Consider the following 144,179-nt stretch of genomic DNA (forward strand, 5'->3'; position numbering starts at 1 on the left):
AAATGGATGAGAGCCACTGGATGAAAGTCACTAATACTAGACATCTGAGTCCTCTAGTAATGTATAAATATCCCAACTATTTTCTGTTGTCATCTGTTCTTTTCCTTCTTTTCTAACTGCAACCTCAATGCTGCAGTTTTGTTCTCTTGCTTGTTTCTATCACTTCTCAATAGCTCATCATCCTAACCATTTTCCATTATCTTTGCTTTATTTACTTCCACCTTCCCTACTTTTATTTATGGTTGTCACATACAGCATCTAATCAAGGTTTTTTTTGGGGGGGGGGAGGTTGTTGGTTTGTTTATTTCTTTTGTAATGAGCTTTGCATACCTGGTTGAGAGGCATATTTTCTATTGCATTTTTATCAAAACAAAGGATTGGAGCTAAATGTATATGAACTATTTTAAAACCATTCTTTTTACAGATATTTGTGAATGAACATTGCTAAGTATGGATTCAGGTGTTGGAAGTCTTGGATTGCACACAGCAGACTCTAGAATGGCCCATACCATGATTATGCAAGATTTTGGTAAAGCATTTTCTTTGTTGTATTTCTTTTTTTCAAAAAATAAAAGTAAAACCATACTAAAAATCAAAAATAAATTAAGGAAGGTAAATTGTAAGAAATACTACTTTTACTGTAAACATTTTTAGAGCTTACTTTATTCAAACAAATCTACATGCCAGTAGTCTTAAAATAATTCTTGCAATCTATGTGAAGGCTAAACTAAAGAAACCTAGAATACACAGGTAATATGTTTCAGGAAAATAAAAATTCAATTCATTTCTAAGTAAGTGCATATTTAGATCACACATTCTGATAGTGTATATCAGATCCCACATGTAGGAAATGTTAATTTTGCCTTCTAAAATACATTTTAAGTTGCTTTTATTAATAAACCTGAAAAAGGAAATGGTTTCATCAATTCAAAGAAGTAAGATGCTTATAAACTGATAGAGGCAAAATCATACATTTGGTAATTATAATTTGATCTTACCAGAAAATTGTCAATTACATACTTGTGTGTGTGTGTGTGTGTGTGTGTGTGTCCTAATACTGGGTCTTGAACTCAGGGACTTGCTGTTACTTTGGTTTATTGGCTCAAGGTGAGTGGTATACCACTTGAACCACGCTTCCACTTCTGGCAAAAAGCCACAAAAAAAGCTGGATCACTAGAGGTGAGTCTCATGGACTTTTCTGCCTGGCCTGCCTTTGAACTGCAATCCTCAAATCCCAGGTTTAATTAAATTTGTATTATATCTTAATATTTTATTTCCTTTTGGTTTGTATTGAAATGATACATATTTCATGAAGTGCAAGTGTCAAGTCTAAACTTGCCAAGGGGACTTTTGGAAATTTTGGTTCTGGTAACTTAGATTTCTTGTAAGGCAGTCTTTTGTGCTTAATTTACTATATATACATTTTTCTTTTGTGCTGGTCCTATGGCTTGACCTTAGGTCCCGAGTGCTGTCCTTGAGCTTCTTTTGCCCAATGCTAATAGTCTTCCACTTGAGCCACAGATTTTGTCATAGTTTGTTGGAGTCTCATGGATTTTCTTACCTGGGCTGGCTTAGAACCATGATCTTCAAATCTCGGCCTTCTGAGTAGCACCCAAACAATTTATCCAATTTTTAGAATTTCATTAGAAGATTGATGCATTCTTTTTGAGTTTCTGTTAGTCTGAAAACTTAGATATTGTAATTTCATAAATTATTTGTGAAATACAGACAAAGGTAGAGAATGGTATGGCTAAAACATTAATTTAGAATTTCTTAAATCAATTTATTTTGAGGATAATTGATATTAAATGCTTAAGTTGTGTTTTATATAACAATTTTGTTGGTATCTTAGTATAATAATTGGCCTTGGGGTTTGTGACAAGATTTTAATAGGTGTTTAAGAGTTTTATGTTGTGAAAGTCATGTTATTTTGGAACCTAAATAGCAATATAGCCCTATCGCGGACCAGGACAGACCACTGTTGAGAAAAACAAATGTTATGCTATCATTTTGGTGAGGTTCTACATACTGAAATGGGAAATACTTGTAATCAAGACTAATATTACCTGTTTTTTTCACTGATCTTATTTTTAAAATATTTCTTTCTTATTTATAATTCCCTAGATTAGTGAAACCAAATGATATTTTGGTGCTGTTAACTGACTAAAATATAAATGAGTTTCTAGGCCATAGACTTTTCCTGTGGTGCAGTCAGCTGAACCTTGTGCCTTGTGCATGGCAGTCTTGTTCCCTCAAGCTATTTTCTAGTAATGTCCCAGTTGGTTAATCTTATAAATCTCTATTAATCCAGCCTCCTCCTAGACAAGTGGAAAAAAGTCAGTCTAGAATCAAATAGTTTTTTAAATTCCCACTTTGAACCTTGGTCAAGTTTATTTAACCTCTAAACTATAGTTTCTCCTATTTAAAATGAGGATGATAACACTTAACCTATATAGTTGTATTGAAAATTAAATGTATATGTCTATATGTCTATATATATGTACACATTGGAAGACAGAATTTGAAATTCCTCATGAAGAAAGTCTAGCTCATATGGTATTTATAGGGCAGGTGTATTTAAATCCTGCTCAAGGAAAACATTAAAGATTTGTTTCTGTTGCAGTTTTCCTATTGTCAGACTAACTCTTAGTCTAAAATAAGTTGAAATATGGTTTGGGATATAGTTACTCTTTTTTTTGTCGGCCGTGGGGCTTGAATTCTGGGCCTGGGCCCTGTCCTTCAGCTCTTCAGCTCAAGGCTAGCACTCTACCACTCAAGCCACAGTGCCACTTCAGGTTTTTTCTGTTTATGTAGATATGTAGAGCTGAGGAATTGAACCCATGGCCTCATGCATGTGAGGCAAATGCTCTACCACTGAGCCACTTTCCCAGTAGTTTACTCTTATCACTTAAATAAGGTCAGGGACTTTCATGTTTATAATTTATTCTATAATATATATTTCATTAATTTGTTGATTTTTGTGTTCTTTTGAGTTTTTTTTTTTTGTAATTTGAAGTACTCATAGACTCTCAGAAAGTAGGAAAAGTAGCACATAGAGCACATACTTACTCATATTCCTTCAACGGTGGCATCGTATGTAACTAGCACAATATTTAAACCAGATAATTAACATTGGTACTGTTAAGTAAAACTACAGACACAGTTTTCACCAGTTTTGATATATGTTTATGCGTGTGTGTATGTGTGTGTATGTGTAATTGTAAGAGAGGTAGGGGAAGTGGGTGTGCACTCAAGAAAACACCACCACAATGAAGATAAAGAATTGTTGCATTGACACATTTATCCTATTGTTGAATACTCATACATACCTTCACCTGTGATAATAACTATTCTGTTCTTCATCTCTAGTTTTATCACCTTGAGAATGTTATATAAATGATTTCATTTATACATTAAACAGCATCACATTCATTGATGATTGACTCTGCACTCAGCATGATTTTATGATTCAATGAGATTGAATATATCAATACTTTGTTCTTTTATTGCTGAATATTATTCCATGTAAGGACATGCTACGGTTGGCTTACCCTTCCATTCATCTGTTGAGACATTTGTTTCCAGGTTTTCTATTATAAGTAAAAGCTACTATAAGATCTTAGAGATATTTGTGTATAGCTTTGTTTAAACACGTTTTTAAGTTTCCTGAGGAAAAGTACTGTGGATTGCAATGGATCAGTTTTGTATAGTAAGTGATTTTAAGTTTTGTAAGAAACTGACAAGCTGTTTTGCTGACTGGCTGTTGCCATTTTACATTACAATTGAGAACACAGAAGACATCATTCCAGGTTCTCTCCACATCCTCATCACCTTGATTTTTTAAAATTTTTGTTATTTCAATTGGAGTGTAGTGATGTCTTATTATGCCTTTTGTTTTACTTAACGTAAGACAAATTATTTTTAATGTCTTAATTTAGATTTTTCTTTTGCTCACTTCTACTCTACTTCCTAGTTAGTGATATATTTTTTATTTCAGCTAACTATTCAGCAGTGCTCTTAAAATTATATATTTGATATGGGCTAATTTATATTTAAGAAATATTTAAGAGCACTTGTCACATTAAAAGTAAAACTTTTAATTAATAAAATAACTTTACCTTTTTTTGGATAATTGTTTGTATTATAGTGGCTGGAATGGCTGGCACTGCACATATCGATGGAGACCATATTGTTGTGTCAGTTCCTGAAGCTGTATTAGTTTCTGATGTCGTCACAGATGATGGGATAACTCTTGACCATGGCCTTGCAGCTGAAGTTGTCCATGGGCCCGATATCATTACAGAGACCGATGTAGTAACTGAAGGTGTCATTGTTCCTGAAGCTGTGCTTGAAGCAGATGTTGCCATGGAAGAAGATTTAGAGGAAGATGATGGGGACCACATCTTGACTTCTGAATTAATTGCAGAAACTGTTAGGGTACCTGAGCAGGTTTTTGTGGCTGATCTTGTTACTGGTCCTGATGGACACCTGGAACATGTGGTTCAAGATTGTGTTTCAGGAGTTGACTCTCCCACAATGGTATCAGAGGAGGTTCTTGTCACCAATTCAGATACGGAAACTGTGATTCAGGCAGCTGGTGGTGTTCCTGGTTCTACAGTTACCATAAAAACCGAAGATGATGATGATGATGACAATGACATCGATGTTGATGTCAAGAGCACTTCTGAAGACTACTTAATGATATCTCGTAAGTGAAGTATAAAGTGCTTAATTACTTGGGATATTAATTTATCTAATATGGAAAGGTAATCTAAGATGGAGGATATAGTCAATAAAAACTATAGAGCTAGTCTTGAAAAAGAATTGTTTCAAAGATAATTTGTATTGAGATGCTTTTTTGAGTTTACTCATGTTAATTTTCCCAAAACAGCATAATAGGCAATTTATTAATCTCAGAATTGAAATAGATTTGGAAAGTTCAACATGAATATTAACTGCTGCAGCTTTTTAAATACACACACACACACACACACACACACACACACACACACACACACACACACACACACACACACACACACACACGCTCTTCTCTTAGCTTTTTCATTCAGAGCTGGGGCTCTACCACTTTGAGACACATCTCTAAACTTTTTGCTGGTTAATTGGAGATAGGAGTCTTAATAGTATTTTCTGCCTGGAGTGGTTTTGAACCATGTTCATCAGACCTCAGCCTCCTGAGTAGCTAGGATTACAGATGTGAGACACCAGCTCCTGGTTTCTGCTTTCTTTTCTTTTTTTTTTCCTTAGTTTTTCCTTCTTTTTTCTTTTTCCTTTTTTAACATGGCAAGCCCTGGAATAGTCACCTCACTTTGCATAAGGATTTAACCATAATGTGTTTTTTTTAAAAGTTAAAATGAATTTTTCCATACTTGAAACAAACAAAGTCAGTTCATGTTTTGCAGTTTCCTCAGGTTTATATTGTTTTACTGTGTGTGTGTGTGCATGTGTGTGTGAGTGTGTGTATGTGTGTGTATGTAGTATGTACAACTATTTAACAATTTATTTCAAACTGCTTTGTGAGTCTTTTAAAGCATTTTACCTAAAGGAAAGAAGACAAAAATATTTTGTTCTCATTTTAATTCATAGGTTTTTCAGAGTATCAATGATAATAAGTATCTCATGATATGTTATTGGTGAAACATTTTTAAAAAGCAAATCGACTCTTTGTATGAAGACGTGATTTTTTTTTCCAGGCAAAATTATTGTGCTTTTCCTTTTAAAATACAGAAATTATTGACTGGAAAGGGAATTGCCAAAAAAGATGTGTGTGTGTGTGTATACAAAGTTATTGTGTGCTGTATGTGTATGAGTGCATTTAAGTTAAAAAAAAGCTAGATTTATTTAACTTGCAAATATTATTATAAGATCTAGCATGTTAAATTTTCTTCCAGGGCTGGGAAGGTGGCTCAGTGGTAGAGCGCTTGCCTTGCAAGCCTGAGGCCCTGGGTTCGATTCCTTAGCACCACATAAGCAAAAACAGAAAAGCCGGAAGTGGCGGAGGTAGAGTACTAGCCTTGAGCTGAAGATCTGAGGGACAGCGCCCAGGCCTAGAGTTCAGGGCCCACGACCGGACCAAAAAAACAAAAACAAAAACAAAACATAAATTTTCTTCCATAAGCACATCTGAATGTGGATATTTTATATTGTTTTGAAGAGAATGAATTAAGTTACTAAAAGATTGTGTAAACATTATTACTGATTCTTGAGCATGTGCATTACTAAAGCAACTGCATATTTACATCTTGTTATTAAAAAGTTGTGGTTGTCATAAAATAATATGGCACAATTTGATGTTATTTCTGCATTAAAATACAGTTAATTCACCTTTAAACAGTATTCCTCAAACTAGCATGAAATATTTTAAGGTAGAGTGTTTATCTTTACTACATATGTTGAGTACACGTATTTGGAACCTTCTGTTCTAATAGAATTTGACCATTAAAGAGAACATTTTTTTGTTTGAATACCATTGGAGCAGTAGTAGGAGTAATTTGAAGGGGAATTTAGAGCTGGGGAAAAGTTAATCTCCTAAATCATGAATAAGAAAAAACAGTAACATTAAAAAATATTTAAAACTCAATTACTTTGTGTTAAATGATGCTCACAAATATACAAATTATATATTTTCTTTTTTTTTTTTTTTTTTTTGTCGGTCGTGGGGCTTGAACTCTGGGCCTGGGCGCTGTCCCTCAGCTCTTCAGCTCAAGGCGAGCGCTCTACCACTTGAGCTACAGCGCCACTTCTGGCTTTCTGGTGGTTTATTGGAGATAAGAGTCTCACGGTCTCTCCTGCCCGGGCTGGCTTTGAACCGCGATCCTCAGATCTCAGCCTCCTGAGTAGCTAGGATTACAGGCGTGAGCCACCAGCGCCCGGCTCAAATTATATATTTTCTTATATACTCATTATTCAAATATTCATATCCTTGACTATTTTTGAAATTGTACTCATTGCAACCATTTACTCTTACCATTTCCATTTTCTTTTATTGTAATTTCCCTTCATCTCTTCCTTAATCTTCACTTCTTCATTTTTATACTTCCTAATTTCTGTTGTCTCTTGAATTTGAAGATTACAGTGTCTTTAAAGACCCCAGTGTTAAGCTTAGAGGTCCTTTTCTCTGTTTTATTCCCAAAAATAGAGATTTTCAAAATAATTAAGAGTTAAAGTTAAGGAAGTAAGACAGACCCTTATCTTATTCTGGAATTTAAAGAATTAAAACAAACCCTTGTCTTATTCTGGAATTCCAAAACATTATAGAGGTAAGCTTTAGAGTCAGAGCATTTGTCTTCTGTCAGTGTGAGGTACATCTGAATTGCAATCCATGCTTAGTGCAAACCTCACAAACGCTTTATCTTAGCACAGTTAGGTTCTCCCACTTGTGCTAAGTATCGTCTAATTTATATAGTATAAACATATCTGCTTAATGTTGTCTCAGATGCACTTTTTCTTTAAAAATGCCTAACATTCTTCAAATATTTATTGGAATGGGAAAATGCCTTTATAATGAGCCACTCCAATGTTTTAAAATGAATTTAGAAAAATGAATTCATAAAAAATTTATATTTCCTTTAGGAATTTATTTGTCCCTGTACTGGGGTCTGAATTTAGGGCCTCATGCTCTTACTTGACTTTTTTTTATTTGTTTGTGGCTAGCGCTCTACCACTGTGGTACTGAATACTGCATAACTTACAATAATAGGTTAATCTTGAATTGTAGGTATGTTAAGCATTATCTAACTTGGAAGTGTTTGAAAGCCAGGCTTGGTGGCACATTGCTGTGATCCCATGATAGGGGAAGCTGAGTTTAGGAGGATCACAGGCTAGGCTACACAGAGAATGAGTCTCAAAGGTGGGGCAGAGGGAATGAGAATGAAATGTGGGGTTTTTTTTCCCTGAAAACTTCATCTGCCTCTTTTAAGTTTTTAAAGAATCTCATTTTTTTAATTCGGTGTACTTTTTAAGAGAAACCATTAAACCAATGATATTACATATTTAATCCTCTTTTTTCTTTTGCTTTAATTTGTTCCATTATTTCCCCCAAATTACAAAATATACAATAACATAATTAGAGGACTAACTTGGAATAAAAATATTTAGTCTCTGGGTGCCAGTGGCTCACGCCTGTAATCCTAGGTACTCAGGAGGCTGAGATCTGAGGATCACATTTCAAAGCCAGCCTGGGCAGGAAAGTCTGTGAGACTCTTTCCAGTTAACCACCAGAAAACTGGAAGTGGCTGTGGCTTAAGTGGTAGAGCTCAGGGACCACACCCAGGCCCAGAGTTCAAGCCCCAGGACCAACAAAAAAAAGAGACAATTTTATTACCTGAGTGTTCTCTTTCACACAGAGTAAATTATTCAACCTCTTGTAAATAGATTGGAACTTAAGAGTACCAGTTTATGGCATTTTAATGCATTTTAATCTGCCTTTCATAGTTCTAGGATTGTTAGATATTCTTAGGAGTTTCAGAATTTTATGATTTATACATGTTCCAATGTGATATATACAATAGGGAAGAGTAGACTTCTAATTTTGATTATATTTAGTTTTGTATGAACAAAATTGAAATTAGGAATGGTAGGCATATAATATTTAGAGTAAATACATTGCTTGGATATGACCATGGTAATATAATTATTCATTGCATAGATTATATAAGTTATGTCTGTAAGATATCTGCTATTTTCAAAGACTGTAAGAGGAAAAGACAAAAGTTTGTATTTCTACTTAAAATATAAGTAGTTGTCTCATTCTCAAAAATGGTTACTTTACTTTTCTTTGTAATCCTAATATATACTGAGTCCACACGGTTGTATATAAGGACTAAAAGTGCCCATTTAGGTATTTTCTATTATACATGAATGTGAAATACAGCCTACATTGCTAAATATAGACTTATACAGATGTTGTGATTTAGATTGTATTCCACTGACTTAACAAAAATTATAGTACTAAAATTTTATTAATTTATTTTTGTTTTGGTAGTACTGGGGTTTTGTACTCAGGTTCTTGTGCTTACTAAATTGAGGTGACACCACTGAGCCTAGCCCCAACCCTATTTTTTTCACTAATCATTTTTGTGGTAGGGTCTAGCTTCCCACCTAGGCACACACCTAAGCTGCAATCTGCATACTTTCAGATTTCTCCTGTTACAGGGAACACAGATATGTGCCATTATACCCCTCTTCCCTTCCATGGAGACTGAGTCTCAGATTTTCCTGTCCTAGCTGGCCTGACATCATGATCCTCCAGATCTCAGCATCCCATATAGCTTAGGATGATAAGAACATGCTGCTATGCCCAGCTATGAGTTGAGAAAGGGGTCTCTGGAACTTTCCTGCCCAAAGTAGCCTCAAACTATACTACTATTCTCAGCTTCGCAAGTAGCTTGGATTATACTACAGAGGCCTGGCTCTTAAGATTTTATTTTTATAGTGATTTGTGAAAAAACCTTTTTCATAAAATCGTTTAGATGTTCTCTGTATTTCCGTATTTTAAAACCTAAATCTCTCATGTTAGTTTTAGAAGCAGCTGCTATTTAATTTGGGAGGTATGTGACTGCATTTTATGAGTAATATGTTTTTATGGTTCTAATTTTTCTGCTTATTGATTTTGGTGCAACACATGCTTTCTTTCGGAATTACATGTGAAAGTAATGTTTAAATGGATATTTCTACTTCTTTTTCTTATTCAAAACCTCACTGTCCTGGTGCCACCTGTTGCAAATGTAGTGTGAAAGTATCTGAGACTATTAATTACATTTGAAATATACTTAGCAATTTTATTTTCTGTGCTTCAAGCTTTATAATTATAATCTCACATGAATATTGTACATGACCTAAGCAGTGAATAAACGATATTAAATTTTGCTATGACCATAGTCATGTTCAAGCAGTGTCTTCCCTCTATGTATTCCATGCCCTACCACTTTAAAAAAAAGCAATGGTGTTTCTATAAAATCATGATTTGAGTGATATGCTTAAACTTAAAACTTTTCTGTGTGATTTGACCATGCTGTATATCTATCTTTTGTACTATTTTACCATGCCAAGCAGTATTTTTAATATGGTGGGCAGAAGATGAACACATCCTTTCATTTGGCAGCTATAATTTGTGTTCACTAAACATCAGTGGTCTTTTTGACTGCAATGGTTTCTCCCTTGTATTTTGCAGTGGATGATGTTGGAGAGAAATTAGAGCACATGGGAAACACACCATTAAAAATTGGCAGTGATGGTTCACAGGAAGATGTTAAAGAAGATGGCTTTGGTTCTGAAGTGATCAAAGTGTATATATTCAAAGCGGAGGCTGAAGATGATGTTGAAATAGGTATAGAGACTTTTTGTAACTTCTTGCTGTAATTTAAATGAAAATTCTTCTTTTCTTGGCACTCTTCTACAATTGACCTTAAAGCACAAATTTTGAGGTTCTTTGGATGGCATATTTAAAAATTATATATGAATATTTAAATGAAAATCAAGAAAGTGGAATATGTCATTCTTAGTTTTTTTTTAGACATGAGTAAAATACTATAGCTGAAAATATCAAAATAAATTAATGAAGAAGATTTGGTTAAGAAAAAGAAATTCTAATGAATGTTGAAGAGCATGGATTCTAATAGCATGGATTCTTTTCCCCTTGGTATTCAGCCTTTCTCCAAGACTACTTTTGTTTCTTTGCCATACTGAGAAAGCACAATGTTGAAGAACATAGATTCTAGTAGCTCTCAATTAGCTTTTTCCACTTGTGGCTGTAACTCTACTACATGAAAATGCACCTTCATTTCTGGCTCTTTTGCTGGTTAATTAGAGATGAAAAGTCAGGTCTCAGCCTCCTGAGGTGCTAGGATTACAGAAGTGAGCCACTGACACCCAGCTTCTCATTTGCATTTTAATCATAGTTGTGCCACTTAATCTGAGTGACCTTCAGGGATGTACATAATCTCTAACTGCCTCTGTTTCCTCATAAATAAATGACCATAATGTCAAGATCTATGCAATAGGACTTTTGTGAGATATAAATGGATAAGTATACGTAAAATTCTTCTATGATGCTTGGAATATAAGCATTATGTGTTAGCATTTTTTTTTCTGCTGTGAACTGAAGATTTAAAGTGTATATAGGAACATTTTATTGGCACTTTGTATTTCTGAATTTAAAAAACAATTTCTAAGGGAAAATATTTCTTACATATCTTTATAAATATGGGAAGATATCCCATGGTGCTTCTTTGATACCTGTCTTAATTTTTTTTAAGGTGGTACAGAAATTGTCACAGAAAGTGAGTATACCAGTGGACATTCTGTAGCTGGAGTTCTTGACCAGAGCCGAATGCAGCGAGAGAAGATGGTTTACATGGCAGTTAAAGATTCTTCTCAAGAAGAGGATGAAATCAGTAAGGAGAAAGGGGCCCTCTATTGACTTAGAAGTATCAATTGTACAGTTTTAAGAATCAAGCAATCTCAAGATAGATGCTCGATATAAGAACAATATTCAAGAAACCAAGCTAGCCTGATACTTTGCTACAAATATATAAAAGGAAGGGTCCTATTGACCATCCTTTTATACATGTTCAGATCAGCAAACATGAATTCTATATCTTGGATAATGTGTTAGCAGTACAGAGAGGAGCAGAATATAGTTCCTGCTTAATGAAGCTCACAGATATAAAGGAATTTAGTATTGGCATGTATATTACTAGATTTGTTGTATATATTATCTCATTTAATTCCAGTACTTCATCTCTGAAATAGATAGTATTATGCCTGTTTTTTGGAAGAAAGAAAAGCTCAAGGAAAATAATTTACTGAAGATTATTCTAGTATTAAATGGGGAAACCAGAATTTGAACTCATATCTAACTGCTGCCAGCATTTTTTTCCATGTGGCAGTGAGGACTGTTCTTTGTCACTGAGAGGTTAGGTACGTAAGTATTCATCAGAGCCTATTTCCCAGGATCTTGATTTATTATGCTTTTGATATTCCCCAAGTAGTTCTGAAGGATTATCTCAAGAGTTGAGGCTCATAAGGTAAAATAAAATGTTAAGTTTGCTCTCCTGCCATGCTTCCTGTTTTTTTATGAAGACATTTTGCTCTTTGCCCACTTACTTTTCCCCTCAGTATTCAGCCTTTCTCCAAGGCTATTTTTGTTTCTTTGCCATACTGAGAAAGCACAATTTTGCTTGGCCCTTGAAGGGCAAGAGCTTCATTTCACGTACTACCTTAACAATGTTGTGCTTAACCTTATGCTGCATTTGTTAGCTCTCCTTCATATCTCCTTCCCTAGATGCCATGGGGAAACAGATTCTACTCCCAAACAATATCAGTCAATACATAGTGAAAATATCAAAATAAATGACTACAGTTTAAGAGGAAGAGTTTAATGAAATAATTTTGATTTAGTCCCTAAATTCTTTAATTATTATTATGCACTGGTCAGGAAAGGAACAAAATAGGAGTCAGAAGACTGAGGCTTAGATTGGCTGATGGCCAGAATTTTGTGTGCTGAAAACTTAGACCTGTGTCTCTTTCTGGTTAGAGAGAAGAGAGACCTTGGAGAAGAGGGATATTTTCTCCCACATTTATTTTCATATCTCTTCTGAGAAAATAAGAAGATTCCAATATTTGAACCAAAGAAAATATGTAAATTAAAGCCATCTTTTTACCAGGTTAAATGCAAACATATTTTTCAAGTAAAGTTATTCTTAGGTTTAAGTACTTTTGCCTGAATGTATTTTTTTTTAATGTGCCCCACTAAATTTTTGTTTTCTCCTTAATTAATAGTCTTAATTTCCAGGTTCTCAAAGCGTAGCCAAATATTCTTGGGCACCAGCATTTTGTATTTACATATGTTTATCTGTATGTGTATTTATTTACACATACATAATTAATTTTAATTGTTTTTAACTTTAGTCAACTAGTATTTAGATTTTTTTCATTACATGTATAGTACTACAAATAGTATATAGGATAGCATAAAATTTTTCTAGCATTGTTTTTATGGGAAAAGTTTGCTGAGTTCCTAAGAACTGTCAGGCAAATTAATGTAACCATTTTTATAAACATGTAACACTTTATGGGCTGTAAAATCAGCCAATATATTTCAAGCACATACGTTTTATATAATTTAAAAGCCATTTTTAGAACTGGGCATAATGACATACTACTGTAATCCCAGCACTTGATTGAGAGAGGTGGATCACAAATTTGAGGCCAGTCTGAGCTACACAGATACTATCTCAGAAGCAAAAAGCTGTTTTTGTAAGATGTGGTTCTAAGAGGAGCATAAGAATTTGAGGAAATGATTGCATCCCAGTAGCATTAGCTTCTGAAAGTACTTAGAATAAATTTAAATTAAATTTATAATTTTTCATTTATATGTATATATATTTACTAGTTTCAGGGTTTGAACTTAGGGCTTTATGCTTGCTCTGCTTGCTTGCTCAGCTGACACTCTACTACTTGAACCATGCCTCCAGCCCAAATTTATAAATCTTTAGATGAGCCAAACTGGAATCCTGAAAGTGAAAAGATTTAAAGTGTTTGGAAATTTTACCCATTAATTACGTATTTGGGGTTTTAAACAAGCAATTATTTCTAAAATTTAGGTTGCGCTGAAATAGCAGATGAAGTGTACATGGATGTCACTGTAGGGGCAGAGGAAGGAACTTCTCTCCCTGAAACTCAGCTTGAGGACTCTGATGTTAATAAAACAGTTGTCCCGGTTGTCTGGGCTGCATCATATGGTAGGACACTGGCATTTTTTTCACCTGATCAGTACATAACAAATGTATTTACTTGGCCTTTAGGCCATTAAATATACTGTGCTAATGCCGCCATTCTAATAAAATCAAAGCTTTGGCTGTAGACTGATTCGTCTCTAGTTACTTTACATGATTTTTTTATTTCATATCTTGTGCTATTTAAGTTGAACCATGCTTAATGCATTTTTCATTAGGATCTATTTTAAATCCTACCTATATAAATGAATGCCATAAAACATTTTCTTTTTCTTAAATAGGAGTAGCCCTTGAAAAATCAATCTCTTTTTAGAAAACACTTAATAAAAAATTTAAAACCCCAGATAATAAATGTGGGGGTTCTGAAAAGAAACAAATTCATATATTATCTTTGAGAACGTATGTAATGGAAGGTTAATTTATCAGGCTATTTTTGTCTCATTTTGTCTGTTTTATCTCATTTTATGTCTGTACAAAATGGTCTTTGAAAGCTTTTGTTGTTGAAATGCATCAGTTTATGTAACCTTGGTTTTCCTAAAGGCTTATTCACTCAAGAGACATGTATTGAACATCTTCAGTACTTGTGGTACTCTGCACAAATAGCCACTCAGTTTTCAAAGTAAAACTGCCCTAGATTTTAACAAGTCCAAAGATTCTGATAGTAACCCTTATTTTTAGTCTGTATTATTATGTGGGAATAGAAAAGCACAACAAAAATTTTCCTTAGTCCAACAAATGGTGGGAAAATAAGATTTGATGAATTAAAATGTGATCTGCTAGTAGTCAATGTCAGCATGTCAGTTTTTAATCAGTCTTTTTTTTAGGAGATGAAAGAAGAGTTTCCCGAAGGTATGAAGATTGTCAAGCATCAGGTAAGAGAGCATTATACATAAGATATTAGTTAAATATCTGGTTTCATGTACCACTTTGTAAGTAAAGAGTAATTTGTGACTGTAGACACATTTGTTGCAATATTTGTCTGAGCATAAGAGTTACATAGGAGTTTGTTTCTAAACAATTAATGTATATATGGACATCATATCTATATCTATAAATTTGTGAATATAATTCACTTTAAAATCCCTGAACATAGAAGTTCAGGCAGTTTACCACATGAGCCGTAAAATACTATTATAGAAAAAAATATATAAAATAAAAATTTCTTGGACAGAAAAGTAAAAATTGCTGATGATTGTCAACATCTGTCTTGGGGTTGAGTTATTTTCTTAGTTAAGATGGCAATAAGCTGAGATAATATCTGTTATATGAAAGCAATATCACAACTGAATGTTTAAAAACGCTATATAAAGTCTATGTGTCCACTTGAATTTTTTGTTAAGCATACTCTGTATAGCATTATTCCATGATTGATATTTTTCTCTTAATCAAATGGATGTTTTTTCATGAGAAAAAAATGTGACCTATTTCTACTTTTGGGAGGATTTGACTACAGTTAAATGTGGATTTCACAAAAATGGATGAAAATCACAGCATGTATGAAAAACTGACTTTTCGTTTTTTGCCAGTCCTGGGCCTTGAACTCAGGGCCTTGAAACTGCCCATGAGCTTTTTTTGCTCAAAGCTAGTGCTCTACCACTTGAGCCACAGCTCCACTTCTGGCTTTTTGGTGTTTAGTTGGAGATAAGAATCTCATGGAGTTTCCTGCTAGGGCTTGGCTTCAAACTATGATCCTCAGATCTCAGTCTCTAGAGTGGCTAGGATTGCAGGTGTGAGCCACCAACACCCATCAAGATGTTATTTTTTATGCACTGATCCCAGTGAAATTACAGTAAAATGTTTGCCCACATCTATTTTAACCCCTAAAATCAATGTAATACTTAATACTTTTCACATCATATGTGTTATTCCAAAGCATATGTGTGTATGATATTTTTCTTTTTATGCTTTACACATATTAAGCATGAGTGTTGGCTCACTGTCTGTGATACAAGGTATGTTTCTTGCTAGATCCCTTTCATTTCATCAGCTTCACTTCTAGAAAAATTAGTCTAGTGCCAAGATTTTTAAATACAGCCCTAAATTTTTCATATTATAAATTTATCTTATGAGTTTATTCCTTTAGTATGATCAGACAGAATTTTTGTCAGTACTGGGATTTGAAATTAGGTTTTATAGTTCCTAGGCAGACACTTAACTGATTGAGCCATACCAATCAGCCCAGAAGTTTCACTCTTTTTCTCTTTTTTTCGGTGCTGGGAATTGATGTCAAGGTTTCTTATATGCCAGGCAAATGCTATTCCATTGAGCTATGCACACAGACCCTCAAACTTCAATATTTGAAGTTAATTTTATAATTTTCCTATTCAAAGTATTTGCATGTAACTTTAGATGGAGAGAGAGAGAGAGAGAGAGAGCGTACACACACGCTAGAGACAGAGAAGATGACCATAACGTAACTTGGTATCATATCATTTACAGTAATGCACCTAACAAAAATAAAAAAGACAAAATATGTGTAGTGTAACAGTGTACCAATTTTTTCAGCAAATGCTTTGGACTCAGCATTAGAAAACAGAAACAGTACAACAGCACAGTACCTTCAAATTTGTGACAGCATTAATACCAATAAAGTACTTAAGCAAAAAGTCAAGAAGAGGAGAAGAGGAGAAACAAGGCAGTGGCAAACAGGTAAAATATTCTTTACAACTCATGACATACTCTTATTTTTATAACCAAAGGAAAAAAAATCAGTTGATCATGCCTGTAATCCTAGCTACTCACGAGGCTAAGGTCTGAGGATTTCAGTTCAAAGCCAGCCCAGGCAGGAAAGTCTGTGAGACTCTTATCTCCAATTAACCACCAGAAAACTGGAAGTGGTGCTGTGGCTCAAGTGGTAGAGTGCTTGCCTTGAGCTGAAGAGTGCAGGGACAGTGCCCAAGCCCAAATTTCAAGGCCCACGACCAAAAAAAAAAAAAAAAATCAGTTGTTTACAAGGTAATTTTACTTCCCTTGGAGATCTTTGTGTATTATATAGATAACTATTTTCTTACAGTTGGGAAGTTTTGACTATCTACACTTAAATGTATACACTAGCAACTAATAAAACAACTATATTTGCCCCTCATTCAAAAGATACTTTAAAAAGTAATTCCCTAATTGGTTTAACAATAAAAGTTTTCTGAATCTGGCTTTCAAAGTATAATTGATGGTAATGTTTTGGCAGATTAGTAGCCTATAGTTGAGCGCTGAGCTAGGCACTTGGTGGCTGACACCTGTAATACTAGCTACTCAAGAGGATGAGATCTGGGGATTGAGGTTCAAAGCCAGTTCAAATAGGAAAGTTCATGAGACATTTATCTCCAATTTACTGCCAAAAAAACTGTAAGTGGAGTTGTAGCTCAAGTGGTAAATTGCTACAAGAGCAAAAAGCTCAGGAATATTGCCCAGGCCCTGAGTTCAAACCCCAGGACTGGCACAAACAAATAAAAAAGTACCATGAATTAACCTAAATTATTTTTTGTTATTATGTAGGTACTGGGTCTTGAGTTCAGGGCTTGGGCTCTGTCCTTTAGCTTTTCGCTCAGGGTTGGTGGAGCCCACAGCTCCCCTTCTGGCTTTTTGCTGTTTAATTGGAGATAAGAATCTCACAGATTTTTCCTGCCCTGGCTGGTTGTGAACCATGTTCCTCAGAACTCAGTCTCCTAACTAGTAGAATTACAAGTGTGAGCCACTGGCAACCAGCACATAAATTATTTCTAATTTTCAGTTTTATCTGATAAGAATTCATTCAATTAGTATTTTCCCAAGGTAAGTAGTCATTTAGTTTGGGTACCATTGTTTTAAAATCCTTTAGAAAGTTCTGACCAGATATCACAATATTCTCTTTTTTTATCTAGCTGTTATAATAGGTCCTGATGGACAGCCCCTGACAGTATACCCTTGTCATATTTGCACAAAAAAGTTTAAATCCAGAGGATTCTTAAAAAGACACATGAAAAATCATCCTGATCATTTGATGAGAAAAAAATACCAGTGTACTGACTGTGACTTTACAACTAACAAGAAAGTGAGTTTCCATAACCACTTAGAAAGCCATAAGCTTATAAACAAAGTTGACAAAACCCATGAATTTACAGAGTATACACGAAGATACAGAGAGGCTAGTCCACTGAGCTCAAACAAACTTATCTTAAGAGACAAGGAGCCGAAGATGCATAAGTGCAAATACTGTGACTATGAAACTGCCGAACAAGGACTGCTGAACAGACATTTGCTGGCTGTTCACAGCAAGAATTTTCCTCATGTTTGTGTTGAGTGTGGAAAAGGTTTTCGCCATCCTTCTGAACTCAAGAAACATATGAGAACCCATACTGGTGAGAAGCCATATCAGTGTCAGTATTGTGTCTTCAGATGTGCAGACCAATCAAATCTGAAAACTCACATTAAGTCTAAGCATGGTAACAATTTACCATATAAATGTGAGCACTGTCCCCAAGCCTTTGGTGAAGAGAGGGAGCTTCAACGCCATCTGGATTTGTTTCAAGGACATAAAACACATCAGTGTCCTCACTGTGAACATAAGAGCACCAACTCAAGTGACCTTAAGCGGCACATCATATCTGTCCATACCAAGGACTTTCCTCACAAATGTGATGTCTGTGATAAAGGTTTCCACCGTCCTTCAGAGCTTAAAAAACACAGTGATATTCACAAGGGGAGGAAGATACATCAATGTAGGCACTGTGACTTTAAAACATCAGATCCATTTATTCTTAGTGGTCATATCCTTTCAGTTCATACCAAGGATCAGTCATTGAAGTGTAAAAGATGTAAGAGAGGGTTCAGACAGCAGAATGAACTCAAAAAGCATATGAAGACCCATACAGGAAGAAAGATTTACCAATGTGAGTATTGTGAGTACAGCACTACAGATGCATCTGGCTTTAAAAGGCATGTGATATCAATCCATACAAAAGACTATCCACATAGGTGTGAATTCTGCAAGAAAGGATTCCGAAGACCATCAGAAAAAAATCAGCATATTATGAGACACCACAAGGAGGCTCTTATGTAATAAGATCAACATAAAGAAGCTATTTAGAAAATGAGATATACTACTTGGGAGGAAAGTATCATTTTTTCATCTGGTTTGTAACCTTGATATCAAACCATAACTTTACATTCTTTGTATTAAAGATCTTAAAATATTTGGATTAACAGGGGAATCTCATAGCCCTTTGGAAGTTACTTAATGATTTTCAGAAGCACCATAGAAAGGTTGCAGAAAGACTTAAGTGTCTACTTACTAGTATTATATGCATAACTAAACTGCAGAGGGGAAATGTAAAGACCAAGTACCTTATTTGGTTGATCTCATTAGAGACAAATGTTTCTGAAAAGAGAGTACAAGATTGAGGGATTTAAAATTGCAGTGCTTTGCTCTAGCCAGCAAGCCTCACTTTTATGCAATTTTAGAAATAGGTTGGGGAAAGACAATGCAGTCATCCATCGGTCACTTAGTCATTGAGCCTTTTTATTGTACCTAGACATTGAATTCCAGAATTGTGAAAGCTTTGTGTATTCATTAAAAGAAATCTCACTGGAAAAAGTTAGGTGAATCCAGTGCTATTAAATAAAAACATAATCTCAGTGCTGCTAATATTTTATCATGGGATAGGATGTTTAGCATTCTGTACTGAAAACTGAGGTGAAATCTAAGGACTGAAGTTCCCTTTTTCACATGTTCAAGTAGTGTTCAGTATGTCATATATAACAAAAGTATATTTGAGTCTTGAGTCAAATGCGGCTTTCTAAAATGGATGCAACTGTGGTGTTGCAACAAAGATCAGTACTATATTTCTTAATGATCTAAAAGTTAAGTTGAAAGAACACAGAGGTTTCTTAAATATTATATAGTTTTTTTAGGACAGTCTTAGCAAGTATGGTTGTTCTAGTCTTACTTGCTCTAATGTTTAAAGGTGCAATTTTATGCCATTATTGAAATTTTTGATTTTTAACATCAGTATACCATATTATTAACATAAATCTTCAATATGAGGCAGTATTTACACAGTATTTAACAGAACATGCTGCCAATAGAGTTTGGAGGTGGATATTCAGTTTACAGTGTATAAACTTAAAATATGCATCCCTTTAACAACGCTTTGTGTTAGCATGCTGCAAATCAAAATGACACTTAATATTAAATGCTGGTTTAAGGAAATTTAATGAAAATCCTGTTCATAAATGTAATGCATATGGTGTGTGCTTTTAAGTTTTAGTTGCTTTCATTTACATTCAGCTGTTCAACATAATTAAAATGTACTTTTAGTTCATGTTATATTGTGAATTTGTGTTTTAAATGATACTCACTTTTCTGTTTTTGCACCAGATAAGAATCAGTAACGAAATTTTTTTTAATCTTTCTTAACTTCAGAATATTAAATTGGAAAAAATCTACCAAAATGTGTGTTATGTGGCTGTAAATGATGTACACGCTGTAAAATAAGAACGTCACTGTTATGTGGAATTATTATTTCTAAATGTTACTCAGTGAAATGAGCATACAATAAAAAAGCATTTATTGCACTTGGGTTTTACGAGTTTCTTTAAAGTGTTGAAAATTTTATTCCTTATTAAAAGGCTTTTCTCTTAAATTTACTGTTGGGTAGTTTGGTCCCTTTTAACATCTAAGAGTTTGAGAAGTGATGACATATTTATTCTTCAAGAATGTACATTATTTGCTAGCTTATACACATTTATTCCTCAAAAATGTGCATTATTTACTAAAAGTATGAAATGTTATAAATGAAGATGCTCATCCTAAGACCTGAAATTTACTATTATGAAGAAATCAAAAGATTTTTAACCTGGTTGACATGACAAACAAGAGAAATGAATATATGTAGTTATATTCCCAACCTCTAGTCGAGTGAGAGTTGATTCAAATATTCTAGAGTTCTAAAATTAGTCTCACTATTTTCCAACTAGTCAGCATTAGTAGAATGTATATACTTAGATGTATAGCACAATTAGTGAAAACTGTGTCAACTGATTTATATTTTTGTACCAGTCCCAGGGTTTGAACTCAGAGCCTGGTGGCTGTCATTGAAATTTTTGCATCTAGCTTTTTGGTAGTTTAATTGGAGATAAGAGTCTCAAACTTTCCTGCCCAGGCTGGCTTTGAACTTCAGTCCTCAGACTTCAGCCTCCTAAGTAGCTAGGATTACCTGCTGAATTACTAGTCATTAATGAACAACAGAAAACAAAATCTATTAGCATTGTATTAAATCAGTGGTCCTCAAATGTTTATAGAGGGTTAGGTAGCTTGTTAAAATACACATTCTGGCTAGGCATTAGTGGCTCATGCCTGTAATCCTAGCTACTTGGGAGGCTGAGATCTGAGGATTGCGGTTCAAAGCCAGCCCATGCAGGAAAGTCCATGAGACTCATCTCCAGTTAACCACAAGAAAACCAGAAGTGGTGCTTTGGCTCAAGTTGTAGAGCACTCAACTTGAACTGAAGAGCTAAGGAACAGCGCCCAGGCTCAGAGTTCAAGCCCCACAACCGACAAAAGAAATGCACATTGTGATTAAATTGTGGCACCTAGCACTCTGCATTTCTAGCAAGATGTTACCACCATGTGAATAAAAATGATTTAGAAAAAAACATTCCCTGTAATTCTGGTACATTTTTCTATCTCTGAAGAATTAAGTGAATAGAGGGAATCCTTGGGGCCATGCTGTAGTCACATAAGATATTGGGAGAAAGTAAAACACAGAAACCTGCTTTTGCTAGACAATTTTAGGTGAGGAAGATAAAAACTGATTAGAGATGACCTGAGTAGTTCGAAGTGGGGAGTCTTGATGTTTTAAAGAAGAGTATGTTATGCTGTACATTTTGAAGATCATTCTTGAAGCTGTGTGAGGACTGAAGAGTTGCTTAAGGAAGCAATGCTTCATAGTATGGTAAGAGATTATTCTGACAATTCATGGTCACAGTACAACTGGAGAAAAATGGATGGGTTTCTTTTTACTTGCAAATTGGTTAGAGGAAACTTCAGGTAGAATAGATGTGAATTGGCCCATGTTTGTGTGTGTGTGTGTGTGTGTGTGTGTGTGTGTGTGTGTGTGTGTATTTGCAGAGAAATGAATGGGCTTGGGAAAAATGTTAAGTGAAGTCAATCAGAGACAAAAGATGTATGTTCTCTCCCATATGTTTAAGTTAGATATAAATTATAAATATATATAAATATGTAAATATACAAGGTCATATGCATATATAAACAAATATATCAACTAAATCTGGTGTATATGAGAATACTCCAATGATGTAATGCCTATGAACAACTATTTTGCAGTTTAACAAAATACCAGGAAGCTGGCAGGGGGTAAGGTCAAGGGGAAGGAAGGTGGTGCTAAGCTAGAGAGGAAGTGTAGGCAAATGCAGTCATAATATTTAATGAACATGTGAAAATGGAACCAGGTAAATTGAGGGACTAGGTGGGGTTGGAAGAGATGGAGGAGAAAGATCAGAGAGGTTAGACATGAAGATTCAGTGTGTGCAAACTAACATATTGAATTGAAACCTGCTTAAGGATAATAATAATAATAATAGTATTTTACTACCCAAAGTTTTCCTGTATAGCAAAATAGATTCCATCCAAAACTGTAGATCTTTAGGTTCACAAGAAAGGAAAAAAAATGGGAATTAATGAAAAATCTGTTTTCTGAACTGGTTCAGGGCAATTATGTACAGGTAAATTTGTCCAATTGTCATAAATAACCTTTTGTAGATCAAAGTAGTTATTACTAGCCAAGGGGATGTAAAAATACAGAAAATACCACATTTTTATTAGACCAAAAGTACCATGGAAATTAAATTTAGTAATAACATGTGTTGGAGAAGATACAATATTTAAGAAATCTTTCCAAAACATATCATTTACTATTAAAAGATTTTTACTGTCAAAAGAAATATGTCATCTCTGTAACTTGCAATAATGGGAAAGATGTGTGAAGATGGCTTTTTGTTAAGGTGATCCAAATTGGGTACTGAACATTTAAAAGATTTTTGTGTTACTGCCCGTGTAAAGAAAAAGTAATACAGTTGAAGAACCATAAAATAGATGGGAAGAATATTTGAAACAAGTAAAGTATAGAGCTTAGGAAACTAGGTTTGTAGACAATTCTTTTTTTTTTTTTTTTTTGTCAGTAGTGGGGCTTGAATTCTGGGCTTGGGCACTGTCCCTGCGCTCTTCAGCTCAAGGCGAGCACTCTACCGCGTGAGCCACAGCGCCACTTCCGGTTTTCTATTGGTTTATTGGAGATAAGAGTTTCACAGACTTTCCTGCCGTGGCTGGCTTTGAACCATGATCCTCAGATCTCAGCCTCCTGAGTAGCTAGGATTACAGGCGTGAGCCACCAGCGCCCGGCTTGTAGACAAATTCTTATATGAAGTAGAGACCTGGATCAACTGGGGTCATTTAAAGTGACATCTTTGTAGTCTACATCAGGACAGGTTTTAAGGTTTTGTTAATGTGTTTTCATTAGAGGGGCAAATTAGTTTCAACATAAACATTCACATAACTTCCTGACATATATGAGCCAAAGAGGAAAATCCATCCTCTATGTTCCTGTTTGAACTTCCAGAAAGACCATACAGTTAACATATTTTATTAGACACATAAACAAACGACTTTGTATATCACTGTAGTTTCCATTTTATTTGACAGACCTAAAGTGTAAAGCGTAAGGAAATAGAAATTAGATGAGCAAGCATTCCTCCCCTGACATCTGCAGTTTTCATAAATACTTTATGAAATTGGTGAGAAGATATAATTCCTATTTCGATTCATCTTCCAAATTAGAAGCAAAGTATACTTGAATATATATTTTTATCTATCTATCTATCTATCTATCTATCTATCTATCTATCAGTTCTCTATACCATTCAATTTTGTATTAGTGTTTTTATTAAATTGTATTTTATTATCTTTACTTGTACATAGGAGTTACCATTCAACAAATCAGTTTGTGGATACAGTGTATCTTAATCAATGTCACACTTTCATTATTCTTTCCCATCCTTCCCAACCCCTCCTCTCAATTTTCGTAATTTCATAGGATATGCAATTAATATTATGACTGCTTTTTTCTCCCCACCTTTCTCTGTATTAGAATTTTAAAAGCTATTAAATCTAATAAGGACTTTTCATGACCTCATTATTCATGGATCAAGTGGAGCAAGGAAGTACTGGCTGACATCTTAACAGCTCCCCAACTTTGGATTATTTTGGGAAAAAAACACCCATTTTCAAGTTCAAACAATAATAATGGTAATTTTTCAAAGAAGATAATAACTGGTACTGGGGCTTGAACTTAGGGCTTGGTGCTATTGCTTAGTTTCTTTCTCAAGGCCAGCACTATACCATTTTACCCATAGCTCCACTTTGGGCTTTTTGCTGGCTAATTATGGACTTTCCTGCTTGGGCTCGCTTGGAACAATGATCTTCAAATCTCAGCCTCCTGAATAGCTAGGATTATAGGGATGAACTACAAGCATTTGGCTGGCATATAATTTGTAATAAGTGAATAAAATACACTTCTGTTATAGTTACATAGATGAGTAGTTAGCAGAGGAAGAACTACTCAATTATTCCAACACCAAATGAAAAACCAAAATTATGAAGTGTTATTAATATTTTATACCATAAAATACTGTTAAAATAGGAATTTTAGAAATTCCTATTTTCTACCAACATTTCAACCAAAGTACTAGGGTAATATAAATGTCTTTTAGCTTCATAGCAAGACCTATTTGAATGTTTCTATAAATGTATATTCAAAGAATTTACCCTTATTTGTAGCTTCAGTTGGCATGTCTGACCTTTGCTAAACAATTTTTAGTATACTGAATAATTATTAAACTATATTTATAAACCATGAGAATTTTAGATAGATATTTGTAGATATTATACTGCCAAACTTTGTTAACATGAAACCCAAATATATTTGACACCTTCATCTAAACTTTAATGAATGCAACAGTATTTGTTCAGTCTTAGGAAAAAGTTGAAGAAATTCAGCTCCTATCTTGTAATATATTTAACAGTTCTGTTTACTTTGTAAGGTTATTAGAACCCAACTAGCCAGAGAAATTCTAAGTACATTAAATACTATGTAATATTTCCCCCAAGTAGGATTCAACTATCAAGTATTTGATGCTTCTACTTTTATTCTTTAGGCCTTTATATAATAATTCAATGCTATGTTTGCCCCTCACTATGAAAATGTTTGCCTTCTTTTGGCCCTACCACCACAATATAGAGTTCAGTTTTTAAGAAAGTGAATGAGTCATCTGGAGAGGCTATTCTTTGGAAGAATAGATTTGTGGAACTATGGACATGTGCTTACACCCAAGTAACTTAATATACCATTTAATGGATGTATTAATATAGGAAGGTATTGCCCACATCTTTGCTAAATGAAATTAACTATCACCTTTGATTTAGTTGTGTCCAACAAGTGCTATTAACACATAATAAAGTATCTCCTACACTCACAGGATTAATATTAGAGAAGAAAATTTAGGCTGGATATATCACCTACTAGTTATTTCTTAAATTTGTCTTTTCCTCTTTAAAAGAACAGCATTGAATTGTATAGCTGAAATGCTCATCTAATATCAGAGAAAATATTTCTAATAGAATAACTTATAAACTCTCTACAAACTAGCTCAAATCTAGGAAAAACACCATTTGAAAATCAGCGAGTTATTTCTAACAGCATCTTCAATATAAGTTTAAACAAGATTTCTTCAGTCTGAAAATTGTCATACTAAATGAATAAATGTTATAGAATGGATTCACATCTCCTAAACATTTGGAAAACCCATCTGCAGAATTAAGTCATTTCACTAGAATCCTTGGGTAGCAAGTAACATGGGTCAAATTTTTGGATGATCATCAATGATAGAAAACTAACAAATAGTGATGCAGACACTAAATCTCCATTGAGTTGTAATGCTGTCACATGGATTCATTCATGGCTAGAAAAAGAAAAACAAGAAAAAATTACAATTGGCTCATACTTTAAGATATTATTGTATGCACATAGTTCTGGAAAATTAAATTGTTAGGAGTAAGGACATAAGAGATTCATAACATTCTTGGTCTTCTTTTACATGATATTCTATGAAACAATGATCTATTTCCATGAGTTTAGTCAGTTATTATATATGTTTCAAATAATTATAAGCAGAAATGAGACAGGATTAAGTAGATTTTCTCTTATTTAATTTACTATGAGTCTCTCTAGCCCTTTCAAATTTCAAGTTTATTTTGTATTGTTATATATTTCAATAGAGAAAGATTTCTAGTCTCTTAATTTGGTGGTTTGTCATACTGTGGTCAGCAGCAGCAATTGTTTCTCCGTCTTCACTTTCAGCACCATATTACCCTTCAGTGCAAAGTTTTAAATTTTGTGTTGAACTTCTTTTGCTACTCATCTGGTTCTTAAATAATTAAGTACTCTTTAACAGTTGATAATTAGTAATTGGTTATCTCAGCTAATTAACAGCATAAGGAAAATGGCATGTTTTCAAGATTCAAAATAAGTTCCAGAGCTAGAAACTTACTAACATTTTTGTATATTTGAATATTAGAGCCTTTTGACCAAATAGTAATTTTAAAAGTGGATTATTTAATAGAGAATTAATTTTAATAACACATCTTAAGTGTAATTTTTAAGATTTCTTCAAAGGCTCTCCAAAATACTCAACTGGCTTTTGTGTATTTATCTATTGCTTTTCATAGTCTACTTAAGGCAGTATAATACACATGTAAAATAAGTACATATTTCACAAGTACTCACTAAAATGAAATTTCCCAAATGAAAGACACATGTGCAATCATCACCCAAATCAAGAAGTAGAACATTGTTAGAAATCCAAATGCCCATCTTACCCAACCTTGCGATCAGTGACCTATTCCAAGCATAGATAGGTTTTCCTTGTCTTTCATACCTACCCAGTCTGACAGGTGGGCAATTTTACCAAAAAAAGCAAAGATAATTTCCAGAATGTTGTATGTCAGATTATACATGATTTGAAAGCTGAGACTGCCAAACTCTTTTCTGTCTGCTACATATGAGAAATGTCACACACTCTTCTACTCCCTCTCAGTGGATTACTATTAAAATTACTTACAAGATTGGAGGAATAGATGTTTCTCAACTTCACCAATACTAGCATCTTAGGAATCATTTTTGCATAATACTTTTCTGTGAAGGATTGTCCTGTACAATGCAAAATGTTTACCAGCATGCTTGACCTCTGTCCAACAGATACCAATATATTCATCCACTAGTTGTCAAAAAGAAAAGCCTCTAAACATTACTAAAAGTACCCAATGGGGCTGTTGAAGAGAACTTTGCTCTGTGTGTGTGTGTGTGTGTGTGTATGTGTGTGTGTGTGTGTGTGTGTGTGTGTGTTCTGATGAAAATTATTTTCACACTTCAAAAGTCAAGCTTAGACTCTGGGCCTAGGTGCTGTCTGTGATCTTTTTTGCTCAAGGCTAGTGCTCTACCATTTAAATCACAGCTTCATTTCCAGCTTTTTGGTGTGTCATTAGATATGCGTCTCATGGGTTTTCCTGCTTGGATTGGCTTTAAACTTCAATCCTCAGATCACAGCTTCCAGAGTAGTTAAGATTACAGGTGAAAACCAATGAACTCTAAGTTATAAGGTTTTTAATAATGGATCAAACAACTTAGACTCATGTTGTGGTCTGTGTTGTTCAAGTCACATTGCTGTAGATATTAGATCAAATGACATTTAAAACAATGTTAAGCCTCATTGTAAACTATAGGGTTTAAAACTGGAGATCTTATAATCTAGTGAGAAAATAGACATCCTTCTTCTCTTCTTTCAAAATTCTAAAGAAATTACAATCTACATTGATAGCCTCCATATTTAAATTGCAAGAAAAAAATCAATTTAAGCGTGTCTCTTCCACATTAGCGGTCTCTTTCATAATTGTCTATTGTAGTTTACCCACAATGTTCAAAGGTTAAGATACAGTCAAAATAGGGATAGAAATGTCCAAGTCAACTTACAGAAGTCCATTTGTCTTCTGTTTTCTCAATCACAATAGTCTGTGTGTCACTGCCTGGCGGTATGTATTCATAATCATCATACAGGAGGCCTAGGATTGGATACTGTGTCCTGTACCTATATATACACACACACATACACACAAAAGTCAATAGGCATTAGGAAAATATAACCTTCATTTTTAGTCACTCCTAGATTTTCACATACAGAAGACTAAGATTGAGTTTACCTAGTCTGAAGTACAAAAGGAAAAACAACTGAATAAAAGTAAAGGTTCAAATAACTGTGATACCATAAGCACAGAATACTTATGTTTTGAGAATGCCATAAGGAGAAGAAGGGAGAATGGCAGAGAATACATATGCCACCGGCCAAACCATGTTCATTGCAGCATTATTTACTATAACCAAGGTATGGATTCAGCCTAGACAACTGGCATGAGACACTAGCACCTGGTTCTAACAACTCCAGATATTGTCTCAAATTCATATGGAGGAATAAAATCACCAAGACATGATTATATATCAGTGAGTATACAGATAAGTATATAAAATTAAATGTAAAGATTATCACACATATATTTCTATCTATAACTCTTTTTTCATATTTTTTGAGATTAAGTGATCCCATAAACTTCACAGTATTGTGGAATAGTAATACTTAAAGTCACAAACACATTTTAACCTTCACAAAGCAAATTGTCATTACCATGGTCTAAAAAGTTTGTGAATTCTGTAAGTTTTGCTAATACAACTATTTCTTCCACATGTGGTGATATGTATATTTCTTTCCTTTTGCTTAGTGTAAACTATCCCTTCTTTCCTTCTCATTCCCTCCCTCCCATCACTGCCCTTGAATTGCTTAGTTCATTTTCATCAATGGCCTATAACTCTTTATCATCTCTTCCATCTAAAAAAATCCACAATGCAATAATTGTAAATCTGTGTTAATGGTCAAAATGTATGTAGATATTATTTGTATAACAATAAGATAAATAGAACAAAAAGAATGGGTTCATTTAGAGTAAAGGTTCTGTAGTCTGGAGGTATTGTTCAAGTGTTAGAGCACCAAGTAAGCAAAGCTAAGTAAATGCAAGGCTCTGAGTTCAGATCCTGGTACTGCCACCCCCAAAGAAGTAAAGTTGGTTTTTTGGGGGGATGGGAGTTCGATCATGGGCCTTGGTGATATCCCTGAGCTTATTCACTCTACAACTTTGAGCCACAGAATCACTTCTGGTATTCTGGTGGTTAATTGGTGATAAGAGTTTTCACAGACTTTCCTGCCTGGACTCGCTTTGAACCTTGATCATGAGATCTCAGCCTCTTGAGTAGCTAGGATTATAGGCATGAGCTACCGGCACGTGGCTGAAGTCAAGTTTTTGTATATTATTAAATTAGTACTCAATAATTTAGTCTGAACTACATGGTTACAGGATGCTAATTAAATTTCTAAGGCAAACAATGTGAAATATTAAAATGTAAATAAAACTAATAGTCTAGTTAAACATTACATTGGAATATATTTAACTCAAAAAAGCCAATTGTGGATAATTATAGCAATAAAAATATACAAGATAATGTAGAAAACAAATAGAAATATGGTGAGTGTAAATCATAGCTTATAAAGTATATTAAATGTAAGCAGATTAAACAAAAGAAGAGAATGACAAAATAAATAAAAACTATAATCCTATGCTGTCTACAGGAATCATACTTTAGATTTAATGACAGAAATTGTTAGAAAATGAAGTAACAGAAAAAATTATTCCATACAAATGTCCAAGAGCATATGTGGCTATATAATAATTAGACAAAATAGATGTTTAACAAAACTATAGGGAAAAAAGATATTTTATAATAATTAAGTCACTGATTCACAAGAAAATCATAATATGGACTATAACAATAATAAATGTATGTAAATCTAGTAACAGAACCCCCAAATTCATGAAACAAAAACTGATGGAATTTGAGGAAGGAATAGTATTTGGAGATTTCAATACTCAGTTTTCTTATTTAATAGACAATATACTATACTAACAAGGAAAGAGAAGATGAACTAAAGTATCTAGACCTAAAAGTTATGTATAGAATTGTAAACATATCAAGACCCGAGCACGTAATTTTTTCTTAGATATGCATGAAATATTCTCTAGGATCGAAAAAAAAAAAAAACAGCAACTTGAAAAAGATTGAAAAACCATACCAAGTATATTCTCTGCCTACAATGAAATGGAATGAGAAATAAATAACAATAGGGGATTTTGGTGACAAATGTATGTAAACAATGTAACATTTATAACCAACAAATAGGTCAAAGAAGAAATAACAAGAGGACTCATAAATGGTTTACAGGGCTGAGAGTGAGTATAGGTCAGTGATAGAGTGCTTGCTTAGCACACACAAACTCCTTGACTGGATCCTCAGTAGGTTGTATCTCCAACAGTTCCAAAAAATAGTAAGAAAAGAAAATCCATTGAGACAACTACAAAGGAAAACACAACATACTGAAATGTATGAAATACAGTGAAAACAGAGATCAAAGGGAAATGAACAGTTATAAAAACTTTATTTATTAGGGAAAAAAATCCAAATTGAATAGCCTAGCCTTCTATCTTAGCAACTGGAACAAACATGAACTAAATCCAAATAGAAAGCAGAATAGAAAATTACCTTGCTCATGTTAACTTGTAACCCCTCTGTACAGTATTTTCACAATACAAAATTATTTTAAAAAAGAAAATTAGAAGTATCAGACAGAATAGAAATAGAATAACAAGCAGAAAGGAAAATTAGAAAAACTAGACAGAAAATAAATTAATAGAAAACAGTAGAGAAAATTATTGAAGCCAAAATTACTTCCACTTCTGCCTTTTTGCTGTTTAACTAGAGATAAGAGTATCATGGACTTATCTGCCTGAGGTGGCTTTGAACCACAGTACTCAATTCTCAGCCTCCTGGGTTGCTAGAATTACCAGAGTAAGCAACTGGCACCAGGCTAAAGATAAAATGAGTATTTTTGTGTGTGTGAAAATACCATACAGAGGGGTTACAATTACATGAGCAAGGTAATGAGTACATTTCTTATCACGCATTGTTGCCTCCTCCTTTGTTTCCCCTTCCCATCCCTTTCCATCTCCCCGCCCTACCCCTGCCCCCCCCCACCAAAGATGTAAAGTTTGTTTTTCAACATAACATTTGTACATCTCATTGTTGCAATGGGTCCACCTGTATCCCTATTTAAACAATTTGTTTCTTCCCTGCTCCTCCACAAATTATACCAACATCAAATACAGTGAAAACAGAGGTTATACCGTGGGAGAGGGACATACAAAGCAACAAAGGAATATCTTATAAATATGTTAGAAACAATAGCAAGAAAGAAAAAAAGCATTTGAGTCCTTATCTTGGGGTTCATTTCACCTAACCTCAAATTATCTGACCATTTCTGCTTGTCTCAGACATATACTAGTTATTGCAAATAAGGGAAACCATGGGACCTATGTTTCTTTGGACCTGGCTTACTTCACTTAATATAATTTTTTCCAAGTCTTTCCATTTCCTAACAAATGGGGCAATGTCATTCTTTCTGATGGAGGCGTAGAATTCCATTGTGTATATATATCACATTTTCTTGATCCACTCATCTACTGAGGGACATCTGGGTTGTTCCATATCTTAACTATGGTAAATAATGCTGCAATAAACATAGTTGTGTTAGTAGCTTTAGTATGGTCTTCTTTGTGATCATTTGGGTAAATGCCCAAAAGTGGGATTGCTGGGTCATAGGGGAGCTCTATTTAAGGAACTCTTTTAAGGAACCTCCATACTATTTTCCAAAGTGGTTGAACAAGTTTACACTCCCACCAACAATACAGTAGGGTTCCCTTTTGGCCACATCCCCTCCAGCATCTACTGATTTCTTGATTCTAGCCATTCAAACTGGGGTGAGATGGTATCTTAGTGTTGTTTTGATTTGCATTTCTTTTATGGCTAGGGAGGTTGAGCATTTCTTCATGTGTCTATTGGCCATCTTTTCCTCTTCAGAGAAGTTTCTCTGCAAGTACTTTAGCCCACTTATTTATTGTGTAGTTGTTTCTATGAGGATTTGTTGTTGGGGGATTAAATTTTTTGAGTTCCAGGTATATTTTAGATATGAGACGCTTGTCTGTTGTATGGCTAGTGAAGATCTTCTCCCAATCTGTGGGCTTTCTATTGATCTTGCTAGCTATGTCCTTTGCCATGCAGAAGCTCTGCAATTTCATGGAATCCCATTTGTCCAACCTTTCTTTGATTTGCTGTGTTTCTGGGTCTCTATTAAGAAAATTTCAGGGCTGGGAAGGTGGCTCAGTGGTAGAGAGCTTGCCTTGCATGCCTGAGGCCCTGGGTTCGATTCCTCAGCACCACATAAGAAAAAAGAAAAAAGCCGGAAGTGGTACTGTAACTCAAGTGGTAGAACGCTAGCCTTGAGCTGAAGAGTGAGGGACAGGCCCAGAGTTCAGGCCCCACGACTGGACCCCCCCACCAAAAAAAAGAAAGAAAATTTCAGCTACAAAACCATAGTAATCAAAACAGCTTAGTACTGGCACAAGAACAGACCTCAAGACCAATAGAATACAATTGAAAACCCAGAAATGAACCTGCAGACCTACAGCCATCTAATCTTCAAAAAGGCAGCTAAAAAAATACCAATGGAATACAATTGAAAACCCAGAAATGAACCCGCAGACCTATAGCCATCTAATCTTCAATAAGGGAGTTAAAAAAATAGAGTGGAAGAAAGACAGCCTCTTCAGTAAATGGTGCTGGCAAAACTGGTTAACCACTCGTAGAAAACTAAAGCTAGGTCCTTATATATCACCCTGCACCAGAATCAACTCCAAATGGATCAAAGACCTCGGAGTCAAAGCAGACACTCTGAAAACATTAAGAAACCCTAGGTCTTCTTGGCACAAGCAGAAATTTTCTTAAAATGAATATTTTTAACTGAGACTATAACTAACAGTGATTGTACAGAAATAAAATTAGTATGTAAAAGTAGTGTGGAAATCTATACAAACAGATTAGATAATTAGAGAAAGTGGACAAGAACTTAAGACGTTCAAAGTACCAAACCACATCAAGAACAAGTAGAAAAACATGAAAACAAAAATAACAAAATTTCCACCTCCCACTAGTATTACCAAAAATGTAAAGAATTAATGCTAATCATTAGGAAGACTTAAGAACAATAGAAAAGTAAGGAATATCTCCCATTTCATTCCATGAAATTCCTTTTACTCTGATACCAGAACCAGATAAAAAAGTACTTCACAAGATAAGACAACTCAAGATCAATATCAAATGTGAATAGAGAAGAAAATAATTTCAACAAAATGCTAGAAAATAAAATATAGTAATATATAAAAATCATTATATAGCATGAATGAGTAGGCTTAATTCAAAGGATGCAAGATTGCATAACATCTGAAAATCATTTAATATAATACACTGTATTTACAGAATAAAGGACAAAAATCTTTTTAATCATCTAAATAGGTACAGAAAAATGCTTAAAAATTTCCAATACACATTCACAATTTCTAAAAAGCAACTCCATAAACTCTGAATGGAAGGGAACATCTTCAACTTGATAAGAGGCCCATAGCTAATATGCTTCCTCCTAAGAACAGGAATAAAAGAACCTACTCTTGACACTTTGACATTTTGTGGAAGATTATATGGACAGTAGTCAACAAAAGGAAACAAAATATGCCTGGTGCAGATGGCTCAGGACTATTATCCTAGGTATTCAGGAAACTGAGATCTGAGAATCAAGGTTCAAAGTTAGACAAGATAGAGAAGTCTGTGTCACCCATACCTAATTAAACACCAAAAAGCTGGAAGTAGAGCTATGGCTCAAGGTTTAGACTGCTAGCCTTGAGCACAAAGAATAGTACTACTAAGGACATCACCTAGACTCAGAGTTCAAGCCCTAGGATGAAAGAAGGAAAGAAGGAAAGAAAAGAAAAAAGAAAGGAAAAGAAAGAAAGAAAGAAAGAGAAAGGAAGGAAGGAGGAAGGAAGGAAGGAAGAGAGGGAGGGGGAGGGAAGGAAAGAAGGAAGAAAAAGAGAAGGAAGGAAGAAAGAAAGAAAAAGAAAGGAATGAGGAAAGAAAGAAAGAAGGGAGGAAGGGAGGGAGGAAGTAAGGAAAGGAAAAGGAAAGAAAGAAAAAAGAGAAAGAAAGAAAGAGAGAGGGAGGAAGGGAGAAAGAAAAAGAAATGAAGCAGGGAGAAAGAAAGAAATGAAGGAAGCAGGGAGGGAAGGAGGGTGGGAAGATGGAAGGAAGGAAGGAAGAAGGGAGAGAGGGAGGAAGTGAAGGAAGGAAGAAGAAATGGAAGGAATGAAAGGAGTGGTGGAAAGGATGGAAAGAATGGAAGGGAAAAGAAGGAAGGAAAATGTATACAGAATAAAAATGAAGAAGTCAAGCATTCTACTAACAAATAACATTATCTTGTCATAGAAATTTCAAGATTTTCAATAAAAAACATGAAAACTAACAAATGAGTTCAACACTGTTAAACATTTCAAAATGAATATAAAAATCAATTGCAATACTATGCACTTGCAATGAAAAATCTGAAATGAAAATAGAAAAACAATTTCACTTGCAATGACATCAAAGACACAATACTTAAGCGGGCTGGGAAGGTGGCTCAGTGGTAGAGTGCTTGCCTTCCATGCATGAGGCCCTGGGTTCGATTCCTCAGCATCACATAAGCAGAAAAAGCCGGAAGTGGTGCAGTTGCTCAAGTGGTAGAGCATTAGCCTTGAGCTGAAGAGATGAGGGACAGCGCCCAGGCCCAGAGTTCAGGCCCCATAACTGACCCCCAATATATATATACATATATATATATATATATGTATATAAAGTATGTATACATATGTATATATGTATGTATATAAAGTACTTAGGAATAAATTTAGCAAAAAACCTGTAAGACTTGTACAATGAAAAGAACAAACGTCATATGGATTTAAAGAGACTCTAGGGCTGCCTAATGATGTAGCATGTAATACTCTTGTCCAGCTCGGTATGTATAAGGCTCTAAGTTGCATCTCCAGTACAACAAAAAGGAAATATAATAAAAGAAATCAAAGAGGATCTAAATGGAAAGGAGTCCACATTCATAGATCAGAAAATTTAATGTCATAAAGCTAATATGACCCAATGAGTTTCTATATTCAGTGAAATTCCCATAAAAACACCAGCTGGTATAAACTGAGAAACTTATTGTAAGATTCATATGAAAAGAATGAGACTAATAATAGGCAAACTAATCTAAGAAAGAAAACCAATTTAAAGACTCACAATCTTGATTACAAAACTTACTAAAAGCTTACAATAATAAAGGCAGTGTGGCACTGGCAAAAATATAGACAAATAGATCAAAGGAATAAAATTGAGACTCTTACAAATTCAGCCTTATATTTTCGCTTATTTGATTCAAGGCAATGATGCCAAGTAAATTCAGTGGGGAAAATAATGTGCTCTACAGATGTTGCTGAGACAATTGAATATCTCACGAATAAGAATGAACTTGGGCACCTGCTTCACATCATTATGAAAATAATTCTAAATGGATTACAGATCAAAACTTAATAGATAAAATGATTTTTAAAAACTCTTAAAAGTAAGCATAGATACAAATCTTTGTAATATTGGACTAGGTAGTGGTTTCTTATATGTATACCAAAAGCATAAGTAAGGAAAGACAAACTATAATAAATTAACTTCTTTATAATTAAAATATCTTGCCAAAAGTGCACAAATAATGAGAAAATAACTCATGATGTAGGATAAATATTTGCAAATTGTATCTCTGACAAAGAAATTGTATCCAGAATATAGAACGATTTTTTTCATCCAACAATTAAAAGGCAACTAAATAAAAATTGGAGAATTTGAATTGTCGTTTCTCTGAAGAAGCTATATAAATGGAAAATGAGCACATTAAAAATGCTAAAAATATTACTTTTGGGGAACTACAAATCAAAGGGACACTGGGATACTATTTCTCACCACCTAGGATGGTTACAATCAAAGGGACAATTGGAAAAAAATGGACTGACACTCATCTACTGCTGTTGGAATCTTACAATGCATTTGGAAGTAGTAGGGGAATTCCTCACAAAACCCTTAAACACAGAGTCAAATGTACCTGGAGACACCACTTTAGAAATATACAATACTTGATGAGAAATGTACTCGTTATCTTGCCCATGTAATTGTAACTCTTCTGTACGGTATTTTCACAATAAATTTTTTTAAAAAGAAATATAATTAATAGAAATGAATACATAGTCCATAAATCTTGTTCATGGATGTTCAAAGAAACATTACTCAGTCAAAAATTGAAAAACAGCCCAAGTACCTATCACGTTGTAAATAACTACATAAATAAATGTAGATGGGTATTATGGGATATTATTTAGAAAAAGAAAAAGAAAAGCAGCACTGATAAAGCCGGAATGTGGCAGCATCTTGAAAAGAGGCAAAATGGAAGAAACCAACTGCAATTATTCCCCTGATGTGGAACTATTTATAGTTATTTTGTTTGGTTTTGCTCAGTTGCTGGAAAGTAAGCTGTCATCAGTACAACAAGGGAAGACTGTCTGAGTATGATGTCCACGTGAGCAAAATGCAGGTGCAAAATATTGAAAAAGACATTTCAATTTCATTTAATAATACATTACTTTTTAGTGGTAATGGTAGTCCTTCCATTGCTGGAGAGTTGGTTATGAGATGAATATATTTCTTGTCTCAACTTTGAGAGTTCCTTAGAAATAAAAAAGCAAGAATCATTCTAAGAGAAGTACAAACATGAAGGGAGTAAATACATTTGATCATTTAACAAAGTAAGACTGTCACCCCTCACGTTTGTTTTAATGTAAAACTGTTCATTCCACTTGCTGACTATCACATAATATTGCGTCACAGTATCCAGTAGATTGTCTTTTCATTAATTCATATCTGAGATAGGTATCTCTATTTGGCAGACAACTTGATACTGAACAGACATTGGTCTCAGGATGAGAATGTAAATTTTTTGTCATAAAAAGCTTAAAAAGTACACTCAGAGCATAAAAATATTGAAATTTCCATCTAGAAGCAGATGCAGGCCCTTAAAAGAAAATTAATCAGTCAGTATTACAAGTACTATTTTTTCAATAAGAGTATTATGATATTAGCCACCATTCTTGGTAGATTTTTTTTTTGTTTTAGTACTAATTATATGCCAACTCCTTGGCCACATACTGGAGATATGAGAGGAATAAAACATAGCTCATGATTTGTAATAAAGTGCTTCTTAGAGATACAGCCCATTCTAAACTTACAGGACTGAGCTGTATTCCCTTCTTTCTTTACCTCTGACTGGCGCTTTATAAGGGAATCCTTCTCTTCCAGCAAGCTTGTTAGTTCATGAAGCTTGAATTGAAAGTCACTGCAACTTCCTTCTCTCCTTGAAACATCTTTTTGGTACTGGTTTAGCTGGGACTAAGAATTTATAAAGAAATAAGTATTACTCTCATGTTCATTGACATCATATACAACTGAGTACCAGTTACTTATGAAATACAAAATAAGTACCGACAGTTACACATTTAAATATAATTTAATCAATGTAAAATAGAAATGGAATTGCCAGTTAGGAATTTATAATTTTTAAAGGTGTCTTTGCTATTTAAGATTAAGTATTGTCAAAATAACACACTTGGGCCACAAAAACGGAAATACTGCTAAGAAAACAGTCACTTCAGAAAATGTCAAATACTAATTTAGGATTAGTGATACTAATTATTGTGACCTGCAGCTCACAAAATATTTATCATGTCTTATCGCTATCTTCACAGAATACCTGGGGGATAAGTGTTACTATAAGTCTTCTTTACAAAAGAGGTAAATAAATTCCGGAAGATAAATAATATGGAATTACATAGTAATAGCAGTAACTCCAGGACAAATCTCGTGACTACAAATCTTGTCCATTTTCCTCTTTGTACATGTTTAGGTTAAAGTGACATTAGTAAAACTGAGATGGAAAAGAGGAAAGCAATGGAGAAAATCTTATAGAAAACTTAGTAGGCTTTTAAAAAGGTTATGCTTTAGGCTGGGTACGTTGGCTTAGTGGTAGAGTGCTTGCCTAGCATACATGAACCCCTGGGTTTGATTCCTGAGTACCACAAAAACAGAAAAAGCCGGAAGTGGCGCTGTGGCTCTAGTGCTAGCCTTGAGCAAAAGGAGCTCAGGGATAGTGCCCAGGAAGGACTGGCACACACACACACACACACACACACACACACACACACACACATGCTTTAGCCAGAGCAGGTCTCTCATACCTATAGTCATAGCTACTCAAGAGGATGAGACCTGAGCATTGTAGCTACAAGTCAGCCCTGGCAGGAAAGTTTGTGAGACTTGTATCTCCAAGTAACAACCAAAAAGAAAGAAGCCATAAGTGGTTCAAGTGGTAGAATACTAGCCTTGAGCAAAAAAGCTTAGGGAACAAAATTAAGAAAAGTGAGGGAAGGGGTAGGTTAGGAAGAGTGGGTAAGAATGGTAAAAGGGATAACATTGATCAAGACACATTGTATCCATATATTGCTATATGAAATTGCAACTCCTTTATACAACTACTTAAAGAAAATAAAAATATTTTTAAAAGATGAAATTAAAAAAACAAGCTCAGGGACAGAGCACAGGCCCTGAGTTCAATCACCAGGACCTGCTCTGCACACACACACACACACACACACACACACACACACACACACACACACACACACACACACACACACCACTTGATTCATTGTAGTTTTTGGTAAAACCACTGATTTTTTTATATTTCATACACTGATATTTGGTAAGAAAAACATTTTAGTATTTTTCTGCAGGAATATTTAAGTATATTTGACTGCATTTAGGAATCAGTAAGATTAGACTAAATCAATCCAAACTAGAATTATAAGGTAAATCACTTATTCTTACAAATACACTGATTTTGATGCCAATTAAAGAAACATGAAATTCAGCACTGTTCTTATCCTTCCCCTTAACAACTTCCTTGATATTTATCATCCCGTAAAGTTCAGTGAGAAAAAACTTCAATGAATTCAATGATGCCTTTGCTTGATAATCTTGACTACTGCTCTTGCCTGAATAAACATTCTTTAAGCAATAGCATAAAAACTCCTTCACTTATCCTCAAAATGAAATGAATAAAAACAAAACTAATAACATTAAGATTGGTTTTTTTTTTTTTTGGTTGGTCGTGGGGGCTTGAACTCTGGGCTTGGGCGCTGTCTCCAGGCTAGCGCTCTAATGCTTGAGCCACAGCGCCACTTCCCATTAAGATTGTTTTTACTATAATAGAGGAGAAACTATGTTACACTAGAGAACAACTTACCAATTTTGACACAGTGTTACACATTTAAAACAAAAGGTTCTATGGCATCATTCTAAAACTTGACCTTCAGTAGATTTTTCCTTGTAGCTTTAAGCTTGAAACTATCATTGTTGGGTTAGAAAAACTGTGCTGCTTTGTGTATTTATGAAATATAGGATCAACATACCCTCAGCTTGCTGATCTCATGATCTTTCTCGAGTCTCAAGTTTTTTACCATTTCCATGTAGTGGTTGCCAATCTCATCCATTTTAGCCTGCAGCACAGGGCTGCTACAAGTCTCAGAAACCTATACACACAAAAATAATGTTCCATAATTAGATTGCTATCTGCATGTTAGGTTAGGTTACAAGGCTTATTAATATATGATTGTCATGTAAGTAAAGAAGATACTGAAATAATGAGAGGATTCGGGAGGAACTGTTATAAAACTTCAAATGTCAGTTTGATAAGATATGTGGGTGTGTATTTGCTATTACTAATGCTAGCATTACAATTATGGACAATATTATAGACTTAAAAGTGTAATACCTGCATTCTAAGGTTTTTATTCTCTTGCTCTAAATTATGTTTACAAAATTCCAGTTCTTTTAGTCTGTATTCCATATCTGATACTGTATGTCGAAGAGAAAGATTATTTTCCTCCAGTGCTTGGCATTTTGAGTTTGAGTCTTGAAGTCCTTCCTGTAAAGAAGACAAATACAGTTACTTTTTGATATGGGAGTATTGTTTAAAATCAGACAAACCAGGCAACTACTTTTCAAATCCAACATTCTCATATTCAGCTATGGAGTTAAACATTTTTCCTTTGATCTTACCTAGTTCAAATGAGAAGGAATTAAGATTTGATAAATTTTCACAGTCCCAATTTTGTTTTCATATTCGTACTGCTCTGATAATATTGTGTCTTGCCTCATATTCATTATCAGAATGATCATGTGCCTGCTTTTGGAATTAGTGACATAGTAAGAATTTGGGATAATCATGAGAGTTGTTGATTAAGAATTAACAACCCTGACATGTACATTATAATTCCCGAGGAATCATCTCTGCTCAGATGTCTGTAGATCTCTAGTGTGCATTCATTTATTATTCACTGACTAAGCACAAGTTACGATCTACAAAAGATTTTGTTCATGAACACATTTGTAGATTAAATGAATGAGGGAACCTACATTTTCAGAATTTATACTATCCTTGTCATCCAATAGTACAGATAATTGCATACCACATATATTTTGTATGTATAACATATAAGTTTGTCTGTTTTTCTGAGAGGGCTTTCAGTCATTGGAAACATCCAAAGCTATTCCATTCTTACATGAACAAATTGTTCTGTCATATTTTAATTCTGTCAAGATTATATCTCATAACTCTACTGTCAGTTATTGTGCATATGAAAAGAGATCAATCTAGTTTGTCACCAACAAAAGCATCAACTTACTTGCTGCTGGCGATTATTTGCTCTCACTGATGCCAAGAGCTCTTCATATTCTTTTATTTGAGTTTCTTTGAATGCCAAATCCTTCTCAAGTCTTATCTTGTCATTTTCCAGTGACTAGAAACATCAATTATTTATTATAACTCAGACTTGCAGAAATGTGTCAACAGCCACATATTACAAAGACTTGTTTACACTGGAAGATTTATATAAACACTTGCTTCATTTGTAGTTGGTTAATAAAATAGAATTCTTAAAAGTTAAGTAAACTATGAAATGGAAAAGGAATTAAACCTTTTAAAACTATATTAGAAAGGATGGTTTGGTGGATTAACTAACTCTAAGGGCAATGAAACAGAATCTTCTGAATTGTTTTAATGTGTTTTTTCCCCCAAACCTTCAAAGGCTCTTTGTTAATCCCAGGAAGTGGTGAAATTCCAAATTAGAGTCAAACTGCATTCATCAGAAGGCAGAAACAAACATACAAACAAAAACAGTCCAAAATCCTCCAGGAGTAATTCATTGTATGAAAAGCATTCTGAATATATCTAGCTGATGGCACCAAGAAAGCCAATTAAAATAGAAAATAGAAAGTTGCATTCTTAGAGAAAGAAAATTTCAAGTTGTTACAGTTGAAGAGAAACTCAAAGTATGCTTTATTAGTACAGAAAGAAAGAAAATTCCTATTCAGTGAGTCTGATTGTTCTAATTTTACAGGCTGCTCCCTGACTTTAACCATTATATTACCATCTGGTAAACTAAACAATAAACTCACATTGGACAGTTCTTTTCTCTTCTTTTGTCTGTTCCAAGAAAATAATTTAGCTATGTTCAGATAAGTAAAATATTTTTGTATTAAGTTTTCTGTTTTTAAGGTTCTGGGTTTTAAACTCAGGGCTTAGCATGTGCAAGGCAAGAGCTCTGTCACTTGAGTCACACCCCCAATTCAGTATTATTAAGTTTTTAAAAAAGTATATTGAATATCTTCATTTCGGGATTAGGAAGATGGAAATTAGAGAAGCTTTGGAAAGAAAAATCAAAATATGTCTTACTGTCAAGTCATTCTGAAGATGTCCAAGCTCCTCTCGTATATTGCTGAATGTAGACAACACTAGCCGGAGTGACTTATCAGACATTCCTCTCATCTAATAGCAAAAACAAATGTTTTTTTTTAACATTTCAAAAAAAGGGTAAAATTCATGAAAGTAATCTTATTTTTCTGTTTCTACTAGCACCTTATTTGCAATTTGATTTTTGATGTGACAATATTAGACTCATGACATAAGGTATTTTTGTCTGTAATATGCTTGCAATCCAAACAATATTCCTGAAGAGATCACAGCTGTGTATTGAAACAAAAGTTTACAGGGTTTTATATAGCAAAAGATTATCTTTCTCATAAACAGAATTCTATCAGATAATTCTCAATTTTACTTGAACATTTCATTTAAAAGATTAAATAGAAGAAGAAATGAGACATTCAACCTTCAAGTAATAAAATGCATTTCCCTTAGTGTGCTGCCAAATACATGGATTTTGCCTGAGGTGAGAGGAATATAATATTAAGTAAGTTTAGTTTTGAAGTATGAACCATCTCAAGTTTTGAAGAAGAGGGAGGGAGGAAACAATTATTGCTACTAGATTATTTTCATATGTTTGAAGAAAATAAGCTTTTTTGTTGTTTTTTTGTCAGTTGCGGGGCTTGAACTCAAGGACTGGGCTCTATCTCTAAGCTCTCTTTGTGCTCAAAACCAGTGCTCTAACAATTAAACCACAGCTCCACTTCTGTTATAAGAGTCTCAGGGGGACTTTTCTCCTGTGGTTGGCTTCAGACCATAATCCTTAGATCTCAGCCTCCTGAGTAGCTAGGATTACAGGCATGAGCCACCAGCACCAGGCTTGAAGAAAAATAGTTTTTAAATGGCAGTAATGCCTACTGGAAGAATGGAAAAAAACTACTTTTCCCTACTTTTTGTTGCCATGTGCAAATAAAACTCTTGAGTATTAGATATAAATATTTTAAAGTTCTGAATGGTAAAAGAAAGATTAGTTAGGAATAAGGAATATTGAGAAAGAAGAATGATATAAGACTTGGTTCCTGGTTTGTCTTTTTGTACTGTATATCACAGACTGCTGCTGTTGGGGAGGCAGGTACCCAAACATGCCAATAAATACAGACAACAAATTCCCAAGGAAAGTCTTATCTAGTGAAAGTTTCATGAAAGGGGCAGCTTAGCAAGGCAGAAAAAACTTTTAGGCAATAACGACTATATACTAGTCAAACACCACAGGAAACAAAATGCAATTCTAATCATGCCAGGCAATCAAAGAAGCCTAGACTTTTGGCCATCATCTAGTTTTAAGGAGACACCAACACTATTCACCAGGTTTGTGTCAGGAAAAGAAGAAGGAAGAAATGAGGCTTCCATCCTAGCTAGGCAAAAATGAAATTCCATGCACTGAAGTATGGACTTTCATCTTATCATATCAATATTGGGATGACCAAAAAAGGACTGAGACCAAATATCAAAACTAGTTGGCTTCACCAGAAAAAAAAATTGGATCATCCTCAGATTCTTTCCTTGAAGATATATTAATTACTTGTTAGTTATATATTTGTTATATATATTACCTATTTATTATTATATGTTAGTCATATTTCTTTCATATCTGTTTGCTAGTCTCCACTCAGTACAAGCAAGGCAGTGGTTTTCCATCTCTCACTACCAGTGGATACAGTGGTTGGAGATAGGGGAGGTGATGGAATGGATAGAATGGAGAAAAGACAGGCAGAGCTTGAATCAGGCTATGCTAAAGCAATGAGGAGTAAATAAGAATATTCCAAAGATGAGAATAACATTTCTAAAATGATTTCTTGAATGTTTATCACTCAGCAGTAGTTTTGGATGGTTTCATTAAAATATAATGCAACCTTTGCCTAATTCAAGTATAATCAACGCTTGTGAAACAAAATTTTTGTCATTCTCTGTTCTTAAGAGAAGCATTCTAGGCAATGGTTTGTTAATGTTAATCTCAGACATCCACCACTGACCATCCCATCTCACCTGCAAAATATAGCGAATTTGCTGCTTTGTAAATTCTGACAATCCTGCAGGAATTAATGATTCAATGTCTTCTGACTGCAACAAAAGTGAAATTTATCCATTGAGCACATTAGTATTTTCATACTGCAGCTTTTGTAATAAGATACATTATTTTAGAGATGTTAAAATATTAATTTGCTTCTAAAAGAAAACTTTCTACACACTTTGGATTATCACTTCTGATTTTTTTTTAAAAAAATCATTTGCATTTCCAGGCATTGGTGGCTCACACCTGTAAACCCAGCTACCCAGGAGGTTGAATTCTGAGGATCCTGATTTAAAGCCAGCCTAGACAAGAAAGTCCGTGGGACTACGATCTCTAATAAACTACCAAAAAGCCAAAAGTTGAGGTGTGGCTCAATTGATACAGTGGTAGCCTTGAGCAAAAACTCAGGGACAGCACCCCAGACCCTGAGATCAAGGCCCCAGAACAGACACCAAAAAAAAATTATTTGTGTCACACAGACATGGTAAAGAATTCTTAAGCATTTTTAGGGAAAGATTTGGTGGACCAATCTAACCTTCTATTTCTACATTTAAAAAATACTTTAGAGGGTTGTGAATGTGGCTTAGTGGTAGAATGCTTGCCTTGCATTCATGAAGCCCTGGGTTCAATTCCTCAGTATCTATAAGCAAAAAAGCCAGAAGTGGTGCTGTGGCTCAAATGCTAGCTTTGAACACAAGAAGCTCAGAGTCAGTGCCCAGGCCCTGACTTCAAGCAAAAAGACTGACAAAAAAAGTAATTTAGATCTGTGTCTGATAAAGCATGCCAGTGAGCCCAGCACTTCATGGGCTAAGGCCATAGGACTGTGAATTTGAGGCCAGCTTTAACAACAAAATGCAATTTAAGGCTAGGTATGTAGCACAGTGATATGTTGCCTAGTGTGTGCAAGGCCCTGGGTTAGGTCATCAGGACTGAGAAAAAAATAAGGCAATTTTAGAACAAAATGGTCATTAACCAAGTGCCTGCAATCCCAGTATTTGGTGCTGTGGCAAAAAGCTAATTGCAGGGGGCAAGGGTTGGTACTGAGGCGTGAATTCAAGCCTTCAACCTCTTGCTCACAGCTGTACTCTACCATCTGAGTAATGTCCCTAGCCTGGCTTTCACTAATAAATTAGAAATTAAATCTCTCAGATTTTTCTACTCTAGCTGTCTTCAAACATATTCACTGATCTTAACCTCCCATAATCGAGATTACAGATGTGAGCTGCAGATGTCAATCTTAAATTTTTTTAAATGGTCCCTGTTTTATTGAACCAGGAAGAGAGAAAAGTATACATGGAGAAAGCAATATGACCAAGATAAACTCATGTTTGTATACAGAAGCAGATTGGCCAAGAAAATGGTTAGAATCAGGTACAGTGGGCCCTACAGAAACTGATACCTGAATTTCCAGAAATATACAGATAAGTATAGATCAGGGTAAAATAAGAAAATAATGAAAGTTGGGAAAATAAAAGTGTTTTGGTAATATTAAAGTTTATGATATCACAACAACATTAAGCTCAACTAATTTTAAGTTAAATCGAAGCAAGTGTTTTATGACAGTATTTAAGACTTATTGTTTTTTTTGTAATGAATGAATGCAGTATACCTATACATTGGGAATAAAGATAAAAAAGAATACAAAAGAAATGATTGTACTTCTTATTCATTGAAATCAGTCCTTTTTGTACTCAATTACTTATTCTTTTAAACTAAATTATTAACAAAAATGCATATGTGATAGAATTAATACTTGATAAAAATTTACTTTAAATATTGGCATATATCAGACTGAAAACTATTAGAAATAAAGTTGCTACTTATTTAATTATGCATAATTCATTTTTCTAAAGCAGAGTGTATGTGGTCAATTAAATCCTAACTGTGCTGAGAACAAAGACAATTTAATCCTAAAGTGACAGCTGATAAAACATTTTGTAGTTATTATTTTTATAACCATTACAAAGTTGTACATGGTTGTATCTAAAGTAAAATGACAATTGTTTTTCACTGACCTTTTTTCTTCCAGTATAATAAAGAGGCTAAATTAAAAGAATATTATTAAAGTGTGTGTCTACTCTGTGATCCACTATATGTGGCTTTTAACTGTATTTGCACTTACTTTATCTGTAGACTCAAAGTCCTGTTTGCTGAAGGAACAACAAAAACAAAACATAGACAATTTTAGCAAAAGGTATTCACTTGCTCTATATAAATGCTACTTTTCTATTTTTGTCTATTTTGTTAGATCATAAAAGTGCTGGTCCAATTCACAATTACAAATGAAAACTGTAAACTCTCTCAAATGGTACTTTTAGTTAGTTGGACTAAAATAATTTTCCTGGAATTAGCTGATCTACGAAAACTGAGCCACATCTGAATGACAAAACAATGAACTTTGTACAACTGGCTAGTACAACTTTAATTAATGACAGTCCTGTTTGAGTCTAGATATAGAAGCCCTTGGCGCTTAGAGATAATTGCTACCTGGAAGAATAAAATAACTTTAACAGTTTTTCTCTGCCTCTTTTTCTCCTCACATTACTCCCTTTCAATGTTGATTCTAGGTTATTTCTACAATCTTTTCAGGTTCTTCATAACTTCTTTACCAATATAAAAATTGTACAATGAAATCAACTCATTTAATCTATACTATGTCTACCAATGATAAGGCTTCAGGAAGGGTATTTGAATCTTTACAAAGCTTTAAACCAAAGAACCAAAATTCTACTGGGATCATAGAATCTTCCATCAACAAAACTTTTAACCACACATGTTGAAAGGTTCTTTGTGGAGCCCTGCTAGGCAAGCAAGTGCTGTAAAATTGTGAGTTGTTGGACCAGATTGGTACTTGCTCCTCTGGAGAGGGTAACAACTGGAAAAGAATACATTTCTGTTGTTGTCAGGGGCAACAGACAGCCTTTTCTTTTTGTCTACTTGCTGTCTGTACTTGGTGAAACAATTGGGCTTAAAACATATGGTGAACATACCTCTCAAACAAACAAAACCAGTTACACATGTTCCAACAACAAGATAGAATATACTAATTAAAACAATTTCAGTGCATTAGCACCTAGCTTTACCTTTGAAGTAGTTACTTAGGAGTAATCTGTGCTTCCAGAGAGAACTGGGTCACTCATTGTGCAAAACCACTTTACACTTATCTATAAAAATATACAAGCTCGTGTGGAGAGAGAGAATTGAAGTTGCCATTTCTCAAAGCATGACTAATATATGTGCAATTGTCTGCATGTATGTTATGTGGTATTTCCTGTGCAGCTCAAAATAGAAATGTAAGGAGGCCCTTGACAAAATGAAATATCTTCTTGTTTTTAAGAGCTTTATTAAAGTAAATGCATGCAGATTTGTGAACCTGAAGCAAGTTGAAAACATGAATCACAACAGTTTCAGTAGCCATGCATTCATGTTAACTAGAATTATGATACTATACTTACATAATTTTGTGTTTTAAAAAACACTAATTCTTCTCTCAATCTCAATGGCAATTTAGTTCACATGCTCCTACTTACTTCCTTTTTTATATATAAGAAAATGAAACCAATAAACACAGAGCAATAAATAATGTAAAATGTTGGAATTACAAAACATAATCAGAATGATTCCGTGAGAAAACGTTAATTCTGACCATGCAGTTCACTCATTGCTAAACTGTGTTTTGGAAAGAGAAGACAAATGGAAACCAAAGGATGGGCGACAGGGAGGAAGTGGACAGGAAAGGAGCATATGAGAAGGATGGAGCAATCAATGTTGTTTATTCCTCCATTTAGCACTGGGGGATGACAGCAGATGTCTTAGGCAAAGAAAGAAACTGTGATATGACAGGACCATCACAGCTCCAGGAAAGGAATGAATACAGTAAAGAAGAAATGAAGAGACAGACACATTGAGTGGAGGGATGAGGAATAAGAAGAAACTGCTAACCTCCTGGCCAAAGGAACTCCTAACTACCACATTTTTATGAGACCTCATTTCTCTTGGAGTATTTATTTATTTATTTATTCATTCATTTATTTGTTAGTTGGTTGGTTGTGGGGCTTGAACTCAGGGCCTGGGTGCTGTCCCTGAGTTCTTTGGCTCAAGGATAGTGCTCTACCACTTTGAGCCACAGCTTCACTTCCAGTTTTCTGGTGGTTAATTGGAGATAAGAGTCTTACAGGGACTTTCCTGCCTGGGCTGGCTTGGAACCATGATCCTCAGATCTCAGCTTCCTGAGTAGCTAGGCTTACAGATGTGAGCCACCAGCACCTATCTACTAATCTAAAATAATTCCACAATGTAAATAATTTCATCATATGAATGGACAAATGATTCCCCCAAGAATTTTGGATATGTTTAACTGGCATTCTCTCAATTTTATAGAATAGCTACTTCACAAAGCTCATATGCTCTGAAATGTTGAGTGGTGCAGAACAGAATGCTATCCTGGTCCTACACTTTATATAAATGGTAAGTGCTTAAAAGCCCATTTTAAGCAATTAAAAATCTCTACAAATCCTACGTTCATTACAAATGTAATGATTCAAATAGTAGAAAATTCCTTCAGTTTGCCTTTAGTATTTTAAACAATCCACTCAACATTATACATATATTATTGAAAAGTAAAGTGATTTGCCGAATTAAAGAAATGAATGCAGTGTGGGTTCTAGTCCCAGGTTTTGTATTTTTGCTAACTTAGCCTAGTGATTCTCAAACTTGACCATGAATAAGAAATTTCAAGAGGTCTTGTTGTTCAGAACAACGCATGATTTTCTTATGTCTGTTTGAGTGTGGAAGCATGTGTGTGTATAGGTGGTACTAGGGCTTGAACTCAGGACCCTGGGCTCTCAGTTTGCTTACTTGCTCATGGATGGTTCTCTACTACTTGTAGTTATGCTTCCAGTCCAGCTTTTTTTTCTGATAATTAGAGATAAAGTCATACAGACTTCTGTGCTGGCTTTGGTTATATATCAAGTAGTGGGATTGATGGGCCATGTTATTTCTAGACTTCGTTTTTTGAAGAGCCTCCATACTGTTTCCCATAAGGACTATACCAACTAATATCAGCATAGTGTGCAAAAGTTCTCTTTCCTCAAGTTCTCATTAGCTTTCTGACATGCCATGCACTTCTTTTCTTATTTATTTGTCCAAAAGTTTGCTTTTGCACATAGAATGCTTTGTTGATCCTTACAGGATTATTTTGGTCTTTGATAAAGTACATAAATTACTATTAACTCTTTTATTAGGTAATATTCGATGCCTTTATTTAAAAAATAAAATATGAATGGAAGTGACATGCTACTTCTGAGGAAAAATTGTTTTAATTACAAGTATAATAAACCATATTTTAGAAACCCATGTTGAAAAAAATATTCCAACACCCCGGTTCTTAATATAACTTCCTGATTCACTTTATAAGTGCAAGATAAGAAAGAAATAGAAAAGATAGCAATGAAAAAGAATGTGTGATAGGTAGGCCTTTGGTACTATTAACTCTTAAAATGAGATATTTGTTCAGTTTTCGTCATACGGTTGCCCCATTATTCTCTAATAGAACTCACTAATAGTTCTGCTGTGAATATAAAACTTCTGTTTTTAAAAAGTCAATTTTTAAAAGTATAAGAATATAGTGAAATATTGGGTATCTATTGCATAAAGATAGAAATTTTTACAGTACCTTCCTCCAATTCTCTGCAAATGCTCTAGTAAGCAGTGATATAGATCTGTATTCTTACGGCTTAGATCAGCAAGCAATTCTCCAAAATATTTGGGGTCCAGTTTTTCAGGGCCATCATCCTGAATTATCACCTAAAGCAAACAACAAACAATTATTTAACCATGCTTTGTTTTCTAAGTTCACAGATATAGTGATACGAAATGAAAAGATAAAGCAGCCTGCACACCATCACATGAATAAAGTCATTAATTTTTTTTTGCATCTAAGGTATACATTTTCCATATAGGAAGAATTTAAAGGAAAATCAATATTGTACTGGTGTTTTCTACTTCATTTCACTTGATTCTAAGTGATGTTGTGAATATAACGCTTTACTAACATAAAATATTCGAATACGAGTGCTTTAATAAAACATTAAATAAAAATCTCTGAATTTTCCATTATCACCACATGGGTTTCCCCTCTACCTCCTGTGGGAAATAAACCATATATTATTTGAAATATACTGACTATAGGAGAATTACTTTTATTGGATTTTTATATTCTCAGTGAAAGCTAAGTTGATTTATTAGTGTATCTTAAAGTTAGACTATGTAAATCTCTTTAATACTATGTGTTTTATATATTTCTTGCTGGAAATCCTACATGTATTATTTGAACCAAAGATTTTTGGAATATGACATGGAAAAGATGAACTTGGGGCCAAATGCAGAAAATTCATAGATCTAAGATGAACTTGAAATCCTAGACAGAAATTATTATGAATAGTGTCCTAAATATGACATATGTTATTGGTATCACATCCTTTGATAGCAGTGTTTGTAACAATGTTGGTCACTTTGCCTCCCATCTCAAGGCATAGTGTTCAGACAATAATAACTGAGGTAATATTACACATCATCTTAGATATTGCATGTACAAACGAATTCTAAGAATGCAGATAATAGTTCATACTTAACCACTGATACTTCCTTTTAAATCTATCCTCTGAAGGCAGACCCTAAAAATTCATGCATTCTGAGGCAAAATGAAGAATTACAAAGTAAAGCTGAACTCTCATAATTACATCTATGGTATGAGAATCATTCAGTGAAAATATAGGATACAAGTATAGTATCATGTTTTGATTAAGATATACACATGCACATACTTAAAAACTTAGATGAATATTCCACAATGTTAATTATCTTGTTCATATGTTCTTTGGAGTTGTTTTTCTGGGGAATTAACAATTCTCTTCTAGACAGTGTCCTGAAGTAGATGAGCAATGCTAAATGTCAAGATCATAACACAGTATGTTCAAATATTAAAATTCACAGAGCCGGGCACCAGTGGCTCACATCTGTAACCCTAACTATTCAGGAGGCTGAGATCTGAGGATAGTGATTCAAAGCCAGTCCAGGCAGAGACATCTGTGATACTCTTGTTTCCAATTAACCACCAGAAAAGCAGAAGTGGTGCTGTGGCTCAAAGTAGTAGAGCACTAGCCTTGAGCAAAACAGCTCAGGAACAAGCCCCATGACCAACAACATAAATTCAGAAATCTTGTGTAGAGATACCTAGACAGAGATAATGTATGAAAAATTCATGTAAATCTGTCCATCCAGCTATTCACTATAAAACCTTTAAGTGCTTATATAAATGTAGTAGCACTTTCAGTTTCCTAATATGTTTTTTACTCCAGCCATGACAGAATTGACTGTTCTGGGCACACACATGCCTCTTGTATCTTTATTCACTTGCTTCACTACTTAAAATATGTTTCTCCTTCCATATATATATATATATATATATATATATATATATATATGTATATATATATATATATATAAATTTTACTTATCCTTTGAAATTTAAAGACTTCCTATTTTAATGAAAACAAAGTATGCTAGGCAACAGAGCTAATTTAAATTAGCATTTTGTGTTCAATTATCTTCAGTTGTTGTCATACTTTCTTACCAATAAAGATCATGTTGTTTCATCACTCCTTACCACAAAAGAGGTACAATTAACAATAAAAAATAACTTAGACTTTTTTATATGTCACATAGTATCTAGCACAATACTGACTGAACAATCTAGCTAGTCAGTTAAGTACTTGTGAATGCCAAGAAACCACCTCCCTGATTAGAAATGACCCAAAATGCCAATTGATTCTGGAAGTGTTTTTCTCTTAATGGAGCCCACAGGAATGGTTAAAAAAAGTAAAAAATTGGTATAGGCAGCATTTTCTAAAAAATATCATGCTGATCAGTGTACCTTTTTTCCAAGTTAAGAGGAAGAACATGTGAATTGCAGCAACTATAGTGAAATCGTTGCAGATTGGAAAGCTGACATTTGCTCCTCAGTGCCAAGCCCCTCTCAAGAAATGCAGGTCCAAATTGCACAATCTTTACTCCAAATACTTCAATGTACCTTCCCTTTATGGACCACCTATGTTGTTATTAAACTTGAATTACTATTAAAACACAATATAAAATTATTTTTAAATGTGCATTAGCTTGACAAGCTGTTTTCTGCTATACAACTATATACCTGAAGTCGGGTATTTTATGAGAAAAATTTATTAAAATGTAAGGCTTTGTGGCCAATAATATCACAATACTGGTAGTTTGTATCAAAAAGCAGTCACATGATTAGAGGAGCAGGTAGCACAGGACAAAGGCCTAGGCCTTTTCTTTTTTATATAACAACTTTTATGAGAACTAACTCAGAGTACAGTCCAACAAGAACTACCTTAATTTCCTAAAAGGGTGATGCCCCGGATGACCTAATCAATTCCTACCTCTTACAGGTCTCAAAAACCTTAGTACACTGGGGATAAAACTCCCAACATGGACATTGGGGGATAAACTATATCTAACCTAAATCTAGGTGCAATGCCAATGTTTTTCCATTGATGTTTAGGTTCTATTAATTTATTTTATTGTTATTATAGAATTGATGTATGGAGGGATTATAATTAAATGAGTCAGGTAATGAATACATTTCTTTTTGCACAGTGTCTTCTGTTTCCTCACTCTCTTCCCAGTCCCTCACCTGTCCTTCTCTCTCCATGAGTGTTTCATGATAACTTTCTCAAGGACATATTTACTGAGGAGATTCAACTGTTATGCTTGAACTCAGGGCCTGGGTGCTATACCAAATGCAACTAAAAGTTCAGGCAATAATCTGTACTTTTCTAGGAAACAGTAAGAGGATTAAAACTAAAAGAATGAGTTCTTTTGCTAAAAGAAATGCAGAAAAACTAGAAGCAAAATAGCACTCTTGTGTAAGTTTATTCCTTCTGAGTTTTTAGAAGTCTACAATTTGTAAGAACAATTGATTAAAACCTCAAACTTAGTTGGGTTCAAAATTTGAAGGAGTCAAGACTAAAGAAAGACTCTCATATATTGCAAAATATGAAACAGGATTATAACTCAAGAATAAGGTAAAATTTCTTCATCACAAAGTGGGATGTGCCAGTTAGCAGTATTTTCCATTACTAGATCACAGCTACTTAGAGCTTCTTGATTTTATTGAAATTGTTTATGGGTGTGTTTCAGCATAACTTTTACAGTTGGCTTACAGTCATATTCTTCCTGCCTTGAGGAAACCAAGATAAGGCATGTCCCAAGGAAAGGTGAATACCTTGGGCCAAAAGAAATGTATATTAGTAGAGCTTCTCTCTCCCTCTCCTCCCTTCCTCTGTCTTTCCCTTTCTCTTTTCTCCCCCATATGTGTGTGTGTATAGAGAGCTCTCTACATATATACATATGCATACGTACATATGTATATATTTGCATCTAATCTACATATATATATATATATACATACGTATATATCGTATCTAATTTTTTAAATTTTTCTCCACATTTTATTAACATCAATAAGTTGTACAAGGTGGCTTCATCTTCACATGGATGCAAACACATCTATTGATCAGACTCATCCCTTCCATCAATCTCCTTCCTTTTCCCAGACATCCTTTCCAAACCAACCTAAGCAACCTTCCATTTTCACACTTGTATATAAAGTTTTTTTAAACCATATCCACTTAACTTCATCTTGTACATTTCCCCCACTATTATTCATATTTGTTTTAAGTTCCTCTCATTTTTGGGTGCATGTTAATTGTTCAAAGAAGTATTTCTCCATGATATTTCACATGTACATATAAATTACTTTCATCAGACTGACCTCCTTGCTTACTCTTGCTTTCCTCATCTCCCATATATGTACTTACAAAGAAAGCAGTCTCAAATATCAATCATGGATAATACATTTAGCTGCTCATATATGAACAGAGAAGTAAAATAGAGTATGGAGAATAGTGGTTCTTGAGTACTCAAAATATGGTATTTCTTCAAAAATTTACAAAACTTTGGGCTGGGAATGTGGCTCAGCGGTAGGATACTGGCCTAGCATGCATGAAGCCCTGGGTTTAATTCCTCATTACCACATAAACAGAAAAAGCCAGAAGTGGTACTGTGGCTCAAGTGGTAGAGTGCAAGCCTTGAGCAAAAGAAACTCAGGGACAGTGCCCAGGTCCCGTGTTCAAGCTTCATGACTGGCCAAAAAAATTTTTACAAAGCTTTAATAATATATACCACATTTTCTTGATATGCACCAATGGGCATTACTCTCAGAGAAGTTCAATGCATTTTAGATATTACATCATTTGAACAACTGGTTAAACAGTAATTGGTATCTTCCTATTTTGTATTAGAAAACGCAGGGGCCCTAGTAAGAGAAGAAGCATAGAAATTTTATATTCTGAAAATACTTACTGCCACTGTATTCTTCATAAGCACTTTACTAAAGCATGAAACCAATCCAGATACCCTTAGTAGATCAACGGATAAAGATGTGGTGTATATACCACAGCTATGCTTCCATCAGAAAGAATGACATTGCCCCATTTGTAAAGAAATGGAAAGACCTGAAAAAAATTGTATGAAGCAAAGCAAGGCAGGACCAAAGAAGGTTGCATGGTTTCCCTCATTTCTAACTACTAGAATATGTTTATGATATTCTTAGCAGAGGATCACAATAGCCCAATCGCTAAGTGCATAGGATCATATATAATGAAGTGCATCAAAATGAACTCCAAGAATTGGAAATAAGTTGGCGCTATTCCTCAGCTCTTCAAGCGCTCTACTGCTTGAGCCACAGTGCTGCTTCCAGTTTTCTAGTGGTTTATTGGAGATAAACGAGTCTCGCAGACTTTCCTGCTGGGGCTGGCTTTAAACCTCGATCCTCAGATCTCAGCCTCCTGAGTAGCTAGGATTACAGGCGTGAGACACCGGCGCCCCGCAAGAGGTTCTTATGTCTTGTATGCAGTTATTCTATTTTTTTCTTTCTGTTTTAATTTTCTGTACCCTTTTTCTTGTATATAAGCTTATCTGATATGTAGGACGAAAAGGGAATCAGAAACAGCAGTACAAAGGATAAACTAATGCAACAATGATACTCACTAGACACTATTTTGGAAATCTTTACAGACTCAGGGGGAGAAGAGTGGGGAGGGTTAAGCAGGAGAAAATGAGGGAGGGGGTAACTGTTTTAAAAATGGATTCATTGACTTCTTTTTTTTTTTTACTCATTGACCTCTTGTTGAAGAGGACAAACACATTCTATCTTCAAGTAGTGCTTGATGGACAAACTGAGAGTAAGTATAACCTCAGCCATGTGACCATGAACATTTTCAATTATTTTCTGCTTCCAGGAGGGAGAACAAAACCACATCTCATTTATTGCACCCAAGGCCCATGTTCCTGTTTTCCTCCTCTAACAAACTCTGAGTTCTTGGATAATTTGGGGAAACTATTGTTTGATTCATGCAGTACTTTTTCACTCAAATACAAGAGATGTCTGGTGACTTGTGTGACACAATTTTTTGTCTGAAACGTAATTCCTCTGTTCTAAATGAAGCTGTTTTTGAAAATAAAATGCTCGATAAAAAAGGAAAAAAATGTACTCATTATTTTATGTAACTGTAATTTCCCTGTTCATCAATTTACAATAAAAAATAAATGAATAGAAATTTAAAAAAAGGAATTACCTCTCCAGCACATACCAGATTTTCAATAAATGCCACTGAATTGAATTTATTGTAAAGCAATCTCAATTGTAAAATGCAGATTTTGTTATCTCCAACAGATTTGTACTCCAAATAATGACCTAATGTAATATTTTATGTGAATCAACTTAGATGGCAAGATATTGTAATAAAAAAAGTGGAATTTGAAGCCATGCTTCCTAGTTGTGGGTTAATTGCTAAACATTCGTGAACCATAGTTTCCTCAAACTGTGAAATACAGATAATTTGTTGCCTATTTTATAAAATGCTGGAAGGATCAGATAAAATTAAATGGGGCTGTGAGGTAAAGTGCTTTGTATTGTTAAATCATCTTTCAAACAATTATTTAATAAAGGGTACACAGTTTCTTGCTGCAATAATAATAGAAGGAATGGAAATAAATTGCTTAGTTTTAGGAAAGTCTCTTAATTGTGTCAGATAGATGGTTATGTATCTTATCTAGTATAATGTCTTAGTATAGTAAGTATTAAATAAACACTTGCTGGAAACTTTCCTCATCATTAAATAGTAATAATGCTGATTTGTTCCAACTTGTCTTGTTAATGAAAAGATATATTATGGACATTCTTTAAAAAGTCTCATCTTACAACATGAGCACTGAGGAAGTTATAATCAAGGATCAACTGGGAACTATGTATTAAAGAGAATAGAAAGAGAAACACTGGAAGAGTTCCTTTAACAAAGCATACTGAAATGCCTTGTAGTGAAATCAAATCAAAGCTGTCCTGACTTCCTTTTAGGGTATGGGAATGTATGTTATGCATGTGTAGATTTTGGCAGCATGTTGTAAAATATGATTATTTTACTCACAACCAATGAAATTTCAGGTAGGTGTTTTGGAGTATCATAATCCATATGGATTATGAAAAATAACATCTGTAGCAACTTAAATTATTCTGACATATTTTAGTATAATGCAAATTCGATGTCAAGAATTTATAAAGCTTCTCCCCTAGGAAGAGTGGAAATTTTATACTGAGTCATGTTTTCTTGTTGGTTTCCCTATGGTTTCTAGGAGTTAGCAGCCAAGTTAAACCCTGTAAAGACAAAAGCCTGTAGCTTGCATTTCTGTGTACTTCTCCTTCTGATATTATCATTCCATTGTATTTATACTCTCACTGACACATTTTTGGTATTCCTTGTTGTCTTATTCATGTCATTTCAAATTTTCTAGAATAAAATGAGAGTTATAAATACATCACTGTGTGTAGAAAATAATTTAAAGTTGATATATTTTTAAAATACATAACTTTTGGTAATACATTTGTTAACTTTTTCTCTTCACTTCTCTATCATTTCTCTATTCTGCCAACCTTTAGTATATCATTTATTCAAAAGAGAAAATACTTACGTTACATTTAAAAGACCTGTGGGAAAACTTACTGCTCATAAGCACTAGCACTTTGTAATTTATCTTAAGTCCTTTTCTTAAGACAGTACCTCACTATGTAACTCTGGCTAATCTTGAATATCATAGATAGCACAGACTGGCTGTGAACTTTTGATCTTCCTTCCTAAGCCTTCTGAGTGCTGGGTTTATAGGCATGCACATTATATCTGCCTGTTCTACCTTTCTTCCCTTAAATCCAGGTCTACAATCTGGTCCCAAAAATGACTTGATTCATGCATTCATACAGCACACATTTTATTGAGAAGTTACAAAGCAATGTCCTAAAGTATGGTCCCAAGCACCACTAGGAAAAAAAACATGTAAAAAAATTCTCTCCTGGGGCTGGGAAGTTGGCTCAGTGGTAGAGTGCTTGCCTCGCATGCATGAGGCCCTGGGTTCGATTCCTCAGCACCACATAAGCAGAAAAAAGCCGGAAGTGGCGCTGTGGCTCAAGTGGAAAAGCGCTAGCCTTCAGCTGAAGAGCTGAGGGACAGTGCCCAGGCCCAGAGTTCAGCCCACACGACCGGATCAAAAAAAAAAAAAAAAGAAAGAAAGAAATAGAGATTTTGGCCGGGCGCTGGTGGCTCACGCCTGTAATCCTAGCTACTCAGGAGGCTGAGATCTGAGGATCGCGGTTCAAAGCCAGCCCAGGCAGGAGAGACCGTGAGACTCCTATCTCCAATAAACCACCAGAAAACCAGAAGTGGCGCTGTAGCTCAAGTGGTAGAGCGCTCGCCTTGAGCTGAAGAGCTGAAGGACAGAGCCCAGGCCCAGAGTTCAAGCCCCACGACCGACAAAAATAAATAAATAAATAAATTCTCTCCTCCCTTCAGGCCTTTCTGACTTTTATAAGCTTTTAGAAGAGCTGAGACATAAATCTAAATGACTTTAAAGAATGTGATAATTAATAAGAGATCTAAATAGAGGTACATATCACATATTAAGAGAGTTCTGAGAAAAAAAACTTGGCTTCCATTGTATGAGAGAGGTTGTATGTAAAATCACTAAGCTATGGCAACTTAATAGGTGTGTAGTGGCCAAGAAAAGAAAAAAAATAATGTTGTTAAATTTTAAGTCTGATCAGGAGGGCCCTAGACATAGAGGATACAATATAAAGCTGGAATGGTCAGTTTGAAGGGCAGCTAAGTAGACATGTCATACAAGCAAATAAAATTGTAGATTGTAGAATTTATTTTTAGTGTCAAAAGAGAGGGTAAAAAGGAGACAATGATGGTGTCTTGAAAAATGGAAGGAAAGCCTAAAAAGAGAATTTAAAAGCAGAAGTACATTGCAGTGGGATGAGGGAAGATCAAGAATAGAATGGATAAACAGTGTAGGAGCAATAAGAGGCACAGTATGGGAAACTGAATTTGACAGCTAGAAAGTCAATAAAGGAAGCTTCAGGAACACAGTGAATATAGTTGGCAAAGTATTGAAGTGGTGAGGAGATGGAACCAGTGAGCATGTCTTTTTGCTCTGGAAATTTTTCCAGTAAAGGAAACAAAGATGATGATTTCATGTTCATAGAATATGCTTGTGAAGACAAAAATTTGAGTCTTAATTTCTGACTCAAAAGAAACAGAAATTTTCTGAAAATGTACAGATATTCTTCTGGGAAATGGGCCTGAAAGAGTCCATAAAGTGTACTCAGATTGTGGTTCCTGAACCAGTAGCATTAATATAATCAGGAAATCTGGAAATGCAAATTAATTGGGCCCAGTAATCTCCACTTAAACAGATCTTTCAAATACTTCTGGTGCACCTTTAAGTCTGAAATCTACTGCCTATTTGTAGCAGAAAGCAAGACCACCTTCAAAGAGGGACATAATAGCAGTGGCATTTCAGATTGGAACGATAAGGATTACAAATTAAGTGTTACAGAAGCATGTCAATTAGAATTAATTAAAAAAAGGATTGTCTAGCAATAGAGACTAAAAGAGTCTAGTTTGGGTTCTGTCTTTTTTTTGTCAGTCATGGGGCTTGAATTTAGAGACTGGATGCTGTCTCTGGGCTTTTTTGCTCAAGCCCAAAGCTCTGACCACTTTCAACCACAGCACCACTTCCAATTTTTCTGGTTGTTAACTGGAAATAAGTGTCTTATGGACTTTCCTGCCTGGGCTGGCTTGGAAATGAGATCTTCAGCTGTCAGCCTCCTGAGTAGCTAGGATTACAGGCATGAGCCACTGATGCCAGGCTGAGGTCTTTCATCATCACAAAGTAATGGGGCAGAGAAAGTAGATGGCTACCAGGCACAAGTGCCTCATATCTGTAATCCAAGCTACTCAGGAGATTGCGATCTGACTAAAGTGGCTCAAAGCCAAGCCAAACAAGAAAGTTTATGAGATTCTTATCTCCAATTAATTACCAAAACACTTGAAGTGGAGCTATGGCTCAAGTGTTAGAGCAAAAAACAAAATAAACTTAGAGGCAGCTCCCACACCTTGAGTTCAAGCCCCAGGACTAGCATATACAAAAAAAAGAAAGTGGATGTCTGTCTATAAAAAATGAAATCAGCAAGGTGGAGACGGTATAAGAGAAAGCAACAAAAAAATCATGAGTTTCTAGCAAGAGGATTGTTGAATTGGCTGACAATGGAAATCAGCACAGTTTGGAAGTAAGGGCTGGGTAGCATGATGAGTGCAAACCTAAGTAGAATTCAGAGAGTAGAAGAGGAATTAATAATGATAAAACAATAAGATAAAGAGACATTAAATAGTCTCAAATGATGATATAAGTTGGAGAGTAGCCAAAACCTCTGTTCACTGAAGATGAAGAAATGATGACAACCATGAAGACAGAGTGTGAGAAAGACTACAGATAATGGTGGTGGCATTCTCATGGGTGAATCCAGAGCAGGGCTCAGAGGGAAGAGGAGAGAAGATTGGAAGCTCCTTGATGGAACTGTTCAAGGATGTGAAGAATGACCAGAAGGTCAGTAGACAGAAGCAATTTGAATCAAAGTGTGATATGTATGATGTATGTGTGTGTATGTGTGTGTGTGTACATTGCAGGGTTTTAAGGAGAGATATTTGAGAGATGGTTGATCAGTACACATAAGAACATTTGACAATTTAACAATATATAAAATTGTCTTGAGAAAATAGTGAACAATGGAAACCAGAAAGCCAAAAAATTATTTGAACTCTTTTTATAAATAAAGATATTGAACCTTCCATCTCACCCTAATGAGGATGGCTGTTATCAAGCAAACAGCAAATGTTGGTAAAGTACATTCTATGTATCTATAAGAACAGAATAATGAAACCTATTAAAATTATAAAAACAAATAGGTTCAGTAATAGTGTTTCATAGCAAAAATAATGCAAACACTGGACATTTATTTAGGCAGTAAAAATATGAAAGTTTATTGGCATGGTAGAAGAGAAGAAAACAATGATTTTTAAAAAGTGAAAGTTGGTGTTGATGGCTCAGGCCAGTAATTCTAGCAACTCAGGAGCTCAGATCTGAGGAGCATGAGTCAAAGACAGCCCAGGCAGGAAAGACCAAGAGACTCTGACCTCCAAGAGATAAGAGATTACCACCAGAAAACCAGAAGTAGAGTCGTGGCTCAAAGTGGTAGAGCATTAGCCTTAAGCAAAAGAGCTCAGGGAAAGTGCCTATGCACTGAGTTCAAGCTCCAAGACAAAAATATATAAATAAATAAGTGATTGTCCATGGAACAGAACAATCACCAATAATAGAGATATATTATGAATCAAGAAATAGCATGAAAACAAAGGAGGAGGCTGCAATGCTTGATAAGAAATGTACTCATTATCTTGCCCATCTAATTGTAACCCCTCTGTACAGTATTTTCACAATAAAAAATAAATAAAAATTTTTAAAAAAGAAATAGCATGATTACAGGCATATTATTTAAGTATAGAGAGGTAAATATTTCAAGACAAACTAGGACTAGAAGATGGGGATAAGCTCTGGGGGTTGAACAGGGTTGGGATGAAGTACTATTTGACCTTTTCATAATAGGTAGCTTTATTATTTTGCTAGGAAAAATGAGCACTAAAAAGGATAGGCAGCATTTTTTTAAAATGTAAAACAAATAAATATGAATTTGACACAAATCAAAACTTCAAAAGGGACACTATAGCAGAAGTTGCAAGGAATTAGTAAAAGACAGACAAGGTATTATTGGAAAAATATGTACTAAAAAATATAGAAAATAAAATTGTAAAAAGAATAATGGAAAAGAGACTGTTGCACAAAAGATACCTAGTTTCAATAGTAGTGATGAAGAAGTCAATAGGTAGAGGCAAAAAACTGAGCCTAATGTAAACCACTGAAGGGTGCTGATTTTATTTAACTAAGCAGCCACAAAATTTCAGAAGTGAATGACTTCTGTAAAATACTACACTAGCTTCCTGAAGACTCCCCAGAAAAAGCACTTAACACTGAGATCTGTATTCTCTAATAACAAAAACTGAATTTTCAAATGTTGTAAATAAATAAGCCATACATCTGAAATGGAGTGTTTTTCCATTAGTAATAGCACTATCCAAATAAGCAAATCTCTTCCCTTGCCAACTTCCTATGACCTAAAATGTTTCCTAGGTTCCTCAAGGCAAATGGAAGAGAATTTTACACCCAATACATGACAATTATTTCAGTCTTTTTTATAAACATCAACTGGATGGCAACATCTAAAATATGTTCAGCTGAGCTTTGCCCTGTAGCTCACTTGTGAAATTATCTCTTCCTTGCTAATGGAAGAATGATGACATCATGTTGTTCTTAATTTCCCTGGAGAATACATGGCTGGAGATATTTTTTAATTGAAACCAAAATGATTCTGCTAGGGAGAAGCATGGAAAACAAAAATACCTAAGTTTTATTTTTTTTTTAAATTATAAAGCCATGTTTTTAAAACCTGGTTTTGAAAAGTATTTCAGCATATTTTCCTCGGAAGAAAACATTTTAAAGGTGATTTAGTTTCATCTAAAAATAGCATGTTGCTCAGTAGCAGAACACAGTGTCTAGCATGTACAAGACCCTGAGTTCCATCTCAAGCATCATGAAAATCAGTGGAACAATGTAATTTCTTTTATCAGTACTTTGAAACATCTGAGAGCCTTAAGCTGGAGAAGAAAGGTCAAGAATCAAACATTCATTTGAACATTGTGGTTGACACTAAGCTAGATGCTCTTTTTATTTTACATCATTTAATACTCTTCTTGTAGGGTATGGTGTACTTATGATTCTTTCCTTGTTATAGTTGAAGAAATTGAAGTTCAATATAGTTAACTATTGAAGGTAATGGAGTTCAACAGTATTAGGGTTTTTGTTGTTGTAGTTTGTTTCGTGCTTGTCCGGGGATTTGAACTCAGGGTTTGGGCACTATCCCTTAGCTTCTTTTTACTCAAGGCTAGTGCTCTACCACATGAGCCACAGTGCCTAACTCCTGACTTTTTCTGAGTAGTTTGTTGGAGATAAGAGTCTCACAGGCTTTTCTGCCCAGGCTAGCTGCTGAACTGTGATCCTCGAATCTTAGCCTCCTGAGTAGCTATGATTACAGATGTGAGCCACTGACTTGGAATTAGGCTTTATCACTTCAGGTAACTGAAGTGAAAACTTGTATCATTTTCACTTTACCTTACTACCATCAGATTACAACTTTAAACACAAAATTTTAAAAATGGACCAGACCTTAGTTTTAAAAGAGCCTAACTTACACAAGAAAGGAGAATGAGTACAGTCAAAATACTTTAGATACATATGTAAAAATTTAACAATGAAATTTTTTGACATTGGTTTGGGAAGCGGAGGGTGGGGGGTCAGGGATAGTGATGGAGAAAGGGAGTCTGATCAAGATACATTATGCATATATGGGCATGTCAAAGTAAAACTCCTTGTACAATTAATTAGTACTAGTACCATTACATATATAAGTATGCATGCAGGCAAAATAGGTCTTTCTGCACTGCCCTTTAAAGAGATTCTTCCATCCAGCTGTTACAAGAACAGGAAACATTTGAAATCAACAAGAAGCCTAGGTTAGAGAACTTTCCCTTTCCACTCCTTTGTCCGTGTGTCCTTTGTCCATCAACATTACCCTCATCAAATACTAAAAGCAGAAAATTGTTTCTAAACAGAAATTCTCCAGCCTAAATGCTTACTAAAGCTAATCAAAGCTACTGGAAATTTTAAACTTAGTGTGAACAACAAAACAGAAGGTGCCCATTTTCTAAGTAAATAATAATTTTGTCTAGATGTACTGAGCTTGTCAAACGATATCATAACATTATTGTTGATGCTGGACAAAATTCTTAATCCTGTTATATTGTTCACATCTCTGATCATTGTCCATCATACTATTGCTAAAGTTTATATTCTAGTCTACACTTCTTCAGGTTGTAGTCCTTATAGTTTATGTAAGACTTACCATGTATTTTTTTAGTCTTTACAACAACCCTGTTAGGTAGGTATTACTACCCAAATTTTATGAATGAAAACGTTGCAGACACACTTAGTATTATTAAAATCAATAGCTTAAAAGGAATAAAGCAAAAATGAAACCCAGAGCTTATTCTGAAGTTAAGCTTTCTATTATGTCACCAATGCCTCTCTTCTGTGATATTCTTCTTAATTTGTGTATAAATGTGGCTCTACCAGGTACTGTAGTATCCATGTAAACTATTGCAGGTAACTTATGATTAATCATTCTTATTTTACCTGGCACAAAGCTGTTCCAGTTAACCTTCTAAAGTGTACCTATGTGCATTTTCCCACTCAGTAGCCTACTAATGACAGCCTAAAACATTTTAATTAATCACTTAAACATTTCAAGCATTATGACCTAATCTTAATGAATCATGCTAAAACTGTATCTTAATATTTCTCTATCATCTTCCTTTCCATACAAATCAAACCACTCAATGTGTACTTTTCAAAATCTATTATTTTGTTCATATAATTTCTTCTCCCTTGGATATTATCTTCATGAAATGGAAATGAATGGAAACTCTGCCCATTTTTCAGAGTACAGGTCATTTCCCACCTCCAGGACAAATCTTTTGTTTCCCAGATGAAATTACGTTTCTCTTTGGTTTCCAATGCATGTTGTTCATTCCTCTTTTGTGACAGACAACAAGATAACATTTTGTGTTGTTATTTTATTTTATATAGTTGTCACACTTTCTTCAGTACAGGAGAAATTAAGGCAAAGCAAAACTAAGGATTTGATTGAGATGCATGAAATTGTTCATAACATTTACAACAATTTCAAGTGATTTAATGTAATGAAATGGTTCTTCATAATCATCATTAATCCATTTATGTAAGAAATTCAACACCCTCTGGGCTGAATTTTAAAGCTATTTCAGAGCCAAGTATTTCCATTGTAGAGTATCAAAGGAAAAACAACTTCAAACTTTTTGTTATATTGAAAAAGCAAAATTTGAAGAATTATGTTTGAAAAAGAATGGGTTTTTAAGTCATTTATACTACCTTTTGGCCAATATAACCAAAATGTATATTTCAAATTTTTAGTCCGTATAATCTCATATATACCTAATACACAATAATCCAAATTCTTATACTGGCAAATCTCTTTCCTAACTTTTTCTTATTATTTTATTTTGCCTTCTAGAGTTGCTTATGTAAGAGGTTAATTTTAGATCATGAAAAACGCAAATGATGTCTAATTTTCCATTATTCTTGTAGAACAATAATTGCTAGTTTTACCAAAAAAGTCTTTTTTTCTGTTAACACTTGTACAACAGATGTTTATAAAGTTCCAAAGTCTTCATAAGACTGAGTAACTGAAGATTGTATCTGATTTCTCCTTGGCAACTAAGTTTTAGTTTCTATTTTGTTGTAGTATACAATAAAATATAAACACATTCTGACTTGAGTTAGTCTATTCTTAAAGAAGACATATAGGAAATAATTACTACCATGTGAAATATGACCATTAAAATTACCTCAGCATCATTTCTAACTCATTGTTCATTTCAATATAATACTTTATGAAATTAACATTATACAACTGTCAGGCTTATTTTAGAACTGAGAATCAGTTAGAAATTAGGCATTCATTAATCAAGTCATCATTTCTTAGATTTATAATATTAATGAATTGGAATTGTTCTGTCATTTGAAAAAGTGGAATAATTTTGAATTTTATAACAAAATACAGATACCATTGTTACAAATTCTCAGTGTTTTGGTGCAAAGTTAATGTGAGTGGAATACGTGAATGGTGGTGTGGGAAGTGTTCAATAAGGTGTTCTGAATCATGTGATCAGTCTTACCTGCTCATGGATCTGGTTTGCTCCACTATGACACAGTTCACTTCCAATGGCTGTTGAAATTGAATCACTTCCTGTAATGCTTTGGATTTGCTGACCACAGTGAGATTGTTGACAGTGGGGAGAGTGGATGATCTGAGGCTGCTGGACAATGTGATGATGGCATTGAACTTGAGGATAGCATTCCTAAAACACATACATGTGTCAAAAATAGCCACTGAGAATAAAAACTAATCAAGGAAAAACACACAAAAAACATTTCAAAATGTTAAGGTGTTCTTTCCCACAATAATTCAGACTTCAGAATGTCAAGTTTTAATCAATATATTTTTATTATTTTTTAATTATCCCATTGGGATAATTTTTATCAGGTAGTTGTGACCAATCACTACTAATCTAGCTAGGACAGAGAATTAAATGCTCTGATTAAATTACTATTCCAGTTATACTTAACACTAATGCTAAAAGTATCCAGAATATTAACATTAATTAATGTTTCTATAATGATTCAACAGGCATTTCAATGGCTAATCATGTAACAATACTATAATAGTGAAGCTGTAGACATAAAATGAGAAAATAATATACTGCAGTGATTTTCAATGTCAGGAAGCATATTAACATAGCAATGGGGGGATTTTATGCTTATGAAAATTAAGCACAGATTTTAAGAAAAAGTCTAAAATGACTGACTGGTGCTTCGGATTCTGAAAACATGGATCTGACCATTTCTACCACTTATTCTTACACTATACCCCTGTGAAAACACACACACACACACACACACACACACACACACACACACACACACACACACACACACACACACACACACACACACACCAGTTTCCTCATTTGCAATTAGATACTGTGTGGATATCATTGGGTTGCAGAAAAAAATAAATGAACAAATGTCTGTAAATTATACAATATAAAATAGGTGAGAAATAATTCTATTATTATTACTACTACTATTATCAGCATTATCAACTTAATCTTCTCGTATCTCATTAATTTTTGAAAACAGGAAAAAAAACTCTTCAGGTCTAGCAAAGCAAAATGATTTCCCTATGACAGAGGCAATTAATTATGAAATTGGGACCTGAGCTCATTATTTCTACCTCAAAGTTCTTTTGAAATTTGAGATTTCATACTCCCTTTGTAAAAGTCTGGAATTTGTTGTCATTTGAACTAAATGATATCTTCTTTATCATATGTAATAGTTTTATTCTGACAAGCATAGAGCACAAACTAAAGAAACATACCTGGTTATTTCAATTCTCAGGGCTACAAATGCACTTGAATTTCTATAGTATGTTGCATTATTCTGCTTTGATAAGGGACATCTAGAAACCTGCTTTCATAGAATAAATACTCTATTTTGAGTTATCATGCTGCATTCATGCACATAAAGTTAACTTTGAAAGTATAGATACAATGCTTTATTTCCTTTTGATTAGGGAATGTTGACCTATATTAAATAGTAAAATATTTCTATTTTAAATTTTTAAGCCATGTCAGAAACAAAGTGCAAAAGAATGAATACCATATACTCTCCCTAGTATAACTTGTATAATAACATGCATTTATAATTTATTCATTCATTTACAATTATTGGATAACTGTTTTCATATGGATGAATTAATAAACTTCAAAGAGTGGCAACTTTTGTGGAGAGAAACTAGAGACAAGAAGCCTCAGATAAAGAAGCTTGTATACCTTTTTATATTCTTTTTGCTTTCTTTTTTTTTCTTTTTGGTCATGGGACCTGAACTCTGGGCCTGGGTGCTCTCCCTCAGCTCTTCATCACAAAGCTAGTGCACTACCATTTGAACCACAGCTCCACTTCTGGATTTTTCTGCTTATGTGGTGCTGAGGAATCTAACCCAGGGCCACATGCATGCAAGGCAAGTACTGTACCACTGAGCCAACTTTCCAGCCCCTTTTTGCTTTCTTATGCTCTTTTCATACCCTGACAATTTTTTACTATACTTGAAAATTACTTTTAATTTATACAAAATGTTTTTAAAAATAGAGAAAGATCTAAATAGCCATACTGTACAAACAGAAGTTGGCTTGGTAGACACATAAAAGTAAGGTAATCACTATTTATAATTATTTCTTCAAGATTTTTTAAAATATGACACACTTTCTAATATGTCTCCAGTGTTAGTAAATAGATGATATCAACATTTTTTATAAATTTTGGGAGAAAAGGCACTGTTTTTGTTTTTGATTTTTGTTTTGGTCTGTTGTGGGGCTTTAACTCTGGGCCTGAGTGGTGTCCCTGAGCTCTTCAGTTTAAGGCTAGAGCTCTACCACTTGAGCCACAGCACCACTTCTGATTTCTGGTGGTTAATTGGAGATAAGAGTCTCATGGATTTTCCTCCCTGGGCTGGCTTTGAACTACGATCCTCAGATCTCAGCCTTCTGAGTAGCTAGGATTACAGGCATGAGCCACTGGTGCCCGGCTATGCACTGTCCTTTTATGTTAAAAAAAATCTTTATTTAAGGGTTGGAGGTATGGCTCAGTTGGTAGAGCACGAGGCAATGAGTGAATACATAAGGTACTGAGGTCAAGTCTCAGTCTTGGACATAAAACAAAAGAAAAAAACTGGTCTTATGTATAAAGCTTGACCTCTTCTGCTTGTCCCAAACATATACTAGTTATTGCAAATAAGGGAAACCATAGGACCTATGTTTCTTTGGGCCTGGCTTACTTCACTTAATATAATTTTTTCCAAGTCTTCATTTCCTAACAAATGTCATTTTTTCTGATCTAAGTATAGAATTCCAGTGTGTGTGTGTGTGTGTGTGTGTGTGTGTGTGTGTGTGTGTGTGTGTGTACACACACACCACATTTTCTTGATCCATTCATCTACTGAGGGACATCTGGGTTGGTTCCATATCTTACTTATGGTAAATAATGCTGCGATGAACATGGTTGTGCTGGTAGCTTTAGTAAAGCCTTGTTTGTGATGGTTTGGATAAATGTCCAAAAGTGCGATTGCTGGGTCATAGGGGAGTTCTATGTGTAGTCTTTTGAGGAGCCTCTATACTGCTTTCCAAAGTGGTTGAACAAGTTCACACTCCCATGCACATATGACTATATGAGATATGTTAAGGGAAATGAACCGCAAGATAGGAACACAAGTGGTTTTTTTCTTGCTTGCTATTGTTTTTAAGGTATTTATAATGCACTATGTGATTTTATTTGTTTCTTTTGTATGTTCTTCCCCCATGGTAAAACCCGTTTCCATTGTATTTGATTCCAGTGCCCTGCATCATGTATATACATTTTTCTAATTTGGGGAGGGGAAGGGAAAGAACAAAATGTTTAAATAAGGATACAGGTTGACCCATTGTAACAATGAGATGTACAAGACACTATGTTGAAAACGAACTTTACAAATTGCGGGGGGGGGGGGGGGGGGGGGAGGTGTTGAGGAAGTGGAGAGAGAAGGGATAGAAGGGGAAAACAAAGGAAAAGGTAACAATGCTGATTGGAAATGTACTTATTACCTTACTCATGTAACTGTAACCCCTCCGTACAGTATTTTTACAATAAAAACATATTTTAAAAAAGAAAAAATCTTCAAGTAATAATTTAGAATAAAATCCCATTGACAGTCTAAGAGACCAGGCTGTCACTCAGTGCCTACTGGCAACTCTAATGAAACAGAATCTCTCCTGAAGGAAAAAAAAATGTACCTCTGACACTTAGGACATATCAACAAAAGGCAATATTTAAGAAAACAAAACTCCTTTTTTATCTGTTTTTCTAGGAAGTCAGTTGGTTTGGTTGTTGTATGTTTAATTCTGGGGATTGACTTCAGGGCATGATCTGTACCCCCAGCTTTTTTGCTTTTTTTGTTTTTCAGGTAGGGTACCATGCTAATATTGCCCTTCCTGACATCCTCTTACTTCTATTTCTCATATACCTGGATTGCATGCACATGCCATAATACCTGGATGTTTTTGAGATAAGATCTCACTAAATTTTGCCTAAGCTGACCTTGAACCTCAAACCTCCTGTTTCCATATCCAAGTATCAGCGTTATACATGTGCTCCTTTCAGCTGAAATCTTAGCAGATCTTCAGTTTTTTCGTTGCTTGTATGTGTGTGTGTGTGTGTGTGTGTGTGTGTGTGTGTGTGTGTGGTGTGGTGTGCTTGGGAGCCCTGGACCTTACACATAGTAGACAAGTGCTCTGCCACTGAACTATACCCACACACCCAGTTTTCAATTCTCATGCCCGACTACCATAGTACCTACTCTAAAGAAAAATATTCACAAGTTAATCATATATTTGAGGCATCATAAATAAGTATTCAAGGTAAAAAAATATCAAATGGTTATTACTTATCATGGATTTTTGCTCTTTGATGGAGAAAAAGAATGCCACAGCTAGGAGCTGATGGTTCATGCCTGTAAAATTTGCTACTCAGAAGGCTGAGGTCTGATGATAGCGGTTCAAAACGAGCCAGGACAGGAAAGTCTGTGTGACTCTTATCTCCAATTAGCCACCAGAAAACCAAAAGTGGCGCTGTGGCTTAAATTGGTAGAGCACTAGCCTTGAACAAACTGCTCAAGGACAGCACCCGACTACAACTGACTAAAATAAAAAAAGAATTAGAGTATAAATTATATGGATTGATTATTTTGCAACTGTCTCTACCTCATCACCCTTCCATTACAATGGCCTCTTTTTTTCTTGGACAGGTCTCATCTCCTAAGAGCTAGTCTGATCTGATTTTTGTCACAAGTAACAGTAAATCCTCTGGCTTATTCTAGGGTATCTTTCTTAAGAAAAGTGTTTTTTCAACCAAAGTAGTTTACTTCCTTTCGTTAATCTTGTGAGAATTGTTTTTCTGAAAAGCTCTTGCTTTGGCCAGGTAGCTTGGCCTTTGTTAATTACATTTTAGTTACATCCTTTTCCTGGTGCACTGTAAGGCATCCTGTTAGATGCTCCTTGGATTTTAGTTACATCCTGTTAATTAAGCCACATCCTTCTGCAGATTATGAACCTGTTCTCAGCCAAAGCCATCAGAATGGTAGAGCCTGCTGGGTTAGGGATAAAAAGAGAGCCCCATGCCTGCCATGTGTGCTTGCTTGCCAGATATTTGGCTGAGGGAGTATCCTTCAACAGAAGTAAACTTTGGTTTGCTGAGTTCCTTTAAGTTGGTGTCCTTATTCTCATGCGACACCCGGGCATCCCAAGCCATTTCTGACACTTCCATTCCTGAGGAAATTATGTAGAGCAGAGTTTATAGCTACTTCCATCTTCATGGTTCCTTTTACTCTGAAAGAGTTTTCAAAGCAGTTCTACACCTCCTAAGTCTTTTTAATTCAGAAATAAGAAAAGGCAGACCAAATCAAACCAATATTGAAGTTAAGAGTAAGCAGAACTCTAATTGTTGCAGCTGCATAGGTGATAATATAATGCACAGGAGAATCAATGTTTCATTTTAGAACCCATCAATTAGAGCAGCTGTCTATTCTGTTGAAAACAAGAAGCTGGGAGAATCATCAAATACCCTTTCTATTTAATATGTGCAAAGCTTACTATTAGGACAGCCAAGTTGGAAAAAATGACAGCGGTTATAATTTGGTATCTTTAGTGAAATGAACTTTGGAAAATAAGTTATATTTGGTGAAATTTTTTGAATTGTATTATAATGTCCAGAAGTAGGCTGCTACTCTTATGCAACATGAATGTTTTAATACATACCAAATCAAACCCTTCAGTCTGTATTTAACTTTCCAAACAACCCAAAATTTGAACACTTTAATGTTTGTGATTCTTAGAGTTTACCAAATTTTATTTCTGCTAGGCAGAAAGAAGCAATAATGTGTTTATTCGTAAGAATCTGGTAACAATTAGCCATATGTATGTATAAAAATAAAATTCAGCCTGGCACTGGTGGCTCACACCTGTAATCCTAGCTACTCAGGAGGCTTACATCTGAGGATCAAGGTTCAAAGCCAGCCCAGGCAGGAAAGTCCGTAAGACTCTTATCTCCAATAAACCACCAGAAAACTGGAAGTGGCGTTGTGGCTCAGGTGGTAGAGGGCTAGCCTTGAGCTGAAGAGCTGAGGGACAGCACCTAAGCCCAGAGGTCTAGCCCCATTACTGACAAAAATAAAATAAAATAAAATAAAAATAAAACAAAATTCAAGTTGGGTGCTAGTGACTCATGCCTGAAATCTTAGCTATTCAGGAGGCTGAGTTCTGAGGATGTTGGTTTGAGGCCAACCAGGGCAGGAAAGTACATGAGACCCTTATCTCCAATTAACTTACAAAAAGCTGGAAGCAGAGGTGAGGCTCAAGTGGTAGCATGCTAGCCTTGAGCAAAAAATGCATAGGGACAGAGCTCAGGCCCTGAGTTCAAGCCCCAGAACTGGTACAATAAGCAATGAATGAATAAATAAATACATAAATAAATTAGTTCTTATGCCAAGAAGTAACCTTAAATCAGTTGTTTATTTAATTTGTATATGAGAAAATGACTTTACTATCCAAACTGATTGGCATTATGTAATTGTAATCATGTGTTAAATTATCTTCTCAAAAATAACATTGAGATTAGAACCTCCAGTAATTCAGAAAGATGTAATAAATTTAAAAAATGAAGTCACTAGGAAAAGCACTAATTCCATATGACTGATGTCAGTGGCTCATGCTTGTAATCCTAGCAACTCTGGAGGCTGAGATCTGAGGATTGCAGTTCTGAACCAGCCTGGACAAGAAAGTTTGCAGACAATGATCTCCAGTTAATTACAAAAAGGAGGGGGAGGGGGAGGAGGAAAGGAAGGAGAGGAGGAGGAGCCGCAAGGGGAGGAGGAGGAGGAAGGGGAGGAGGAGGAGGAGGCAGCATAGTGGCCAGAAATGGAGCTGTGGCTCAAGTGGTAGAGCATTGGCCCTGAGCAAAAAAGCAGCTCAGGGATAGGATAGCACCCAGGCCCTGAGTTTAAGCTCCAGGACCATCAAAATGAGGGAGGCAGTTGGATATACACAGAAGGATGGCAATGTGAAGACCCATATGAGGGATGTTTTGTGAAAACAAGGGAATAGCCAAGGAAGCCTGAGGCTAGCAGAAGCTAGGAGACAAGTATAGAATGTATTTCCCCGCTGGGGGATTCAGAAGGATTGTGATCCTAATACACCGTGATTTCAGATTTCTAGCTTCCAAAACTGAGATGATGAATTTGTGTTGTTTTAAACCATCCACTTTAGAACTGGGGATGTATCTGCTGGGTTCCATCTCCAGCACTACACACACACACACACACACACACACACACACACACACACACACACACACGCATGCACAAAAAAAGAAAGAAAGATCCAGTTTATGAGAAAATATGATGCATTGCTTTAGCTCAAAAATGTTCAAGAGCCAGGATCCAATGGGTCACACTCGTAATCTTAGTTTCTTAAGAGATTAAGATCTGAGGATTGAGATTCAGTGCTAGCCTGGTCAGGAAAGTGTGTAAGACTCTTATTGCCAATCAACTACCAAAAAGTAGGAAGTTGTAGAACAGCAGCCTTGAGAACAAAAAAGCTCAAGGACAGTACTCAGGCCCTGAGTTCAAGCCCAGGACTGGCATAAAAAATGTTCAAGAGACAATCTAAGCTTCAGCTAGATGCACATATTTGTATCCAGGGAGAAGAGCAATATACAGTAAAAATTACATAAAGAACATTCAATGACCATGGTCCTGATGCAGTTTTTGTACTATATGCTTCATCTCTCAATTAAGGTTAATGACATTTTTAAAACGTGATTCAAAAATTTCATCTTCTTGGGATGGGAACATGGTTTAGTAGTAGAGTGCTTGCCTAGCATGCACTAAGCCCTGGGTTTAATTCCTCAGTATCACATACTCAGAAAAAGCTGCAAGTGGCGCTGTGGCTCAAGTGGCAGAGTGCTAGCCTTGAGCAAAAGAAGCTCAAGGACAGTGCCTAGGACCTGAGTTCAAGCCCAGGACTGGCTAAAACAAACAACAAAAATTTAGTCTTCTTTATCTTTTATAGTACAACATTTTACTTATCTGTGTGTGTGTGTATACTTATCTGTATATGTACATATAGACATATATAATTATCTGTATATATGCATATCACTCCTTTAAGATTTATCTTAATTTTTGTAAAAGAAACTGAACAAATTATTACTATTGCAGGAATAGTTTCAAAGGAAAGATATAAGGCATGGAGCTATCTATATTAAATCCAGATTCTGCCATTCAGTTTCTATGTGACTTCACATAGAAACTTGTTACCCATACAGTGAAACAGGAACTATAACATTTTATATGATAACATAAATATGAAAGTGTTAAAGGCAATAAAAGCTATAGAAATCATGCCATTATCATTCATAGGGGTCTTGCCTAGTACTTGACAACTGAAGAACCTTTGAGTTCTACTAAAATATTCATAATCCAAAATTTTACACATATGCAACACATTTACAAACAGATATTACTTACTTGATCCATATTCAACTTCTCCACCTTTCTTATTGTTTTCTCATAAATAACATTGTTGCCTGGGAAGAAATTGCTTCCTCTTAGAAATGGAGACAGTGGTTCCTGTAAGACAGTAAAGAGCACATTTTACTTTGAGGAGCATTAACTCAAGTTAATATCCCATCTTTAATACACTCTGAAGTAGTAGCTGATTTTAGGAGAAAAGTGGAATAATCCTACACTAAGCTTGGCAGTTATAAAAAATAATAATTAAAGTAGTCCATTTTATATAAAAATCTCCTATTACTTCTTATTGGGGTTTTTGGAGGTAGGCAAGATAACATTTTTGTTCTGTTATTAATAAGTTTCATCTAAGATAGACAAGCATGAGGTCAACATCATTTAAATTGGGTTCTCTGACAGGTTTCTTTCTATACAAAAGTATCATCAGAGAAATGCAAAACAAAGATAACTAAGCACTATTAAGCCATAAAGTAGATTAAAGTATATTAAAGGTTTTCCTTTTTTTAGAACTTTATTGTCCTTGACGTATACAATTCATACCTATGATCATAATCAAGAATATGGCTCAGTACAACATATGTTTTGAATGCTGAGAACAGACTAGAAGTTGTAAGTACAACTGTATCTCCATATAATCAACTAAATTACTGTAGAATTAACCAAGTACTTAGAAGATCTCAGCCAATGAAATGAAGGCTAAAGACATATTCAAGATCTGAATGAAATCAGAGAATGTCTAATGAGAATCAATCCAAGAGGCTAAAATAAATGTAATGAGAATTTATTTTCATCTCTTTTGGTTTTCATTTGTCTATTATGTAGTGAGGTCTGGGGTTGTTTGCCTATTAATGTGTCACAGAACAAAAGCTGATTCAATTTCTATTTTTTAATACATGAGAATTATATAGGAGCCAAAATGGCCAAGATTATTACCAAACAATGTTTTAGGAACATTTTTACAATTGACCAACAAAATATACTAGGATTTTTTATTGTCTGTTATTGTAAATACCCTTACTCCAAGTGAACTAAAATACTGGTTATTAAGAAGACATTCTGAAGGAAAAACTATATGCTTCTGGTAATCAAACTTGAACTAAAGTTTATTCATTATAAGTTTTGGTGAATGGTTTCTGGATACTGTGTTAAAACAAACAAAAGTGAATACATTTGACTGATTATGAACAGCTGAATCTGAGAATGAGATTTATTTAGAAAACTTCCCCTACAGTTTATTTGAGTTTGTTTTTATTTTAAAAAATCCTCCTTGTTGTTTATGTAAGATCAGGTAACATATGTTTGAGTGCTTAGTACACATACTGTATTTTGCTAAGTGCTATGAGGCATAGAAACATAAATCAGACCTACTATCAGGCACATTTAATGTTGATCAGTACTCATTAAACTATGGAAGACAGATTTTTTTGTAGTGTTTTCAAGATAAGAATGATATTTAGATTTTTTTAAGATTTGAAATATAAACAAAAGAGATTCAGAGGCCCTATGTGGCTAGTAAAGCCTAACATTTTTTATCATGTGGTCCTCTACAACAGAAATTTCACCAGTCCCTAGTGTGGATAATATATGCAAACAAACATCTGTAATACAAGGTAGAAAGTGGCAAGTTCTAATAACAGGATAAAGGAAAGACGTATAAGATGGCCTTCAGAGGAGGCAAACCTAAGTTCTATCAGGAAGTGCTCAGATAGGATACATGACTCATATGGCATTTGAAAGAATGCTAGGCCGAGTGCTGGTGGCTCATGCCTATAATACTAGCTACTCAGGAGGCTGAGATCTGAGGATCGAGGTTCAAAGCCAGCTGGGCAGGAAAGTCCGTGAGACTCTTATCTCCAATAAACCACTCAAAAAAACCGGAAGTGGCACTGTGGCTCAAGCAGTAGAGTGCTCGCCTTGAGTTGAAGAGTGCAGGGACAGCGCTCAGGCTGAGCTCAAGCCCCACGACCCACAAAAAAAAAAAAAAAAATAGAATGCTAATCTGTTCTTTTAATATAAAGACATGAAAAAATTATATTCCAAATAAAAGAAACAAAGAAATTCAAGGCTCACACTTGCACTCCCAGCTACATGGGAAGGAGAGATAGGAAGATCATGGTTGAAGGGCAATCGTAAACGGAAGTTCAAAGCCCTATTTGAAAAATAACTTAAAAAAAGGGTAGAGGTGTTGTTCAAGTAGTAGAGTTCTTGCCTGGCAAGCTGAGTCCAAGCCCTTGTGCCTCCAGAAAAAAAAAATCCAAGTCACCAAGTTTGGAAAAGTGTAAGAAATCATACCTGACAGATAAAAAATAGTTCTGTACACAGAAAGATTTTTAGGTATTTCAAAAAAGGGCATATCACCAGTGCCAGTGGCTCACACCTGTAATCTTAGCTACTCAGCTAGTCAGATCTGAGGACTGTGGTTAGAAGTTTGTGAGGCTCTTATCTCTAATCAATCACCAAAAAGCTGGAAGTGGAGTTGTGGCCAAAGTGGTAGCCTTGAGCAATAAAACTCAGAGACAGTGCCCAGACCTTGAGTTCAAGCCCCAGGACAGGCACAAAAAAGGCCCAATACATCAGGAAGATTAAAGGGGGAAAAAGTATGAGCGATCAGACTAGGTACGATATGATCTTAATAATCAAGAACAATGCATTTCAGAAATCACTCTAAGATCTTGAAATTGAGAGGCATGCTAGATAGACAATGCTACCAAAATCAGAAACTGAGGCATTGAGTTTATGTGCTTCGATGAATATTAAGTCTGATTCATATTATTCATATTATCTATAACGCATAGCAATCCCTTTAACATACATGACATTCACTGAAAATCAAAGAAAAAAAGTAACATAAAAGTCAAAAGGAGAGGGGCTGGGAAGGTGGCTCAGTGGTAGAATGCTTGTCTTGCATGCAAGAGGCCCTGGGTTCAATTCCTCAGCACCACATAAGCAGAAAAAGCCGGAAGTGGCCCTGTGCCTCAAGTGGTAGAGCGCTACCCTTGAGCTGAAGAGCTGAGGGACAGCTCCCAGGCCCAGAATTCAGGCACCACGACTGACAAAACCAACCAACAAATAAATAAATAATAAAAGAACAATAAGGAATTTTTAAAAAAAGGAAGTCAAAAGGAGAAATTTTCAGGAAGCAGTAAGAAGACAAATGTAAAATTAGTCTAGAGGCCAACAAGTAGTAATTACAAAGTGGATTGGATTTTGACTACTATAAATCCATTTAACTATTAAAACCAATGGAAGCATTTCTAGCAGAAAAAAGTTATGAAGTCATAAAAATGACCTAAAAACATTCTTCCTCCATTATCTATCACATATAGATGACTTATTTAGATAAGTCATTAACCTCCTCCTATGTTTACTTGGTTTATGCAAGGGATAGTAGTACAGGGTATCAAGTAAAATAGTGTATTTCCACTACTCTTAATCTTTAACTTTAATGTACAAGTGTCATCTTAATAATATAGTATTGACTTGAAAAAAACTAATGAACTGTTTAACAAATGAATACCAAGAAGCTGAAACAGTGAGAGGAAAGGCACACGCAAATGGAGAGAGAAAGAGTGAGCAAATGCAGTCCTTATATTTAATGTATATTATGTGAAACTTGAACTATATAACTTGGGAGTAAGAGATGGGAGAGGGATGAATAAGGGAAAAGGATGGAAGGGGTGGCATTGATCAAGGTTCACTATAGTCATAACATGACTTGTGGAACTGCAACCATCTTTGTACAAGTACCTGAAAATAACTTTGTTTTGAAAATAATATAGTATTGTAATACTAGTAGTATATGCTATATTGAAAATAACTTTTGAGAATGTTATTCTAGTGTTTCTAAGATACCTAGGTTTAAAATATATAAAAATAGGCTTATCTGAGGGAGGAGCTTTATCAATTTTGAATACACTATAGGAAATATGCCGATGATTGGGTGAGAAGGAATGAACTGAGCTGAGCCTTTAAGGATTTGAGTATCTTCTAATCTGTAGTAAAACAAATAGCACAAAAAGGAAAATGTCTTCTCCATGAAATAAAGTTCATTATAAATATTGCAGTACTGTAACTGGTTTTTGTTTGTTTTATGCTAGTCCTGAATATTGAACTCAGGACCTGGGCACAATCCCTAAGCTTTTGGCAAAATGCTAGTGCTTTACCACTTGAACCACAGCCCTCCATCTGGCTTTTTGTAGTTAATTGGAGACAAGAGATTCATGGGCTTTCCTGCCCAGGATGACACTGAACCACAATTCTCACATCTCAGCCTCCTGAGTAGCTAGAATTACATATGAAAGCTCCAGGCACCTGGCATGTCACTGTTTTTAACAAAAAAAGATGGTGTTTAAACATTAACAGTGTTAGTTCTTCTTAGAATATATTTTGGTTTTATTTGAAATGACATTTTTAAAAACCCTCCAAATTTAAAATATTATTATTTCACCCAGATCTGTAAAAAGGTAAAAATAAATACTAACATGAATAAATCATAGCAAAGGATCAGCAAAACAATGTTAATTAGAAGTTTTAGATTTGTCAACAAATGAGCAGCTAGGGAGTTTCACTCTTCTGGTAGCTTCTTTTGCTCAATCTGTGCATTTGATTCAGTGCCAAATCCACCCTAAAAATGAACAGGTATTTTCAAAATGACTGACCTTATCATTTTAATTGTTACTTTTAGAACCTCTGGCAGTATTTCTCACATGTAATGAAATATGTAATCCCTAAGATGTCCTTTTCTATTCCCAGGCCACACAGCTATGCTGTAGAGAAATTTTTTTTTTTAAAGAAAAAAGTTATGTTTCTTTCAAGTTCAAACTATCAGATTTCAGGTATACCTTCCATCCTTTGTGATCATCCTTGCATTCATCACTTTCTCAATAAAATTCTCTATAGCTGTGGTTACAAATCTGTTCATTTTCTCCAACCTTCTGTATTCATATTCCTCTCTGTCCTTTTACTTATGTAGAAAGATAATGTACTGAATGTGATACTTCTGTAGTTCTCAAAAGCTCAAATCTCTCTTCAGGTTTTAAACCTACCATCTCATTAAGAAGAATGACATGCTCTTGGTTTTGTCCCAAATTTACTTCTCTCTCTCTCTATATATATATATCTGGAATCCTATGCTCTCGTGTCTCTTTTCTCTGTTGCATCTTATTCTTTATTAGTAGTCTTTTCCTTCTATTTCCCATTTTCTAGGGTCTCCAACATTCTATTTTCTTCTCCAGCTACTGGCATATCTCTCCTTGCTTTGACTAACATACTTTTCAAAATACAAATACACTCACCCATTAACTTCTTGTATCTGGAGTTTGCCACCTCCATACTGAAACTGTTCTGTTTCAATTATCACAAACCTCATTTTCCCTAACCTGTTGGTCTGTTGAGCAAGTTAACATTTCCTTTCTGTTTGTTTCAATTACTCTGTTACACATGTTTCTCTGATAACTCCTTCTTTCTGTTCCATTAAAATAAATATTTCTCAAAATTCTGGTCTTAAGGCTCTCCATTATCCCACAGTGATCTCATTCAATCTTGTATCTTTGCTGATAATTTTAAGGGGACTAACACTCTTGTCTCTGTCTCAAATAAGACATTTCTCTAACACATTTTAACTATATATTTAGCATCATGTTTTTTATGCATCTTATATCATACTATTTTAAACAGATTTCACCATCTTGCCTTTTCCCAAACAAGCTTCTCCTCCCCATCTCTTCCTAATCTTTTTAATTGAGCCACAATTCTACCAGTGTCTCAGGGAAATATTAGGGTCATATTTGACTTTTTTTCTTTCAATCTCCATGTCCAATAACAACAAATCTTGTTACAGCTATCTCTGGAACAACTCTCAGAAAAGAGACAAGAATTTGAAAAGGCTTGAGAAAGTCACATTTTTTTAAATAGTTTCCTTATTAGGGAAGGATGCTCAAAAATGTTAAACATAACATTACATTAAATGTCGTGGCAATCTTTCCTTGATATCTCCCTTCCCCAAATAAATGTGTTATGCTCAATACTTGAATTCCAGTAAGACTTTTATATGTATATTTCTCATGGCATCTGTCATTCATCCCACCATGTACTTATATAACTATTTGTGGACATATCTTATCTCCTTTTCATTTCCCTAAGCGTTATTGATTTGGGAAACATATCTTATTTTCTTGTTTCAATCTGAAAGCTGTAGAATGTCCTCTCCATAGTAGGAGCTTCACAACTGTAAAATGGATGAAACTGACAAATATCAATTGATTCTATCCATCAATAGAGCAAAAATATCTTCTTCATTTGTGGATCAAGTAATCAACCAGAATACGCAATTCCTTTGACTAAAATCATGACATATAGAGAATAATGAAGATCAGGAAGAACCAAGAAAAAAGGGGCTGAAAAGGGTGAACAGAGATAGAAGGAAATCATAAAGAGAGAAGTACGATTGAAATAGGTTTACTTACAGGGAAGAAAAATAAAGATTAGACCAGGTGACAGAGGATAAAGTTCCCATTTAGGAGGCTCAGCTTATTATAAATATTGTAAATAAACTAGAAACTTCTCTGGGGTTAAGCGGGGAGAGAATTTAGAATACCAAACACAAAAGGAGTATATTTAGAAATAAAATAGGGGAATATATCTAGACAGAATTTTCAAGCTGCTTTGCAAATCAGTTCTATTATTTCTGTTCACAAACCATTAGACTTTAAATGTATTTTATTCCTAGTAAAAAGTTAAAGCTTTAAAATGAATCTTTTTCTTCAATTCTCTGCTGGGCTTCTGAGAAACTGTAGTTAATACAGTCTGTGTAAGAAGGAGTATTTACAGAGACAAGCTCTGTGTTTCTACTATGCACTATACTGCATTCATACTTCTATTTTTCCTACCTTCGTGAGTACATAGTGGGGAAGAGGATACATGGTAAGTCTGTGGGGACTAATTCATCTACATGATCCACTGTTTTTAATTTGCTCTCCAGTTTCCTAGCTCTTGTCAATTTTAGTTCAAAGTTTTGTCACTTGGAAATATTTTTGCAAGAGTTAAGAACTTAATCCAGGAGCTGGTGCCTCAAGCCTGTATTCCTAGCTAATTTGGAGGCTGAGATCTGAGAATCACAGTTTAAAGGCCTGGGCAGGAAAGTCTGTGAGAGTCTTCAATTAACCACCAGAAAACTGGAAGTGGCACTATGGCTCAAGTAATAGAGTGCCAGCCTTGAGCAAAAGAGCTCAGGGACAGCACCAAGTTCAAGCTCCATGACAGAAAAAAAAAAAAAAAGAACTTAAGTTTCAAGAAGTTTGAGATCTTAGGTTTCTTCACTGTTCTATTCCAAGCTCTTAGGGCAATTTCTGGTACATAGTAAGCGGTTAATAAATACTCCCTGGATAAATAACTACTTTATCAGCTTCTGTAGCCTCACCTTTTTTACGATTAAGTAGAATACACCATATAGGCTGTCAAGCTTGGAGTATATATACAATATATATTAAATTTTCATTGTCTCATTAATTAATAAATACAGATTCACACAAAAATCACATTAAAGCACTGATTTATTAGAGCCCAAATGATATTTCAATCTCTGGGTAGATACAAGGCAAATGGAACAATTCTTAACACAGTAAAAAAGTGTTCCCTGCAATTTACTCCTTGAAAGTCAGAGGAACCATATGTTACCATAAGTATATTTCCCAATTAATGTATGAGAGAAAGCAAAAAAAAAAGAAAATAAAGATGAAGGAAGTGTAAAGTCCATTTGATCAAATGAAAAAAACTATACTTTAGTTGGACATGATGTGTGACTATGATATTAGCTACTACAGAGGCTAAGGAAAGTGGTTCACTTGAGCCCAGTAGCATAGTAAGTCTTAGCAGTATAGCAAGACTCCCTTCTTAAAAATATGGAGGGAAGGGACACACATATGTATGCACACATACACACACACACACACACACACACACACACACACACACACACACAGATTCTTTAACCTCCTTTGTGGCTTAAGTATTTGCTTCTGCTAAAGAAAAAGCAGGCAACTGCTTTTGCTATAAGCACATCAAATTTCATTGCTTGCACAAATTGATAACTCAAGCAAATGTCCAAAGCAATCATCTACCTGTTCCAATCCTGGACATATATAACAGTAGAGAAATATAGAGCAAAGCCAAGAATGCCATGTCCCTATCTAGAACACATTCTTTTTGTGAAACTGATACCCTTAGAACCTCATAGAATTCCTGTTGCATCTAAAGTTGTGTGTGTGTGTGTGTGTGTGTGTGTGTGTGTGTGTGTGTGTGTGTGTGTGTGTGTGTACATGTGTGCACTTGTACGTATCCACTACTGTGGGAAAAAAAGTTTTCCTAATTTTCTCCTCAAAATGAGACCGGAAATAATATCCTACTTTGTGAATGGGGGGGTTATATATCTTAGGAAGTAAAATAATAATGTCATTCTCTAAATAATTCATTTCTAGTATGTCTGTTCACAAACACCATAGACAATAAAAACATGACAACCATTTTGAATTTTTGCCCTTTAATTTACTACTTTCTAGCCCATATCTCAAAGGCAAATCTAAATGGGCTAAAATCTCCACCTCTTGATATAACAGTTGATAAAGTTTTTATGAGTGCTCTTTGAAAGAACTTTGTCCCTTTTCTCTTTGGTTCAAAGTACATAAATATCCTTGTAGTACAAGGGTGGGGTTAAAGAAATAAAAAAGTGTTTATGACCCTAGAATTTTCCAAGCTGTTTGAACTGTTCCATCTCTGAATCAGAATGTACAAGAGGAGGGTTATTTGAAACTATATAGATGACATATTAGTTGCTAATGATTAGAAATTTACCTTATAACTAAAAGGAAGTCCAATAATATAATTTTAAAGATCTGATAACTGATTCACCCCTGTAATATGAGCTGTCAATTTGCAAGGAAATGCATGCTGTTTGAAAGTTTTTGTGAGATCTTACCTGTTCAGGATTTTGTACTATGTATCTTCTAATAGTGGTCTGTGGGTATGTGGTAACTTTCACTGTTGGAGAATGGAGTTCCTGTGAAGAAAATATTTAAAAGATATCTGTAATTATAGTTATTTAGTGACTGGGTGACAATAATAATGACAGGAAGCCATTTTCAGTGTAAAAGAAAGTCATTTCATGATGTTACATGGTCTTACAATCTAACACATTTTTCTTGAAAAAAAAATACTATGAAAAGGTGTTGTATGGTCAACACTGTGGTAAGTACCTGTGTTATAGTCATTTTGTGGTATACTGTCACCATGCTTTCTTTTTTCACATTTTATTATGATTTTTTATACATTCTCTTTCTTTGTACTTTGCAAGTAAAATAATGCACATGAACCAACACTTTATTGTAAGTTCCATGATAGAACTATCCAGAAATTGCTTGGCACAAAAGACCCAGTTATTCAATAAGACATTAGAAAAATAAGGTAGTTTTAGTCTTCCTTAAACCATAAAAACATTAGGATTTCCAATACTTCACCCTTCTTTGTATTTATTTACTGGAAATATACTTTTGACAAAAAATTCTAAAACAATACTAAAATAAAACAAAGTGCCAGTGGCGCATGCCTGCAATCCTAGCTCCTCCAGGAGCTGAGATCTCCAATTAACCACAAGAAACAAGAAGTGGAGCTGTGACTCTTGTTAAAACACTAGCCTGAACACAAAAGCTCAGGAACATGTCCAGCCTGAGTTCAAGCCCCAGGATCAAGACACATAAAAATAGATAGCTAGATAGATAAATAGATAGATAGATAGATAGATAGATAGATAGATAGATAGATAGATAGATAGATAGATAGATAATAGAACAGAGGACTGAATTTTAACCATTTACTTTTCCTTTACTTTGTTTTATGTCTAATGTATATTTGTTGCACTCTTCTTAACCTACTAGGATGTGAGCAGAATTTCCACTGTTTGGGGGCACTTTACTATAACCATACCATTATGCTAATGCACCTTGCATTTTGAAGCTTATTTAAGTCCAGTCCCTAAATTTGCCTCTAGAAATCCCATTTACATCCCTGCTCCTACTCAGAATTTTGGAATTTGAGATTCTAGCAAGGTGCTCTATCACTATATAACATCTGACTTAAGATAGGCATTGCAAAATTCCCTCTCTCTTCCATTTTCCTAAGTCCATTTCTTTATGAAATCTCTTAGAAGAAATCTTACAGAAAGTGATTGAGCTTAGGTCATATTTTTATTATACAAGTACCATATCAAAACTGCTAATATCATTTACAGCTTGAGTCTCTTTCCTCCTCTGCTTTTCTTAGAAACAATGGATCTCCACTGCATAATCAATCACACCCATGGCAAGGGTGGTGGTTAGCTACAAGTTGTCACTATAGCAACAGTGATGGGCAATAACTTGGTGTTCTCCAAGGAGTATGCCATATGGAGTGGATTCCATGCTAGACCATGAGCTTATATATCTCCAGCTTCTCCTTTGGCCAACTGGTGTCCTTCAAAGGGAAGGCTTTGTTCCTGCTACTATCCCAGGGTAGCAGCCTATAGTAGAGGCTCAAATCATTGATTACCTTATGCATTTATCTTTTGCTGTTTTTTTCATTTTATGACTGAATAATACTCCATTATATATGTATACTACCTATCTTTTATCTATTCATCAGTTAAGGAGCATATAAGCTGATACAATATTTTGGCTTTTATGAATAGTGTTACTATAAATACAGTTGTTCAGGTATCTCTATTTTGTAAAGACTTACATCCTTTTGGGTAGATGCCCAGGAGTGGTATAGCAAGGTCATATAGTAAAAATAATCTTGAATCCTGAATAATTCAATTTTATATGCATAGAGTTCATCACACATAAAGCTAAGAGAGAAAATTTAAAAAACTGTAAATCTGGTGTGATCTTAAATGTGTGTGTGAATAAAGGGAAACACAAAGCGTTAAGTGTAGTAGCTTTGGGTAAGGTAGAGATTTGTGAGTGATTTTGGTTAACATATTGTTTTATAGTTTTAAATTTTCTACAATAAATACATATTTTTATTACCAGAAATAAAACTCATAGTGAACTCAATTGAAAGCCTTTCATTAGGAAAAAATAGCAGTTGATGCAATTGTCTAGCTGGATTTGAACAGAATGAACCCTGAGGTATATGAACTTATTTTTCTGAGGCAATTCTACCTTGATGGCCCTGCAGGGCTCCATTTCTAAGTTGAGTGCAGCATTTATTTCACCACCCTATGGTTTTGTTACCTAAGTTATAAATGCTGTTCTGGTCTGAGTGCTTTTTGAGAATACTGACTGAGTCTTATTTTTCTATGTCTAACATTGGCACAGATTTGGCACTCAACAAACAGTTGCTTCAGTGAATGCTCGATTTTATTTGATCTAGTTGTAGTGTAAGTCAAATTGTGAAAAGGTAGGAAAACTTCTCTTTGATAATCTTCTAATTCATTCTGAATAATATCACATTTCCCTACTATGCTCAAGTTCTAGAAACCAGTTTTTCCCACGTGTTTCCACCCTATTCATTTTCACACCCTGGAACTTCATCTGGGTGCAACTATTTTCTAAAAATAGCACTTCCCTCCCTCTGATCTTCTAAATTCCACACTCCAGTACTCTCCTCTCACATAACTAAAAACCATGCATTTTATCTTTGTTTTGTTAGAATTTAGTGTTTGAAATATAGAAACTAATTAAACACATATTTATTAATAACATATTAGTAACACTAATAGTATATTATGTATATATATATATATATATATATATATATATATATTTGGACATCATGCTTAGGTTAAAAAATAAGGCATGGCAGGCACAAGTGGCTCAAGAGTTTAATCCTACCTACTCAGGAGGCTGCAATCTTAGGACTGTGGTTCAAAGCCAGCCTAGGCAGCAAAGTCCATTAGACTCTTATCTTCAATTAAACACTGTAAAGTCAAAAGTGGAGCTGTGTCTCAAGTGGTGGAATGCTAACCTTGAGTAAAAAAAAGCTCAGGAACAGCACCCAGGCCCTGAATTTAAGCCCTAGGACTGACACAGGAAAAAAAGCTAAAAGTAGGATTATTCAGCCATCAAAGGCTAAGGGAGATAGACACCATGTGTCTTTTAAATCATATGCCTATGAAAAGTTTTTGACCCTATAAAATGTTCTCTCTGAATGTAGACTTGAAAGTACTCAAAAACTCTGTTTCTCAAACAGTCCAAGATCTACATACTTCATTTGTGTTCAAATCAAGAATCCTTAAAGTATTCATACTTACTTGGAGGTTCATGGTTAAAATTAAACTGTACTTGAACTAAAAACAATTGGATTGAGATAAGCAATGAATCTGGAAAATCTGATACATATACCTGTTTTGTATTCTTCTAGTGAGCTGAGCTGATATGTGAGAATCAGCTCTTTTGTTTCGAGGTTCTGATATTTTGTGAATATTTAAAGACTTAGGAGGGCCTAGATTGTTACACATATAAATAAGAGTTCCATAAAAAGGAGGGAAAACAAATCTAATTTAATCCATAACTTCCTTTACCTGTTCGGCACTTTGCGTTATATGTAGAGTGCTTGGGGCACAAGTAGATATTTTCAAAGTTGGAGAATGGAGTTCCTGTAGAGAGAGAAAAAATTCAGACATTGTTATTCAGCCAGCATCCTTCGTACATGTTACAATCCTGAAGTATTACTTTCTTTATTTTTATATTAGTAAGTAATAAAAGCATTACATAGTCGTGTGTGTGTGTGTGTGTGTGTGTGTGTGTGTGTGTGTGTGTGAGTAGTGAGTGGGCTTTAAACTCAAAGGCCTTGTGCTCTCGCCTGGGTATTTTATTCAAGGCTGGCACTCCACCACTTTGAGCCACAGCTTCAATCCAGCTTTTTGCTGGATTTCTCCGATTTGTCTGCCTGGGCTGGTTTTGAACATTGATCCTCAGATTTCAGCCTCCTGAGTAGCTAGGATTATAACATAAGCCAATAAGTGTCTGGCAACATAATGCATTTTGTAATGACACCCATCTCTCTGAAAAACTCATGGCTGGCTAATTTTGCAAGCTTTGAAGCAATTTTGCACTTTGGCAGCAGTACTTCATCCTTGTACTGTTAGGTTGTAATATTTTCACTGGTCTCTGAGAAATCTGCTAATACACATCCCAACTTTACTATATACATTCCAATTAGTACATTTTTATCAAGCAAAAATATTAAAAATTTCAAGCTAATACAGGAAACCACCTTTGAAAATTGACTAAACTCTTGCACTTAAATTACTTCAAGCTGACTCAACCATGAGGTTTGTTTGATCTGACTCTAGTTTAATTTCAAGGAGTAAGCTCTAGAATTTAAAAACTGATCCATAAGCCAGGTGCCAGTGGCTCATGCCTGTAATACTAACCTCAGTAGGCTGAGATCTGAGGATCATAGTTCAAAGCCAGCCCAGCAGAAAAGTACCTGGGTGACTCTTATCTCCAATTAACTACTCAAAAGCCAGAAGTGGCATTGTGGCTTAAAATGGTGGAATGCTAACCTTGAGCAAAAGAGCTCAGGGACAGTGTCCAGGCCCTTAGTTCAAGCCAAAAAATAAATAAAACAAAACAAAAAACCTGATCCATAAAAGTGAAAGAATATGGGCTGGGAAGGTGGCTCAGTGGCCAAGTGCTTGCCTTGCATGCATGAGGCCCTGGGTTCAATTCCTCAGCACCACATAAGCAGAAAAAGCTGGAAGTGGCACTGTGGCTCAAGTGGTAGAGCACAAGCTTTGAGCTGAAGAGCTGAGACACCTAGGTCCACAGTTCAGGCCCCACGTCCAGGAAAAAAAAAAGTGAAAGAATATGATTTTAATAATCAGCTAAAATGTTCTCTCTACTAATCATGCTATATTGCTCATATTTCCCCTCATAGCCAAAATGCTACATTACTAATTTAAACAGTTTTGTTTTTCTTTTGTTTTGGGGTGGTGCTAGGGATGAAACCCAGGGCTTCTAACATTAAGCAGCATCTTCAGCTCTAGTGTGCAGGATTGATAAAATTATTCAGTGTTTTCATATTTTATTGTAATTTAGAACCTAGTGACATGAGTCTAGGATATTTTCCCAGAGGAAGAAAAAATTCTAACAAGACAAACATTAAAAATCAGAATCACAAATTTATAAGGAAAACATCATCTCATACACACAAGCCTAACTACAATGTAAGTGTAACGTGATTCTCTCTCCCTTCCTTCCTTCCTTCCTTCCTTCCTTCCTTCCTTCCTTCCTTCCTTCCTTCCTTCCTTCCTTCCTTCCTTCCTTCCTTCCTTCCTTCTTTCCTTCCTTCCTTCTTTCCTTCTCTCCTTCCTTCTCTCCTTCCTTCTATCTTTTTCCATTTTTTGTGGCTCTAGGGCTAGAGTTCAAGGTATCACTCTAGTTATACAGGTGCTGTACTTCTTGAGCCATGCCCCAAAGATAGTTTTCAAATAAGGATCTTGCTTTTTTTTTCTCCAGGCTAGCCTTATATCACAGTCATCCTATGTGTGAGTCCCACATAGCTAGGATTACAGTGAGGCCCATTACTTATTTGTTGAGATGGGGGTCTCATTAACTTTTTGGCCTCAAAGCATCATCCTTCCAAATTTTGCTTTCTGATTAGTTAAGGTTACAAATATGAGCTATCAGGCTCTGCCTTTTCAATTTTATTTATTTTGAGACAATATCTTACTATGCATCCCAGGCTGGCTTGAAGTTGTGATCATTTCTGCCTTGTCCTCCAGAGTGCATTTGGACTACAGATGTGTGCCTCCATGTGTTCTTAATATGAACTTATTCAAAATGTAAAGTCATCTTCATTCATTTTTTGCTGCTACTCAATTTGTTATATTTTGCCCCATTCTCCCACCCCTGGCTACATTACATTACAGCTGTAATGTAGGTTTGGGGTCTCTGAATATGTTCCCAGATTTGAGGATGATACACAAGGATAATCACTTAAACACAGAGAATTACAGAGTATAGACTAAACAATACATATTCTTCCATTTAGGAAAATAATTACCAATAAAACCTTGTACCAGTGGGTGTGGCCCAGTTATCTAAGAGTAGCAGATTCAGGGAGTCAGAAAATAAAGGTGTGAAACTCCAGTGGTGCAATCAGTTAGCACACAGTACTTATAAGAAAAGATAGGGAAACCATGGGACCTATGTTTCTTTGGGCCTGGCTTACTTCACTTAATATAATTTTTTCCAAGTCTTTCCATTTCCTAACAAATGGGGCAATGTCAGTCTTTCTGATGGAGGCATAGAATTCCATTGTGTATATATACCACATTTTCTTGATCCATTCATCTACTGAGGGGCATCTGGGTTGGTTCCATATCTTAGCTATGGTAAATAATGCTGCAATAAACACAGTCTTGCTGTGGTGAGGGGGGGGAGGAGGGGAGGAGGATTCAGTAGGGGTGGGGTGGGGGGAGGCTGGGAAGGGATGGGAAGGAGAAACAAAGGAGGAGGCTACAATGCTTGATAAGAAATGTACTCATTATCTTGCCCATGTAATTGTAACCCCTTTGTACAGAATTTTCGCAATAAAAAAAAGAGACAAAAAGAAAAGAAAGGGCTACTTTATCTATATACATTCTTAACCCAGAATTAACCTTCTTTACATTGAATTTCTATATAAGTATGTATGTATATTTGTTCATTATTCTACAACTCAATGCCAACAGTATCTTTTGTATTACATTCTAGATATGTGTCTTGGTTCATTATTTAAAATTAATAGTATTCCATAATGTTGTTTGGTAGCTAGCTTATTCATTTCCTTACTGATCAAGGTTTCAATATCTTCTAAGTTTCTACTATGATTCCATGAGATTTCTTGTGCAATGTAAGTGATTCTCTGAAATTTCACAAAAAAGAAGGACTGCTGAGGCATAGATTATGCACATTATTTATTTTAACAGCTGCTGCCCAATTGATTTCCCAAAGGGCTATTCCAATTATCCATGTATCAGCAATGCATAAAAGTGATTATGGTTCAAAGTTACAATTAATTCATCTGTTTTTGTCTGGGGAGATACTAGTATCAGTGAGAGAGGACAGTTGTACACACAGGTGGCACCTAAAAGTGTCCTACACATTGTACCGCTCTCCTCCATCTAACCAATTCAAATCTAATTGCATCTGCAAATGAAACATGGTGAACTTTACTAGCCAAGAAGAGCACTAACTTTTATAAGAATTTTAAAAATTTATAAAATTCTCTAAACTTAGGTCTATTAACCCAAATAAGCTCCACAGTGTGTTCATACACAGATTACACATGAACACACTTACTAGTGCCACTATAGGCAAAGTTTATGCAGCCTTTGCGATCATACATATTTAAAGGGAAAATTAGTGTACTTGAACAAAGACTAGAATGGTACTAAAATAATAGATTATTTAATATTTTAATATTTGGAAAGCTGGTACATTAATTGCATACTTGCTTATTTTAGACTATACTTGAGCCTTCATTATTAGCATTAATCGTCTAAACAAACAAGGGTTTTTCCAAACAACTCTCATGGAAATATTGTAAGACACACAGAATACCCTCAAAAAGTAAAACATTAAGATAATAGCTTAATTAGCCAAACAGATGAAGGCACATATTATTGACTAGCATGAGTTTAAAGTACAGCAGTATGAATTTATGTGGAGTATAAGTGGTGAAACCTATCTAAATATAATTTTGAAACAATTGTTAAAATAAAGCCCCACGCCCCCTAGAAGTCTACAGAATTAGGTAAGGTGATGGATGAATGCCTAATATAAGAAGTTACTTTCAGTAACATCTAGCTCTAGAGAGGACTGAAGAAAATTCATCCTGCAAATAGTCATTTGCTCTACTATGGGAAGTATACAATGTAATTGTGAATCAATGGATGTGTATGAGTGTTTAAATACATTAGAATCCAAATTTTTCAATGTCTCTCATCTGTGTATGAGTTACATAAATTTCTGATGTTGAAATCATTAAATTCAATGAACAATGGCTTTTTTGGCTCACTGATCTCTGTAGCTCAGCCTCACATTGCTGGTAATTGAATAATTTAAGTCATGACTAGGGTAGTCTTGCTATCAAGATATAGCAAAAAGATTCCTAGGAAATCAAGAACCCTGGACTTTATTCTTAGTTATACTTCTGTTTAGATGTGTGATATTAGTTTCATGTCATCTCTATGAGCTTTGTTTTCCTCACAGAGAGGTAGGTGAATTAGGAAATCTTTAACTTCATTCTATTTCTGACATACTGTGAATAAAGGAAATTATTTCTTACATTTCCATTTAGACAGGCAATTTGAAATTCTTTTTTTTTTTTTTTTTGTCGGTCATGGGCCTGAATGCTGTCCCTCTGCTGTCCAGCTCAAGGCTAGTGCTCTACTGCTTGAGCCACTGCACCAGTTCTGGTTTTCTGAGTGGTTTATTGGAGATAAGTCTCATGGACTTTCCTATCCAGGCTGGCTTTGAACTGCGATCCTCAGATCTCAGCCTACTGAGTAGCTAGGATTACAGGCATGAGCCACCAGCGTCTGGCTTGAAATTCTTTAAACTTTTTCATCTTTCTTTCCTTTGATGATGACAATGATAACCTAACACTAAGAATTTCTAAGCTAGTGGCTCAAACTTATAATCTGAGCTTCTCAGGAGGCTGAGATCTAAAGATCATGGTTCAAAGTTAGCCCAGGTAGGAAAGTCTATGAGCCTTTTATCCCCAATAAACCATCAGAAAGCCAGAAGTGTAGTTGTGGTTCAAGTGGTAGAGCACTAGCTCTAAGCACAAAAAGCATAGGGAGAGTGCCCAGGCCCTGAGTTCAAGACACACACACATACACAGAATTTTCTATGCCAAATATGTTACATAAATTAACTTATTGAACACCCAGAACAACTTCATGAGGAAGGTAACATTATCTCTCCATTATACACATGAGTAATGTCAAAGTCAGGATAATTAATTAAATGCAGGTCACACAGCTAATAGTAGGTGTTAGAATTCCAACTCCAGAATTCATGATCTTAATCACAATACTGTGTCATGTATATAGCTTGCATTATTATATTTTCTGAGTTTTGTAGAACCTAATTATATGGTTAGGTTTGATGAGTTTTTATAATAGGAAACTAGCATTTTGTCTTTTTCTGGCAAAAGCAGTTTTGAATATTTGAAAATAAGGGGATTATCTGTGTAGAGAAAATCCCTGATTAAATCATTTAAGCTTTTACAAATTCAACAAAATTTGTTTATAGAGTACCTTATATATTTACAAAATCACACACCTCTATGCTCAATAAAGCATTGAAATTTTATTTAATGCATGTGTCAGCTAAGTCCTTCAGAAGACACAACTTTTTCTGAAAAAATATATCATAAAGTTTAGCCATTTATTGTGGCTCACTACTGCTAATTACATAAACATTACCTTATGGATAACTTGCTTTTCATAGAACTCTGTTGAGGAATTTTGTTTATAGTTCTGTGGGCTCCTGCCTGGTATAAAATCCAGGTCTCTTTCTCCTATGCTGCCTCAGATTTTCAACTTTGGCAAAGTTGTAACAGCACTCTACCTCCTCTATCCCATTTACTTTTTATGAAATACATATGGCATTACCAATTTTAAGATCAGAATAGATTAAAATCAGTCTGCTTTTTTGAGATAATTTTACAACATCACTCAAGATAACTGTCCATAACTTAGCACATACTAAATCAGAGATAGGATACTCTGGTTTCCCCTAGGGAATTCACTATTCACAAAAATGTATCTTATTTCCAACTGTTAAATAGCTGTTTTTCAGAACAAAATCAGTTGAAGTGCAAATGGTCCAAATTTCTCAGTTACTTACCATCTTCAGAGGGTTTTGGAATGGCTCAGTGCAGTGGAGAAAAAAAGAAAATCAAACTCTAGAGAAGTATTCTCCTCTAGGCACAAAGAAAACCTTAACTGAATTCTGAGACTACTTAGTGGAAGATCTTGAAAATCAAAATGAACACTATTTTTGTCTCTAATATGCTTTCCAGGCTTTGCAGGATGAGAAAACTATACTGAGGAGAGTCATCAAATGCTTCACTGAAATTAAAATATAAACTGTTTAAAGTAAAAGCATTTTAGGAACTAAAGTTAATTAATAGAGACAATATAATGGAACTAGGAGGAGCTGACTCCTGAATTTAGTACATTCATTTAACTTAGCAAGTTGGTTTGAGCTATTTTGAGCATTGGTTTTGCAAATCCTGGGACTTGAACTCTGGGTCTGGGCAGTGTCCCTGAGCTGCTGCTTCTTCTTCTTCTTTTTTTTTTTTTTTTGTCGGTTATGGGGCCTCAACTCTGAGCCTGGGCATTGTCTCTCAGCTCTTCCGCTCAAAGCTAGCACTCTACCACTTGAGCCACAGTGCCATTTCTGGCTTTGTATGCTTATGTTGTGGTGAAGAATCAAACCCAGGGCCTCATGCATGCGAGGCAAACACTCTACCACTGAAACACCTTCACAGCCCCCTGAGCTTCTTTTGTTCAAGGGTAGCACTCTACCACTTGAGCCACAGCTCTACTTCCTGCTTTTTCTGTTGATATGGTACTGAGGAATCAAACCCTGGGCTTTATGTATAATACTTAACTCATACTTTTCTTTGTAGTTGCTACATAATGCTTTAAATATATAAAACGAATGAATAGAATATAATCTGTCTTGTCCTCAAAGTCAGAATCTAATAGCAAAATAAAAGCATGAAAAATAAGTTTCAAGCAGACACAGAATTGCTGTAAGGAGTTTTGAGGACAATGAGATCATCTTAACATGGGGCCATCAGAAATTTGCTCACTGGGCCAAGTACTGAGAATATGGTATAATTCCACCACATCTAAATTAATGAGAGAAGGGGGATGGGACACTTTAGGCATAAGAGCAACTTTAGAATTATCAAAATTTAAGGGTTATATGTAGGCCAAAATGACTTACATTTTGACTGAAGCACAGAATATTAGAAGAAAGTTTCAGTAAAGTAAGATCCATAGGACAGAAGAAAGTTTCAGTAAAGTAAGATCCATAGGACAGAGAGCACAGAGGTGCTGAAAATCAAACTAAGAAATTTATGGACACTGAAGGTTTTATGGGCAGAAATCATTTGTAGTGAATTTACCTAGCTCTTCTTCAGAAGATATTCTTAGGTGGCATTAAGTTTGTGGTGATTTTAAAAATAATTTTTAGCTGAAATCTATATATCCACACCAACATTTGTATTAGAAGACAAGTGGGTAAATGAACGAAACAATCTTTTTTCCTTAGAAAGTTTCACATGTGTTTTGGTATGTAGATGAATAGTGAATACTAGTAATAATGTTTATGAGAGAACCTCTGGACTTGTACATGGTGTGTCAAACCATAACAAAGTAACTGATGAAATTAAATGAATAAAAGCACTGCACCTAGGCAGAATTTCAGTGACAGGAAAATGGTGGGATGATACTTATAAGCTAACCAATTGCTTCAAGATAATTTGATTAAAAAAAGTATCACAAGAACCCAGGGGAAAATCATGACCAATCAGAAGAACTAGTTCTTTTAAAAAAATTACTACATTAAGTAATGATAAATATTTGTCTGTAGGAAAAATAAAATGCAAACCAAATATGAGCAAGTCAAATCCAGATGTTTAACAAGGCCCAAGAACTAGAATAGAAAACTAATTGACTCAATAATAACTTCCTCATGTTTATTCCATGTGTTGTTCACTTTTTGAAAGAGGTAATCAATGTCTTTCCATTTTCAGTTCAAAGAGATTGCATGGAAGTGTAAAATTAAGACACAGCTCTTTACCAAAGCTACTGATGGCAGCCAGTTTAGGAAACCATAAATAATCACAGAAATGTAACTGAGGGAAAACTAGAGGTGAAGGGAAAAAGAAAGGGGGAGAAAGGGAAAAAGAAAGGGGGAGAGGGGAAAAAGTACTCATCATTGCCACTTCTATTCTCTTTCTTAAAAAATATTTATTTGGATTTGTCTTTGAGATATAATTTCAAATGAGTCTCAAACTGTAAGAAGTGTACAGTCCAGGATGGTGAGGAAGAAGGCCCATAGAGATATTAGATAGCCATATCATCCTATGGTTAAATTTAGAACATGAAGTGAAATTATTGGCTTTCAAATGAGAGCACATCTAAGATGGAGTTGGATAAGAAGATGATGAGATGATTAAAGGTTGGTAAATACTTAAAGACAAAACTCAGGATAGATATTTGAGGGATAGCTGAGAGTCCAACAAAGCTGTGAGGTAGGGGTGGGTATATACAGAGTCTGGAATGGAATGAACAAAAGGAACATTTGGAGAGGGAGGCAGAGTTCTAAATTTGTTCCAGAATAACAGTAATCTGTATGGAACACAAGGAAGAAAGAGATGGATAACTAGATGTATGTAGATCAAAAAGTAGGAATGGAAGGTCTTAAAGAGGTCCATTAACATTATTAGTGTCAGAAGTTTGAACCCACTTTTGGGATCTGGTTCCACATTACAAATCGAATGCCAGGTTATTATTGAGATAATAAATTTTACATGAAGGTAAAAGACAACATAACCAGTAACATTCATTTAAAAATATTTTTTAAACCTGAGCCCAATGGCTCATACCTGTAATCCCAGCTACTCAGGAGGCTGAGATCTGAGGATCGCAGTTCAAAATCAGCCCAGGCATGAAAGACCATGAGACACTTATCTCCAATAAAACACCAGAAAACTGGAAGTGGTGTTATGGCTCAAGTGGTAGAGCACTTACCTTGAGCTGAAGAGCAGAGGGACAGCGCCTAGGCTCAGAGCTCAAGCCAAATGACTGACAAAAAAAATTAAAATTCTAGCACTGCCTTTCTGAGAAATAACATATACTTTAAATGTTTGTTTACATGTATCTTATTTAGCTACATACTGACTAAGTCCCAAAGGATTTTAAGTGTTTACAAGGGGAGCACATACAAGAAAAGGATCATGAACTATAATAATGAATCATATTGGCCAAATACTTCATGATATAAATAGGAGTAAAATAGTTGTAGAGCTAGACTGCAGGGTTTGACTCCTAGTTCTACTATATACTCACTGCCTGGAAAAGGGTACATCTCTGTACTTCACCTACCTTGTCTGTAAAACTAGAAATTATACTGAACACTACTTAGTAAAGCTCAGAATTAATTCAGTACTGTACAGAAGTATGAAGCACTTACAGAAAAGGATATGAAACCCAGATCATGCTCCCAAAAGAAAGAAAGTCTGAGAACAGTGGTGCATGCTTATAGTCCTGGCTACTGCAGATGCTGGAGTGGTATGATCACTTGAGTCCAAGGATTTTGAGGCCAGGCTGAGCAACATGGAGAGACCTTCTCTCAAAACAAAACAAAACAAGACACCAAAGGAGGATGTATTCAGATTAAGGAGGGAAAAGTAATCCTCATTTGTATCTTGTTTCTATCCACTTTTTTCTGTGAAAGTTAACTTTTGCAAAAAATATAGATAGAAGAAAAAATGCATGTATAACACCTAAAGATTTCATTTAATTCTTCTTGTAAAGATAGAGTTTAATTCTTCTGCCGAAATATTACTGAACATTTGTTATCTGTAGCACTCCCTGAGACATTCCATATATAGTTTTTGTTGTTGTTGTTATGGGCATTTTCTATGTGGTTGCGTTGTTGTTCCTGTTGTTGGTACTGAGGTTTGAACACAGGGCTTTGCACTTGCTAACGCAGGCATTTTACTGGTTGTGTCACACTTCTAGTCCTTTCTACCATGATTATTTTTGACATAGAGTCTTTCATTTTATCTGGGCCAGCCTGGACCATGATCCTATCCTTCAGTTTATGATATCACTGTAGGTGAAAGGACTGGTGGATGTTACCATGCCCAACTGTTTTGCTTTGTTTTTTAGTGGGGTTTTTTTTTTGAGATGGTGGTCTGACAAATATTTTTGCCTAGACAAAATTTCCACCTCTCAGATAACTGGGATGCCATACCTGTTCTACTTCTCTCAGCTATTGGTCTAGTAAACTTTTTGCCCAGTTGGATTACAGGTAGGAGCCACTGGTACCAGGTTTGTGACTACGATTTATATTACAAAATCTGGACCTTTCCCAACAATACTGATAAGCTCTTAACTTCTGTTGATAGCTCTGGCTTAAGAGGTCCAGACCTTCATGCAAAATATAGATGGAGGAGAATGAGAATTGGGTAGCAGAGAACATGACATGCATAGTATAAGACTGTGTTCTTTGAATATTTGAAAGTATGTTGGAATGTGCATGGAAATCTTTCATGTTGTTTAATGTGAATTTTCAAACTTTACTTTTAAATGGAATGCTTCATGAAGGAAAACTATGAGAGCTATGCGTGGGGATGGGAAAGAAAAACTTGGAGAGAGTGAGGGAAGGGGTGACATTGTTAAAAAAAGATTATGTAACTGTAATCCCTGTGGTATATTACCTTTAGGAAAACAATTTAAATTTTTTAGAAGAAACTTATTGCTCGATTCTTTCTCTTCTTCATTTGGAAGGAAACCTATAGCTGGACAGGAAATAAAATATACAGTCCCTTTGCAGTGTATACTTTGTGTCTTTCAGTACTATAAGGGTATGTGTTGTGTTGCAAGTAAAAAAGAAATTTCTATGAGAGGCCACATGCAGTGTTTCATGCCTATGATCCCAGCTACTCAGGAGGCAGAGGCAGAGTTTGAGGCCAGTCTAGGCGTTCTCCATATCCCATGACAACTAGTAAAAATTGAGCGTAGTGTGTACTAGACATTCTAGCTATAGCAGAAGTGTAAAAAGAGGATTGTGGCCCAGGCAAGCTGGATGAAACCGAAGATCCTATTCTAAAAATAAAGCAAAAGGGGCTGGAGATATATTTCATGTAGTAGAGCACCTGTGTACCTGTACTCTAGTACTGCCCCCCACCAAAACAAAAGGGGAAAAAAAAGAACCACTATTTGGATAGCTCTTGATGTGAAGAAATAATGTTGACTCAAATGCACTCAGTCTTAACTTCTCAATAGAATTTAAGAGCAGGACAAAACCCCTAGTTGCTTGACCATTTCCATCAGGACAGTTAAAGAGAAGTTCTCTTCCTCTGGCTATACTCCCGCCCACTGCCACCCACGAAGAAAGCTTGAGAGTAGTATTGACAGAAAACAGGCCAGGCAAACAAGACACAATTTCCATGGGCATTTTCACCCAGCAATTAGTTGCACTCACAATTTCTACAGCTTCATTTAATTGCAAGCACAAAAGGGATAGACCAAAGCTGAACACACCAACCCCTTTATCCTATGACCTCATTCTTTTTTCTAGCCACCTACTTCCCTGAACAATCATTCACTTTAGTGACCACACCCTAGCACAACAATTTATCAAAGCAACACACCCCTCCACCCTCCAGGCCCCCTCACTAGCCCAGAAAATCATAACATAGTCCAGGAGCAATCCACCTTCTTTGAAACCACCAAAGACAAAGGAAAATAATCATGTAAACAAACGTAACCCTAGCCGAGCAATTATTCAGAGCAAAGGCCATTTATAAATGTACATTTTCCCCTGGGCTGTTCTGGAGAGTTAGATTTGGTTGCTTGTTTCAAATTCAAAACATGGCAAAGTTTATAGCATGTATATTAAAAGATCAGGATATTATTGAATAAATAATATTAAATAATTTATTCAATAAGTATTGGTAGCAACAATGCAAAATAACCTTTTCAAATTCAATCTCCATAGGCTTGGGTCATCTACAAGCCTGGCCCAGTAAGTTGTTTATCCTCAGACTGAACTCTCTCTTAACAAGCAAATGACATTTGTCTAGAAAATCCACAGTGTTTCCTACAAAATAGACTGCTATTAAGCATGTTTCAGTAAATGATTGGAATTAAAAATATTTTATTTTGACCTTTTTTTTGTCTTTTTCAAAACAGTTCCTCTATATTTATGAAAACTATCCTGACCTTCACAAATCTAAATGAATGGAAGGACAAAATGTAACTCTTGAGTATTTCTGTCAGTGCAGCTCATCAAAATCAGTATTGCACTGTGAGTTAATGACAGTAGGTTATTATTTAAGTATTAGAGGTTGAATTGTAAGATTGTTTTTGTTTTCATTTAAGTAGCTTTGAGAACACTATTCAATTATTTAAAAGGCCACATTGGGTTCTAAAATGTATCTATAACTTTTATTTTATCTGTGTTTAACTATACTTGTTCCAATGAATAAACCTTGTAATTTTAGTTTTACTATCAAGACAACGTAGTCACAGCTAAGGTCTACATTTAATATACTCTAAGATGTAGCCCGTCAATCAGACACAACAATAACTGAGAAATTTACGGACAAGAAACAAAGCAACTTTATATATCTGGAGAAATATTAACTATCATTATATCCATAAAACCACCACAGTGCACAAGAAGATGATAAAAGAAAACATGCTCCAAAAAATGAAGAAATAGAAAAGTCTACATTGTTTCAAAAAGCATTTGTTTAATTGTAAAATGTATATGATACAAACTAGCATTAAGATCTGGGAAGCTGAGTAAAATGGCATCAAGTTCACGTTTTCATACCTTACTGCTGGCAATATTTACTTTACACTCCTATGAGTTCTCTGAATATCATCCAAACACCAAAATGCTACAAGCAAAGTAGAAGTTTAAGTGAATTCATGATGACCAGCAGTTGGATGCAATCCTCAATTTTTAAAAAGCTGTCACAGTCACAAACTGTGGCATCAGAACAGCTGCTACATAACAACTCATCTGAAACATGACATACTAAGGACAGACTTTATTAACACATATAACAAAAAGCTTTTGCGTGATATGCACTGCTTACTTATGCCTGGCACAGTGAGTAATAAGGCTGCCTTCATGTCTTAATCATTTTGTCAGCATGCAGGTATCTTCAGATCAGATTTAGGGATTACTTTACATAATGCCACAGTGCCATTCCAGCAATACATAGGGTGAAGGGAACTAAAAGCAGAAGTTCCTAATTCCATCTTCGTGGCACCTCTCCCAAACCTTTCTGGACAATATTTCCTTATACAGGATTTCATATCTAACTCACATTGAAATTTTGTGCACAAATTTTCTATTTCCTGAATATTTCTTTACCTTTACCCCATAGCCTGAGTTTCACCTCCCTCAATCACATTCATCCATTACTTTTCTTTCTTCCCAATCATAAACGACTTCAGACCTCACAATAGCCTTACCTCAACCTCTTAGCTTTTTGAGGTCATATGTTTTTATCCCTAAGGTACAATATACCCTTTTCTAGAAGGAACAATGTTTTAGAATAGAGACAGTGTTATAAGGATTACTTGTCAAAGATCACATATCAAAGGATCTGTTCAAATAAGGAAAGTCTCATTTAAAAAAAAAAAAAAAGCTTCCCCAGCTTCATCCTGGTGTTATTAAAAGGAAAGACAATGGGAGGGAAAAACTGGGAGAGCAAGGGAAGGGGAGATATTGCTCATAAAGAAATATACTCTTTACCTGACTTATGTAACTGTAACCCCTCTGTGCATCACCTTTACAATAGCAATTGAAAACGAATAAAAAGAGCAGAAATTCTTAAACACCCCCCAAAAAAGAATGAAAACTTTGAACAAAAAGAGAGCCCAGGAACAAACAATAATACATCATTCTAAGAATTATTCTCTAGTTAATATTTGTAACAACAAATTTCAGATTTTAAAGGTAAATGTGTCTATTTACCTTTCTTTTATTGGCAAGTTCACTTGAAAAGTAAGTAGGTTTAAATAACTATAATAAACAGGATGACTTTAGCATTCCTATGATAATAGCAATTGTTGTTTTTAACCCTCATTGTTTTGGGGACACTAAGGAACAAAAAGGACAGCCACTTTATTGTTCATTAGCATATTAGTACTGAATATTGGAATGTACATTTGCATCAGTATTATCACTTATACAAAACAGTTTTTTTTTATCTACATACTTTTCTTTCACTTGACCTCAAAACAGGTGGGGGTTTTTTCTCAACCAAGAAATTACTGGTAGTGAATCCTATTTTTTCAATTTCTTTCCCTGAAATTAAAGTTTTAAGTAAAAAAGCAAAATTGTAGCATTTGGAGTTTGAGGATTACCTGTAGCTTTGAAAAATTCTTTAGAATAGTTTTATTACACACTTCAGAAATGGTGCTCTATATTTTATAGTGTGACTTTCGTGGAAAAAAAACAACCCATACTATTACCAATAATATAAGATAGGGAATAACATTTCTCTGGTTGTCTTTTGAGATCTTCACAATATAATAAATTAGATCTTGAAAACATAATTTCAGTTGAGACAGAAGTTTCAAAAGCTTAAAGCTATACAAATTTAATGTAAAGAAGTCAAAGTATCAAAATAGACATAAAGCTGTTCATTTTATGTAGGCTTACACTTTTACTTTTTATGTATTAGTACTATTATTTGTACAGTTATTGGTGTAAGATAAAAACCTTAGAAACAAGTTTATTTCAATCTCAATGTGTCAGAGTTCTCTCTCTTGTACCTTTCATAATGAAAATTGCTTAGGTCTTGCCTTCCACAGTCTTATATCCCCTTCTAGCATTTCTTCTACTAACATTCCACATATCCTCCCTTGTCTGTACAAGAATCAATGTGTCATTTTCAGAAGATGAAACACTTATATGACAATTCTAACAGACATCTGCACCTGTCACTTTTCCTGCAGCAATATCCTACAAGCTGAACACAAATAATTGCTTGTCACTCCAGGTAAGTCATTGGCCTTGTACAACTATGTTTGATACAAGAAAAAAAAACTGAATTCAGCTTGAGGATTGCTTTATAGGAGAGACAAAAGGATATTTCACTCAGATCCAATGAACTTCGTCAGAAATGAGCCCTTCCAAACATTATTATGATTAGGTTATGAAAATAATTGGAACTGGTAAATTAGAAAAAAAAACACAGGTGAATGAAAAATACACATTCCAGAGGGAGGAGCTGGGTGCTCAAAACATATAACTGCATGCCAACAGAAAGAGAACTGGGACGAGGAAAAAAGGGAAGAAATAGGGTTCAAGAGTTCCCTTCTCCACTAGCCCGGAATAGTTTTCTGTTACCTGGGAATGGTCGCTGAAAACCAAATTTTGATAGGAGGAGGCAGTTTTGAGTGGGGAGAGCACTTCCCTAGAGCCGACGGGGTCCAAGGCCTGCACCACTTTGTTCATGGGCCCGCTGTAGGTCCTCACTCGTTCATACACTACATTTTTTTCTGGAGGTTGCTGGGTTTGGTTTGTCTGATGGTAACAGTGGTAATGGTGGGGCTGACACTGCAGCACCTCTGGGGGCTGCTGAGTCCCACAGCTGCTGCTGGTGGTCTCATTCCAATAGCTTGAGCTCATCATCTTCTCAGTGGTCAGAAAGGGATTCCCCGGATGCTTTCCCTAAGGAATAAACAGAGAAAGACAATTTTTTTTAAAAGTATGAACAAGCAGACACTTGTGTAGAAGCCATTTATCAACCACCTCTACTCATTGTGGTGCCAGGGAAAGATGAATTACCTGAGCAGCAGCAGAAGCAGGTCTGGCAGCTGCACAACAGGCAGCAAAGTATTTGAGCTCAAATGAAAAGTGGAGCCACCCTGAGAGATTGCTCCAGGAAATAGCTCTGACACGCCTCTGAGGGGCGGATTCACCTGGCAGCTTTGCATACCCGGGAGAGGCTGGGCCTGGGCGCAGAGATAGCTCTTAAGTCCTTCTGGTAGGTAAAGGCCTCTAGAAAGAGACGAAATGCAGAATTTCAGAGTAGGAGCTCAGGGAAAGTTGAAGACAACAGACATGTCAATGCTAAAACGTACTAGAGAAAAAGGCACAATGACACATGAAAGTGGTTTTTCCCATGATTCATAAGCTTAGCAAAACTGTTTGCACACCCTGAATGCTATCATTTCAGAATCTCAAACCCAAATAAGGGGTATTAGCCTATGGGCATGCTAATTTTCTCAGATAAATTTACATTCTTTGCAGAATGCAGGGATAATCATAGATGAAGGACATTGCTATTGGGTCTCTTAGAGACTCTAATTTTGTAAGCCTGTTTATCCTGCTACAGTCCTACTCTGACAGAGATTTGTCCAAATGATTGACATACTGTCTAGGAAGAAGGACCAAGTAGGATGGGAATGTTCAAGGAAATCTAACTTGTCCACAAATGCTTTGCATTTTCTCATGTATATTCACTGTATTTACATTCTTACAAAGGAATTTACCCTGACATTATTTCTGCCCTAGAAAATACTTAGATTGAATTCATCTTAAATATGAGTTATTAACAAGAGCTAGAAGTCCTAAGACTGCCTTACCTGACAAAATGTAAATATATTCAGTACTTATTTGGAATTCTAACCAAAAATATCTATTTACCCACCAGATTTTGCCTTGCAAACTCCAAGACACTGACTGAAGGTGCCTTCATAATAGGGCTATGATACCTAATGTGCATATGTATTCCAGGAATACATGCTACCACTACTGTAGAGAAGCCCTTTAGCTGACTAGCTGGTTTTTTTTTATTTGCTAAAAGCAAAAGGTTAATGATTTACTTGTCACTTACTATGTTCTAGGTATTGTTCAACAAGCTTTATAACTGGGCCCTGGTGCCTCATGCCTATCCTTCCAACTGTGATGGGAGGTGAGGTTGGTATGGCTGTAATTTCAGATCAGACTAGACAAAAAGTTTGGAAGACTTCAGCTTAACCAGTAGCGGGGCTTAGTGTCATATATTGTTGTAAGGTAAATCATCCCAGAAGCCACATTTTAAAATATAGAATATTGGAGTCTTTATTATACATTTAACAGGCTGCAAACCACCAGTTGTCACAAAGGCCTGCAGCATGCAAATACACATAACACAGCCAGGAAACATGCTAAAGATGCAAGAAAGAACAAAAACAATACCAACAAGCCAATTTAGTTCCAATGGAGAGTTGAATTGGGAACCCATGATGACTAGAGATGAGCCAGAAGACAGGACACAGGACACGATCACAGAGGCACATGTGGCATGGAGTCCGGTGGCTAGGCTGGTCTGGGCCTAAGTAGGTCAACACAAGGGGCAGATCTTCAGGAAATTCCCAGTCCCAGGCACTGGACTGACAGTTTCAGTAACCTATCAGCCAAGTGCCTGCCCCTGCCTCCAGGGTTCTGAGCACACGGATTACCTGGGAGGCAGGTGATGGGGGGGTGGGGGTGTTCCTTCCCCCAGCATGAAGACAAAATGCCAGACCCCACCAACCACCATGTGGCCAATATGGAGCTGGCCAGACCTGACCTCCTTACTTCAATATGTCAGTCATTCTAGCTAAGTGAGAGCCTGAGATCCACAGGATCAGGGTTTTAAGCCAGCCCAGTCCAAAATGTTTAAGAACACACACACACACACACACACACACACACACACACTCTTCAAGTCTACAGCAAAAGTTGAGCATAGTGGCATTTATCAGGCAGTCTAACTACAGAAAGAATCATAAAAAAAAAAAAAGATCATGGTTCAGGCTAGATCAGGCAGAAATCAAGAGCCTGTCTCAAAAATAATCAGAGCTAATAGGACATGGCTCAAGCAGAAGCGTATCTGCCTAGCAAGTACCAAGTCCTGGGTTGAAATCCCAGTGCCACCAATAAGAAAAAAAGGTATCACACCTTTTTCTGGGGGAAAAAGTGCTGCATTATGTATCAAAACCCTTTTCTGAAAGCACTCTCATGCCTTGGAGTTTGATGGTGCTGGAGTATCTTGCTTTGGCTTAATTGTCTCACTTTCAGAAATACTTTATACGGATTTATAGGTGTAAAACTTAGGTAGAGATAAGGAGGGATTGAAAATTTCCCAAAGTTAAATAACTATTAAATGATAGTTCTAGCATTTGACCTGAAGGAGATTCACTTTAGTTTTTACATTCTTTGTACTACATTATACTGCTAAGTGAACTTTAAATTTTACCATCTAATCAATGTTCCAGTTGGAGAGATTTAAAATATAATTGAGAAACATGAGCTTATTAGTGACTTTATTTTTTATTGTATGTGCCAGTGTCAGTACCAGGGCTTGAACTCAAAGCCTTGTACTCTTGTTGGGATGCATGGCTGGTGGTCTACCCCCTGAGCCACAACTCCACCCCAGAATTTTGCTAGCTAATAGGAGATGGAGTGTAGTGGATTTTTCTTCCTGGGTTGGCTTCAAACTATGATCCTTTAGATCTCAGCCTCTTGGATTGCTATGATGACAAATGTGAGCCACTGGCAGCTGACTATAAGTGATTTTAAAAGCAATCTTTGAATTGTTATGCGGGAGTGATATGCAGAAAGCTAAAATTAAAACGTTCTTTAAGATGATTTATTATGTGTTTATATTTAAGTTTGTGAGTTTGCAGACCTTTCAAATCTAATCCTTGTTTATGCTGATGTTATACTACAAGAATCAATAAAAATTTAATTAGAACCACATACCTTTCCAACAACCTGGTTAAAAAAATCAGATCAAATAACTCACTAATATTAACAGTATCATTTTGAGTAAGCTGCGTAAATAGGGAATTTGTATAAAGTAAGATCACCTAGTCAGCTCTCAGTACTGAAATCTGAATATTTAACACACACACACATGTACATACTGCTGTCAGCCAATAAATGACTAAGTACATAAAGTAAGATAGTAGGATGAAAAATAAAAATTACTTCATCCAAAATTGGTAACCATATCGCTCCTCCACACATCTTGCGTACATGATACTTTGAGATAGATGACTTTGATACAGTAGGGTTACAATTAATATGTGAAATTGATACCCTCACCCCATCCCTGAGTGTCTTCCATCACTGTTCTTCTTCCCTAACTATAAAACAGATGTTGAAACTCAGGAATAAAGAAGTGAGATTAAACATTATCTGAAAGACAATCCACAGTTAACTACAAAGCAGATTTTGACTCCTTGGTTCACTTCAGAGAGGTTTATCAATCATTCCCAAGGAAGTGTCTATATTTTTTCTCTGAGAATTCATGTGTGTATTCATGATCGACATCTTTTTGCTTTATTTCTACTTTGTAAACATGGTGTTAATATTTATAAATGTATTTGTCTGTATAATAATAGTACTTGTCTGACTTTTGTATTCTGCAAAGCTCATGATAATGCTATTATTCTAACATTGGTGGATGAGGTAATAAGACTTACTTACTTATTCTTAGCTCTAGACTGGTTCAGAAAAATCTTCAATTATGTTCCTAACAGTCTTTTGCTTTACTTAGTAATATTGACATTTTCAGTACTGAAAAGCATATTTATGATGATGGATTTGTGGGATAAAGCAGATATTCTCTTAGAAATTAAGACAGTTTTAACAGAAGTAATAACATCTTTATTGCTTCTGATTATAAAAATCATTAATTCTTTAACATTCCAAATAAGTAAATACAGGAATAAAATATAATATGAAACACCCAGGCTACTGGTAACAGTAAGGGGTGGAGAACGTAAAGATCAGGAATGTATGTGGAAAACATTTATGATAATAAAAAAGTTATTTGCATTTTGACTCAGCTGTCTTGAAGGCCACCTGAAAAAGTCCTAGTGACAATACTGGAAAAGCAAACTCAGAAAGTCAGCAGACATATCTGTGGTTCACACCTGTAATCCTAGCTACTCAGGAGGCTGACATTTGAAGATTGGTTTTGAAGCCAGCTTAAGTAGAAAAGTCTGGGGGACTCCATCTCCAATTAACCAGCAAGATGCTTAGCTGGAGGCAAAACTCAAGCAGTAGAATAGCACCCATGAGAAGAAAAGCTGGACAAGAGCAAGAGTCCTTTAGTTCAAGTCCCAATATTGGCGTGCACACATGTACATGCGCATGCACACACACTACACACACACACACAACTTAAGTTTCTCCTTACTCATAACACAAAACACTTATGTGACCATTTTCTCCCTCTATCTAGCAAGTAATCACTTCTATACTAGAAACCAGCTGAGAGACCCATGAATTTAACTTAGTTATGACAGTCTCTACTCTGCCTCCTACAGCCTGGGTGTTCAATCCCACAAGATTGTACTCCACTTCAAATGCCAATTGACCAACAAGCTACAAAATCAGATTGCCTCAACTTCCTTTTTAGATTCAATAAATTGCTCCAGCACCTCACTGAACTCAGGGAAACTCTAATCTGTACTGGTTTATCATAAAAACAATTGTTACAGAGAATGCAAATAGGTACCAGATGGAGGAAATACATGTGGAAAGCGGTATGGAGACCCCATGTCCTCACTCCTGGCAAACATCTCTCCAAGATGCCCACATGTAAAACTGCCTAGCAACTCCCTGTTCCTGTTTTTTGGGGGATTTCTAGGGAAGATTACTAATATAAGCATGATTGGCCATTGGTAATCATTGGAGTTTGGGAGAATATCTGTACCCTCTGCTCCCATCATGAAGCTACCTAGGGATTACTAACCATTACTCAATTCATTAGCTTACAAAGGAAAATCATTTTAGAAGCTCTATGTGAAGAAAAGGACTAGGATACATAATGCAATGTCACATCAAACAGTAATTTACAGGTATATGATTTTAAAATATATAGTTTACAGATAATTCAGTGTGATTTTCATGAAACAGTAGGCTCTGCAAATCAAACTGAGGATCCCAAGAAGCTATAAGGCATATTAAAAAAATAATTTTGGCAAGGTGAAACCTCTAATGTAAGACAAAAGAGTAATTAACTTACCAAACTTGTAAAGAGCTGAGATTGTTAAACAAAAAATGTAATTAAAAATTTATCAGCAAATATATGTCACTGGCATCAGCAGTTTTTATGTGGATGATATACCCTGTACTCCACCTCCTGTTTTATAGTGATGATGCTCAAATCTGTCTCTAGTGCATGTTCATAGGTTGGAGCTAAAGATACAATGCAAAAGATAGAGTTCAAGCAAAGTTACTCAGGTCTTCTAACTTCTGCCTTCTCTATGATCGAGAGAAGAATGCTCATATGAAAAGAGATCAACAAAGCTTTAATTTGAAGGAGTTGAAGACTAAAGTAAATGAGATAATCATGCGAAAGCACATGTGTTTTATTAAATGAGTCCAACTCATTCAATCCTGAAGAACTCCATTCCAGCCTTCTGACATAATTTAACGTTGATCTTGTTTAACTGCTGTTGGGAAACTTTTGACTGGCAATGTTTCAGGATATTAAATATGAAAGAAAAATATTTGTCTTGGTTGGAATAAAAACGAATGGCAGACCTTACAAACTGGGCAATTTAATATAACATTGATTCAAGTTCAAATTCTATTGCAAATTATCAGGTGTCCGATGATACATATAGTTATATCTTGAAAGACCTTTGGTATCACTCTATCACGATCTCTGATGGTCTGTCCTTAGGTACATATTTCTTTTTTATATTTTTTATTGTAAAAATACTGTACATTAGGATTACAGTTACATGAGTAAGGTAATGAGTACAATTCCTATCAGGCATTGTTAAACCCTCCTTTGTTTTCCCCCTACAATCCCTTCCCTCCCCACCTGCCCAACTCCTCCCTCCCCCCACCTGAAGTTGTAAAGTTCATTTTCAACATAGTGTCTTATACATCTCTTTGTTACAATGGGTCAACCTGTGTCCTTATTTCAGCATTTTGTTATTTCCCTTCCCCTCCCTAAACTAGAAAAATGTATATACAAGATATAGGGTGCTAGAATCAAATACAGTGAAAACAAGGGTTATACCGTGGAGGAAGAACATACAAAATTAACAGAAAAATCACACAGTACATTATACGCGCATTAAAAACAATAGCAAGATAGTAAAAATCACTTGTGTCCCTATCTTGGGGTCCCTATCTTGCTTAACATCAAGTTATATGGTCATATGTACATAGCTTTTGACCTCTTCTGCTTGTCTTAGACTTATACTAGTTATTGCAGATAAGAGAAACCATGGGACCTATGTTTCTTTGAGTCTGGCTTACTTCATTTAATATAATTTTTCCAAGTCTTTCCATTTCCTAGCAAATGGGGCCATGCCATTCTTTCTGATGGAGGCACAGAATTTCATTATATACATGTATCACATGTATATATATGTATCACATTTTCTTGATCATTCATCTACTGAGGGGCATCTGGGGTGGTTCTATATCTTACCTATGGTGAATAACGCTGCTATAAACATAGTTATACTGGTAGCTTTAGTATGGCCTTGTTTGTGATCATTTGGGTAAATGCCCAAAAGTGGGATTGTTGGGTCATAGGGGAGCTTTATGTGGAGTCTTTTGAGGAACCTCCATACTGCTTTTCAAAGTGGTTGAACAAGTTTATATTCTCGTAGGGTTCTTTTTTGGCCACATCACCTCCAGCATCTGTTGTTATTAGATTTCTTGATTATATTCATTCTAACAGGGGTGAGGTGGAATCTCAATGTTGTTTTTATTTGCATTTATTTTATGGCTAGAGATGTTGAGCATTTCTTCATGTGTCTATTGGCTATTCTTATTTCCTCTTCAGAGAAGTTTCTCTTTAAGTCCTTAGCTCCCTTATTTATCGGGCAGTTGTTTCTTTGAGGATTTGTTGTTGGGGGATATTTCTTATGTCATAGTTTAATCCAAAACTGATTTCAGTTTTTCAAAAGCAGTACTAAGGAAAATAAAATGTTAAATCTGGAGAGAGTAAATAATTCCTTTTTGTATGCTTTGAATGCCATGAAATGGGTACCAAACTCCTATGATTCTGAGACTCGTAAGTGCATCTCACATCTCCTATAACAAAAAAAAAAAACTAGGTTTTTGTTTTGTTTTGTTTTTTTAGATTTTACTTCTGTGATACCAAGGAATTGAACCCAGGGTCTCATGCATGCTAAGCACTCTACCACCAAGCCATATTCCCAGCCCCAAAGATTACTTTAAGTAGCAGTGCTCAAATGGTGTCCTGAATAACATGATGTATACAGAGTACTCTTCTTGAAACAGTGTTTTGTGGGGCTGGGAAGGTGGCTCAGTGGTAGAGTGCTTGCCTTGCACGCATGGGGCCCTGAGTCCTATTCCTCAGCACCACATAAGCAGAAAAAGCCAGAAGTGGTGCTGTGGCTCAAGTGGTAGGGCACTAGCCTTGAGTTGAAGAGCTGAGGGACAGTGCCCAGGCCCAGAGTTCAGGCCCCATGACCGGACCCCCCCCCCCAGAAAAAAGAAATATTTTGTGACAAGTGAGATTAAGTAATAATTGATGAAATAGAATTTGGTAAGTAGCTTTATGGTCATATCCTTTCATAGACTAATCATGTACATTGTGATCTTTCAAATGAAATGATGTTATGTAATGATTTTTAGTTTTGTTGGTGATAACATATTTTTTGTGCAGAATAAGCTCCAATATATTATTTCTGGAATAATTTGCATAAGAATGACTTTTATGAATTTTTTATTCTGTGTGATTTAGACTGGACTCATGCCACAAGTGAGAATGGATATGTAGCTGGAATTCTATCACGAAAACATACAAAAGACCATTATTCACCATCCACATGTTACATAGAATGCAGGCTCTGCATCAGGAGCAACAACCTCACATGAGAAACTTTTAGAAATGCAAATTCTCAGGCGCCACCCTAAAGCTACTGAGTCAGAAATACTGGAGGTGGGGCCCAACAATCTGTTTTAACAAGCTCTCCTGTTTATTGTGGTATACACTAAGGTTTAAAGAATCTCTGAGCTGAACCAATCTATGTGTGGAGCAGCCTTGAACAAAAGAGGAAGATAGTAATGGCAGAGAGAAAAGATTTCTTATTAGATAAGACATGGAAGCAGGCTCAATAGCAGTTGATTAAAAGCCTGCAAGGAAGTAGAAGTGAGCTGTGGTAGAGCTAAATAGTTCAACATATATGGAGAAGTTGATGACACTGAACTATATATATAGTAGAAAAAGGTAATGTGTTCAGATATTAAAAATAAAAGAAGAACTGTGAAGTATGTCAGACAGACATGGATTTAAATTCTGGTTCTACAGTAATCCTAGCTACTTGAAAGGTGGAGTTAAGCACATTGCAGTTATAACCCAAGCCAAAAGAGAAGAAGAATGTTGGTGAGCCCCTATCTAAACAAACATGCTGCTCGTAGGGGACATACCTGTAATCTCAGTTCTGCTGGAGCTGGAAACAGGAGTATCAGAGTGTTCAGTCAGTTATGGCAAAAATGAAATACCCAGTTTGACAAAAAATTTTTTTGTTGGGGGGGGGGTGTCTGGTCGTGGGCCTGAACTCTTGGCCTGGGCGCTGTCCCTCTGCTCTTCAGCTCAAGGCTAGCGCTCTACCACTTAAGCCACAGTGCCACTTCCAGCTTTTTTTTCCTGCTTATGTGGTGCTGAGGAAACGAACCCAGGGCCTCATGCATGCAAGGCAAGCATTCTACGACTGAGCCACCTTCCAAGCCCAAATACAAATTTTTTTAAAGCAAAATTTATTTGAAGTGTGGCTCAAGTGGTAGTTTGCATGGCTAGTAAAAGGCTCTGAGTTCAATTCCCAGTACTGCTAAAAACGTTAATTAATTAATTAATTAATTAAGGCTCTAGTACATAATAGCTGTGTGGCCTAACTGTGTTACATTTCTAAGCTCTGTTACTTCATAATGAAATAGATAAACTTCCCTAACAGCCAAGCACTGGTAACTCACACCTGTAATCCTAGCCATTCAGGAGGCTAAGATCTGTGGATTGAGCCAGTCCAGGCAGGAAAGTCTATGAGATTCTTATCTCCAATTAACCACCTAAACACCCAAAGTGGAGCTGTGGCTCAAAGTGGTAGAGTGCTAGCCTTGAGAAAAATAGGTTAGGGACAATGCCCAGGCCCTGAGTTCTAGCCCTATGATTGACAAAAAAGAAAAAGAAAGTCCCTAATAAAGAAATTGAAGTTTCTTTTTAAGTCTTTAGCCCACTTATTTATTGGGCAGTTGTTTCTTTGAGGATTTGTTGTTGTGGGATTTGATTTTTTGAGTTCCAAGTATATTTTAGATATGAGATCCTTGTCTGTTGTATGGCTAGTGAAGATCTCCTAATCTGTGGGCTTTCTATTGATCTTGCTAGCTATGTCCTTTGCCATGAAGAAGCTCTGCAATTTCATGGAATCCCATTTGTCCAACCTTTCTTTGATTTGTTGCATTTCTGGGTCTCTATTAAGAAAATTTCAGTCTGTACCAAGGAGACCTAGGTTTTCTCCTGTTCGATCCTGTAATGTTTTCAGAGTGTCTGCTTTGAGTCCGAGGTCTTTGATCCATTTGGAGTTGAGTCTGGTGCAGGGTGATATATAAGGATCTAGCTGATCAAATAAAAGAGGGCAAGGTATTTATCATAGTGTTCTTAGCACTGTCCTCTAGTGTGCCCTTATATAAAGAAAGGGATTTGCTGTGGCCTTACTTGTGATTGGGAAAACATAAAGTTGGGGAAGTATCAGGTGTCGTAGGACAAGGCAGAATGAATCTTGAGTTCTATTCAATCAATTAATTATAACCCAAAATGTTTGGTGAGGTTGAAATATTTTAATTAAAAGTAAAATCCAGTAATATCTGCGCTAGTGTCTGTTGTCCTAATGAAAATGCAAAGAAACAATAATACACAATTATAATGTAGTAAAATGATTTAAAACATATATGTGAAAGCACTCAAACATCCATGCGTCAGTGATTCACACCTGTAATCCTAGATACTCAGGAGGTGGAGATCTGAGGATTGCTGTTGGAAGCCAGCCTGGGAAGGAAAGTCTATAGGACCCTTACCTCCCATTAACCTCCAAAAAGTTGGAAGTAAAGCTGTGGCTCAAATGGTAGAGTACTAACCTTGAGCAACGAAGCTCAGGGATAGCACCCAGGCCCTGAGTTCAAACCCCAGGATCAGCACCCCCCTCCAAAAAAAAAACACTCAAAGAAACCATGGGAAAGGAGAATAAATATAAGAACTAAAATCATTATGTGACTTAGAACAAAAATATGTAAAAAAACCCAAAAGAGGGCTCATATGAAAAAATGATAAAGATGACAACCTTCTGTCAGATGAATAAAAAAAAAGATGTTGAAAATGAACTACACAACTTGTAGATGGGGACAGGAGGGAAAAACTGGGAGAGAGCAAAGGAATGGGTGGCATTGCTCCAAACGAAACATACTCTTTACCTGACTTATCTAATTGTAAACTGTCTGTACAGCAACTTTATAATAACAATAAAATTTTTAAAGAAAATAAAAAAGAGAAAATATGAATAACTGGAATCAAGGAATAAAGATGGAGGTGTCGTTACTGACTCCATAGATGTTACAATGATAAGGAAGCAGTCTATTAACAACTCTATTCATGTGCATTCTACAACTTACATGAAATAGACCAGTTACTTGAAAACTACAAACTATTCAAATGATAGGAAATAATTGCCTTACATTAGTAAAATAGTTTAAAATCAGAATTACTGAAGTTCCACAAAGAAAATAGCCCCAATTCCATAAAATATTCCAGGAAAAATGTTTTCTTTTGTGTGTGTGTGTGTGTGTGTGTGTGTGCGCGCGCACGCGCGCACGCTACGAATGGAATGCAGAGTGCAGGGTGGTGTACACGTTAGCAAAGTACACTGTCACTGAGCTGCACCCCCAAACCCTACATTTTGTATATAATGTCTTCTAGCTTGCAGAAGGGAACATTTAGTATATTTTATGAAGTCAGCATTATCCAGATACTGAAACTAGGCAAAGATAATAAAGGAAATCTATAGAAAAATTACCCTCACGAGCATAAACCCAAACCCTCGACCAAATAGTCACAAATCACAATCAACAATACATGAAAACTATAATATGTTATAACCAGGTAGCATTTCTATAAGAAATACACTTATGCAACATTCCAAAAATCAATCTGTATCATTCACTGTGTTAGCAAACTATGGAAAAGCATACAATCATATCAATAGGCACAGAATACAAAGTATTTGCCAAAATTCTGTCTCATAACAAAACAATCTCAATAAGCTAGGAAAAGCAAGGAGCTTTTCTCAATCTGATAAGTATCTGCCTACAGTGAATATCAAGCTTAAAATCAAACATTGAATGATTTCCTCCTGCAATCAAAAGCCAGCACCTGCTAGCAGCTTCTCATCACTACTATTCAATAGCATATGTGGAGTCCTAGATAGTGAGAAAAGGAAAGAAAACAAAATAAAAGGCTTTTAATTACCCCTATTCACAAATGACAAGATGGTCTATGTAGAAAAATCCCAAGGAATCTACTAGTATCTTTTGAAGTAATAAGTGAATTATGAAGATTGTAGGAAGCAAGGTAAGTGTACAAAAAACATATATAATGGGATGAAGGCATGGCTCAAATTGTAGAGCAGTTGCCTAGCAAGTGTGAGACCCTAAACTCAACTCCCATTTTACCACCAAAAAAAAAAAAATCACCCAGGCACCTACCGATGGCTCATGCCTGTAATACTAGTTACACAGAAGTCTTAAGATATGGAAGATTGTGGTTCAAAATCAGTCCAGGCAGAAAAGTCTGTTGAGACTCCATTCTCCAAAATAACCAGCAAAAAGCAGGACTGGAGTTATGGCTCAAATAATAGTGCACAAGCCAATCAAGTAAGCCTAGAAAACACAAGCACTGAGTTTAAATCCTGGTGTCAGCTAAGAAAGTGAATTTTACTTTACATACACCTGTGACATTATTACAGGTGTGTTTACATTTTTGGACCACCGTTCCTGATTTATATTTTTCTCCTTAAATTGTGTCACTGAAATTCTAATCTTGCTGCCTTTATATTTTTGAATTGACCGTAACAAAATTCTCTAGCCTAACTTTGATAGTAATTATTAGACCTTTCTCATTCCAGAGGTATCCTCCCCATATCCTGGATTCAGAAGAATCTGAATAGACAGGGCATGCCAGGTTTCCTTATTCAGTCTGGTAGCAATCATACCTATGCAATGACGTCTCCACAAGCCCCAAGGTTTGGAGAACTTCCTGATAACCAAACAATGGAGGTGGATGGCACATCCAGAGAGCAGTGAATTTCTATGATCCTTCTGCCAGCCCATGCCTTATATATCTTTCCATTTGTACCTGCTGTAATATTCTTTTCTAATAAACTGGTACACGTAAGTGACTATTTCTGTGAGCTATTGGAGCAAATTAATTGAGCCCACAGAATGGATTGTAGAAGCCTTAATTTATAGCAGATCTGTCAGGAGCACAGATAATAAATAACGTGGGGCTTGCAACTGGGATCTCAAGTGGGGAGGGGCAGTCTTGAGTAATCAGGCCTCAAACAGATCTGACAAAATCTTTAAGCAGTGTCAAAACTAAATTGGATTAGAGAACATCCAGCTGATGTCCACTACAGAACTGATTGTTAGCTTGCTAGCAGGGAGAATTCCCCATACTACTTGGGCAGGTTGGGGCCGGGGGGACGCAGAAATCTTTTATGCTGATTGTGGCATGACAGAAGAGGAAAAACAAGACAGTTTGTTTTTCTGACACACAACCACAAATGAACAACTGGAAATGGAAATAAACTCAACAATGGCATTTATAATACCCTCCTTTAACAAAGTATTAATGCATATATCAGAGAAAATATTTATAAGATGCCTATGGTAAAAACTACAAGATGTTGACCAAAGAATGAGAAAAGGCCTATGTAAATGGAGAGACATTTCATGTCTGTGGATGGGAAGACTCAGTACTTAAGTTATCAAATGTTTTCAAGTTGACCTATAAGTTTAATGCATGTCCAGTTCAAGTCCCAACAAGATTCTTTGTAGATACATGTGAGTTGATTGTATGGAAATATAGTAGAAGAGCCAAACTCAATTTAAAAACAATTTTAAAAATTAAGAAGAATGAAGGTGGAGGACACAGGGATTAGAATATAGCTGAGTGGTATAATATGTGCTTAGCATATAAAAGTGGAGGATGAATATTGTTCATTATTAAGATCTACTATAAAACTATAATAATTAAGACAACAATTGGGCATACATAGATCAATTGGTTTTAGAGAGTACAGATACAAATCCAAACAAATGTATTCAGTGAATGTTTATGGTTCTAGGAATTATACCAAAGATGTTCATTGCATTATGCTGGGAAAGCAGTTCTCTCACTGAGCCACATTCACAGTTCATCAGAGGACGATAATTTTAACAAACATTCAATGTGACATCAGAATCAAATTGTTTTTTAAAAATCAGTAAGTTGAATTTTACCATATTAAAATTTTCCTTGGGCTGGGAAGGTGGCTCAGTGGTAGAGCGCTTGCCTTGCATGCATGAGGCCCTGGGTTTGATTCCTCAGCACCACATAAGCAAAAAGAAAAAAGCCAGAAGTGGGGCTGTGGCTCAAGTGGTAGAGTGCTAGCCTTGAGCTGAAGAGCTGAGGGACAGCGCCTAGGCCCAGAATTCAGGCCCCACAACTGGACCCCCCCAAAAAAAATAAAATAAATCTTCCCTTCATCTCTTCCCTTTTCCTCCCCTCTCCCAGTCCTCCCATCTCCCTCCATTCCTTTTCCTTCTCTTTCCTTCCTTGCTTCCTTTCTATTGTTCCTATTCTTTCCTATTCCTTCCTGGGGATTGAACACACAGCCTGCTGCATAGTAGGCAAACACTTTACCATTGAGCCTCACATCCATCCAAAAGTTTCTGTTTCATAATAGCATAATTTCCTTGATGCTAGGTTATTTATAGATACACTTTTCGGCCGGGCGCTGGTGGCTCACGCCTGTAATCCTAGCTACTCAGGAGGCTGAGATCTGAGGATCACGGTTCGAAGCCAGCCCGGGCAGGAGAGACTGTGAGACTCCTATCTCCAATAAACCACCAGAAAACCGGAAGTGGCGCTGTAGCTCAAGTGGTAGAGCGCTCGCCTTGAGCTGAAGAGCTGAGGGACAGCGCGCAGGCCCAGAGTTCAAGCCCCATGGCCGACAAAAAAATAAATAAATAAATAAATAAATAAATAAATAAAAATAGGTACACTTTTCGATTTCCAAGAACATGTGAAATGTTGTTTATCTTTTTAATACTGATTTCTAATTGTATTATCACAGAACATGATTTAATCAATGCAAATTTTAAAAAATTGTTGACATCTTTTTTATGACCTAACATAGAGTCAGCTATTAAATTCTATATGCCCTTTAAAAGAATGTATTGCTGCCTTTATTGGATCCAGTATTTTATATATGGGTTGGCTATGTTCGTCAATTAGTTTGTTCAAATAATCTACATCTGCACAGATGTCAACTTCATATATCTGATAAGAGAGAAAATAGTCATAATCTACCATGAAGCTACAGTCCTTGAAATTGCTGTGCTGGTTCAATACCACCTTGCCACACCTCCAACCCTGATTTTCATTTATTATTTATGTGCCAGTACTGAGGCTGGGATTTATACCTTTCCTTAGCTTTTTTGCTCAAGATTGATGCCGGAACACTTGAGCCACACCTCTACTTTCTTCCAGCTTTTTCATAGCTTATTAGATATAAAAGTCTCATCAACTTTCCTGCCTAAGTCAGATTCAAACCGTGATCCCCAGATCTCAGCCTCCTGAGAAGCTAGGATTATAAGCATGAAACACTAGCACTTGGCTTCACTGCATAGCGTTTGGCTTCCAATCTTTCTGGAACACTTCACCTTGTTCAGCTTCCCTCTGCAGATGGGGTCTTTTTGGACTTTTCTGCCCAGCTGGTCTGGAACTGCAATTTTCAGCTTCCCACATAGCTCGGGATGGCAGGCATGTGCCACTGGTTCTATCTATGGATTGAGAAGGGCATCTCATGAACATTTCTGATCACACTAGCCACAAATCATAATGTTCCTGTTCTCAGCCTCTCAAGTAGCTAGGGTTACAGGTGCCAACTTTCATTTCATTAGTTTCATTGCATTATATCACTTTTGTTTTCAAAAGTCTACTTTGAATCTCTATCATTCTATGTAAAATTTTTTTTTGTAAAAGTCATATTCTATTTTTGTGTATGTGCCACTCTGGGGGCTTGAACTCAGGGCCTGGAAACTGCCCCTGAGCTTCTTTACTACACTCTATCACTTGAGCCACACCTGTAATTCCAGCCTTTGGGTGAGTAATTGGAGATAAGAGTCTGATGGACTTTTCTACTCTGGTTGCCTTTGAAGTACTACCCTCAAACCTCAGCCTCCTGAGCAGCTAGGATTATAGGTGTGTGAACCATCGGCACCCTGCTGTAAACATTATATTCTTAATTTTTAATTTTAAAAAGTTTGTATGACCTACCTTTTAATTAAAATTTTAGTATATTTGCATTTAATATAGTTGCCATATTTTCTTAAAATCCACCTAAATCTGGTGCAGGGTAATATATAAGAGTCAAGTCCAAATGGATCAAAGACTCAAAGTCAAAGCAGACACCCTGAAAACATTACAAGAAGGAATGGGAGAAACTTTAGGGCTCCTTGGAACAAGCTGAAATTTTCTTAAGAAAGACCCAGAAACACAAATCAAAGAAAGGTTGGACAAATGAGATTACATGAAACTGCAGAGCTTCTGCTTGGCAAAGGAAATAGCAAGCAAGATCAATAGAAAGCCCACAGATTGGGAGAAGATCTTCATTAGCCATACAATGGACAAAGGCCTCATATCTAAAATATACTTAGAATTCAAAAAATTAAATCCCACAACAAAAAATCCTCAAAGAAACAACTGCCCAATAAATAAGTGGGCTAAATAGACTTAAAGAGAAACTTCTCTGAAGAGGAAATAAGAATGGCCAATAGACATATGAAGAAATGCTCAACATCTCTAGCCATAAAAGAAATGCAAATGAAAACAACATTGAGATTCCACCTCACCCCAGTTAGAATGAATATATTCAAGAAATCTAATAACAACAGATGCTGGAAGGGATGTGGCCAAAAGGGAACCTTATTGCATGCATGGTGGGAATGTAGACGTGTTCAATCACTTTGCTAAGTAGTATGGAGGTTCCTCAAAAGACTCCACATAGAGCTCCCTTATGGCCCAGCAATCCCACTTTTGGGCAGTTCCCCAAACGATCACAAACAAGGCCATACTAAAGCTACCAGCGCAACTATGTTTATTGCAGCATTATTTACCATAGGTAAGATATGAAACCATCCCAGATGCCCCTCAGTAGATAAATGGATCAAGAAAATGTGATATATTTGTTTTTGTTTGTTTTTTTGTTGGTTGTGGGGCTTGAACGCTGTCCCTGTGCTCTTCAGCTCAAGGTGAGCACTCTGTCGCTTGAGCCACAGAGCCACTTCCGGTTTTCTAGTGTTTTATTGGAGGTAAGAGTCTCACGGACTTTTCTGCTCCGGCTGGTTTTGACCCGTGATCCTCAGATCTCAGCCTCCTCAGTAGCTAGGATTACAGGCTCAGCCACCAGCGCCTGGCGAAAATGTGATATATATATATGTATGTATATATATATACATACATATACACACACACACACACACACACACACACAATGGAATTCTATGCCTCCATCAGAAAGAATGACATCGCCTCATTTGTTAGGAAATGAAAAGACTTGGAAAAATTATATTAAATGAAGTAAGCCAGACTCAAAGAAACATAGGTCCTATAGTTTCCCTTATCTGCAATAACTAGTATATGTCTAGGACAAGCAGAAGAGGTCAATAGCTATGTACATATGACCATATAACTTGATGCTAAGTGAAATGAACCCCAAGATAGGAACACAAGAGATATCTTTCTTGTATCTTTCTTGCTGTTTTTTTTTAATGTTCTTTTTTTAGTGTACTTATAATGTACTATGTGATTTTTTTTGTTTCTTTGTATGTTCTTCCCCCATGGTACAACCCCTGTTGTCACTGTATTTGATTCCAGTGTCCTGCATCATGTATATACATTTTTCTAATTTGGGGAGGGAAAGACAAAAGGGAAAGACAAAATGCTGAAATAAGGATAGAGGTTGACCCATTGTAACAATGAGATATACAAGACACTATGTTGAAAACAAACTTTACAACTTTGGAGGCGGGGGAGGGAGGAGTTAGAAAGGTGGGGAGGGAAGGGATGGTAGGGGAAAAACAAAGAAGAGGGTAATAATGCTTGATAGGAAATGTACTCATTACCTTGCTCATGTAACTGTAACCCCTCTGTACAGTATCTTTGCAATAAAAATATATATTAAAAAAAAAGAAAAAGCTACGCTAATGAACAGTAAACTATTGAAAGCAGTTGTGAATATAACAACAAATGAATTATTGTATGATAAAGCATACTACAGATACTACAGATGAGATATTATATAATAAGATAAAAAATTCTTGATATATAAAATCAATTATAGGATTAAAATAAATAAAAAGAACTTGAGAAAAGCCAAAAAATCCACATAAATCTCATTTCATACTTTTCCCATCTCTCAACTATTTCATGCTTCTTTCTTATCAGCTCCATTTTTTTCATTATAGTGAAATATTTTAATTTCATTTCTCCTACTAACTTGTTTTACTCTACTACTGTGTTTCTGTTCATTTTGTTGTTATTCTTCAAATGACAGCATGTACAGGCAACTTGTCAAAATCTAATGTTAACGGTTACTTTAACCTTTTTCTATAGAGTAGATAAAGGACTTAAGATTTCATGTTTGCTCATATTGCTCATTAACTGGTTAGACATTGTTATTGCTTTGAAATACTCATTTACATTAAATTAAAAATTTGATGACTCATTTTCTGCACAAATCAAGTTATCATTTCATTTAGATTTTAGTTTAGTATTATCTAGTAGTGATCTGGGTTCATATGAAATATTTGGGTGTGATGACAGATTACATTTTTCTGTAATGATGTCTCTCCTACCACATTGTCATTAAAAAGTAATGTTGATACATTTCACTTAAAGATATTGATACGTATTTTACTTCTCTACTTTTTAAAAAAGTATTAGTTATTTTATTATTATAAATGTGATGTACAGAAGGATTAGAATTACATAACTCGGGTAATGAGTACATTTTCTTTCTTACGGTATCTTCCCTTCCCTCTCTCTCTCCTAGTCCCTCCCTCCCTCCTCTCTTAACTTTGTTCTGGTTGGAAGGACTCTAGAAATTTTTGGTAGTGACCCTGGGGCCAAATAACAAATGTCAATTTATCTTTATTTTCCTGGGATTCTTACTCTTGAAACCTTCAGCCAGAACATAGCAATCTGCCTTCCTGGTGACCTCTCCACTACAAGGAAATACTAACTTACTCATGCACATGCATAGACCATATGGAAATCTTGATAATTTATGAAGTGATATGTGTACACAGTCCACAGCTTAATTTGCTCTCATTCCTCATTATTCCAGTTCCTGTCATTCTCTAACATTTAACTGCATAGGAGATTTCAGCACAGAATTACCATGCCAAGTATGTCCTACATAACTGTGAGATAACAAAGTGATTGTTATTTTAAGATTCTAATTTAGAGGTAATTTGTATACATCGATAGTTAATTGAAACAAGTTTCCTTCACAGACTTTCCTAGCCAGTCTGGTTTCTAACCGTGATCCTCAGATTTCAGTCTCCTGAATAGCTAGAATTACAGTTGTGAGCCACCAGCACACTGAAGGTCTAATTGAATTGATCCTTTCATAGTGTGGCAGTAGAGATTGCTGTTGCCATTCTGTTACTTTTAAAGGTTACTCCTTGCTCAGAGCTGGTGGCTCATGCTTATGATCCTAGCTACTTAGGAGGCTGAGATCTGAGGATCACAGTTTAAAGCCAGCCCAGGCAGAATCATCTGTGAAACTCCTTTCTCCAATCAATCCCCAGGAAACTGGAAATGGAGCTGTGGCTCAAAGTGGTAGAGTGGTAGCTTTGAGAGTAAAAGCTCAGGGACAGTGCCCAAGCACTGACTTCAAGCACTGACTAAATAAACAAACAAATAAAGTTACTCCTTTTCTGATTTAATTTTTTCTGTCTCTTATGTTATAAGCATTTATACTATCCTGTATGCCAGTACTTATTTATTGTTTATTTATGAATTTATTTTTGCAGTGCTGGGGATAAAACCCAAGGCCTTATGCTTGATAGGCAAGTACTCTATCCCTGTGCTATGTTCACAACATAGTTTATTTAGTGGTAATTGTGCTGTATCAGATTCATTAGTTGCTTTGTTTCATTAACTTTATGCTTTAATTCAACTTCAGAAAATGCTTTCATTATTTTTTCAATATTGCTACTGCTTTATTCTATCTCTTGTTATTCTACTTCTGGAACTAAGAGAAGATACTGATTAAAACTTTTCATGTTAATCCTTGAGCTGTCCAATCTGCCATTAAAGTCAATCACTGAACTTTTAAATTCATTTAGTGAATTTTTCCCTAAAATTTGATTTTATTCAAGAACGCCATATTATTATTTTACAATTCCCTTTACATGAACATGTTTTCAAAGTATTATTTATTTATTTACTTAACTTATTATTTATTTATTTATTTTGCTGGTCCTGAGGCTTGAACTCTGGCCCTAGGTGCTGTCCCTGCAGTTCTTTTGCTCAAGGATAGCCCTCTACCTCTTGAGCCACAGTGCTATGTCTGGCTTTTTCTGGTGGCTAATTGGAGAGAAGAGTGTAACAGACTTTCTTGCCTGGGCTGGCTTTAAACCACGATCCTCATAACTTGGCCTCCAGAGTAGGTAGGATTACAGGTATGAAGCACAAGAGCCCAGCCATTATTTATTTCTTGTAAAATAATTACCATAGCATTTTATATAATATCTGATAATGGTGTGTGTGTGTGTGTGTGTGTGTGTGTGTGTGCGCGGTTCATGTGACTTGAACTCTGGGTGCTATCCATGAGCATTTTTATTCAAGGCTAACACTGTACCAGTTGAGCCACAGCTCCATTTCTGTTTTTTTTTTTTCTTGTTTGGTAGTTAAATGGCGATCCAAGTCTCACGGGCATTCTTTCAGGGGTGACTTTGAACCAGGATCCTCAGATTTAAGCCTCCTGAATAGCTAGGATTGCAGGCATAAGCCACCAGTCCAAGGATGGTATCTGATAATTTTAATATATTGTGTCTTTCAGAGTTTGACTATATTGTCTATTCATTTTGGTTATAGTATCTTATTAGCAATTGGTTATTTCATGGTGATTTTTATCTTTGAATATATATGTATCTACATATACACATGCATATATATGACATAGTTAAAACTGTGATTGAGAGGAGGAAGGGGGAAAGAACAATGGAAGGGGAATAATATTGAACATTGAATACATTGAATCTGTGTATGAAGGTACAAGGAAGCCTACTGAAAGTTCTTGATTAATAGGGGAAAATAAATGATGAAAAGAGAAAATAGGTTAATATGATCAAAGTACTATATGCATAAAATACATGTCCTTTGTACATTTAAAATAGGATAAGAAAAAAGAATTGTTCAATATTTTCTTAAGGAAAAGTTTTTTTTTGGCGGGGGGGTCCGGTCGTGGGGCCTGAACTCTGGGCCTGGGCACTGTCCCTCAGCTCTTCAGCTCAAGGCTAACACTCTACCACTTGAGCCACAGTGCCACTTCCAGCTTTTTTTCTTTTTGCTTATGTGGTGCTGAGGAATCGAACCCAGGGCCTCATGAGTGCAAGGCAAGCCCTCTACTACTGAGCCATCTTCCCAATCCCAAGGAAAAGTTTTTTGTCACATTTTACTTTATTATTTCTGGGACCCCGCAGAATACTGATAAGTAAGAAAATTAAATCTAAGGACTGGAAAGAAACAGGAATCTCATCTAATTCTCTGCTATCATGTTCAAAGCTTGGTTCTTACAAACATCACTGAATGAGTTACTAACAGATTAAACTATTTACTCTCTCCTATGTTAAGAAGTTAGTGATTCGTTTTTTAGTTGCTCCCACATGACACAATTATATCTCCTTCATCTCTTCCTCCATCTTTCCTTACTTTCTTTCTGTTTTATGCTCTAGCAGAACATAAGAGCAATATATGAGCTGGGCCTTGGTAGCTTATGCCTAAAACCCTACCTACTCAGGAAGCTGAGATCTGGAAGATCTTGTTTTGAGGCCAGCCTGGGAAAGAATGTTTATGAGGCTATCTCCAATTAACCAGAAAGAAGCCAAGCTAGAGGCCTACCTCAAGTGGTAGTGGCAGCCATGAACAAGAAAGCCCAGAAAGATAAAAAAGCCCCTAAATTCAAGCCCCAAAATGGGGCATGTGCATGCATGAGTGCACGTCCATGCTCTCGTGCGCGTGCACACACACACAGAGCAATACATATTTGTTTATAAAATTAAAATAATAATGAAGTATTTAATATAAAAGCTGAAATCATCCCCTTCTCTCAAACTTACCTTCCATTGGCAAACAATATTATCAGATTACTGACTATTCTAGATGTTTTATCTCAGTCTATCTTTACACAATCATATATATTTAAATGTTCTACAATTTTTTGTCTTTTAAATGATTACTCATATACAAATTTTATATTGGCATATTGAAAATTTTCACTCATAAAAGGCTTCGTGGTATTCTAATATATGGAACCATTATAAATCAATCTACATAATGGGGAACATTTACAGCAGTGTTTTCTTTGTTTCAAAGTTATCAAGCACTTGCTTGTTATAGCTACATTTTCATTCTGTTATCATGCTGAAATTTAACTTAAATGAAATTACATGCAGGAAAGTTCTTGAAAATAGTGAAGAAAATGGATCTAAATGATACTTATGAATAAAAATCATTAACACTAAAATGTTGCTTATGTTTTGTTTGTATTGATAAAGTTTTGCTAAAAATAAAAATATTAGCTGGGTGCTTCTAGCCCATGTTTGTATTCTCAGCTACTCAGGAGGCTGTGTATCATGGTAGGAAGACAGCTTGCACAGAAAAACATGTGAAACTCTTATCTCTAATTAATCACCAGAAAGCAGGAATTGGAGCTGTGGCTCAAGTGGTAGAGCACTTGCCTTAAGCAGAAAAGCTCAGGAACAGCACCCAGGCCTTGAATTTAAATCCTAGGACAGGCACACATACATCCGTACAAGAGTGAGCACAGACACACACACACACACACACACATACACACACACACAAATTAAGGCCATACAAACTATAAAACACAATAAAGAGCAAAAGTAAAACTGTAGAAAACAGGTTGCATCTAAGCAGAAAATGACTGCATCATTAAGGTCAGAACTGTACAATAAAAAATTTCTACAGGTGTACGGAGTATTTAAATTGAATGGAAGCAATAACCATTCTGCATTTCACTGATAAAACCTAGGACAAATAATTTCAGCTTTTAATATAAATGGGAAAAGAGGAGATAAGAATACGGAGAAAAATCACTTACATATCCAAGGAAAATCGATTAACCATGTCCTTATACTTTCCTAACAGATGGTATTCATCAAATAGTTATATGCTCTGCATTGTCCCAAAGAAAACATCATGCTAGGTGCAATCATGCTACTAGAGAGATTAATCTTTTCCTAAAGGCTCTTTTTCAAAATGACAACCACCAGAACAGGAGATGGACTTGATATTCTAGATTGACTGGGAATTCTTTGAAGGTAAAGATTGTGTTTAATTACATTCCTACTAGGGTTACTAGGAATTATTTCTTTTTAAAAAAACTCTTAAAAAAAGAGAGACCTTAGTGGGAATATGGAATACATTGGCTCAGGAGATAAGTGGAAATCGCAAGCCATCTTAAATGGCTACCTCTAGACACAATGAAGGAAGAAAAGGAGAGACACACATGGTGACCTAGCTGCTGTAGACATTCTGTTTTAAAGAATGAAGGAGTTGATTTTTTTAGCTATAGAATTTCTAAGATGATTGAACCCTTTCATATGCAGTTGATAGAGCAATAGAACTCCCACTAGGGATTCAGTGATAACCATACTAAATTCAAGCTGTATTTCTTCCATTTGGCTGGGAGAAACAAAATTTGGGCCCTTATCATTAGAAAGTCAGTGGGTAAAGTTTCTATTCTCACTAACTTTTCATGAGAGCAGCCAGGTGATCAAAAGGTTAGCTGTCATGGTAAACTAAGTACTGAAACTTTAAAGTCATATAAATAAAAGCCAAGAAGAAACTTCAAATTACTACTAAATGCTTACACTGAAACCTGTGTTTTAAAAACAAGCTCACTTGTTAGATCTAAGTAAGCTTGATATCTAAGGAATAGAGTGTCAGTTAATTTCTGAAAAACCATGATAATCAAATTAAAGAAAACGACATAACAAAGTAATGTTTACTTCAGAAGGTACACAGTCTACAAAGAAAATTGTCTCAGGAATATCTCCCTAAGACATCGTTCAAAACTTTTAATTGCTTTTTTCACAGGAGAGAGTGGTAGAGATTTAATTTTCTTACCTTGCTCACTGGGAAAGGAAATGTTTAATTTGTGTCTCACAGGCCCTGTAATTGGAGATACGTTCCAAGAGAAAGAAGAAATCTGACCTCTTTTAAGGACTTACACTGTGTCAAATGTCCCCACCCTTTTAAACCAGGAAAAATACATAACTACTTTCTGAATCTTCATGAATCTTTTCTCACAGATGGTCCTGCATGAATTCTTATAATAACCTTAAATTTCTCTCTTTATTGTTGCTTGTCTCCCACCTGACCCTCACTCTCCCCAAACTATGTATCACACCAGCACCAGATTAATTTCATGAATACATTCTTTGCTTCAACTTCCACTTCAAACTTTTGAGGATCTGGTCATGGGTCATTCTCATTAGCCCATTCTGGTACTTCTTAATTCTAAGTCAGTCCTCATTTTCATTTCATGTCACTCCTCCCTTTCCACCCACATACTCTGAGCCTTCAAATTATGGATAAATTATGGCTATTGAATGTTTTAAAGAAATTTTAGCATTTATTTTTAACATAGAATAATAATTAAATATCTATGTGTATAAATACATATATCCTTTCATCCTAATGAAATTGTTTTAAGAAGGTAAAGAATGATGGAGAGGGATGCAGTGAGTTTTATCGGAGTGCATAGTATACATAAGTGGAAATATCACACTGAGCCCCTCTTGCACAACTAAAACATGCTCATAAAAATCTTTTTTAAAAGTTACATACCGATTAGACAGGATTATGGTATTTTACTGTGCATTTCATAATACCGTTGAAGCTTCATTTTTATATTTTCAAGAAGACAAATATCCTTTCTCCTTTTTAGTTCTATGGTTTTTATGCCACTTAAATTTATATTTTCAGTGTATTTTGTCTTCTGAGTTCCAGATTTCTAAGTCTACTTTTATGTAATAAGCATCTCAAACTGAACACAACTCAAAACTTTGATTCTCCTGTGGAAAACCCCCATACCTGCTTCAATCCCCTTCTGTTCATTAAACACTACTACTTTCATTGCTCTTGCTTAGAGAATGTCAGTCTTTCATATTTTCACTCGTTCCTGCATTGTCCATCTATCAGCAAATCTGCCAACATTTTGTTAAAATCAATATTGAATTTATTCACAGTTTCTTTATTTCTGACTCGATCATCCTTGTCCAAATTCTGTCGTCTTTCATCTGGATGATGAAAAGCATCTCTTAGTTGTTTTTTATGCTAAGGTTTGAAATGGTGTCTGCTCCCCAGAAGATGCCTTGAAGACACAGGGGGACAGTGTCCAAGTACAAGAAAAGAGAGGGTCTTAGAAGAAATCACACTTACTGACACTTTGGTCTCAGACTTCTAGCTTCCAGAATGGTGAGAAAATATCTGTTCAGTAAGTCTGCCACTGTGTGTCAGTTTGATATGACAGCTTAAGCCAACAGATATGCTGTATACTATTGTACTTTCTATTGCTATGGAACAAGTTATCATAAACTTCAAACAATTCATGTTGATTAGCTCACAGAGCTGTTGGGGCAGAAGTCTGGCTTTGGTGTGACTAAGGGCTTCTGTTTTTGGTATCACAAAGGGCGAAATCTAGCTGAGGAAAATGTTCTTCCAAGCTTATTCCTGGTCTTGGTAGAATTCTTTTCTTTCTGTTTGTAATGACATAAGGTTCTCATTTACTTCCTGGTTTTCATCCAAGGACCACTTACATTATCTATGTTTCTTGCCTTGTGGCCTATCTTCAGGCCAGCAATGATGAATATAACCCACTTTACTCCAATACTTGTAAACTCCTTTGCTTTTAAAGAGCTTTCCAGATTAGATTAACCCCTCCCAGATAGTCTACCTATTTTAAGACCTGCTGATTAAGACCTTAATGACGTCTGCAAAACCCATTCACAATATTACCTAGATTAGTAATTACTGAAATAAAGTGCATCCACACCACAGACCAGAAATCTTAGATTTCTGCCTAGTACACACTCCTTTTTCTGACTTTTACATTTTTTATTATTATTATGAAAATACCGTACAGAGGAGTTACAATTACATGGGCAAGATAATGAGTACATTTCTTATCAAGCATTGTTGCCTCCTCCTTTGTTTCCCCTTCCTATCCCTTCCCTTCTCCCCCTCTCCTGCCCGCCTATATTCCCCCCACTCCCCCAGCCAAAGTTGTAAAGTTCTTTTTTTCGACATAACAACTTGTACATCTCATTGTTGCAACAGGTCCACCTGTATCCCTATTTATACGATTTGTTTTTTCCCTTCCCCTCCACAAATTATACCAACATCAAATACAGTGAAAGCACTTTTTTTCCATATCCACTTTTGATCGATTTAGTATTTGAGTCTCCTAAGAGATTTAAAAAATGTAAATCAGCTATCATTACCTTATTTGAAACACTTCAAACTGGTGCTGATGGCTCACCCCTGTAATACTTGATACTCAGGAAGCTGAGATCTAAAGATCAAGATTCAAAACTGATCCAGGCAGAACAATTTTTGAGTCTCTTATCTCCAAATAACCACCCAAAAGCCAGAAGTGGAGCTGTCGCTTAAGTGGTAGAGAGCTGGCCTTCAGCACACAAGCTCAGGGACAGTACCCAGTCCCTGAGTTCAAGCCCCAAAACCAGTACCAAGGAAAACTCCACATTATCTGATTATATTTATTCATGCAGTGAAATAAACATTTTCTTATTTTAGTGTATAGTTCCATAGATTCTAAGACACGCATTGTGTACCCATTACAGCAATCATAATACAAAACTTTTCTTTCACCTCAGAAAACTACATTGTGTTGTCATGTCCCTCCCCAGACTCCTTATCGCCAGCAAGCACTGAAAGGTTTTCTGTCGCTTAATATTTTCACAGAAGTGATATAAGTAGAATAATACAATACATAACCTTTAGAGATTGGTTTCTTTTATTCAATGTAATGTTTTTTCAGAGTTGCATTTAAGCTGCTCGTTCCATTGTATGACTGGGCCATAGTTTATATATAGCTATTTACCCATTGAAGTACATAAGAACTATTTCCAGTTTCTGGTAATTATATATAGAGCTGCTATAATTAAACATTCTTATACAAATATTGTGTGAGTGTAACTTTTCATTTCTCTAGAATAAATATCTACTCAGGAGCATTTGGATGTTATCTGCCATTTAATTATTCATTATCTATTTGTATCAACCATTTTTGTTCACTCTGTTTTCCTGCTATTGCTTTCTTTTCATGATTTGATAATGCTAAAGTTTCCATTTTATTTGATCTATTAAGATTTTGAACATAGTGCTTTGCATGTCTCATTGTTACAATGGGTCAACCTGTATCCCTATTTAAACATTTTCTTTTTTCCCTTCCCCTCCCCAAATTATACCAACATCAAATACAGTGAAAACAGAGGTTATACCGTGGGGAAGGAAAACACAAAGCAACAAAAAAAAAATCACATGATACCTTATAAATACATTAGAAACAATAGCAAGAAAGAAAAAACCACTTGTGTCCCTATCTTGGGGTTCATTTTGCTTAACTTCATCTTACCTTTACAATTTAGGGGCGGGAGGAGTGTAGTTATAGAGGTGGGAAAGGATGGTAGGAGAAAAACAAAGGAGGAAGCAACAATGCTTGATAAGAAACATACTTATTACCTTGCTCATGTAATTGTAACCCCTCTGTACGGTATTTTCACAATAAAAAAACTTATTAAAAAAGAATAAGCAATCAATCATTAATCTGATTATATTTCATTCTAATGCAGTCAAATATACAAATCTTTGAGCTTTGTTTTCCATGAAATTTACTTTGTGTGATTGCTATTTATAGTTGGTGGTATTGGACTTAAAACCATGTATGAATTTCAAAGATTTAAATAAAAAGTTTCGCATTGCCTTGTCTAGTGACAAATTATAGATAGAATTCTAGGATCTTAAAAAAAGATTTTTACTATCTTTTTCTGTTTCTTTCTTTAGTAGTTGCTACATACTTCACAGTCTACTTAGAATCAACATTTTAATTTTAAGGTACAATATAAATACTAAATGGCAGTTTTAACAAGTATTCCTGTAGAGACAACAACCTCTCAGACAATGCTATACTTTTGGCTTTCAGCAGCCAGATACTTTACAGGACTGAAGAGGAATCTGTTCTATTTAAACACAATTTACTTTTCCCATTGTTTTCTTTCTATATAAGATTTCAAGTTTCCTTGTTAAAACTTTTCTGTTTAAACCCATCTTCCCAGCCCCATAAACAACTTTCTTTAGTCACTCTTTTATAGCAGTCCTGCTGGCTTTGAATTCCCTTTGTGTTCCTTCATCTGAGGTCCGTTCCTGATATTTTTTTCTTTTTGGTTGTAATCCCGAACTTGAACTCAAAGTCGGAATGCTGTTCTTGGGCTTCTTTAGCTCAAGGTTAGTACTCTACCTCTTGAGTCACAGCTTCACTTCTGGCTGTTTTGGTAGGTAATTGGAAACTTCTAAGAGTTACAAACTTTCCTGTGCAGGCTGGCTTTGAACCACTGTCTTCAGTTCTCAGCCTCCTGAGTAGCTATGATTACAGGTGTAGGCCACCAAAGTCAGTCTCCTGAATGAGATTTTAACAAAAATAGGATGTCAGTTCTATTTCAACACTTAAAAAATAGCAGTTATTTCCCTGCCTCTGCAGTTTCTACTGAGTAATCTATAGCCATTGGAATTCTTTGTCCCTTATAGGTAATTTCATTTTGCTCTAGATGGCTTTACAGTTTTCAGCAGTTTGCTGGTGATATTTCTGGGCATACATTTCTTTGGGTTTGTCTACCTTGGACTTCGCTTAATTTCTTGAAACTTTGGGTTAATGTTAAGTTTTCCAAACTTGGAACATGCTCAGTCATTATTTCTTCAAAATTTTCCAACACGCACTCACCCCTGGTTTTTTTTTTTTTGTTTTTTTTTTTTGCCCCAGTGATGTCATTTCTTGTAGATCTGGAGAAAGGAATAACCAAAGCATTATGATGTTTTACGTTTCACACACACAAAAACCATGTGAATGACTGGTAGGACAAATGGGTTTTTGGGAAAGGGATCCTAGGAATGTCGCTGAGACAGTGATGATGTGGAGGAATGAAAAAGGCAGTAGAGGATAAAGAATACTTCAAAAAAAATTTTTGTTGGTCATGGGGCTTGAACTCTGGGCCTGGGTGCTGACCTTCAGCTCTTTTAGCTCAAGGCAAGTGCTCTACTACTTGAGCCACAGTGCCACTTCCTTCAATAACATTTTTTAATTCTATTGCAATGTAGCTTTAGCTGCCAGTCTTTGATGATCAAGGCTACTTTCCAACCTTGATATTTAAAGAACATCTTCCCAAAAGAGTCTGTATGGCTTGTTATGTGATGGAAAAATCAGATCAAGTGAACTTTTTTGAAATTCTAGACTTTGCATTTCAGTTTATAACAATACACATTCTGATTTACCATGTTTTGCCTTAACTCTTCAATATCTGAATCATAGCTACTTTCAATACCTCATAAGATTATTCTAAAATCGGTGTCACCTTGTTCTGGACATTTGTCAACAGGCTTTTCAATTTTGAATTAAGATATTTGTGGTTATTCACATTTGAGTAATTTTGGTTTGTATTTTGAACATTACAAAACCTAGATCTTTCACATATCCCACTGATGATATTTATATTTTAATGTTAACTGCCACTTGATCCGCTTAAGTCAAGCAAATGGAAAAAGAGGAAAAATGATAAGTTAGATTTTCTCCTACTGTTTTTGAACTTTGAGAATAGAAGAAATGTTCTTCTAGCTACCTGTTTGTTTGTATCTCTATCTTTGTTCTCCATCTCTGTTCTCTGTCTTTCCCTCTCAATCATTCTTTCTCCTTCACACACAGAAACAAACACTCTTGCAAGTGTCAGACAACATACAATATACTGAATTCAGGATAAGGGATACCAGTGGAAAGCAATGATAAACTCTCCACCAGTCCAGTGACGCTCTGAAGTTAGGTGTGTTTCCTTAAACTTTATTTTGCAGAGATTCCAAATAAATGCACCATAAATTATTTATGTACAAGTTTATTGTGCATAAAGTTTTATTGATGTCTCTTATGGGAGAAATGAGACATGTATGTTCGTTTCACTTAGAAACTGGATCCTTTGATGTTTTCTAACTTAGGAGCTTATATAATGAAAATATTTCATGTTTTGTGTCGTTACCTGAGTGTTATTTATCAATTGGGTAATTCTGAAAAAGTAGCAACTCTGTTTTTGATTTCTTATTTGTAAAATGAAAACGACAAAAACATCTATACCACAGATATTGGGAAACTAAAGGAGATGATTGAGGTAAGTAGAGGTTATATTGTAAGAGGTAGAGTAAACAAATATTGATAGACAGCCAGAAGCAGATAAAAAGAGGTAAACAAGTAGAAAGAAACCGTATAAAAGGGAGAAGCAGGATATAATTGTAAAATATTCAATATTCATCTTCCATTTTCCACTAAACACTCACATATATCACCCCACATACAATGTATTATAGTGTATAAAAGAGCATAAACAGAGATTTAAAAAGTGATATGAGCTGAGTGTCTGTGGCTCACGCCTGTAATTCTACCTACTCAGGATCTGCAGATCAAGGTTTGAAGCTAGCCCAGGCAGAAAAATCCATGTGATTCTTATCTCCAATTAACCACAAAAAAAGCTGGAAGTGAAGCTGTGGCTCAAATGGTGAAGTGCTAGCCTTGAACACAAAAGGTCAGGGACAGCACCCAAGCCCACAGGTCAAGGCCAGGGCCAGAAAAAAACAAACAAACAAAGTGATATGGCTACGTAGTGTAGTTTATACCTCTAAGCCTAGGACTTTAAATGTGAGATAAGAGATTGGTAAGTTTTAGACCAGCCTGAGATATATAATGAGACTCTTTAAAACAAACAAAAAGAATGATATAAAAGCAAGAATTTGGGGGCTAGAGTTGTAGCTCTTAACAACTTGAATATATTTCTAAATTACATTGAAATATGGGAATGTAAATGCCTTACTGCCTTCAAGTTAAGTTAATGTTTTTTTCTGTCCGCTCTACTCATGCCTTTTTTTTTTTACTTGAACTCAAGGTGTGGGCACTGTCCCTGAGCTTCTTTGAGCTCAAGGCTAGCACTCTACTACTTGAACCACAGCACCACTTTTGGCTTTCACTAAATAGTTTACTGGAGATAAGAGTCTCACTGACTTTTCTGCCCTGGCTGGCTTCAAACTGTGATGACAAGATTTCAGCCCCGTGAGTAACTATATTATAAATGTGAGCCACTGATGACTGGCTGGCCATAACCTTTCTTCCTCTTTTATTCTTTGCTGTTTCCAAGTGCTTTCCACATGTAAGACTCTTTTTTTTTTGGTCCATCAAGGGGCTTGAACTCTGGGCCTGGGCGCTGTCCCTCAGCTCTTCAGCTCAAGGCAAGCGCTCTACCACTTGAGCCACAGCACTACTTCCATTTTTCTGTTGGTTAATTGGAGATAAGAGTCTCACAGACTTTCCTTGCCCAGGCTGGCTTTGAACCCCAATCCTCAGATCTCAGCCTCCTGAGTAGCTAGGATTACAGGCGTGAGTCACCGGCTTCTGGCACATGTTAAACTCTTAATAAAATATTTGTTGACTACATAAATGATTCAAGTTCCCTTAATTTAACAATTTCTAATTGGAATAAGGAGTTTTATGAAGCTTAGTTAGCTTCTTGGTATTTGTGGAGAAAATGTTTTGCTGTGCAAACTAATGATGTAACTAGATTTGTTTGGGGAATATTTAAACTACCCTCTGAGAATACAGTGAAGTTTCAAAGCAGTAACTACCTTTCAAACACTCACATTGTTAATTCTAAACTCTATTTAAAGAGTCTATTCAACAAAGCAAGTCCTGTGTGAAGTCCTATACCAATTGTACTTTAATTTAATAGCTATAAAATGGCAACTCATAAAACTACATTTCTTATTAAATTGTTGTAAATGACTCTTATGTCTTAAGATTTATCTCTGCAAGTAGTCTAAGCAAGGGTTAGTTTATTATCTGTTTTAAAACAGATATTGACTGCTCCTCAGTTATATTTGCAACATGTTGCAAGTTCATGTACTGATAACATGAATAATTTAGTATTGTTTATTCAAAAATGTCTCTACTACGTAAAGCTCTCAATGATTCTTAGAACATTTAGCTTTGATAATTTAATTTTATGTCTAATTATAGGCTGCCTTATATAGTTGTTAATCAATAATTTGCAAATGTGCCACTCTCAAGCTACAGTTTTAATTACTTTATAGTTCCAGTCACTGTACTCTCTTGACTTTTGAATAAGACCCTTTCTTTCTTTTTTTAAATGTTTAATTAATTAATTTATTTATTTTATTGTACAAATACTGTACAGAGGGGTTACATGGGCAAGATAATGAGTACATTTCTTATCAAGCATTGTAGCCTCCTCCTTTGTTTCCCCTTCCCATCCCTTCCCATTCTCCCCCCCACCCCCACCCAATCTTCCTCCCCCCCCTCCCACCCACCAAAGTTGTGAAGTCCCGTTTTCAACATAACAACTTGTACATATTGTTGCAATGGGTCCACCTGTATCCCTATTTAAACGATTTGTTTTTCCTCTTCCCCTCCACAAATTATACTGATATCAAATACAGTGAAAGCAGGGGTTGTACTGTGGGGGAGGGACATAATAATCATATAAATGTGTTAGAAACTATAGCATGAAAGAAAAAAAACATTGAATACATATCTTAGGGTTAATTTCCCTAACATCAACTTATCTGACCTTTTCTTTCTTACTCATCTATAAATCAATAACTTAGTACATCATTAAAACTTAAGATATCATCATATCCTAAATGCATATTTTAGTGTTTAAGTTATTGATATTTTAGCCTTTTGGGCTACTTTGAATCTTAGCCTACAACAGTGTCATCTGTATTCTTGTCCCTTTCTAACAGCACTTACAATGTGTAATGCTGCAAAAAAAATTATGTTCACTAAGAACATACATTTTGAGAAAAATAATAATAATAAGCCCCTAGTGAATGTTATTCATTCTTTCCTATCCCTTACTATTTATTTTTGTGGCAAACTCCCTCTTTCCTTTCAGGTTAAACTAGGTAGACAGTGTCTTCCCAAGATTTTTGTGGATGATGAGCCTATATAACAAATATTAAGGTACTGTATTAAGTTATTAATTTGTATATCTTTTCATCATTTACTATCAGATTTCAGCAGAGTTAAGAATTTGGTCATTCTTTCCTTGGACTAATGGGCCTATCATATACTTCAGTTATATACTATCACATTATATGGAAAAACATATCTCTCTTTACCCCTCCAGACTGTAAGATGTTTCCTCAGAAATCAGATCAGCACTTGGGACAGCATTTTAGAAACAAAATACACAAACCAATCCCATGAAAGGAGTTAGTGGGATGAGATGAGGATGTAACACTGGTGAAGACTCCATGCATTATGGCATTCTATAAGCCATAAGTATTACTGTTCTCAGAACAAGTGATTCTTTTCACCAGAAGCTATGACCTAAGACAGTGGTTTCATGTTACAATTATATAGGGAACAGTAATTTTAAGTTTGCAGTATCAACAATTTTTATTTTTGTCCCTGTTTTTTTTTTCCTCTGTCAGAGTTTTGTTATGTTTCCCAGGCTGGTAATCAGCCTTTATTTCAATATAGCTGAGAGTATAGGCATTACCATCATACCCAGCTGGGCAGATTTGAAAAAGTATTGCTAATTCTTAAGTATCTTATTTCATTAGCCTGAGAGAAGATTGAACATTCATATCTTTTGTCCCTCCACTTCAGTGCTCCCCTTCCCCACCCAAAGACAGATAAATAGGACAAAAAGACAATAAAAATAGCAACAAAGATAAAAAAACACTTATTTCCATCTCCTGGAGTCCATTTAGGTAAATATTATTTTCTATGATGAGAAGCACATAGGCATTGCACCTTTGTGTTCCTCTCCTAAGAATACCTTCCTTTGGTCTCACTGTGTATGAATGCCTAGAGTCCTGTATAATTTATCATGACCCGATGCATTTTAAATCTAGCTTCCACATAGGAGAGAAAATATGTACCATTGGTCTCTCTGAGCTTGGTACCTCACTTAACATGATTATTTCTAAGTCCATCTTCATTTTTTCTTGGGTAGAAAGTTTAGGATGAGATTACTGAGTCATATACTAATTCCGTATTAAATTCATTTTTAGTGCTGGGGATTGAACACAGGGCTTCACATATTCTAGGAAAGTATTTACCAACTGAAATATATGGCCCTGTTTCTAAGTTTTCGAGCTTTTATCAAGCTGTGTTACAAAGTAGTTCTACCACTTCATGTTCCCACCAACAGTGAATGAGGGTTCTAGTTTCTCAACATCTTTATCAACAGTTATTTTCTGTGATTTAAAGTTTTTTATTATAACTATTTTAATGGGTATGAAATAGTATCTCTTTGTGATTTCCACAAACAACTCCAGAGAGATTCATGATGCTAGGCTTCTTTTCTCATAGATTTTGGTTGTTTTGGTTATTTTGTATACATTTATTTACCACTTACAGGGCTTGAACTCAGAGCCTTCTGCTCTCACTTGGCTTTCTTCCTCATGGTTGATCCTCTGCCATGTGAGCCATTCCACCAGTCTGGTCTTTTTTTTTTTGAATTTAGAATTTTTTTAAATTTTTTTTATTTTTTATTGTGAACATACTGTACAGAGGGGTTACAATTACATGGGCAAGATAATGAGTACATTTCTTACCAAGCATTGTAGCCTCCTCCTTTGTTTACCTTTCCCATTCCTTCCCAGACTCCCCCCACCCCCTCACCCAATCCTCCCCCCCCCCCACCAAAGTTGTAAAGTTCGTTTTCGACATGACAACTTGTACTTCTCATTGTTGTAACAGGCCCACCTGTATCCTTATTTAAACGACTTGTTTTTCCCCTTCCCCTCCACAAATTATACCGACATCAAATAAAGTGAAAGCAGGGTTATACTGTGGGGGAGGGATATACAAAGCAACAAAGAAATAATCTTATAAATGCATTAGAAACAAATGCATAAAAGAAAAAAAAACATTTAAATACACATCTAAGGGTTCATTTTCCTAACATCACCTTATCTGACCTTTTCTGCTTGACTCATACAAATACTAGATATTGCAAATAAGGGAAACCATGGGACCTATGTTTCTTTGGGCTTGGCTTACTTCACTTAATATAATTTTTTCCAAGTCTTTCCATTTCCTAACAAATGGGGCAATGTCATTCTTTCTGATGGAGGCGTAGAATTCCATTGTGTATATATACCACATTTTCTTGATCCATTCATCTACTGAGGGGCATCTGGGTTGGTTCCATATCTTAGCTATGGTAAATAATGCTGCAATAAACATAGTTGTGCTGGTAGCTTTAGTGTGGTCTTGTTTGTAAACATTTGGGTAAATGCCCAAAAGTGGGATTGCTGGGTCATAGTGACCAATAGACACATGAAGAAATGCTCAACCTCCCTAGCCATAAAAGAAATGCAAATCAAAACAACATCGAGATACCACCTCACCCCAGTTAGAACCGCAAAAATCAAGAACTCTAATAACAACAGATGCTGGAGGGGATGTGGACAGAAGGGAACCTTACTTCATTGTTGGTGGGAGTGTAAACTTGTTCAACCACTTTGGAAAGTAGTATGGAGGTTCTTCAAAAGACTTCACATAGAACTCCCCTATGAGCCAGTCTGGTCTTGATGGTTAATTAAGGCAGTCTCAGACTTTTCTACCTCGAATGGCTTCAAATCATACTATTCTAGGTCTCACCCTCTTGAACAGTTCTTTTATTTTTCTTTCTTTGTTTCTTTCTTTCCTTGTTTCTTTCTTTTTCTTTCTCCTTCCTTCCTTCCTTCCTTCCTTCCTTCCTTCCTTCCTTCCTTCCTCTCTCTTTTTCTCTTTTTCGCTCTTTCTCTTTCTCTCTCTCTCTTTCTCTCCTCCTTTCTTTCTTTCTTTCTTTCTCTTTCTTTCTTTCTTTCTTTCTTTCTTTCTTTCTTTCTTTCTTTCTTTCTTTCTTTCTTTCTTTCTTTCTTTCTTTTCTTTCTTTCTTTCTTTCTTTTTTCTTTCTTTCTGACAAGCTTTCACTGTGTAGACCATATTGAGCTTGCATATAAAAATCCTCCTAAGATATGGAACCAACCCAGATGCCCCTCAGTAGATGAATGGATCAAGAAAATGTGGTACATATACACAATGGAATTCTTTGCCTCCATCAGAAAGAATGACATTGCCCCATTTGTTAGGAAATGGAAAGACTTGGAAAAAATTATATTAAGTGAAGTAAGCCAAGCCCAAAGAAACATAGGTCCCATGGTTTCCCTTATTTGCAATATCTAGTATATGTATGAATCAAGCAGAAAAGGTCAGATAAGGTGATGTTAGCAAAATAAACCTTAAGATATGTATTTAAATGTTTTTTTTCTTTCATGCATTTGTTTCTAACGCATTTATAACATTATTTCTTTGTTGCTTTGTATGTCCCTCCCCCACAGTATAACCCTGCTTTCACTGTATTTGATGTCGGTATAATTTGTGGAGGGGAAGGGGAAAAACAAGTCGTTTAAATAAGGATACAGGTGGGCCTGTTACAACAATGAGAAGTACAAGTTGTCATGTCGAAAACGAACTTTACAACTTTGGTGGGGAGGGAGGATTCGGTGGGGGAGGGGGGGGGAGGGGAGTCTGGGAAGGGATGGGAAGGGTAAACAAAGGAGGAGGCTACAATGCTTGATAAGAAATGTACTCACTATCTTGCCCATGTAATTGTAACCCCTCTGTACAGTATTTTCACAATAAAAAAAAATGAGATGAAAGAAAAAAAAGAAAATGTGGTATATATACACAATGGAATTCTATGCCTCCATCAGAAAGATTAACATTGCCCCATTTGTTAGGAAATGGAAAGGCTTGGAAAAAATTATATTAAATGAAGTAAGCCAGGCCCAAAGAAACATAGGTCCCATGGTTTCCCTTATTTGCAATATCTAGTGTATGTCTGAGTCAAGCAGAAAAGGTCAGATAAGGTGATGTTAGGGAAATGAACCCTAAGATAGGTACTCAAATGTTTTTTTTCTTTCATGCAGTTGTTTCTAACACATTTAAAGATTATTTCTTTGTTGCTTTGTATGTCCCTCCCCCACAGTATAACCCCTGCTTTCACTGTATTTGATGTCGGTATAATTTGTGGAGGGGAAGGGGAAAAACAAATCGTTAAATAGGGATACAGGTGGACCCATTGCAACAATGAGATGTACAAGTTGTTATGTCAGAAAATGAATTTTATAACTTTGGTGTGGGGGGGCGGGAGGATTGTGGGGGGGGAGGGCGGATGGGAAGGGAAAACAAAGGAGGAGGCTACAATGCTTGATAAGAAATGTACTCATTATCTTGCCCATGTAATTGTAACCCCTCTGTACAGTATTTTCACAATAAAAAAAATGACATAAAAAAATCCTGCCAACGCCTCCCACGTGCTGAGATTATAGACATGACATACTTGTTTTCTCAAAGCATTATAAAGTTCTATAAATCTTTTTCCTCTGCAGACAAAAGTCAGGAATCACTTTTTAGAAAATTTTTTTTCAGGAAATCAGTAAAAGCAATATGGGTTATTGTTCCCTCTAACTAGATTTTATTTCAATTCTACCCATTCTTTTAAATGTTGATGTAATAGTTAAGGCAATGACTTAGTTTAGGAGTCTGTGAAGTACCTGGCAAAGAATAATTTTAAATGCATTTCTGTGGGTGCCAGTAAAGACCACATGATAGCAATGACTTCTGGTCCTATGATGAGAAAATATGTCCAATTCCTAGTACAAGGTGGCCTGTGACTAACAGGATGGGCAAATGGCTTGAAAGTGATCAACCTATGATCTAAAGATAAACTGGAAACAGGTAGCATGGGGTTTGTGACTCTGCATCAGAGCAGGAGATGTGTAGGGGACAAAAGAGCAAGCTTTCTCTCCTGCTTCAATGCCATGACTCCTGGCTATCCAGCTAAGCAAATATGAGACCAGCCTAGACAACATAGTAATGCCTTCTTCCCATAAAAAAAAAAAAAAACAAAGAAATCTTTTGTATACTCAATAAAAAAAGGGAATCAGGAATAAAAAAATGGATCTTATGGATTGGCAGGCTAGAAGCCAGGCTATTTCTTTACTTGAAGGAATTGCAATATGATTACAAAACAATCATTACTTCAGATGGCATCAGCATAAGATTGTCAAACTGTGACTTTCTCACAACATAGTTTTGCATAAATCCACTATGATTGTAGTCCTAGAAGTGTTTCCTTTCTGGCTTAAGGGAGAGTAGGGGGTTTTGCACAGACTCACAAGTCACAAGCACCCATTTTTGTAGCTGATTCCCAGCACTCTACCCTTAGTTTCTTGGCCACGTGAAGCGTATAACCCCTATCAATCCCTTACACTTACTTGGCTTATACTTGCTTAGCTGGATATACTTGCTTAGGGATAGAGATATCAACAGACAAAGTTTTCAGGCTAGTAAAATAAAGAGTGGGAGGAAATAGTACAAATATCTACTAGATTTAATGAGTTTTAGAGTTGAAATAAACAAATTCACCAGAGATTTAATGTGTTAAAGTTCTTTTTTGTCACTTGTTTCAATATCCTTGTTTCCTGATCCTTGCTTCAATCCTCTAAAGGGCCTTGACATATGCCTCAAGGACTTTATAAGTAGGCAGCTTTAATGAGCCATCAAATATTGAAGAAAGAACACTAAGAAGTAGAAAATTTTTATTTGGAGGGTCCAGAGAGTGACAGATACTTCCTGCTCTTGTTATTCAACTACCTCCCAGGACAGTACAATGTCAATGGAGAGATTACTAAATGTGCACAGTATGTTAAAATCGTTAGATTTATTCATTTACCGACAAAGATTTTTCTCCTTGATCAAGTGCTAGGTGAGCTGAGTGCTTTCTGATGAGGCCTCGATTTTGGCCTACAAAGACTAGAACCAAACATTAACATAACTTCTAACAGCTCAGGGCTTTTTAGCTATGACAAGTCTTAAAGTATGTGCCTGAGAAAATTTGAGACTGCCAAAAAATTTACTCTCTGTTCCAGCCAACACCCAAAGATAAGGCCTGTTTCCATTCTCAATGAGAGAACAGATAGAATCCCAAGTTTGGTAATTGCCAGCAAACAAGACTTTTCTGGTAGCCTAATCACATTTCAACATGAATTAACTCTGTACCTTCTCCCTTCCCTGACTCTACTGAACACTTTTTCACACTCTATCCTTTTCCCCTCATTCTCCCTTTAAAACACTCTATAGAATTAAATACCCATTCTATACAAATGAAAATTGAATTAATTTCACACAGAACTTTTTTCTATTGCAATAGTTATTACTGATTAAACTTCATTCTTAATGCTTTCAATAGTATCCAGATGTGTTTATGTTTTACATTGTACAGACGTTATAGTTCTCAGCTTTCATCTTATTATACCTAAATGTTTAATCTCTAGCACCACAAGAAAGTAATTTCACATTCTCACAGAGCAAACAGGACTGTAATTTATGTTAAATGCTTCATCTCAGGTACTTTTGATGAATCCATCACATTTCCAACAGTTAGACAACTTTCACCCTGGGAAATTTAAGGTATGTGTTTGGTATATGCCCATCTCTATGCTCTATGCATATGGTAAGAACAATAAAATCTTACATATCCTGTATTATATTTCAATAAACAAATCTACTTGCCAAGCCTTTATACTATTATTTACACAGCTTTAATAAATATTTATCTAAAGAGTTCTGTGTATTTTATGGTGCATATTTACACTAAATTAAAGAAGGTCAAAGTATCTTATTTAAAATATTTTATTTGTTTTTTGGAATTACATCAGCATAAAAGTGTACCTGCCTCAGTGTACCTTCACCATGGAAAAGAAACACAGAGATTTTCTTTTCTTTTTTAGAATATACAGATTGATTGAATTAGGCTCTACTTTGTAAAGTGGAAGTACCACTACTAAAAACTACCTTTCATTGAATGTGTTCTCTATCACACATCTTTTCTGTAGGTGCTTTTTAATCTTGAAGAAGACACGTGAATAAAATGCTAATACACATAGATGTGTAGAGAAAAGCAGATGGAGCAAACTATGCTCAATATCTGAGTTCATTAGGAGATATGGCCTAAAATGAAAGTTGAGTTTGAAGGTCACTGTAGAAAAATATTCATTCATAAGGACTTGTTGCTGCTGTTGTTGTCTTTACCTAGTAGCCACCAGAAACATGCCAGTAAGTTAAGCATTTCATGTACTTACTGAGAAAGGGAGTAAATGACTACCTATTAATTTTTCTTCATCATGGCACTTGCTATTTCCAGATATTGAAAGAGTTCAATTCTAAAGATAGTATTTATCTAGCCTTTTCATTTTTTCCTACTGCCTTATCTCTAGCATGGCTTTATTACATTCTAAAAATCTCTGTAAAGGCAATTATTTTGAAAGAGGTCACAGACCTATTTGATTCATTTCAGTTCTGACACACAGATTAAAAGTACAAATGTAATCAAATGTTGTGTTTAGTTAGAAATGAATTAAAAGAAATTTCTTGTAAAAAAATAAAATCCACCCTCACAGATGGGTGAAAGATGTTTTATTTTTAATTAGTGTGTTGGTTTGGTTTGAAAAAGGAAGATGACAGGAGATTATTTTTAAATAATCTTTCTTACAGTGAGTAGAATGGTTGTTCATAAGGATAGTCAACATTTTTACACTGAGAAATTGTTTGACTTAACTACTACTGAGGTAAACATTAAAGGTCATTTCACTTTTTTCCCTACAGTTCTAGGTGTTGTGCTATTTCCTTACATTATGAACAAAGACACAATTTGGCTTCAATGTTCAGTTTCTAGAGGTTAAATAATCAAATTTCAAGAAATGAACGTATTTAAAAGATTATAAACAAGCAACTCACAGGGGCATTAGCCTTTTGTATGTTTTTCTATATGTGAAAACTATCTGACAAACACAAATTTGTTTCTAAAAAGTATGTTATACCACATTAAAGGAGATTTACAGATAAAACATCAGTAATTAGATGATGATGTGCCACACCCAGTCATATTCTCAGCCAGTTTGTTCTAGATTTCTGAAGACAGACATACATCAGACATTTATCTCACATTGATACTACAATCTTGTATATTTTTTAAATGAAAGGTCATGCCAAGTCTCGTTTTGAAGATTATTAGATCACAGAGCTCAGCAAAGAAGTCTTGGGAAAGTGCAGCTTTAGATAGAAGAGACAAAGCTGGGTTATACTTAAGTAATGAATTTGTCATGTTTGTAAAAGATTGCAAAAATATATAGATTACAAAAATAGAATATGAAACTTATTTCCATTGCAGTATGACAATATAATAAAACTGATAAGAAATGTTAACCTCGGCCAACTGAATGGAGTTCTGCATGTGAGACTGAAAAGTTATGAAGTCCTTGGAAATTAGGAAAGAATTGATTGTGGTATGTGTATATGAGTGTGTGTGTGTGTGTGTGTGTGTGTGTGTGTGTGTGGTATCCAGCCATCTGGCCTCTGTGTATGTGTGTATTATTAGGGAGATTAAAACAATATAGTTCAAGTTCTCCCTGATAGTTGCGGGCCAAGAAATATAATTTTCTACTACTAAGCTTAAGGACTACTTTCTTATTATATACATTTTCATGCTCTAAGTCTTAATTATCATACTTAATTATCATAGTTCATTTACCAATCCCAGTGCATTTTTATTCCATTAAAACTGTTTTTGTTAGATAATACATGGTAAGTAAAATCACGTGTAGACACAGGGTATTATATTTTTACTTTACAATCTGGAAAGAATGCAAATAGAGAGAAGAAATGCCACTATTACTACTGTACCACTGTGGGGATCGCATACCCAGGAATGTG

General features: G+C 35.5%; 2 protein-coding genes across 8 annotated transcripts in view; one reads left to right on the forward strand and one right to left on the reverse strand.

Annotated features, from left to right (window-relative positions):
* Znf711 (zinc finger protein 711) overlaps nt 1–20,311 on the forward strand; it is a 23,664-nt gene extending 3,353 nt beyond the window's left edge. For 3 of the 7 annotated variants that reach the window (XM_042668585.1, XM_042668586.1, XM_042668587.1), the window contains 8 exons: nt 425–529; nt 4,148–4,708; nt 10,193–10,348; nt 11,277–11,414; nt 13,626–13,763; nt 14,582–14,629; nt 16,263–16,406; nt 17,615–20,311. In XM_042668585.1, the coding sequence (XP_042524519.1) occupies nt 451–529; nt 4,148–4,708; nt 10,193–10,348; nt 11,277–11,414; nt 13,626–13,763; nt 14,582–14,629; nt 16,263–16,406; nt 17,615–18,792 (2,442 nt within the window). In that variant the 5' untranslated portion in view covers nt 425–450 and the 3' untranslated portion in view covers nt 18,793–20,311. Of the gene's footprint in view, nt 62–424; nt 530–4,147; nt 4,709–10,192; nt 10,349–11,276; nt 11,415–13,625; nt 13,764–14,581; nt 14,630–16,262; nt 16,407–17,614 lie in introns of all 7 variants that reach the window. The other 4 variants (XM_042668581.1, XM_042668584.1, XM_042668582.1 and 1 more) reach the window with 3 other exon arrangements.
* A 5,440-nt stretch (nt 20,312–25,751) lies between these two features.
* Pof1b (POF1B actin binding protein) lies at nt 25,752–102,159 on the reverse strand. Its single transcript, XM_042668589.1, has 16 exons — nt 101,866–102,159; nt 86,268–86,342; nt 82,689–82,769; nt 73,715–73,816; nt 65,220–65,402; nt 49,481–49,611; nt 45,929–45,956; nt 43,782–43,856; nt 41,769–41,861; nt 40,720–40,833; nt 39,807–39,959; nt 39,445–39,564; nt 37,238–37,366; nt 36,565–36,647; nt 27,833–27,947; nt 25,752–25,766 (listed from the first exon to the last, which is right to left on the reverse strand). Exons 1-16 carry the CDS (start codon nt 102,148–102,150, stop codon nt 25,761–25,763), a joined length of 1,773 nt encoding a protein of 590 aa, XP_042524523.1. The 5' UTR covers nt 102,151–102,159; the 3' UTR covers nt 25,752–25,760.
* Nucleotides 102,160–144,179: the final 42,020 nt, after the last annotated feature.

Source organism: Dipodomys spectabilis, unplaced genomic scaffold, assembly GCF_019054845.1.
Source record: "Dipodomys spectabilis isolate Male_0828 unplaced genomic scaffold, ASM1905484v1 ptg000459l, whole genome shotgun sequence".
NCBI classification, from domain to species: domain Eukaryota; kingdom Metazoa; phylum Chordata; class Mammalia; order Rodentia; family Heteromyidae; genus Dipodomys; species Dipodomys spectabilis.

Excerpts from the sequence above, each read along its gene's own strand:
- Pof1b (XM_042668589.1), bottom strand. The coding sequence starts at position 102,150 with ATGATGAGCTCAAGCTATTGGAATGAGACCACCAGCAGCAGCTGTGGG. Across the intron at positions 39,960-40,719 it reads CAAATAATCGCCAGCAGCAA|GAAGGACTTCAAGACTCAAA; the intron begins GTAAGTTGATGC and ends TCTTCTTTACAG. Across the intron at positions 37,367-39,444 it reads ATGAGATCAGCAAGCTGAGG|TCCCAGCTAAACCAGTACCA; the intron begins GTATGTTGATCC and ends ATAAATTCTTAG.